Genomic DNA, 144,179 nt, shown 5'->3' with positions numbered 1-144,179 from the left:
TTTCTTTAATCAGTGTACAGGTGAAATTAACTTAATATTCATTTTCAGTTTTTACAGGAAAATGATATTATTTCATCTTAGATTGTATGCATAAAAAATTCCCAATTTGATATTCAAGGGACCCATTTGAAAACACCTAGAATCATCCCTGATTTGAATAAGTACAAATGTTTACTTTATACTGAACATGAAAAATTATATATATTATATAAACTCTTATTAAATGTTTATGACTTAACAGAAATGTTGTTATAATTCTCATTAGAGCTAATATCCTAATGCTTGTAAAATAAGACTTTGGTCGGCCTGCCTGCAATGTTAGCTCAATCATTGAAATTAAGATTGACATCTGCAAACAATATAGATGGGCATAGTTATTTAAACTTGTATATTATATTTCAATTTAATTGAATGTTATCCCAATAGCAATTGTACAATATACAAACAAAACAAGCAGGCTAACCAAATTCTTTCTCTACATACATTAGGAAATTAGCTCTAACTACTGCTTCTATAATTTCCTTTCATTTTAGCAGTTATGATACTGTTATGCCAAAAGATGACTTAAAGGGGCATCTGGAGTAAAAAGACAGACAACTGAGTATAACATGAAATTATTTATATCAATCAAATTATAAAATATTTGACAATTTTATTTTTTAACTAGAGTTTAACACAAATGTTTAAGACTGATTAACTTCTCTAAAGTAGTACATTACATACTGTCCAAGTTTTATTCACAAAATTCATAACGCTACATAGTACTGAAGTTTTATATAGTTTGTAAATGTTGTGCTATTCATATACATCTTCTGTGTCATTACTCTATTTACATGCAAACACAGGATCATACAAATCATACATAGTAAACATTGTAAAAAGATGTTCATACATGTACAGTGTATGTAGAAATTTAGTCAATATCTAGCTATAGGAGTAATTAAACAATTTTAAAAATACTGTCTTTATTTTTAAGTTAACATTAATCTAAATTGCAGTTCTTCAAATGACCATGATCATGAGTACAGTTGTAAATTGTTAATTGAAGAAGAGGAAGAAGTTGATGGACAGGAATACAGTAATCAGACAAAAACAATTATGCATATGTTGAATACTACAAGTGGATTTTTTTTTTAACTATGCCAGTTTATTAAGAATAGACCTAATTTGTATATACATGATGAAGATAAATACATCATAAAAATATTTAAATTTGCTTTATTCTTTTGCAGGAAACCAAGTATGAAATTGAGATGGTTCCGTATTTCTAGCATATTATAGTATTCATTTATACTTGAGATTGCTATACAACTATACAAACAGCTGATCAAGCACAAGCCATCATTTGTTACTTTGGAACTCAATAATTACTTTATCTTTTGTTTTTGCTTCAATTTACTCATTTGGCCCTATGTTGCTTCTCACTTTTTTTTTTTTGCTTGAAGATAAAATTTATGCTCTATAATAACAATGTTCATATAAGTCTGTAAATAAGGGAAATACACTTGTTGTATGTTGGTTCGAATCCAACTGCAGACGAACAAATGTAAGCTAGTTAAGCTTATGAAAGCATTTTTTTTTTATCATTTTACAAAAAAGCAATGATTTTTAGGATAATAGCTTCTTTAATAATAATTGGAAAAATAACTTGTATATTTTCCTACAAACTTTTGTTTTTTATTTCAAATAAATAAAGAAACACAATTTATTTAATTGGCATTTATGCCAAAAAAAAAAAAATAGAAAATAAAATATAATACATGTAAAATTGATCAGATTGATATTAAAGAATGCTTTCACATTTTGCTTTTCCCCTCTTATAGTGTTGAATTCACTATTATTTTCTACATATTGGTGTTGGTGTTTAAACTAACAGAAAAATATACCAAACTGGATGTTACTCTCCATCTGCATGAGATAGTAGCACATACTTATTTGTAGATTTTTATATTATTGTATTTTTGGCTAAAACAAAATGCATATGATAGAAAAACAAAATCATGTACCATATGTGTAGCATAAATTAAAATGCACAGACACTGCAAAGTCATATAAACTTACAGTTTGGTTAACACATTTTCTAAAAAGGCTGTAACTTATTTGTTTTCAATAAACAATTACTGTAGTGGTAGCCATAATTTGCCACCTGATGAGTACCCTTGGCAGGGATGAAACAGTCAACCTACATCTTACGTTAAAGAAAAGATATTACTTGTTTATATATTGATACATTGATATTTTCAGTAGGTGTTGATTTTTTTTATATATATTATTGTATTTTTGGCTAAAATGAATTATCTGATGCACACCTACATAATGCATTTTAATCAAAATATCTAAAATCTGTCTTCTTTTTTTCTTCAAATATTACAACTTTAACTTTTTGATTCGGATCCCAATTGTTGTTTCAACACATTTTTTTACAATTATGAGCAGACTTATATTGCCATCTTATAGTCAACAGGGAAGCCTTTTAACTGCAGAAACTGAAATTGAAATACAAAATGGTGCATATTTGTTGGTTCTTATCCTGATTTTAAAGACTGTTCCTAACTTTCTAAAATTTAAGTTTTTGTTACTCCTCAGGTCCATACATGTAGTTCATATGCATACTATGGACAGGAAGCTTGAGATTGATTTTGGTCCCAATGGTTTAGGAATTAGGGCCAAAAAGAGGCTTAAATAAGCATTTTTATTTGTTTTTGCACAATAACTTTAGTATAAGTGAACAGAAATTTATGAAATTTAAACATAAGTTTCATGACCTCAAAAGGAAGGTTGAGATTGATTTTGGGGGTTTTGGTCCCAACTGCTTTTGAAAAAAGGGCCAAAAAGGGGCTCAAATACATTTTGTAAGCAGTTGATTTTAGTTTTCGCTCAATCACTTTAGTATAAGTAAAAAGAAATCAGTGAAATTTAAACACAAGGTTCATGACCACAAAAGGAAGGTTGGGATTGATTTTGGGGGTTTGCGTCTCAAAAATTAGGAATTAGGGGCCAAAAAGGGACATAAATAAGCATTTTTCTTGGTTTTCACTCAATAACTTTAGTATAAGTAAATAGAAATCTATAAATTTAAACACAAGGTTCATGACCACAAAAGGAAGGTTGGGATTGATTTTTGGGGGTTTTGGTCCCAACAGTTTAGGAATAAGGGACAAAAAGGGTACAAAATTAAACTTTCATTAAAAATTGAAATATAGGGGTTATTTGATATGCTGAATCTAACTGTATAATTAGATTCTTAATTTTTGGTCCTGTTTTCAAATTGGTATACATTAAGGTCCAAAGGGTCCAAAATTAAACTTACTAATAGTTTGATTTTAACAAAAACTGATTTCTTGGGGTTCTTTGATATGCCAAACTTAAACATGTACTTAGATTTTTTCGAGTATGGGCCCAGTTTTCAAACTGGTCTAAATCGAGGTCCACAATTAAACAAAAATTGAATGTATGGATATATATTTGATATGCTGAATCTAACCATATGTATTTAGATTTTTTATATATATTTTGGACCAGTTATCAAATTTGTCGACATTGAGGTCTAAAAGTTTCAAAATGGGAACTTTATTAGATTTCTTCATAAATTGAATTTTTAGGGTTATTTGATATGCTAAATCTAAAAATGTATTTTGATTTTGGATATTGGACAATAATAGGTAAATTTCAAATTCAATTTTAGACCACATTCATTCTGTGTCAGAAACCTATTATGTGTCAACTATTTATTCACAATCCAAATTCAGAGCTATATCAAGCTTGAATGTTGTGTCAATACTTGCCAAACTGTTCAGGATTCAACCTCTGGGGTCTTATAAAGCTGTGCCCTGCGGAGCATCTGGTTAAAGTTATACTTCTTTATTATTTTAGCTCCTTAGTCTAGTTTGGACAAATTTTTAAATGTTTAGGATTAAGATGACTTTTAAATTTGCAGTAATATTAATTTTAGTCAAATAAGGGTTTTTTATGCCCCTACTCCTTTGAGATATTGAATAAAGTGTTGACATTTAAACGGCTGGATTGACAAACAATGGCATACCATGTATATCCCTAACTTCATAAAAACCAGAAATTACAAAGATAATTTTTTTTTTATTATATTTTCAGATCACAATTATGTTAACATGATCATAGGAGGTTTATCTAGAAACATGAGAAGCATTACAAGCCTGCATAGATTATACACACAAATGGAATAGACTCTCACTTTAAAAGAACTTACAGACAAGAATTAAGAACTCATAAAAAAAATTATTCATGTTTCAATGTGTGAATTGGAGTGATTCTAATTGCACATGAAAATTTGTGTGCATTTAATACATGTATTAATTGCAATGAATTTTATTAATTGTTGTTTTGAAAATTTTGTATGTCTTCTTAAATCTATCATGAACATATTGTTGTTAACAATTAAAATAGAAATAAAGAATACATTTCATCAGTTTTAGCCAAGTAGTATGAAATATAAATGTCCTTCACATTGTTTACATTTTTAAAACTTCAAAAAAAGCCTTTTGCTTTATACTACAAAAAATGTACTACTCATAACTTCAGTAATGATCAGATCAAACTGATTTGACTTTTTCCGTAAGATTTAAGCATATGAATTCAAGGAAATATTGGGTATGAGTCCATTGGACAGCATTCCAAAACACAAAATTCTAAATAAAAGACTTCAGTTACAAATAAAGATCTGCCATCAACAAAAAGAAAACAGTAATAACAGCTGTCTTGCAAAAAAAAAAAATACAATGGGTTAAATGCATCTTAAACTGGATACATGGACATCATGTCTGTGCTTGATTAAATGGTTGTATTGATGCATAAGAAAGTTCAGTATTATTACCTCTTACAATGACAATTATTTCATGACCCCAAACAATGAACTTGCAGAGGGGATAATATTTTTGACCCATGCATTTGTCTGTCTGTCTGTCAGTCCTGGTCTTCAACAACTTGTCATCACAAATCCTCTGAAAACACACAACAGAACTTCATGAAATTTTATAGATGTGCATATCAACAGGAAATTGTGATTCAATTCTTTTTCTAGAAGTTATTCCCCTTTGAACTTATTGGCCTCAATATACTTCTTCAACAGTTTTTCATTGCAAATTCTATGAAAACTCACAAGAGAATCTTATTAAGCTTTGTAGACAACAAGGACATACTAGGTAGATGTGCATATCGACAGGAAATTATGATTCAATTTTTTTTTCTAGTACTTAACATGCTTAAAGAGGAAAATTTTTATCAGTTGTCAGTTGACTTATGTAAAGTTATGACTGAACTTAGGAATCTGGTGAGATTTTGTTTGTCCAGTGACAATGTGGGGACGTGGGGTATGTTAATGTGCTCACAATGGTTTTTCAATTTATTCTAAATTCAATATGGCATGTATTACAAGATGAAAAATTCAAGCTAAATGTAGCTTCCAGGTTTTGTTGGCTTACTGAATAAAAAATATGAGATATGTTTGTTGCCAGTGAGACAATATTTTTTTAGTAGTGATATAGGGTCCAGAATCTTTTTCAACTTGAAATAATAGCAATTGATTAACAGTACATACATTCATCACTGGTTTAATGCACACAACTCCAATATCAATTATTGATAATGCCAAGAGTATCAGGACATAATTTGGGTGTAACAGCTACCAAGGTATCTGTTAGCTTAAAACCCAGTCCCCAATCATGTATATTAATAATAGATATTGGTTAATGTGCAGTAAAAGTCAAGATTATATGATACTAGAGAGAAGGGGTCAAAATGCAAGAATAAAAGTAGAGTAATAAAAACATTGTCATTATTTGGTCATGTGTTATACTGCAAGATTCAGAATTTGAAAGAATTATTTCATATGGGTGTCTATGTACTGTAGAATGCTTGCACAAGAATAGGCTTCATAAAAGCAAAGCAATATATTTTTCTCATTTGGTAGCAGGAACTTTTTTTGGATAGGAACAACCCCACCAAGCTATGAGAGGCTGTCCCTCTGGCAAAGGGTTATTCTGTTATACATGTACATGTATCACAGAGGTTTGTTAATATTTGCCATTTACCTTTTTTTAATGGAAGTTTAATGGATTCCTAATGGTATGGATACATTGGGCCATAAAAAAAGAAATGTTTGCTTGCCCTAATCCTACCTAACCAGAAAATAGCTGCCTAATCAAAATCTTTTATTGTCCTGATTTGAAGAAAATTGTTTTTTAATCAAATAGGCAGGAAGACTAATAAACATCTGATACTTCAATTTCTTTTTGTTGGAAAAAAAGGAAATGCCTACCCACTGTCTCGACCTTTGAATGTAGGGTTTGGGCAAACCAAAATATTTTTAAGTGTGGCCTTGTAGTAATATCTAGCACTTTATTCCAGATTTCCCAACCTTAGATCTTCTTAATTTCTAAATTTGTTCTTTTTGCAAAAACTTTGGAACACAGTTTTGTTACAATTTGCTGTGCATGTTGGGTTTACTTTTTATCTATACAATTTAAAAACCGAAAAAAATTACAAGGATGGGAACTCCTTTGCAACTTTGTTTCAAATCATTGTTTCAATAAGACCTTCACTTACATCTGAGACTACTATAACACATTTATAGTAGTCTCAGCTTACATGTACTTTGTTCCCACTGGATAATTTGTCTCCTCAGTGGCGGATCCGATCCAGAACTTTTCATAAAGGGGGGGGGGGGGGGTGTATCTAACTGACCTAAGGGGATCCAATTCCAGTCATGCTTCAGCGATTCCCTTTATAATCAACCATTTTTTTCAAGAAAAGGGAGGGCAAGCCCCCTGGATCCGCCTATGCTTCTATGTCTATCACTCTATTACATGTCACGAAAATGAAGTGTGATTTTTTTCGGGTTTCTTATGTATATATGAACCCGGCAAATTGTAACAACCCCCTGTAGATTACACAGAGCTGCTAAGTGGACAACTACCATCAAGGACCAGGATCAAAAGTGGTAACCGAGTGATAAAAACTTGAAAGACTCAAGATTGCCGTACATGTAGCCTGTCGGCAAAATTCATAGAATTTCTTCTTTTTTCGCTTCAAATATACTCCTCATAGTTACCAGGATTGAAATTTTGTGTTTGCGTCAGATGCACGTTTCGTCAAAGTAATTTTAAATCTTCAATTTGGCGACAATCCTAGTTGAAGGAGATGAAGCGATGAGATGATTCTCATAATTTCCGCCATCGCCACTTTACCTGATTACTCCTAACCTTCCGCATAAAAAATTTCGACAGTCCTCGCTAGGTTGTGTATCACGCAAGGGACTTTGCAGAGAATACCGAAAGCTTGTCGGCCATGAGGAAATTTCCTCATGGGGTCGGACAATGTATGGCAGAGGTCATATTAAGTGCAGTATTGCAAAGCATGTATGGAACGGATATGAACTCTGCGCCGGAGATTGAACAGTGACAACAGAAAACTGAGATTCAAAGGTTATCAAGATCTTTGTGGTTTAGAACAAAGCGTAATATCGAGGCATGTATGCACACAATGCATGGACATATTGTTATTGAATTTGGATGCTATGCTCGTAATGTCTTAGTTTACATACAACACATACAGCGGTACACGTTTTACAATAATGTATATCGTATCAAATAAACATTACAGTTACGAAAACTAATACCAAAATTATGATCCCGATAATACAGAAATCGTTTCGCCTTTCCATCAAATCATTGCAAAGCTGCGACTAACTACCCTTTTTTTGTTCTTGAAGCTCATTTTGTTCGTGTCTCTTCAAGAAATCTCAAACCTAGATATTAGAAATGGAGGGATATTAAATTAGTGTTTCTATTTCTTCAATAAATCAATGGAAAACACTGTCGTATTTGGTTTGAATAAAACACAAAAAAAGCATGCTTAGCAGAAATTCAAGATTTTTCATAAAGATTAGTAGACATTTTAATTGTATGATGAAAAATAATTCCTAGACGCACATTAGAAATGTACAAGACCTGCCTGCTGGTTCAATACATTTGCCAATGGACATACAGAAAAAAAAAAAACAATAATCTAAATATTTTACTCAATTAGTAAGTTCTTCCAGATTAACTTGCATTTTCCGAATACTTTGATTTTGATTTCATGTAGAAAATCAGGAGTTTGCATGATTGATTGATTGATTGATGAATGACAGATCAAACCCGAATCAACACAGTCTAATTTTTCTCATAGCGCGAGAACAATATGTTAAACTAACACAAGTAACATAACAAATTCCGCATGCAGTGAATATATTGTTACCCCAAGCATAGTTAGGTATTTTAATGTAAATAAATCGAATTTATGTAAATATTCGTCTGTTGCAAGATTATTTCATCCTACATCCAATCTTTAGCGACCAGTACAGCTACCATAGTCATTAATGAGATTATAAGAGCAGATATAATGAATATCGTTCCCTTAGAAAACTGACTACAGATCGAACATTTTAAGTTGATGAAATGCTTTTTGTGTTTAAATGTCATGTTGAGTGCAACCGTCATCAATAATATCATAATCTTTTCACTCAAATTCAGCTCTGTTTGATCTGAAATAGAAAAAAAAAAACAATAACCATCGAATAAGATAGCTAATGTTTTCTACATTGAGTCGTTAATATGTTAACATCGGTTAAAAAAAGAGGGACGAAAGATACCAAAAGGGACAGTCAAACTCATAAATCTAAAACAAACTGACAACGCCATGGTTAAAAATGAAAAAGACAAACAGAAAAACAATAGTACACACGACACAACATTACTGTTTTGTACTTTCAATACATTGTATAATCATAATAAGCAGTTTTTATGTACTTTACAATATACATACTATAAACGCATGTTGCTTCTTGAAAATGTGTTCCGCATTGAAACCATGTCTTGCTTTTTAACATTTTCGGTCCTTATACATTATTGGCTTTTGTATAATCGTCTTTTGGTAGTTCCTAATGAAGGTATATTCAGAAAAGCGCGCAAGATGCTTAAAAAATTATAAGATTTGTGACATTATCTTTAAATCGTTAAAGGCGTTTACTATATGGTAGACATAGAAGTTGTTATTATGTTTTCATCAATTTAATCGTGCTGCCGCTACCCTATGGAACAATCTACCTGTACAAATTCGTCACTCTAAATCTGTTCAGTGTTTTAAAAAACAATTGAAGACATATTTTTACAGACTTGCATTTAATAAGCTGTTATCTTAATTCTTATTCCTTTTATTTGAAAATGTGCTGTGATTTTTGTTTTTTTGTTTTCTTCGTACAATTTTTATTCTAGCAAAAGTTTTCATGACCATTTCAATTATTTATTATAATCTTTCTGCTAAATTTTTAATGTTTATTATTGATTTTAATTCTATTATTTTTCTATCAATATAATTATTTATGTTCATATATCTTTCATATATCCGTTTTTAGTTCTTTTAAACATAACATTTTTTTTTTATTTCATTTTGTTTTGTGGTTAACTTAATATATTTTTATCATGTATATATGTAAAGCGCCTTAGAGTGATTTTATTGTTATATAGGGCGCTATAGAAATTTTTACTATTATTATTATTATTATTGAGTCGTAACATATGCTGAATGACGATCGGTCCTCCAGGACTAGCCCAGTAGTTCGGTACCAAAAGGATTTATAACAAACTATCTAAAACATGTTAAATAATCGTTCATACATTTTGAAAGTGAATAGAAATTAAGGTTTCAACTTCGTCGAGCAAAATTGGTCTTAAATGGATTTTTCTATTTTGGTTTATGGCTCTTCAACGTTTTTGGTCTTTATTCATCATTTGCTTTCAGTTATCGGCTGTGAATGGTTTATTCAAACATCACGTCGAATGCATACATTTAATAACGTTTAGGTTTCATTTTTTTTTATAAATATCGCCGACACATGTATATTGTTAGTGTGAAAAGGTTTGAACAAGAAAGTTTTTTCATACGCTAAATTTTTGTTTTCGTTCATTTTGATTTTAATATAAATAAGGTTGTTGGTGTTACGTTTTGAATTTGTTTTTTTTGTATTTTGTACATCTTAAAAAAACTCCTTTCAAAAATAAGGCTGGTGTCCCTATTTCTTTATTCTTATTTCAATTATGTTTATTAAAACTTTAACTGTTCAAGATTTGAAATAACACAATGTACAGCATGTACAGTTAAATACAACGATGCATACTCACAAAAAAGCTTAACGGTTAACTTATTACTTGAAAGTGACGAATTTAAATCTTCAACCAATTTAGCCACCACGGATCTATCTTTAGTATTTATCACCTATAACACAAATGATAGTAATATTCGATTGACCTGGTAACATTGTCAATCCGGAGCTCTTTGCAGCTATATGCGATTTTCAGTCTAGTCATTGATAGACTGAGACAGAAAGGGAACCTTTGGTTGCTTAAATTGTTTGTTTCTTTTGTATTTCCTTAGTTGTATATAAAACCTTTGAATAGACTTATTAAGAAGGGATATAATTACGATACTGTTGTCAAGTCATTGAAGATTGCATATTTTGGCGTTAATATTGAGTCACTGATAAGGTCTTTGCATCGGAACTAAACACATTTATTCTAAAAACAGTTGTTGGCATGACACGGGTTATGTTCTTCTCATATATGTTATGATGGTATGATACTAAACCCCTAACGGGAAGGATTGTGCCTGATGTTCATATGATGAAATCATAATCTTTCAGTCAGTTTAATTGAAGTCTGGAGCTGGCATGTCAGTTAACTGCTAGTAGTCTGTTGTTATTTATGTATTATTGTCATTTTGTTTATTTTCTTTGGTAACATCTTCCGACAGCAGACTCGGATTTCTCTTGAACTGAATTTTAATGTGCGTATTGTTATGCGTTTAGTTTACTACATTGGTTAGAGGTATAGGGGGAGGGTTGAGATCTCACAAACATGTTTAACCCCGCCGCATTTTTGCGCCTGTCCCAAGTCAGGAGCCTCTGGCCTTTGTTAGTCTTGTATTATTTTAATTTTAGTTTCTTGTGTACAATTTGGAAATTAGTATGGCGTTCATTATCACTGGACTAGTATATATTTGTTTAGGGGCCAGCTGAAGGACGCCTCCGGGTGCGGGAATTTCTCGCTACATTGAAGACCTGTTGGTGACCCTCTGCTGTTGTTTTTTATTTGGTCGGGTTGTTGTCTCTTTGACACATTCCCCATTTCCATTCTCAATTTTATGTCTATTTCTTTTAAATCTAGTACCTAGAAAAGAAACATCAATTTTAATTTCGAACTGGTGTGTTTTCTTTGCAAATGTTAAAAAATCATATGCACAAAAAAAAAATGAAGGAAACAAATGAAAACATTCGGACCATTTAAAGTATGTGAAACTTGAATATATATAATAATACGAATAAATATAAACAAAGCGACTCGTAAGTTATTGTAAAAAATAGTAAGGAAAGACAATACGCGTGTCCATTTTGTATTTTATTCTTGTTTAAAAGCTTATATTTTCCTAATAGTATATAAATATTACAACTCACATCTATCAGAAGTGGACTTTGTGATCTTTTTTGCAATATATAATTTACATCTTGCATTTCAAGTTTAAATGATGACCAATGTAATCTGAAAAAGAGTTTAATATAAGACAATTAACAAAAGTGATGTTATGTCAAATTTCTTGACATAGTTTATATACTATGATGTATGAGTATCAGCTGTGGAGCAGGATCTACTCACGCTTCTTGAGCAACTAAGTTTATCCTGGTTTTTGATTGAGGTTGTGTACATTTTGTTGCCTAGTGTTTAGTTTTGTATCGTTCATATCGTTGTATGTTGTAGATTTGTTTTTGTTTTTTGCTTATATGATTTTCTTCCACCTCCATTATTAATATTGAGATTTCCTCAATGTTTTTGTGGTAATCTTCTACCTAATTTAAATTGACTTTGCTTTGGGTTTTTTTTATACCGCCTGCCTGTATTGTTATAAACCTTTCTTATTATAAAATGTATTTATTGAAATTCTATTGACATTGTCAACACCTTTTATATGTACACACCTTTGTCTTGCGGACGCAATAGTATACCCACTAGGACTCAACATTTCCAAGGCTTGAAAACCACATTTTTTTTCGAACCTGATGTCCGCCAATAATGCATCATTGCAATCTTTGCATTGTATTACAAACGAATTATGAACGTCTCTCTCACCTGTACATTAAAATTACATAGTTGTTATCAAGCAAAAAATCAACTTGGAGATAAATCTTTGAAAAATCATTTAAACAATTAAATATAAATTAAGGTTCTCAATGATCAAGGTTAGTGTTTGTCAAACTGATATTCAATGATTTTGTTTTCCGATAGAGTACATAGCCAAAGTGTTTTGAAATTTTTATATTTTGTCAAAGGGCAGAATGAATATTCCGTCAAAATTTTAGGAAATTTAACGAACCAAATTCATTTTTCACAGTATCATATGTATGCATTTGTTATAATGAACAGTGTCTATCCTGATTCACCTATGTGTCATATTCAATTAATAATTAAAGGACTGTTAAGTAAAAAAAATATAACGTGAACATTTCTTCGGTTTTATTTCAACATAACATATGATGGATTTTTTTTTAACTGCCAATATTTTAGTGTCTGCCCAACGCCAGAAACAACGTTCAATCATTGTATATTCATATGAATTATGTATGATGTTTGATAGTGTTATCAAGTATTACTGCGATTTAGTTTTTCAAGTACCAAATAGCTTATATCTGATCTTATAATGCAGGCACCTACCTGTTTTTATATACTTTTGATGTATTAACCAAATAAGTTGCTTCCTAAGTGAATATAGCTGTTTGTTTTATTACAAAGCCATTTTAGATGAATGTCGTCATTATACCGGGATGACATCATGTTGCTTGTGAAACTCTTGTGCTCACCGCCAAAACCGGGATCACGATTACTGCTGTTCAAAACATTTTTTATTGTTTTGTTGTTGTGTCATAAAAAATTTGGACCTATGTTCTAAATCATGAAATGTTTAAATCATGGTAATAGCGAAACATTGTAATTGTTTTTTTCGATAACTATTTTTAACGCGATGGTATTTTATATATATATAAGAAACATATATCGCAATACATATTACCTTGTTCATATGCAAACGATATTGAATTATGTCGACCACTGTTGGGTCCAATATCGCAATTTCCTAAAATGAAAGAAATACAAAAATCTAGTTTGAGCAATATTTTATATATTCATTGTTATTACTTTTTAATTACAATACCTTGCTTTTTTATATCTAGACTATGCACTTCCAGGACTGTTTTTATGTCAGTTTGAATGTCGTTATGAAATCTATGCCTTCTTATTTTCAGTAGTTTTTTATTATTATTATTAAACGATAAAATAGGCGCATGAGAGTATCCCACTAAACCATTGATTTAAACTTACACCTTAAAAACATGTTGTATTTTAAGTTTTTTCGAGTATCAATATAATTATTTCGATAAGTCTGTCTAAAATTAAATCATTTAAAGAACCTATTCTGTTTAATGTCTCTTCAGGGTGCTTGATTTCTTGCTGTGTTGAAAATCAATCGAGTGCCTTCAGTCGGGTTGTGGTCTCTTAAAAACATTCCCCATTTCCATTTTCAATTGTTTAACAAAGTGAGATATAGTTATGTTCATAGACATTAATTGCATGGTATTTATACTTACCAGACAAGAGATTGCCTGAGGTAACTGAAAGAATTGCAAAAATGCAAAAGTTAAATCCCAACAAGACTAGTTAAAAGTAATTCATACAACAAATGCTGAAATACATCAGATGAGAAAAAAGACATGACTATCAGACTAGTCATTTCCAATACAACCATAGAAAGTGATAGAGCGGAATTTTTTTTACCATAAATATTGATAAAGCAAAGTAAACGTCAAGGGCGTAATTGGCAAATTCAGCCTGTAACTTAAGTATCTGTATATAAGGGATGAAAACCCAAGGGCTATGAGAGTTCCTTCCATATTCAAACTTGGTTTAAGTGTGATGTTTATATACATTTTGTATAAGTTTTAAATCATTGAGTGATACAAAGTAAATTTCGGTGGCGGACACAGCAAATTCAACATATTTTTTTTTTGTAATGCCACACAGCACAGAAGATCAAAATGACGCCATCCAAATTCAAAACTGATTTATGTTGAGTAAGTAAGCATTATGTTTCATAACAATTAATTAAAAACAAAATAATGTTAGAGTGTGAAACATGTAATGCACCATTTTGTTTTATTAGAAATGAACATATTTCGAGAAGAGTTAAAAAGGCACGACCTAAATTCGATCTAGAAAAAAGTTAAACCACAAAAATACTGAACTCCGAGGAAAATTCAAAACGGAAAGTCCCTAATCAAATGGAAAAAATCAAAGGATAAAAAACGTAAAACGAATGGATAACAGCTGTCATATTCCTGACTTGGTACAACCATTTTCAAATGTAGAAAATTGTGGATTGAACTTGGTTTTATAACGCTAAAACTTACTCTTTTATGACATTTGCATCAATTTTCCGTTATTTTGACAACGATGCGTGAACAAAACAGACATAATCGGTAAAATAGTCAAAATATGGTTCGTGTTACTAAGCATGGTACATAACTGTCTTAAAATGTGAGTAGGTAAATTAAGAGTGCGGAAACGACAAATTAACACAATACATGCATGTACTTTTGACAGATTTGAATGCATTCAATTGACTACCTTATTTCGTTAAAGAAGATGTGGACATTGAACAATGGCTTTCAGTTTCTTTTCGTGCATTTTCCAATTAACACCATACATTCTTACATTGGACGTCATCGTTCAATGACGTTATTTCTGCCATCTGACGTGAAGTACATCCTTCAAATAAAGGATACGACACGGGAGTAAGATTTGAACAGCACAAACAAATCATGACGTTGCTTATCAGTCGACATATGAATATATTCTTATTTTACAACGAGTGTTCACTTTAGGAATAAAACGTCTGAAAAACGTCAAATTAGAACTATAGATAATCTTACTTTCTCTGGTGTATGTTATCTTGACTGTGTTCGTGTTTCCTAGATTTCTGAATACTTCCGGTTGTCTCTGATTCCTCGACATCGATAAACTTGTTAATAATATACATTTATGGCTGCCTTTATTGTAGTTAATTATTACAAAAATATCAAAGGATTTAAATATCTGGCATGTGGTTATAAAATATTGAATGTAGATATGTATCTTATGTGTGTTACAATTGTTGAGTTCAAATATAGAACCAAACTGTGCCAAAACTTCCTGCTTTTTGTATCCAATGAAAATGTTTAAATTATCTGTTTCCTGTTAAAGGGAATAATCATTTTCAATAAGATGACATACACTCTGATTTAAAGTCAAGCCGAATGTAATGTTTAATTAATTTTTTTTCTGATTGCCAAATTTTGAACATGTTGAAAGCAGTATGTGTCATTTTAAAATCATTTATTTCATGCTGGTCGATATAGTTTCCATTAATAATAAACAACAGGATTGGAATACATATTTCTGTCATTTATCTTTGGTGGGTTAAATTGTTTAAGTGCAAAACGTGCAAAAACAATGTGGCCAAATGAAGGTTTCCGAATGATTTTTTTGATAAAATGGTGAACATGTATTTAAATCAACGATAAAACACTGTCATATAGCTTGTTTTACTGAAAGTTTTCATAAGGCCATGATTTTTTTCGTATATCACAAAAGCTACAATGATTACGCCGTTTTGTATTTTTAGTGTTCAAATGCATATGAAAATGCTGACAATGTGTCATTAAGAAATGTAACCTACATTCAGTTATCAAACAGAAAATACACTGCGCATCGTTTTACTATTAATCATCGTCTAAATAGAGACGACAATAATAGTAAAACAAAATTATTTAAATGTACATTAATACTCTTCAATATAAAAGAAAATTGTAATTTGAACAATATTTGCCTCTTGAGGATTGGATAGTAATGTTGTCTCTGTGTCAATATTCAGCTTAACAAATATGACATGACTGCTTTCAGCATATTTATAATGGCCAACTGATGTTCAATAGTCATAAATCATTGAATAAGATGCAAATAAAAGTAAAAACACAATTGAGTAAAATTTTGTTATTCTACTTTTTTTTGGGCATAAATAGATTTCAAAGGTACCAGGATTATAATTTAGTACGGCAGACGCGAGTTTCGTCTTCATCAGACTCATCAGTGACACTCATATCAAAATATTTATAAAGCCAAACAAATACAAAGTTGAAGAGCATTGAGGATCCAAAATTCCAAAAAATTTTGCCAAATACGGCTAAGGTAATCTATGCCTGGGATAAGACGTCAAATAGCTTTTATATTAAACATGTTAACGGTATAAATATAATGAATACACATTACAAACTTCTTTCGTTTTGCCTCTAAAGCAAATTTTAATTACTTAAGCAAACACAAATTATTCTGATGAACGACGAAATCAGTTTGTACTTTTTTTAGACGTTTTTGACACACGGACATATATCATGTTTGAAATAAAATATGATTTAAATATTTATATTTAAGTCTTGATTAAAACTCATATAGTAATATTTGTCTTTTAAGTTGTTTACTACGTTCCTAGAAAACACGTATAACACAGAGACTTAACTTTACCCGCATCTTCGAAAAAAAAAAAAAAGAAACACTACAAACTAGCAACACTAAAAACGTTTAAATAATCAGTTTTCTAGGTTTTCTTCGTCTACTTGGAGTGATTTCCTCCGTGCAAAGAAAACCAGTTTCACTCATAATTATGAACTACTAACTGGACATTTAATTTCTCATGGTAGAACTAACAAACTAATCAACACAGTTTGAGAAACACGAACCTATGCTGTGTATTAGCATAACATTTGCAATAGTCCTCAACTTGAACTACCTTTTTTCTAGTTATATTTCTTGGTGCATTTCTTTATTATGAATGTTGTTGTGCTTGTTTGTGTTGTATTTCTGTCGCATTGTGTTTAGCGATTTTGTAACATGGTCATTAAGCAGGAGGTTTGGCTTTCCTTTAAACCAGGATCAAACTACCATTTTTTCCTGCACGAAGTCATGAATATGACAGTTGTTCAAATAGTTCGTGTATATGATAATCGATTTGTAACTTTTGAACACAGGTATACTACTGTTGCCTTTACTAACCATATACAACCATTGTATAACTAACAAGGTAAAGTTGTGCCTTGCATTGGTGAAGGGTGTTTTATATATAAGTACGCAATTGAATGTTCAAAGTACACAGTTCCTTGATATACCGGTCAAAAAATGGCTAGAGGTCTGAGTCACAAAAATTCTTAAACAGCACGAAAAATATATATTCCTGTTGAAATTGATGGTGACTATACGGCATTCAACAATAAGAAAAACAAATAACGTATATCATGATAGCACTTGTTTTAACCTTATAATTCTATTTAGAAGATGACTGAACGTAACAAAGACAGACCGAGGGAATTGTATGAATACTGAACAGACGCAAAATGGGTGCATCGGTTATAATAGGGAATGCTTATCTTGTTATGCATACATCATCCGACGAAATATCCCCTTGCAGTAAAATTAGATGGGTTAAGCATTTTTCAATTGACTTTTATTGTTCATTTTTTTGTTGTTCTGTTACACCACTGCCCAAGGTTAGAAGAGGTTTGAGCGCTCATAAAAATGTTTAACCCTGTTTCATTCCGTATGTGCCTGTACCTAGGCAGGATACTGTAGTTCAGTGGTTGTCATTTTTTTCATGTTTGTAATATTTGTTTTTTGTAAACTTTTTTGTTGAGAATTATACCGTTAGTTTTCCTTGTTTTCATGTCGTGGTCATTTATAGCAGAACATGTTGTTTCATCGTTGAAGGCCGTATGGTTGCCTTTAAATGCCAACATCCACTTTATATGAATAGTAAAAAAAAAGAAAAAACGAAAACCAAATATGTAAGCAACAAATAACACTGACTGAAGAACAAGCTTCTGCATCGATACAGCGACATACATACATAATGTTGCAGGGTTTAACATGTAAGCAGGATCCCAACCCTCCCCTTAACTGTTTAACAGTACAACATAAGAATGATCTATAAAATTCCTCAGATGTATTCAAATATGAATACATATAACAAAAACACGTGAAAGTGACCGGGTACTTGTACATTCCAACAACAAAAAGATACTAAGTAAAGATTTGAGAGTTCTCGAAGTTATTGGCAGGTAGTTCAAACCCTATAAAAATCAATACAAGATTGAACTATCAACCACAACACTTTCAACATCCATCGGCTTTAATACGCCTCATAAACAGAAAAAACATTACCTTGTGCAATTTCAAGATTTAAGAATCGATTGATTGAAGATGCATGAAAATGCATATGTATTTAACAATAATATTTGGTTTGCTTTTAATTTACTGATAACAAAAACAATATTAATACCAATAAAAACAATATTCAAAGATCTAATGACAGTTTTAAATTTGTCATTTATTAGAATAAATTTATTTAAAGGATAACAAATTTACGAGGACTGTTCTTTATTTCCGGGACGGTAAACCGAAATCTCCGGAAAAGTGAGGATGCACAATCCGAAATTTAAACGGCATTTAATGACCTTTGCATCGTGTGAGTACACACACGGTTAGTATCGGTGTATATCAACTAATAGACATATTACGAAAAGGTATATTCACGACGCCGAGGTTGACAAATTACACTTTAAATGTGGGGACTGTGTCAAAACACAACTGTGTATACATTGAATATTATTTAAAAACTGCATTGGTCTTTTTGGAAGCAATTCAGTATGGAAAGAATATTCGATAACATTTGTACCATAAGTAATATAAGAAATAGATACAAGTTAATTCCATAATAATTTTATGAAACTCTAATGCAAAAATAATGGGGGGGGGGGGGGGGGTGGGGGGTGTTGGTGGCGGGGGGTTAAGCGGTCATGTAAATGCAGTAGATTTGTGGGGCAACGGAGACACGGGGTACATAGTGTGTTAATTCGTCGGCGAACCCTTAATAGACCTTTCAAATAGTCTTAAGTATTATAATCTGTTTTATACCTACTCTTGAATATATATGTAACGGTCATTTTACATAGTTATGGAAAGCAAACAAAGGAGTGCATGTTTTTGATTCAGTTGTTTGCCACCTAAATGTATATCTAAATGTTGCGTGTATTTTCAAGACGATAATAGGTTTGTGACACCAGAAATACTATCAGAAATGTAAGGCGTAATTGGACTTCCAATCAACCGTCTAATGATGGTAATTTTGTGGTTGAGACGCTACCCTTGCTATATATGTAATGTTTTACCGAAATTTATATATGTAATGTTGTCTTTACTCTTTGAAGCTTCTGTTCATGCTGTCAGTGCAACAATAAATGCCTTGATTCTCGTTCTTTGGGAAATTATATATGCCCTAATATTTCTTAGCCATCCGAAGAAAATAGGCGCCAAGGTGGTACAGTTTTAGCCGTAAAAGGAGTTCCTATGGGAAATTGCATTGTCAATATTTACGGAAATGCAACCTATATAGGGTGAAAAAGGGGAACATTCAGAATTTAACCAAATTTGCTTTATTTCACAGATTTTAAAGAAATTAACTCAAATAAGAAGTTTTATAAATATTTAATGAAGATTGATAGAATCCTGGGCCTTAAATATGATGACTCAGCATAAATTCACAGTTTACAGTATGCATAGTTTACTTAAAGTCCTGGATACAAAATTAAATCATAATATTTGCATATTTGTAAGTTAAATTGTTAATTAGTGCTTATATTTACTCTTCGTCATTGAAACTCATAGATCCTTCCTGAATATTATATATGGGGTATTTGTTTCCTTTCGATAACCCAAAAGTAAGCCGCAACACCTAAATCTGCTTTTTTTTGTCACCACGGCATAATAAATACAAGCTAGCAAAACAAAAATATCTCAAGAAAACTTACAATAATGTGTTCTATCCTGAATATGTACTAAATATTCCAAATTGCTAGAAACAGCAGAATGATTTAGGAAATTTGAGGCCCCAGGGGCAAAAAACATAGAACATTGCCTACCCCCTGGGTCATAAAACAAATAATTTAAGTAAACTTGTAAATGCTATGATTTTATGATTTTAAAGTTCTTGATATAGAAAACAATAACTATGCTTGGAAGTTATGCAAAAATCAGATGTTAGCAGTCATCTCTACAACACTTTAAGTGAATTTATATCTCAGACTGGTATCTGCATACATACAACTATTGCAAATATGGCTTTGTTTGAACACTTATAGTATATATAGTAGCTAAATTGTGTCAGATATATGGTTACAGATGATACTGTTGTGACAAGAATTCTAAATTGAACATTTGAGGCAGAAAATGTGTTCTTTAATTGACAAATAGGCATACAGTAAGATGTGGACTGGAGATAGAGGCTGGATTGGATACTTTATATAATCTTGAATGTTGTAATGATTGACTGCTAAACATTACATTTATGATATTCTGATATGCTTTCAATATGTTATCAAAACAGTTTTTATCAGGTTCTAGGCATTTTTTATCAGAAAATATAAAAATAGGGTAAGCTGGCAAAAATTAAAGTCTGGTTTTCAAATTCTTTAAAAAATTGAAACAGGGGAGGGGGTATAAAATGTTTAGTAAAGAAAAACTTAGAGTATACACAGTGATTTCTTTAAGACTTTAATTCCGATAAATGAGTATTAATGTGAGAAAAACTGATTTTAGAGAGTTTTCTATTTGAATAAATGTCTGTATAGGTTGCACTTTGTAAATACAGCTGTTTCTCAAAACACGCCTCTTTTGGGGAGTAATTGAATATTCATAGAAAATTAATTTTGTTTACATACTGGTTCCAAGTTATGCTCATTGTGTTCCATATCACAGAGACAGAACTTGGGAATGTTACCAGTAAATAAACACGTGCATATTGTTTACATTGAAATCTGTGGTAACCTTTCATTCGAGGTAGGGGTAGTTAAGAAAATTAGTGTAAGTTTAAACTCTGAGAAGTTCAGGGCATATAAACGTTGAAAATATGCCACACAGCCCTATATTTTGACCTTTGAAAAAAATTGTGGTGCATATGAACTTTCAATTCTAGGGTAAGATTTTTTTCAAAACTTCATAGTAAAAGTGGTACAGTTTTAGCCGTAAAAGGAGTTCCTATGAGAAATTGCATTGTCAATATTTACAGAAATGCAACCTATAAGGCGCTTACAAACTTTCAGAATCATTGGAAGCTTATGGAGACACCCGAGAGACAAAATCAACCATACTCTAGAGCTTTGTGCGGGATTAGTGGAGCGACAGACTAAAATTTTTCAGGAACTGTAATACCACAATAAAACTAATGTATAACTGGCTTACTATGTATATATGATCAATCTAGAATTGAATGAACTTGTATAACTCTCCGTCCCTCTTTTTCTAGCCCACCCACTCCTGCACGCCTATACCTTTTATGTCTTGTGATAGTCAGCAATGATATCACAAAAGCAATTGTCATATAGGATGTTACATCATGATTCTCTAGATAAATGTGATTTGAATTAACCAAGACTCATAGGATTTAATTTTCACCTGTTATATCTATAATCAATGCTTTGACAACGTCCCCAAATTTAAGGTCTAATTTGTCAACCTCAGCGTCGAGAATATACTTTATCGTAACATGTCTAATTAAACGGCAATGAACAAAAAATAATATATTGAAGAAGAATACATCTGGAAATCACTTGGGAATTATTTCCTTTGCGACAAGCAACTAACAAAAATGCTTAGGGTCAAACATGTTTGCGAATGCTGATCCCTTTTCACACAACACAAACACTTGTTTGAAAACAATTACACATCTGATATTTTACACAATTAAACCAAAATAACACAAAATAATCCAAGTACTGGTATCTAACAGTGAACATATCTCAAAGACAATTGAGGTTCGATATTCTTGTAAATTTACTTTTTATTTATTGATATACCAAACACTTAATCTAACAATAAGATTGTAATGTAAACGGATAGACGTTTTTGTGATATACATTTTCTAACATAGTTATTGTCTACCCGCAACCCGTGGATCCAATTATGTTAAGAAATACGCTGTTAACTAAAAAGTGAATAACACACCAATGATGTGATCAAATAGTAGATGCATAAGAAAGACAGCACGAAAAATAAAAAAAATATAACAATATTCAATAGAAGGCAATCAATTACTAAAAAGTAATTAAGTGTTCCGCTTATAATACTTCAATTAGCGTATGTCATCATTGTAGACATATCTGTATAATTATTGTGTGTTTAATCTAAGAATTCCATGTTGCTTGAAAACGCTTCCTCGACATTGTCTGCCTCTTCGTCTTTATCGATTGCTCTTAAAGCTTCTACAAGATTGTAAACTAATCTTTCATTAGGCCGATTTGGTCTCCATGTCGGAAGAAGTCTTTCTCTTATTGTTTCTTCATTTCTTAACTTATTCATTCTGTTTGTAGAAATATTTAAATGTTGTCCAAGATTGTAGCAGTTCTCTTCACTCAAAGTACTTACTATTCGACGAAGAGAATTCTTTCTGAGTACTGGAATGGTACCTGCATAACAGAAATTTATCCTGATGTAATACTGTGGATTAATTATTTTTCGTTGGATACCAATTTTCGTGGAATTCGTAGGTAAAGGTGAACCAAGAATTTTAATGTTCAACGAATAACTAATTTCATAGGTTTGTATATAGTATTTGTCAAAACCACGAAATTAAATGTCCACGAAAGTTTAAGTTTTGTTCAATCCATGAAAAGTGTTACCCTCGGAAATAAACGAATTCAAATTTACTCTTTCTATTGTTCATATAGATATAAAGATGTGGTATGGATGACAAGAAAGCTTTTTCGATAAATTCAGCCTTATTTAAAGTGTTGGCATATTCCTATAAAAAATCATTTGCTTTAAGAGAGGGATGAAATATACCAGATGGACAGTCAATCTCATAGCTCGAAAATAAAATGATGACGCGATGACTAAAAGTAAAAGGCCAAACACATTAGGGAACACAAATAATAGAACACAAAACTTTAAAATATAGACATTGAATCATAATATATCAGATATATTAATAACAACCACACCATGCTGACTTTAAAGCTAACATAGTTTAATTATGTAGTGTCATTAAATAAACAAAGAAATCAAAATACTCGTTTCAGGTGGTATTGGAGTCTAAAATAAAAATGATAGAATTTGTTCATACTTTGCAAATGCGTAGTATCTGTTAATTTATATTCAAAAATATAATAAAAATGATAGGTCACCGCGCATTTTCTCAAGCTACAGGTTGTGACAAAATGAAACATGTTGTATGGATTTTACAGGAAAAACATTATTGCGTGATAAGAAACTAAACTAAATGATAGAATTGTAAAATAAATTATGAAAAGACAATGCTTTGAGAACATCAAGAGAAAAAATAGTGTCACCGTTCGGTATTTTTCCGACCAAAATACAAAAAAGGAAAATTCCATGTAGATTAATCCAGAAAATGCACTGTTTTAGAGTTATCACCCCTAAAACACGACAATCTAAAAACATTTTAAAAACAACCAGAAATAATCTACACCAGTTTTGTAAAAAAATTAATATTTATCAGTTATATTCTTATAAATTGGTTCTTTTAAATGAAAATTCACATTAAATATCTGTATTCCTTCATCAAATTTTGCTATAAACTTAATAGAAAATCTGGACCTTAGTTCTCTGTTTTTTTTACAATCCAAGGTGGCAAAAGACACCCATACCCCCTTAAGGGACAAATATATAAAGCTATGAAGGGATGAGTAATTCATAAAAAGAACAATAAAAAATAATTTTCATTGTCCATTTTTTTTAGTTTTCTCTGACAAAGATTAGGGCAAATGACACACATAAATAGTATATTGATTAGCGGCATACAATGTAGATTTCATACCACGGTGAAATGTATACGAAAATTTGCATACAAGCTATTTTCACTTACTTAAATTCAAGTATATTACACAAAACTATACATTGTACATAAATGTAATAAATAAAGAGATACATGGGGTCAACGTACATTTTAGACATTTACTGAACATTACGGTTTGTTGTACATGTCTTTCCTTTTAACAGACATATTGACGATTTGTGTTTCAAAGAATGAACAGCTACGGAAGTAAATAGCTTAATTTTTTGAAAAAAATCTTTGAAAATATTTTTTTTTTATGAACACTTCATGATTTAAGTCAACACGACATTTTTTCTGTGTATTTATATAATTAAATTAATTATCTGTGGTTTTTTTTATGAAACATTTAAAAATTGGACAACATAATCTTCATACACTAACATATAAAATGTCCATTTTAAACTTGGGTAGTCCATGTAAACGTTTTGTGTTTAAAACATACATCTTATGCAGATATGTCACAATTTAACGTTGCAATTCATTTTAACATGGAACACATTTGCAACGTCTTTATCGTTCCTGTAAGTAATTACATCGTATACATTTAACATACTTACTCATACCACACTCATTCCACATCTTCGTATATCTATTGAAAACTTTCATATGCGATACACGAAACCCTAAGCATAGCATATTAGATTTCGAAACCACAGGCAAAGCATGTTAACTTAAAGCAAGCATAGTTTGATAACCTTTAATAATACCTATCAATGAATTGAACAAAAAACTCTTTTCACATAAGGGATGAATACATACCGCAATGAAAAAGTCACATTAGGGAACACCAAAACAGAATATCTCCATTTCTTTTTGCATTTTGGACACTAATTAGGCAAATGAAACACAATCATTTAATTGATACCGTTTAAAGCTATCACAATTATCAGTTACAACTACTTAAGGAATAACAGTACTATAGTTGAAGAGTTGCCACCGTCAATTGTAGATTTGACGGTTGTAAATGCAGTTTTACTGGCAACGCGTAGCGGAGACAGTAAAACGGAGATTTGCAACCGTCAAATCAAAATTGACGGTGGGAACTCCTCAACTACAGTACTGTTATTCTGATTCTAATGCATTACAAAAGAAAAAATACGATAAAACTTGGAAAAAATTTCTAAATTTGACAAATAGAAAAAATCCGCAAAAACTTCATGAATGATTTTGGCACAAAGAAGTCATGGCTAAACGTGACGTCATACAAATGAAAACTTGCAAACTGGAGGTTATCATGTTACCTTGACATTTTAACGGCGAATTTGAGGTAGGTGTTGTTTTATTTCCGGTTATATAGTAGTAATCGAACATTTGTTGATTCAATTAATTCAAAATGGCGGGTCCCTCTTCAGTTTCGCCTGGTCAACTGTGGATTTGACGGCAACTTTTAGCCAATGACATTTTTTTTTACATCCAAATTGCATTAGAATAATAAATATTACTTACACTGAGGATCACTTGGGTCAACCATTACATTGACTGTATGGTCTGAAATGAGGCAATAAGTTGTATGGTGTATCAAAATGTAACATATCAGCGTAAACAAGGTATTTAAAATTTAATTATACATGATATATTCTGGTATCGTCGTCTTCTTTTATGTTGTTTTAAACAAATCATCTTTGCCATTTCAATGTGCTACTTTTATATTCAATGTCCAAATGCCTGTGGATTCTCGATCTCTAGTTTTGAATATTCTTTAAATAAATTGATGTTATTTTATTAATGTGTGTATGCTTAAGCCCTCAAAAATGTTATGTCCGTTCCACAAAGAGCATGGTAGTTAGAATAATTCACATCAATGAAAATGCATTAGCTTCTTTGCCAGGGAGATTTATTACCTTTGACGAAATGTTATGATCAGTGCTTCAGTGTAGAATGTACCTCAATAAATTGTTACGACTTAAATACGATATTAGTCTTGTTCTGTTAATTAAGATGTAGTAAAACAAATAATTAATACCTAAATACTGATATGTTCTATGTATTCCATTTTGATAAATAGAAAAATGATGGAATCAAAATATCTGAATCAGGATAGTTCAACAGTGGCTAACTTCCATCAGAAATTTCGTTTTCGGATAATATTTTCCGATGTTTGACTTTCCTTCTGTCACTGGTAAACAATAGGTAAATGAATGTGTATGTCTTGTTTAGTTTAAAATACAGTTACCTGGAGTTTGTTTGTCCACTGGAAGTACTAGTTCTGATTTAAACTCTTTACCATATGAAGCCCGTGTTCCGGCTTCAAAGTGATCTATAGAATTGTGACAAAGGTTTCCAAAAAAGCCAGACTTCACATGTACTGTCGGAACAGTGGCTGTGTGACGCTTATCGTTTTGTCTAACTACAACCTGTAACTCAATGATAACCTCGCCTTGAATTGTAGTTGTTTTTGAGTCATTAGTTAAATGAAATGTGTGATGATTTCCGCTGTTTCTCTTCTTGTTTGGATTAAATGAAACTACATAATCCTGATCTGTAAGACTGTCTGTTTCAATATTTCCAGTTAATTTGATCTAAAGTTAAATATAAAGAAACAAATGTTCATTTGAAAAAAAAACACGAAATACTAAGTTTCTACAATGATATTTGAACATATCATTAACATTAAAAAAGAAATGTAGAACAGATAATTGATGTTTAAATTTCAAACAAAGCAAACATTTGGTAGAAGGCTCCAGGTTTAAAAAAATAATGAAACTTGAATTCGTATGATAAAACATATTAGCCTCGTTAAAAAATGTTAAGTGCAACTAATAATTATATGCTTTTGAATGTAATGTTCTTTCGTTAAATACGTACAGTAATGGCTTGAGATTAGTACAAACAGGGTATTTTGTAAGAACCGGTTACATAATTTCGTAGCTAAGTAAGACTAACGTATTATAAAGACACTAGCTAATGTCAGTTCGAGAATAAGGTTTGTCTGTCTACTTATCATATTTTTAAATACCATATTTTGGAATTTAAAGTATTACGACTAGACATATATTTACCCTAAATGACTGATGTTCTCTGATAATGCAATCTTTATATTCAACAGATTGTTTAATAAATCGTTTACGCATCCAATATTTTCTTCTTTTTTTTCCTTGACTTTTCAATGCACATTCGACAACCATTGATAATTTTCCATTTAAATCATTCTTGAGCATCACAAAAAATACTACTTGTCTTTCTCTTTTAACCGCTTTAGTCGCAAGCTGTCTAGCTATTTCAGGGTGTCTCCTCGATGAAGCAACATATCTGAAAAGCAAGACAATGTAATAGTAACCAAATTAGTAGTCATGTATCGTGAATCACAGAATGTCCTAGAACAATAGTATACAATAGTTACATGCCATTACCAATAACATAAAAAATAATAGCAGCAAGCTTAATATAGAAAATTAAGCTAACACGAATAAAGTAAATACAATCAACTACACACAACACAAAACCTGAAGGCATGCCAACGTTATTATGATTATGAGCTCATTGTAACATAAAGTGTGATATATGCTCTAAAGACAATTTCGCAAGTAATATAGGTTTTATGTCGTGAGAAGCAAGACATGAGGACATAATAATCGACAATTACATGACGAAAACATAAACAAGTCAATGTTAACTGTAACAAATAAGTATTCACTGATTAGTGTCCCTTTTAAATACATACATTTGTAATTTAATTCATACCATGTTGTCTTTGAACAAAAAAAGTCTCTAAACTTATTCTAGGAATATAGCTGTAAAAACCTTGATATTGTTAATTTGACTTTTAGATGTTCATTTTTGGGGGGTGTTATATTAATACGCAATACAACAAGGAAGATATATAATGGGAGACGTTTTGAACACTGTTGAAGCCTCATATATTTGTATTCGTATACCAGAACCGATTATCCTAATGTATTATATGTTGTTGTTTGTTTAAATTGTCATTATTTCTTCTATTTGTCTCTGTCGAGATGATGGATAATGTTTTAATGTTACACTGTCTTACATTTTTTTTTGGATATTTCGTGTTCTCATTTCTGTGTGACAAATATAACACTGCCTTGCCATATCATCTTTACATTTGCACTTCCTTACAATATAGGGATTTTTTTAATCCTGATAAGTCTAAACACATTCAACAACAATTAAATCTTACATTGAAAAATGGTTTGCGTCAAACATTACGAAATGTCGTTCCCTTTCTTTAATATCGCAAATTGTCCAGTCGTTTTCATCTGGAAAGTCTTTGTCAGAAGACAAAATGATGACATCATCGTCTCTAGGAATGGAAGAATGAATTGGCATTTTCATCTTGACAGGTTTGTTTGGTTGACTGTTATTCACCATTGTAAGGTCCATGGCATTTGTGAACAAGACTGCTATATCATCATCGATGCTTTCAAGGTTCCAATCTTTTGTTTCTGAAATCTGAAATCATATTCTTTTTTCAACTAGTTAATCGTTGAATTCAAGTTACTAGTGTATTTTTAGAACAGCGTCTGACAATATTAATCATATATGTTTGCATTTTCAAAATTTTAAATTTACAACGGGGTATTTGATAAAACCCCCAAAATACTGTACTCCGAGGAAAATTCAAAACGGAAAGTTCCTTTGGACAAACTTTCCAAATGATACCATGAACAAATCCGTTTACAAGAGGTTATATAAACTGATAAACATATATGAGGCCGCTCATGGGGTGTCCAAATGATCACACAATCACAATGTGTTTGCCAATATAATCACATAATCATTCATTGTTGTTCAACAAGGTAATTAAATAATCCAAAAATACACTCCTGGATTATGAAATAATCAAGTAATCATGAAATATTTGGTCTGTAATCAGATAATCACTATAAAAACTGCTTTAAGGTAATCTTAAAATCAAAAACACCATGAAGGACTCAGTATAAATGTATCAATCGTGTAAGTTCGATCCGCATTGCCTATTGTTCATGCTATTGGCGATTGGCTTATAACAGTTCAAAGTCAAAGTTAAACTTTTAAGTTGGAGCACATTAAAACCCGAAAATTTCGAAAATTCTTCGAAGGAATGTGTGCATATCGGCAAAAACAACGTATTTGTTCCCCTCCCCCCTACAAAGGTCGTATAATCAGAACGTGTACACAACATCATATTGCTTGTTAAAACAAAAGTGTTGACCACTTTAATGTATTTGAAGTTTGCAGCCGGTTCGTTGTTCGATTTTATATATACTTCGTACTTTATTTGGCTTTTTTAACTGTTTTGGATTCGAGCGTCACTGATGAGTCTTTTGTAGACGAAACGCGCGTCTGGCGTATATATAAAATTTAGTCGTGGTATCTATGATGAGTTTATTTTCAATATCAAACCGGCTACTAGCAGTCGGTTTGATATTCAAATTAAGTTAAAAAAAAAAAAAAATGATAACATTAAAAGCATGATTTTATAGTAAAGTGGGATGAAATCGTTTTATGACCCCTTCAAACTGTTGTCAATTCTTGTTGTCCTCGAATATAAATCCTTATGTAAGTTGCATATTTGCCTTTATTTAATATGAATATTTATCAATACAACGATATCAAATATACAACGAAAAATGTAAATCTATATAGAATATATAATACAAAAAAAGGAACCAATCACTCTAATAGATATAATAGATATTCATGGCAAGCCCCCAAAAACGAAATGTACTGTAAAACCTACCGGAGACCGCTTAAATGACAGTGAAACCCCCTGGCCTTTAATTTCTATAAAATTCGACAGAATCATAGACTCTGTTTATATAAAGGTTGTATCAACAAAAGTCCCAAGAATAATGTCCTCTTAGATATCTACGGAGGGCTTAGATTGTCACGTTTTAACTAAAAATTGTCAAATTTTTAGGACAAAGGGCACAGGGCAGAAGTGGGACCCCTGATCCCTCAATCTTCCTAATAGTTTACACATGTTACAGATAGTACGTTCATATGATACAAACTTGACTAAACGAATTTTGGTTATGATAAATAGATGCGAATATTCGGTTACAAGTTTTGTTTTGTGTTTTTGTTTTATAGAACTGCACAGCATAACCAAATATGCTTTTCTTCTTTTCATATCAATTGCAATCACAAAGATTTTTTACCTATTATGTCTGTCTTGTTCAAGAATCGTTTTAAATATAATGGAGTTGATGCGACCGTCATACAAGTGAGACGTTTAGCGCTATCAAACCAGGTTTAATCCACCATTTTCTACGTTTGAAAATACCTGTACCAAGTCAGGAATATGACAGTTGTTGTCTATTCGCTTGATGCGTTTTATCCTTTGATTTTGCAATTTGATAAGGGACTTTCTGTTTTGAATTTTCCTCGGAGTTCATTTTTTTGTGTTTTTACTGTTTGCATACATGTACCTACATTCACTTTTAATTTATCACCAGAGGTAAATGCACCTTCTGGTATTTCTATTTTGGCATCTGGTTCCATTACTGGTTGGATGCTTGCAGGTCCACGAGAAACACTAAATATTTCTGGCTTCTCTTGTACTATAATTGTAAACTTGCAAGCTGTCTTCAAATTGACTACTACCGACACTAGTGTAGACTAAAATTAAAAGTTGATAGACAAAGAGTCTTTAATAATTAAAAAAGCATGTACAATAAATATAAATAATACAGGAGCAAAAACTAATGTTAATAAAACATATCATTATAGGAGGTCATAATTTAACTGATTGATAACTCTAACTTATTGACTGTCCCTTTGGTATATTTCGTCCCTCTTTTATTATATTTTACTGAATGTGCTAATACCTTGCATGAAAAGATGAAGTTTAATTAAGTCAATCAATTGAACATAAGTCTCTGAATGCAATATATTAAAAATCACACACATTTTTTAAGACATAAAAATTATTAAATTATTCACGTTCACAGCTTTATTAACCATGTAAACGTTTGGAGCATACGTATGCAGTTTATGCAAAGTTGCAATATATATATTCCTGAAGATATTGTCCAGTAGTTGTCGTGTGTTGATGTTTTTGGCTTATTTCTCACTTTGTTTATAGATAACAACTTTGGTTTTTCTATTTGACTTGTTTTACACTAGTCATTTTCGGGCACTTTTCATCTCGCTGCTTTGTGTAAGACAAAGCTCCGTGTTGAAGATCGTAGTCTGACCATCATCTTTTTCAACTTTTAACAAATTGCGAATTGAAAGGAGCGTTTGATATTGGGACTCATACCACATCTTCTTATTTCTATATATAGGATTCAAGGAATAAATAATGGATTTTGAATCAATATAAATGTATGCGTTAAACAGGTTATAGTTACAATGTAAGTATGAGATGTTGTAACAAAATACCAAACTTCAACGTAAATAAATAAAGATAGAAATCCACAAAACACGAGAAAACCAAACGCCAAATCTATAATCTGAACTGCTCGAATAAACTTTAACAAGTTTTTGACTTGGAGCTAAAAAAAAAACAACAACAAAACATAATCCATTGTGATTATATACTTCATGATAGTCGAACCTCTTATTTGTATCACAGTATTTTAAATTTTCGTTTTATTGACAACACTGTGTGAAAAACCAAAAAACATAATGTGTTATCGTGGCAATAAATTGGATCAAGCTGTCAAAATTGTGTAAAAACATATACCACATAATTGACTTAAAACATAAAATAATGATACAATCGATAATGCACGTGACCCACCCGTGTAATTAATGCGAATGTTCCTTACGCGACCACTTTACTAAACATGCCTAACAGTCAGATATGGTTAATATTGTGAACAAATATACATACCTCAATTCTCTCGTCGATGATGTTCTCATCCATCTGACTAATGATATCAACTTCAACATCACCTTCTATCGGCAATATTATAACCTCTTCATTACATCTTGGTCTGCCTTCAACCTTGATATCTAAGGCGATTTTATCAGGTTTCGAACCCCATGCTATTACCTCAAAAACATCGCTGAATACATGCTCATTTGGATCTAACATGAACTGTACATTTGTGTACTCAGTTGATTCTTTAGCAATATATAGGAAAAACCCACTAGTAATGTTAACTGTATTCAGTGTAACGCCTAGCCTTGAATAATATTGAATATTGCCTTGAGCCTTGATGTGCTTAAGCTTGTACATAATTGACCTTAAATATTAAAGTAAAATAAAGTATTATAATTTCGGAATACATATACAAATTAATCTGTGCAATTGAGTTAAACATGTTTTGCAAGTATGCTGTTTCTTTTTTTAATCATGGAAACTTGAATCAAGCTGTTTTCTGTTAACAATACAAACACCAACCGAGTTGTACAATTTTATTTTTTAATGATTTACGAATGTTTGAGTATGTCAATTTGGTGGAAACGGATCACTTTTCTGGATTGAATGGCATCATGCCGTCATCATTCAAAAACATATAATTTCATTAACATACATATAACATGCATATTTTTAGGTTATTATACTTAAACTGCCGAATGAACAATTTCAAGAAATATCTGAAACGTTCTGCCTTTTCTATCGATCTTTTTTTTCTGTTTTTGTTCCAATCCTTATTCTAAGCAAAATGTTATCCAAGTTTACCAATTGAAATAGTAAGGCATTTCATCCATTTGTGAGTTATATTTTAAAGGAAAACAACTAAACAGCCATTGTCCCATTAAGCCTTGTAAAACCAATATATTCTTACAGGAGATGATCATAATGTAACGCAAAGAAACAATTCAAAGCCAACGATTAAATACATGCCTATCTTTGTAAAAGTAACAAACTCACCCGAATTCCATTGCTGCTAACCTGTCATTTTGATCCAGGACTAGCTTTATGGTTGGTCGTTCCTTTTTGTCAAATGAGTTCAAATCAACCGTAAAAAAAGTCCAATCTTGTACCAAAACCTCGGTTCCAAAATAGCATAATAATCTGATGATATTTGACTCTTTATTTATCAGTGCAAAATCTAAAGCGCTTTTACCATTCTAAAGAAGAAGAAAAAAAACAAGAACAGTTATACATTGTTCTAAGTGCTTTTCATGTATTATGAAATTTATTAATAATTTCATGTTTGCATTGAACATATTTGTGCAGTAACCTCTACTAAAACATGTGTAAATAAGAGAATCTTATGGTGATTGTGGAACTAAAATCAAGTCTGGTCGATGTTCCTCATATATTATAAACAGGCAATGTAGAAGAAAGAATTCATGCTACACTACCAAAAATCTGTTTTTATGCAAACACATTTTGATAAAATTTACTACGTTTTCGCCCAAAATAGATTTATAATAAAAACACATTCTGTCAAACGTTATATTTGTGAATACGAGAACTTAGTCATGGTAGTTGCGGTTACCATAACTGAAAGCATTTGTTGAATTGACACACTTATCGAAGTTAATATCTACTTGTTTAAAAAATATCTTTAGATGTAATGAAAAACAACTATCATCAATCGGTTATTTTGAGTCTATCCTGTCCTATTTCAATTTTGTTGATAACACATACGGAACAGACTTTGCAGATGTTCATGTTTATTCGGGTAAACGTTACTTACATTATTCACATTTTTTAAATCCGGTTAGGCTTTCACAGAAACGGTACAATAGCTGCAGTGTCTGTCATAATTTATGGACAATTTGATCATCGTTAAAAGAGATCTTTGATCCTAGCTGTTGATACCAAACGTTATACCAATCTAATTACTAGTATGTTATACTAAAAGAAGCCAACAAAGTCGCGGTATAACTACAACTGGGCAAGTTTTGAAAGAAAGAGTTGTTTTTTTAAATTTCGCGGGCAGTACGTCGACTGAGCATGCGAAAGCGTATAACACATATTTACGGCACACTATAATTTCAAGTGAGCATGCACAGCTAATACAGAACGGATCAATTGCATATTACTAATGTATAAATGCTAAGAAATATTGATAGAAATAATAACAACGCACCTCATCAAGCATATTGATATTTGCACCATATGTTACTAGTGCAACCAAAGCTTCTATATTCTTATTGATAACTGCAAAATGAACTGCTGTGTGTCCATCCTGGTGAAAATAGCGTCAATATATCATTCACTAATTATAATAAATTTCTAAACACAAGGAGATAATTGACATATATATATGATAACGAGAAGACAAAGCGGTAAAACGACATTTTATATTAACATGGTGCGTGTCTACCATAAATCAGTATACAAATATTACTGACATGAAAAGTTGATATCCAATAGACTATGAAATCGAAGAAAGGTTATTTTTACGTCATTACATATCAGAACCTAACAGGATGTCAAAGTGGAGAATTTACATATAAAGATAAGTATTATACATTCGTTTCAGCTAGCATCAATCCAATGTTTGTTTTAGTTAATTCGGTCTTAAAATGTCATAAGATTTTTTTTGCAGCAAAACATAAATTAGCCTTAATATTATAGACTGTAAATTTAAATGTCTAGTGTTGCCTTCTAAATGGCATATTCTAAACGACTGTTCAATCTACATGCAATCTGCCACAGACAAATGAGTCGTTGTACCTGTATGAAAAAAGTTATATCTCAAGTACCTATTAGAAATTTTTTTTTTTTTTTTTATATTTTTATTATTAGAAATTTCTTTAAGAGTTACTGAATTAAGCGCAACCCAATAATAAACTGTTGTTCATATGTCAGGTATAATAATTATCACTGTTGAATGATATTTTATAGATAAAGGAAGATGTGATAGGAGTGCAAATGAAACAACTATTCATCCAACTAACAATTTATAAAAGTTAACCATTATAGGTTTCGGTACGGTCTTTAAAACGGAACCTTATCTCACCAAACAACAAGTTATAAAGGCCATAATCAATTACTAGGGTAAACACAGTCAAACTGGAAAACCAACGGTCTAATCTATATGAAAAATTAGAAACGAAAAACACTTATGATCCACATCAACAAACGACAATTACTGAATATTAGATTCATGAATTAGGACAGGTGCAAAGAATTGCAACGGGATATACATGTTTAAATGCTTTAAAATGGACCCACATATCTGAGTTCGCCTTGAATCTACTAGTATTATGTGTGATTGAACCAACCTTTCCACTACTATCTAACGTAAGCACACTTTCCTCTAGTATACATATTATCACATTTACAAGTCCCGCTGCACTGGCATAATGGAGAGCGGTATTATCATCCTAAAGACAAAAATAAAAATGTTACATAATAACTAAATCTCAAAAGCATTCGAACAACATCATTTTTATTAAACTATGTCAAATGCTTTTTAAATGTCCTTCTAAAATCTTCCTCGTGAATGTTTAAAAAGTTTTCAAAATTATTTTCTATTAAACTGATATTCTTATTCCATCAGTGATAGTGTCTTTTGTAAGTTTTGAAGCTTAAGTAATTACATCTAGTTGATATGATTTTAATCATTAAAATATCTTTACCATATGAACATTTTGATATATGGGTTATAAGTATAATTAAAGACAGAAAAACTTGAAAAAAATGTTCGAATGCATCATATTTAGAAAAAACAATTTTTTAATTTTAAACTCGTTTGATACTACTTATAAAGGTAATCGTCCGGTTATTAATAGATGATTAGTTAAGATAGGTTGAAAAGACTAAATTCACTAAGAAAAAAGTTAAAATTGCTATTTTGTTAGACACATTATGTAACATAGCGCCCAAGTTCTCAATTATGTATATCATTTGCTTTCCTAGGCATTGAGCTTCCCTGAAGTAAAAGTCAGAAGAGCGTTGCGGACTCTTATACTCTATACGGTGTAATATCCATTTTCAGTAAAAGGTACGTGGTATCATAGGCCCAGTAATCGGTGATTCGACACTGCACTTACAATAAATTGACAGAGAGTTTTAACTCTTTTAGACACTGATATTAATTACCTGATCAACACATGATGTGTCTACCCCATTTTCTATAAGATTTATGGCCTGGGATTCTTTCTTACTTTTCACAAGCGATATGAGTTCCATCGATCGATCCTTATCGTTGAAACCTGGAGTAAATTTTCATCTTTTTTATGACAGCATATATGTCTGAAAAATATCATCAAGTCAGGTCATAACGCGTTGTATATCGGTAGAGAAAATTCTGAAATTAACAATATGTTATAGTATTTTGTTTTACAAAAGTTCCAAATATTATAAAGTAAAACTTGTAAGACATTAATTTTTTTTTGAAACGAAATATCAAATGGCAATTCATAAATGTTTTTATCACCTGTATCACACTAACCCACAAAAGCTCATATAACTTGTTTTACCTTTATATTTAAAAATATAAGACACATTTGTAACACTTATTCATTGTAATTCACATGACGGATTTTGTCCGTCCATACAGACTACACAAATATTAATCTGCAAACTATGCATTTTTGACTTTTTTTTTACTTGTTCAAATTTATAAGTAAATCATAATACTGGCTTAAAATTAAAATCAAAAGCTGTGGTATGAAGTCAAAAAAGTAATTTTTAGCGCCCTTTCCAATATTGAGGTTGGCTCTATGTCAAATATCAAGCATGTGATACATTCTATCAATAATCCCGTACCATTCGTGTTTTACCTAAACAAGAACAATTCAATCAATCACGGTAATAAAGCTGGGATTTAAAATATAATCATTTGTTACTGTTTTATTCTCGATTCAATAACAACAACCTAAAGACAAGATTTATCATTGTTGAAAATGGTCAATAAATAATACAATTTAAAACCTTGCAATACATGAGCCAAGTTTTTAAATGTATGTACACACTATTTACATACATGTTATTAGGTTAATCAGTCAAAAACGGTCAATACATATATAAACGAGGACAAATGCAATTGTGCATGTATAATTATATATGCATGTATATAGAAGTAAGAAGATGCGGTATGACTTAAAATGAGACAACTCTCCATCAAATGCAAAATGTGTAAAAGAAAACAATAATGCGTCAAAGTACGGCCTTCAACACGAAACCTTGTCTCACACCGAACAGCAAGTTATACAGAGCCCAAAAAAGTAAGTAAACAATAAGTGTAAAAAAATGTGTTCAAACAGGAAATTCAAAGGTCTCATCTATATAAAAATCACGAAACACATGCATCACATCAACAAATGATTTCAAATCCTGAACCTCACATATGCGGTGAGTTTAAACATTTAAACAGGCGGTAACCTTCGCAGTAATCTAACACAGAAGTGTAAATAACTTTACAACATTTTTAAACTGTAAACTGTGTACTGATGTATAAATGCAATCATAAAATGAGTTCCTTGTGAAAACACACATTTAAACTTGTATGATAAGACTCTAAAAGGCAGAAACATTCCGTTAATAAAAAAATTGTAATATTTTAAATCGGAGTAAGGTTCATGTTGTCTCCGTTCCTAATTGTATGTATAAGAAAACAATGCGAGTGTTTGATTAATCCTTCAGTACAATATTCATAACGGGTTTTATTTTAAACATGTATGATGGTCATTTAAAAAAAAATGTGAAAATAAGGTTGAGATTTTCAACTCGTTCGCCGTTCATTTAAAAATTGTTTTTACCTTATATATGAACATCCGCTGATATACAACTACGGTGATACCTCCGAAATCTAGTCTAACAAATTGAAACCTGATTCTTAGCTGAGTAAATATTTATTGATTAATAGTCGTCAGATGCAAAGCAATAAAAAACAACATGCAAATAAAGATGATGTCATTTAAAATGAGTCGGGCATTTCCCTCATAGATACCATACCGACAATATAAGTCGCGTTTAACATTTAAACATGAAATACGTCATAGAATACTTGTCGTCAAGTTTATGTCTTGCATGCCAAAAGTAAATCTATTCAAATTTATTAGTTTTTTTCTAATACAGAATGGATAAGAAAAATTATATGGATATATAAAATAATTTTTCTATATTGTTCATTATTATAAATCCATTACTCTGATATGCTAAACACTGTTATTTAACCATCCGCCTTACAAAAGCAAAAACTTACAAACTGTTCAAACCAGGTTAAATCTGTTATTTTCTACTCTAGAAAATGTCTATACGTACGAAATATTAAGACAGCTGTTATTCATTCGTTTAATGTTTTTGAGATTTTGATATTGCCATTTGATTACGTTTTTAATCTTCCTCGGAGTTCGATATTTTTGTGATTTTACTTTTTATAACAACACATTTTTACAAGGTAGGTTTCACTGTTAGTGCACTTTCCATTTTCATAAATGCGTCAATTAATAGTTTAAACATATTTTATTGTTCAAAATGACAAATGGATCAGACACAAGTTCTTCAACTTAGTAACGTCTTCTCCAAAGATTAATGAAGTTATATTTATTATATTTGAAGTACGTTAGTTTTCATGCTCAAGGAAATCGATAAGGAAACATATTCAAAACCTTGTTTTGTAATGTTTAAACAATATTTTAAATTAAAGACCACCGGACGGTGTAATATTTCAAAAAAATAAACAAGCATCATACTCCTAAATTTCAACAATATCGTACTTGGAAAATTGACAGCTGTTCTACATAACTAGTAAAAATTACATCACATTTTTGAAGTTGAGGAAAGATACAGTTATATTAATCTTCAAAATTGAAAAATAATTTTTGTTGCAGAAATGATAAATAAACAAAACCTTATTACTTACCTTTGATCCAGACTTTAAACAGTCAATGTAAAACAATGTCATACAATTGTTTTGTATCTCGCTGGTTTTATTTATATATATCGACTAAATTAAAAGATCAAGTGTGTTTTTCCTATATGTACATTGCATCACTAATGTGTATTTTAAACTAATTAAATGTACGCTCAATGAACATATTACTCTGCACTACTTAACATGACATGCAGATAGTGCCTAATGATGTCACACGGATGTGTCATTTATAATTGTAAATTCTTCCACGTTTGTTTTGACTGCTTTAGTTCTGATATCCTGATTGCTTCAATATCAATTTCATATGTATGTAAGAATGTAGTTCTTAATAATCTTAGAAAAAAAATGAATTAGAGATACGTCTTGAATGTTACTTATAAAAATGATTCAAATCCTGTCCCCTCCCTTATTCCAATTTATAAATTCCGATATGACATTTCTCAATTTAAGAAATGGTCATGTGAAATGTATGTCACATCCAGTGCTCTTTAGTGGGATCACACACGTTCGTTTTAGTCCTCAGTATTTGACAATTTTGGAATAGCATACATTCATAAAACACGTAACATGCAAAACCAAGCATAAAATTATTTCACGTATTACCCGAATAAAAGCAAATTACAATATAACGTTAAATCAAATTTTTTACATGTAACACCACTATACAATAGAAATTATAAAGTTTTAAATCAGGACGAAACTTTACCTCAAAATTTGTCAGAATTTTGAATAATCTCTTTTATTATGTGTGGAACAGAAACATAATTAAATGTATGACGACTACTAAACGTTGTTAAACTGACTGCAAAGAGAATATCGTAACATTACTAAATTTCAATATCTTAAAATAAATTTCATATCATAAAAAAGACCAAAATATTTAACTGAAAACTTCCAGATGAAATTGAGATAAAAAAAAAACACTATCATGTTACTGGTACTCTCAAGCATATTAGTTCAGAGTACGACACTTAATTAGGACACTACCCATGCTGTATTGTAAGCTATCAAATATTTAAAAATGTTCTTGAGTCTGTAAGCAGACTTTTATGTTGATAAACCTTTTCTGTTTGTTTTTGTTAGATTTGACTTAAACATTTTAAAGTTTTTTTTAACTTAGCCTTATCGTACTTTCCTTAAATAAACGATTTCGATTAAGAAGAATTATTTTCGTGAATATAATTGCGATTATTGAAAAATAAAATATGCTATACACGTATTCGTCATAAATGCCAGCCTTGGAATATTGTTAATCAGATTCGCATTTAGTTTACAAAAGTCCCATCAGTAACGATTGTAAGAACACACTGTAATGTTTAAAACCATATATTGTTTTTGTGCGTGTTTTTACATTATTACTTATTTAATCTGCCGTGTTTTGGTCATTGGCGTGTCTTTAAAGTGTGACATATGGATTTAATCATCAATTTTTATTGTGTGATATTAATATTTAGAAGTCATATAGAGTGATGTTTTGTTCTCGACAACAAAAGAACATCATTTAAATATTCTACTGGAGGATACGTCCAATGAATTTTAAAATATTAGAATATAAGACAATATGTACTATCACCTATAGCTAGGTCATGTCATCAAAATAATATCTTGACCCAAAACATTACAAAAGTGTATACAAAGATTATGTTTTAAAATGTAAAATGCTAAACTTTGGCAATGTAACGTAACTACTTCGTAAAAGGCATTGATATATGCATATATGTATGATGTGTTGAAATAGATTAATTATTTTGTTTTAAATATATTGAAAAGAAGGATCTGTTTAGCTGCAGCTTTATCACGACAAGTTAACCAACCGGAACTTAAAAAATAAACTGTATCTAAACATTTTGAATATACATCTGTCGCCCCTTTTTCATACACCTACACATGCATTAATAAATTGTTGACTTTTAATTGTCATGCAGGTTGGTAGAACAAAATAAAAGCCATTTAAATATTCAACATGAATTACAATAACAATTGATTTGACCTAATTTTTTGATATTTTATAATTGAACAGATAAAATACAATTATATGTATTTACCTAGCCCTTCGTCCCATTTCACGATTGCATGTAAACAACAAACAATGTGAACATAATACAATATAATGTTATCATTTCTTCTAGTGTTATGATAATTGACAAGTATTAATCAACATATCAATGTTATTCGTTTAAAAGGATGTTACACGAATAACCTCAGTTAAAAAAAACGGACATGTGGAGTCATTGATTATATTTGAAACGTATGTATTTCTGAAAAATAATACTTATTTGTCAATGAAATTGTTATTTCAACAAATTTTGATATAGGAATTAAAACTGAAAAAAATATCAGTATATGATACATGACTAATGCTCGTTAAATTCATTTAGGGTGGATTTTGTTTTGAAAACAAACACGAAATGAAATGCTTCATAAGTGTCAATAAGTCAAAAGTAATAAGTAGTAGATTGACGGTAAGAGAATAATATGGTCAACACACGTAAATATTTAGGCTCCACTGCAATATAAACGGGTAATTGTTGTTATGCATTATCAACCTGTCCACATCAGACATCGCCATAAGTGGCAACATTGAAAATATTAAAACATGAAAAAAATGGCCGTAGGATTATAGCAATATGTTATTTTCTGATTTATCAAAAACATGTCGCACGCAAATCTTGGGTTCATCATACCATTAAAGTATATACTATCAACACTATAGTAATTGTTTCAAAGATTAATAGATATATTCGTGCACGATTAAAGAATATAAATATTAATCGAGACTCATTAATGTTACATGTTTTTGTTTGAATGGTTATTTCAGTCAGAGTCATGCTACACCTCGTTGTCATAAGCTTTTCACTATTCCAATATTCAATTCATGGACAATCTTTTGGTAAGTTGTTATATGTTATATAAGCAAAGGGAATAGCTGTCTAGTATATATTGACAATTTGTTTTTAATATCGTGAGTAAAACGGACACATCAAACTAAATTAAACTGTATATGCTTTTTTCGACTTTCCCTGGATGTATTCACCACCATTAGCAAGGATACAAATTGACTGTTCCTAAACGTATAGCATGTACAATACTTATTTACCATATACTACAGGTACAGTATTAATTATTATACACAGCATTATATACCAATAATTTGAAGATAAAAAAACTTAGAATTCTAAAAACACAACAGAAGACCACAGACTTAATTGTAACATTTAAAATGAGTAAATAAGCAATCGTTCTAAAATTCATATAAAGATAAATTCTATAAATGTTAATATACTGTATTTCTAACTAATTCAAAGAGTTATTATCATTGTTTTGAAGGTGATATTCGTCTTGTGAATAGCAGACTTGAGATTTTCTACAATTTTGTATGGGGAACAGTGTGTGATGATTTATTTGGGGACATTAATGCTCATGTTGCCTGTAAACAACTTGGATACAGGTATGTGCAAGCTAATTTCATTTTGAAATGTTTAATTAAGATGATGCGTTACGACAATAGTATGTATCAGGGTTGTCACGGTTGAAGGAATTAGTAAACGCAAATTGCTTTTAGAAATATAAAGACAATGACACCAAAATAATGAGTAACTGGATATAACAGAGTACGAAAATCAAATTAACTATAACAAATGACACTTGTTAATCAAGTTTTAAAACTTTTTGACTGCAACAATTTCATTATCCATTAAACTTTATAATTATAATTTTAGTTTCAAATAAAATAAAAACCGTTGCAATTTTTCCTATACTTTGTTGCCCCTAGGAAATGTTTTACCCGCGAAAATAACCCGCCATACGGTATACCCTTTTGGTTCGTCAAATGAATTCCTTTCAACAAATGTAAACAAACATGACAAATAATGTGTGTTAATTGATTTTAGATAAACACCAGGTAGATGAAATGCCTTTAGTATAGCAGGTAGAAAATTAACGTTTATATGTACTTTTATGATGTATCATATTGACGGCAAAATAAGTCTAAATGTAATCTAATATATTGATGATAATTGCCTTACTATTACCTCCTATATGTTTCTAGAAATATGATTAAAAAAGGTATTGAGAAAACGTCTTACAGGTTTCAACAGACTAAGAAATTGATGAAATATTGAAATGAATTCATAAAACACATTTAAAGCTATAAATGGTGGCTTGCGTTTGTGAATGATTAACGAAAGTAGTTTATTAATGCTAACGGTATTGGAGACTTTCTCACTTTGATATGTTACATGTCTAAATAAAACATGTTAAGCTAGTTGGTAACATTAATTTGTTAGTTTGAAGTTGAAGTGTGTTGGTGATCTTATACGGTATATATGGGGTCAGTACATTCCATTTTCGGATTGGAACTTCGCTGTCATCCCATATTGAATATACAAATCCTATATATACCGTATTAGGTCATCACTAGCACACTATGTAACTGATAGTATAACAATAAATCAATATTCATGTTTTGTAGTACTGGTGTTTCATTAGGAAGTGATGTCGATGATGGCTCTGGGAGAATTTGGCTAGACAATGTTAATTGTGCCGGTAATGAACAAAAACTTATGTATTGTTCACACGAAGAGTGGGGAAGTGGAAATTGTAATCACAACGAAGACGTAGGAATTTATTGTTTCAATAGTACTGCAGGTAAGTTCTAAAATTACTTTGATAATTTGCTAAGTTGTACTTATAAATAGGGAAATGTGGTATGATTGTAAAACGAAACAACAAATCTTTACCGTATAGATGGTTAATAATAGCGTAACTCATAGATACAATCAATACACCAATAAATTATAACCTTATCTATAACAGAAAGTAAACTAACTAAAATACCGAACTTTTGACAAAATTCAAAACGTAAAGTATCTAACCGAGTGAGAGAAATCAAAAGCTTAAACACATCAAATAAATAAATAACAACTGTCATATTCCTGACTTGGTACACACATGGACCGAGGACAGCCACTGGCAACCAAAACACATCAAGTTTCTGACTTTCAATTTGCTTAAACATAATGTTAAACATGTGGGTCAGTATGAACATAATCCTTATTAAAATGCATTCGGTACTAAATTTCCGAATATTTTTTTAGTGTCACATTTATCAAAGCATGTATATGACAATTACAATTCACACCATTCTTGTTACCATGGCTATATAGAACACTCTCTAGCTGGGCATTATTAAGGGCATATCCAACAGTTTATTTCTGACGGTGAGAATTTTTTCCCTTTAAGATATTTTATTCTTCAATTGACAGAGAATCAAATTTTGCCAAAAAAAATATATGTTGTCGATTTCGTTTTTGCAAAAAATGCTGCTGAAAATTTTTGCAATTTTGGAGTAAAAACATTTCTTTATTTAAAAAAATTAAATATGATATTTTAATCAACATATACTTATATAATTGGGCTCAAATTGAAGCAAAATAATTCAAGATGGTAAGAAAAATCTAACTTTACCCTTTAAAGCATTAATTCTCACTCATATAAAGCCAAAAACGTCATGGTGGACCCAAACAACGGCAAGAAATGAACATTTGAATTGTACATTTTTGATTTTTTTAAATATTTCTAACGGTGTCAATTTGGCCAAAGTAAGATATGTTATTCTTTGAAAAAAATGGAACGTCATAACGTTTTGAAAAATATTTGTCACCATACTCGTTTTTGAAGAAAATTGAGAAATATAATATTGTTTACTCAATCCCTCCCGTAAGCCTCACAAATTGCGCCAAAAATTAAGACGTTTTCCGAAAATAACGTTATATTTCCCCGCTAATATTTCAAAGGCAGTGCGACGGTGTGGCAGACAAATGTATTTACACTGTGACTTTTTGGGTAGTTGTCTCGATAGCACTCATATCGTATCTTCTTATTTATAATGAACCAGTATCTGGACGAGATAACAATTCAGTTAGTTTTACTATTGTGTTCGTCAAAATTGTGAAACCCGGGTGTGAAACATACAAACCGTGGAATTACAAACTATTAAAATAGTCCCTCTTGTATCTTTCATCCCTCTTTTAAAAAAACAAAAGTATTACACGTTAGAAATCCGTTTCTGTGTCTCGGTCTATAGTACAAAGCAGGGTTAGTTTTCATATTATATTACCATTTGATTTTTTTGTTCTGAATATTCATTTAGTATGCCACTTGACGTCCGTCATCCATAATCATTATTTATTTTACCGTTACTTTACAATGCAGCGTTTTGCTTATACTGATTTATATTACACCGTCTATAATTTCACATATCGAAATTAACAAAGAGCACGTGAAATTTTGCAACCAAACACTTGTCTAAAAACTCACTGACTCTGTATTATTTATTCATTTTGCAGTTTCGGGCTTTTTATTCTTTAAAGGCTTCTAGCTATAAAAAAAAATCTGTATGTTGACTCTTAGTGTTTTGAATTATATGGGTCGTTGGGTTGCTGTCGTATTAATGTATACCTTTAAAATCTTTTTCAAAACAAAAGGATTGATTTGGGTATGGAAATATTCACATCTCTGGACTTTTCCCGTCCGACAGTATATCTTTGCTAAAATTTGGTGCGGCCGTTTCGCTGCTCGGATGTATAAATTTGCAGCCTCGTTTAGTCGAAATAAAAATGCCGAATATCCGATGCATAGTGCAGTGACTCGGAGTTTCGCGCTATCTATACGTTAAAAGAATATCTAGATAAATGATTGAAGGGATATACGAACTTCGAATAAAATATCTAAACAACAACAAAGGTTACATGAATCTTCAAATAAGTCACATTGCTGATTTTAACACATCTGTTGCGCCTTTTGCAGTTGTAGATGAAAAAAAAACTTTATTTAACAAAAGAGATCAGTAAAACAATAAATTGAGAATAATCGAAAGGGCCGAATAGCGAGCCTGACTGCCGTTGTTTTACGCTTCAATATATGAGTTATTGCATATACACAATGGAGATTGTTTTCTGTTCTACTGCCCTCTACATAGTTTGGCTGCATACAATGTAACCACTGATGTTGACAACTATTTTATTATTAATTATTCAAACAAATAAATTAAAGAAAAAAAAATGCGGAAAGAAAATCTAAAATTTTCGTTTAAAAATAAAATATAAATAAAAATAAAATACCAAAACTGAAAAACTGTTTGAGACAATTATCAGTTGAGAACTTATGATTATGCATCACTATATGAAACTGATAAATTGATTGCTCCCTTGCTCCAGTGGCAAATATATCACGCATATTTACGACGTGGCGAAAGTGGATCTGAAGTAATTCATTGATACATTATCATGATAAAGAGTTTGCTAGCGGTAAAATGTATGCCGTACTAGAATAAAATTGAATAAGATCAAAATTTTGGCCCCCACCCCCCTTCTCCAATTTTGAATTATGGTATTTCGATGGCTGTTTTTTTTTTCCTATCCTATTATGGACCCGCTGATTTTGTAAGGGGGTGTCTTATTAGTCAAGACCTACATGAAGACCTACACCGGTTGTTTTTTTTGCTAAATTATATTTGTTTCCTCATACACCTTAAACACCAAAATCGTCAGATATTTTCTACTTGTATATATTACAATGTTTTCCTATTTCAGTTTTTTTTTTTAAATTTTTTATTACAGTGTCATATTTTGTTTTACATTGTTAACGAGTTAAAGGTCGTATTCATATAAAGAGCTACTGTACATTAATAGCACTTCAACGCAAAGCTAGATGCATGATGAATGTTAGTTTACACCGTATTTTATTTTTCTCAAGAAACCTTTTTTTTCATCCTTTCTCAAGTAAAATCAAACTTTGAGTTTTCTATTCTGAATGACAAAATCTCGGAAAAGTTTGATAAAGAATTAATTATAATTTGCATTCTAATGCAATATAATAAATCATTCCGCATTGGTTCTCGTTGATTCCTACTGCATGCATTGAAGATAATTTCAATAAAACTGAAACTTTAGTGAGTATGGTCTATAATGATCAAGATAATTGCAGTTCTTTATGATAGACGAAGAGGACAAAAATGTTTTGAGATTTCAAAGATTTGAGTTCTATTTTCTGTTAATATTCTGTATGAGTTTTTTGCCGATTCCCGCCGTGCCCTTTCCTTTGATGAAAGAACCCTCCCTTTCCAGACGGCCATAGCAATTCCAATGGTGATTCCGTTATGACGTCGTTGAAACAACGTTACATTACGGGAAACAATAGACGACGTTTACGTTTGTTATTACCTCCCCTCAAACTGTTGGATATGCCCTTAAATGTGTGCTTTTCTTTATATTTACTCAGTAGTGAGTACAAATTCTAACTACTATAAGACGGTATACTTAACAATGTTAAGAACGGAACGGGACGTATGATTGATTTCTTCAAAAAGATATCTTATTTCTAAACGATAAACAAACTCGTTCAAAGATAATATCATACGTGTTTAAATACTAACATGTTTAATCAATACCATTCGTCATGAAATTTTCAGACGTAACTTATTGGCGTTGAGCTTATTTTTTTGTTTTTCCTCCTACAGTTCTTGGTGGTTGGTCTCCATGGACAACATGGTCGATTTGTAGTGATATTAGTCGCAATGATGGACTCCAAAGTAGATCACGCAGATGTGATTTGCCCCTTCCATCTGATAGAAGCTTTTATTGTAATGGAACATCAATGGAAATAAAACCTTGTAATTCAACTTTATATCCAGGTAAATACTTAGAGAGCTTATACATAATTATCAGTTACTACACATGAGATAACTGTATTTATTCTATGCTCCGACGACATAAATGGAAGTTGTCGAAACTTATAATACAAAATTGATATCCCCATTCTATCGAAACTGACAGAAATCAACGAAAATATATACTTTAAATCTGGCATAAGTCGTCTGCGCTTGCTGGTATGTTTTAATAGCCTCAACTGTGAAAATGAACAGTTTATATCATGTAGTTCTGTCAATACACTGTTTCGTTTGTCAAAATAACATTACAGTTAGTTATCTTAAATGAACATGCTAGCTGAACATCGTCTACAAAATGTAAGGCATATGTGAAACTTTAACAAGAACAAATGTTGAATGAAACAAATATTCAAGACTAAACAAATCATTTTATCAGCCCTCAACAGGGCTGAGGTTGTGGAAAAAAACTAAACGATATTCTTCTGAATACTCAACGAAAAAAAAAAACACGTCAAAATGGTAAGCAAGAAAAATATGCATGAGCAAATTCATAGTAAAGAGCAGAACAACACATTAAATATTTGTATATAAGTAAGGAGATGTGTTTTGATTTTCAATGTGGCAACTATCTACCAGGGTTGATTTTATTTTTATCGACTTAATGTATATAATGCTCAACCTTAACTTGAACAAAACAATATATTGTAAAACTGTATGTAGAAAAATGTGAATAGTAGCCTTGATTTACCTTACTCGTTTGAACACATTTCATAATACATTACATTTGAATTGACCTTAAGAACTCATCTGGTATTAAATGAAATTAAAAATAATTTCAGTTGGTATTAATGAAACATTTTCAAGATCAATTACACAATCTGACTTAGAAGGTAATTACTCACTTGGTGTAGTTGTCGGAGTAGGTGTAGGCTGTATCATTGTGACAATTATTTTAGTTTTACTGAGCCAGTATGCATTTTCGCGTTGGAAAAAGTTTAAAGGAGGTATGTTACATGCAAGGTCCCTATTTAGTTTACACTTGATATTTAAAAGCAGTTAGTATATATTCAAAAGAAGATGTGATATAAATACAAATTAGACAACTCTCGACAAGATACAAAATGACAAAGAAACCAATGTGTAAAGCCTATACCACTGTCAGCTATAGGTCCATGTACTGTCTTCAACAACACATAAAGCCCATATCGCATAGTCAGCTATAACATGTCCAGAAATTACAAATGTAAAACAAATGAAACGAGAAAACTAATGGCCCAAATATACGAAAAACAAATATGTAACACAACAACAAACGACTACCACTAAATTACAGGCTCCTGACATTGGACAAGCACATACATACACAATAAGGTGGAGTTGAACATGTAAGCTAGACCCCAACCCTACCTGTAACCTGAGACAGATGCGTTACAGTACAACATAAGAACGAACTCTTAAAATCAGTTGAAAAAGGGTTTAAACCACCATAATACGTGACTGTGTACTTGTACAGTCCAACAAAAATTGTTTGCCCACTATGTATATTTTTTACTTGATCTATTATCTAATGAATAAAAGGTAAATATTTGTCACTCATCGTTGACAAAATAAAGGAATTTTTGCGACTGTCATACAAGTGAGAGGTTAATCTAGCCATTAAACCCGATTTAATGCACCATTATTACATCATAAGAAAATGTCTGTACCAATTTAGGCACATGACAGTTGTCGTTCTGTCGCTTGATGTGTTTGAGCAATTGATTTTGCAAATTCATTTATGGACTTTCAGTTTTGATTTTTACTTGCAGTACGCGCTTCTGGCGTATATACAAAATTTAGTCCTGATATCTATGATGAGTTTATTAAGTTTTTTTTTTCGTAACCTGCAATGAAATATAACAATTGAATTAGCTCTCGATAAGGTCAATCACGTCTTTGATAGGTCACAGCAGACTACTTTTCAATCATTTACAACAATCATACTTTATTCCAGAAAATCTTCATTTTATTTAATTTGGATCCTTTTGAAGCGAGCAATTACAAGTATGACGTGTTGGGTGTAATACGTTAGGTTATTTTTTAACAAGAATTTGCTATTTAAATCTTTTAACGTTTCATCGTGTTTAATGGTGAGAGTAATTTAAAACATGTTTGTTTATATTTGACCATGTTGCACACTATTATTATCATACTAAATGTTTACAGGTGATACCCGAAACAGTAATACGTAAGTGTTCATATTAATCTTCATGTATTGTCTCCCTTTAAATGTTTTAAAGTCTGCTATGTGTATAGTATATCATACAGTAAAAGTGTTGCTCATTGTTAAAGAATGTAGGGTGATCTGTATTTTTCGTCCCACTTTTGAACCTGTTAGTTTTTGATTGGGAGTTGTATGACTATTTCAAACGGATAACATCTTCTTAACTTCACCAATGGATACAAGTTATTAGATATGAGTAAAAATTAAGGTACACTCATGTGAGGGAACATTTAGCAAGTTTATGATGTACGACAATACATCCTATGAAAATAGCACACTAAATAAGCTCTGAGGGTCATGAATGTTTCTCGTTTCTCTTTGTTTTTATATAGAGTATATCGTTGGGTTTCCCGTTTGAATGGTTTTACACAATTCATTTTGTAGCCCTTTATAGCTTGCTGTTAGTACTTTGACCTACTATGGTTTTTCTTCTACAAATTATCACTTGGATGGAGAGTTGTCTCATGGACATTCATACCACATCTTCTTACATCTATAAACGTGTACAGCAACTTTTACTTATTATCTTTTTGATTTGGCGGGACTGTATTAGATATAATACTATTGCCACTAAAATTATTTGATAGCATAACTATCACATGTACTATTTATATTATCATATTTAAAAAGAACCGTTCGTTTTTTGAGTTGTTAATTTCAAAAAGAAAAGGGCATCCCTGCGTGTCTTTTTGTATTAGATAAATTGTTTTAGTATATCTGTGTATGTTCCTGTTCAGTTTTTGTCAGGAAAAGATACATTCTTTTAGTTACTGCTTAATGATTATTTCTCAAAATACTATTGAAAAGGCTGACAACAAATAATTCTCTTGAATATCTTTTGACTGTTTCTATACACGCATTAGTTATTATTTGTTTTCGCCGTTATTTTGAAACAAATATTTATAAACAGACTTTACTATAAAAGTTAATACACCGAAGTTAAAATATCGCGATCGTTAATTAATTGACAACAAACTTGCATGCACATGATGAAGTCAAAGATGCTTGAAGTTATGAGCTACGGCATTAATGCCGTGGAATTGGTCTCTAAAATATATTGTCAAACAATTTGAAAGTTACTTCCGGTGATTAGAGTTTATACGACAAAGGGCTTAAATTGACATACACAGGGTAATTGAGGAAATACGATAGTAGGTAACCGATATTAAATATTGGTACATCGATTTTATGAATAAACAACGAAGTGCATCATAATGATTAGTTTTATTTTCAAAGACCCGACAAAGCATAACAATCAGAGAACACACAATAAAAAAAAAGTACTGATGTTTTTTTATAAACAGTACCTTTTCGTCAAATAATTGAGCTAGGTCTTGATAGCTAGTAGTTACGTAAAGGAACCAGTAGTTTCACGATGTTCAATAGTCAAAAATTTATTAAGCGAATGCAAAACCGGGTGACAAACCACAACCTAGGGGAAACTATCAACTTGATGAAAAAGCAACAAAACAACAGAAATACTGAACTGCAACTTAAACAGAATGATTGATAGAAATATTACGGACAACGCTAAAACAAGTTATAGTTTTTTGTTTTTTCAATCGGTGTCGTTGTGAAGTGGCTAATATGGGTTTTAACAGAATCACTAGATTTTTAACACCGCAGTTGTCACGTCTTACCTCTCTAGTGCTGAAATGTGTTCAACTTAGTTCTCAATTAGCAAGGATTGCCATTTTTCTTCTCGATGGTCAGTAGTATCTCCTAGCTAGTAATACGCCAAGAAAAGAACTGGCTGACAGCATACTATTTTAATATCTGAAAGTGGTATTGTACACCAACAAACAAACAAACAAACATACAACCAGTTAAATTTAGGCCTATTAAATGATTTTAAAAACAATACTTTCTATTAGAATTAAGACAATATAAAGTCAACATACATTCATTATAATTGTGTAAGAGTATACCATGAAATTTAATTTAGTTGATCGGATATTCTAAAACTTATTTGATTTTATTCAGGGAGGAATCCTACGATGACTTAAGGATCAATCAATCAACTTCGGATTATTCTGTTCGTTCTTATCAACACAATACAACTAACACAGCCAGTAGTGAAAGTAATATACCATTTGAAACGTATGACAATTTAGGACAAGATTTCTACGAGAATGCAATATGATATGTATGATTTGTGAATCGCAGTTAGTACTGTTGCAATTATTGATATGTGCCAATAATGGATTTTATAAAAAATATATATAATAAATAAAAACTCATCTTATATATCTGGCTTATACAAACTACTTTGTTAAGTGTAGTTTTAGTGTAAAGTATTTTGCAAAAAGAATTATACGCATGTTTCGCAAAGTTACATCGTTTTCTCCTATGATGCATTATAAGTCAATCTGATTTCATAGCATGCACATATCAAATGTATCGTTTCACAAAACAACAAAATACACCTTTCGTTTAACAACATATTAAAAAAAGATATCGAAAAGGAAAGAAAACAATATGCATATCTTTCTTTGTGCTTGTGTGGACCACTGTATTCATATTATACACTTGATTTAAACACATGACATTTTGGTCTTAATAACAAAATCAAACACATGTAGAAAAATGTTCTTCATTTTCCTCGTTTGTCAGATTTATACTTCCTGTACCAGATATTATAATTTATTTATCCAACACAAAATCGTCCGGTAACCAACTAAGAGGTTATTATTGAGGTTTATTTAATCAAATGCATTGTAAAAAAGGCACTTTAATATGTCATATTCTAGAACTCATATCAATAAACTCATCATAGATACGAGGACTTAATTTAGTATTTACGCCAGACGCGCGTGTCGTCTACAAAAGACTCATCAGTGACGCTCGAATCCAAAAAAAGGACAAACAAAGTACGAAGTTGAAGAGCATTGAGGACCAAAATTCCTAAAAGTTTTCAATGTCATCCCTTATAGGCGAGTGACATTTTAACAAGCCTTTTAGTTAAGACCTTTTTTGCATCCACCTAACATGCAGCTATAGTGAATATCAACCGAAAGCTTGGTATCTGTTCTCTCTGTTTTGCCTGGTCGTAAAGAAATTATACGGTGTAATTCTAAGGTCAAAGGTCAAGAATAAAAATTACATTTTTGTTTTGTTTTGTAAACATCAACCATTTCCTGGTGCTTGTACGTTAGAATTTCCCGATGGATTATATCAAACATGTAGAACTTGATATAGCAAGTTTGTTGGGCAACATTTCTCGAAAATGGCAATTCTTTCAAAAATGAGAAAAATGCACAAAAACAAAATATATTTTATGGGATCGATATTTATTTGATTAGACTTCAAACAAATGTATGATTTTTGGTTCAAGGAATATCTTAGAACATAATTTAAGATGCAAAACCATTATTTTGCATAAAAAAAGCCTTTTATCGAAGTGCTTGCAGTTGCCCGAAAAAAACTGCAATCTGCTAAAAGTTCAATTTGCTTTTCAAGATTAAAATATCACATCGCCTATTCTGAATATCAGGAAATAATTACATTAGATGTATGTTTCATTATAATATTTTATTCTTTAATACAACTTTTCACTCATGATAACACGTGCTCCAACAATAAAGTGCACAGGTGAATTAAATAATAAAACATATAAAATTCGTGTTTTCATGATCATAGCTAAAAAATGTAATTATAAGTATTGAATGCTTCTTTTTGTAACTTTAAAGGGTTGTTAAAGCGTTGACCGTGCGTACATTTTTAGAATGAAGCGCTTCCGCGCTTCATACAAAATGTACTTCGGTCAACGCTTTTACACCCCAAAAAATTTACAAAAAGAAGCATTCAATTCTTAAGTACAATAATTTTTCATAATCATGATAATGAAATAAGGGGTTTCTTAAGTTTGAAAAATAACTTTACGAGCAAATTGAGGTAAAACTGTTTCGAAGTCGAACATTTTTACATTTGAAGTCGTGTTGAAATGACGTAATTTGTGACTAGATGGATTTCAACATTAAAATAAGTAACCAGCGTTTGAAAGTACTTGGTTATATTTTACGGGAAATAAACACTAGATATACTTACTAGGGGTGTGATGAGATGATTGAAGTTGTTAATTTTCTCCTTGCAAATATTTATGTACGTTTCGACTACACAGTTTATCGACAGGTTGTAAAAATCTCTATAGGCTCTTATTTCGCCCCTTTAATAGCAGACTTTTACTGCTACGAATTAGTTTATGACTAAACTGAGTAAACACCCGTCGAAATTTTATTCAACTGATAAATTCAACAACACTTACCATTATTTTGATTGTATCTTTCGTTAAATAATCAAGAATGTTCTCAATGTACTGCTGTGCCCATATTTTGACTATTTAATTTATTATGTCTGTTTATTTGACGCATCGTTGTAAATATAACGGAATTTGACGAGTCTGTCGTACCACCTAAAACCAATAGTGTTACATCACAACATAGAAAGACACACTATAAAATACCAATTGAAATGGCCTTACTAAATCAACAGACATATTAAGACACAAACAATTAAAATACTTAATGCAATTGAATTTATGACACAATGTAAATACAAAATCAATGAAATAAGGAGTGAGATGTTATACAATATCAGAAAGACGACCACAACCTTGCACAACATGCCGCCAAATAAAATAAAGTACACAGTTAAATGCAATAATTTTGTCGTAAGGTATACAAAAATGGAATACAGTAATATTTGTTGTATTCATAACAAACACGTATCACACTGCTTCTCCGGTAAAGCGCCCAAGTACCTGCTCAAAAATGAAAGAAAATAAATTGAATCAAAATGTCTAAACAAATCACACAGAGCATCCTGATAGTATATACTATCCACCATATAAATTTTAGCATGTAATGTTCTACCATTACGTCGTATTGATCGTTGAGGTTGAAGTTGTGATTAATAAAAATGTTGTAAAAAAATTACGTCTTTTTTTTTCGTTGACGTCGTTATCTGATAGTATAATTTATAAATTAAAAGAAATAATGCATAAACCTTTGAAATCATTTCTTTTTCAGGTATCTTATTACTTCAAACTTTCTAAATTCACATAAACGTGCGTTTTTCTCGTGTGATAAAACAAAGATTTATTTACTAATGTCTGCATACTTATTGGCTTACACCAATCTTTTGACTTTCTTCACCACAAACTTTGATTTTTTTCCGTCAAACCAGGGCCGTTACTAGCCTCTTCTAATAGCGAGGCACATTTTTTTTTTAGCGAGACTCAAGGCCCCCAGAAGCTTTAAGAAAAAAAAAACTTTAAGCTATTTTTTTCTCCAAAAATATCTGGTCTCAAAGCAAAAACTTAGATTCATTATAATTTAATACTTTTACGTTTTACGAACAACATTAAAAGATCGATATGTAGGAGAAAGCAAAAACCGTAATTCTCATAATCATTAATACCGGATCAGTCTGTCTGTTCTCGTCTTGTTTTGTGCTTAGAGTTTGGTGATTTTTTAATGACTACATTTAAATATAGTGACAGTGCATTATTGTACTTTAAGTATTAGTACTGCTTAAGTCGACACTAGGAACCATCTTGGTATTAACGATTCTTTTATTGTTGAAGAACCCTCCAGCAACTTTGACCATTGATTATTAGTATTTTTTTCTATGCATTGATCGACTTTGTGTGTGATTAGGTTTCGTGCACATTTCTTCCATATTCCTTTATTTTCTGTTAAAGGGTATGAACATGACTAAATGCAAGTTTAACCCTTCAATGTTAAATGGCATATGGCAATACATTGTTGCTTTTTTTCTCAAATTTTTGATATCGGGAAATTGGTGACCTTACTTTAATTAAATCATGTTAGCTACTACTATCTAGTTTTATCTACAAAACAGCCAGTTTTGTATTCTTTGATATCAAGTTCAATTCTCCATTCAGAAACGACAATTTTTTTTCTGTGTCTTGTAGCATCGTCTATTCTTAAAATATTCTCTCGCACAATATCTGGACATCGGGTGGGCATGCAACATTGCAAAACCACACGTTTACAAATGAAAATCAACACTCAGACTATAGTCATAAAGTAGGACAATAAATGAACAAAAGACAAAATCGGGACACCGAAGTACAAACAATAGACCATCAACTTTGAAAACTAAAAGTAATATAGAAACATGGATCACGAAAAACATGCAGGAGCGATACCAGAGAGTGAAGAGAACTTCCTTCTTGCTAGACACTTTCCGTGAAAACAATTTGATATAAAGACAATCTTTTGTGTCAGTTTTTTTTTAATTTCTAACATGAGGCATCTGCCCCATTTGCCGCAATGTAGCTACGGCCCTGCAAACTTGTTTCAGAACAATTTTTTTCACAAACAGATGATGTAAAACACTTTTTAAGTTAGGAAGATGGATTAAGAAGGTGGGTATGAGTTTTGCTCATTGTTGAATGCTGTAAGCTATTTAAGGTGGTCTATATTTCCTAACATCTATGGCATATGGTATTTGTAATATAATAGGCAGTTATTCCCCATTTTATTGTTTCATATTGGAAATTCTAATATTAAAATACAATAAAAATTAAATATCGTATGTTTAAGTTTATCAACAATTAAAAATACAGCTAACGGAAGATAAATTTAATTCTAATTTTGTTCCTATATATATATATATGAATAATATTATTTCTTTGATAAATAAGCAAACATCAGTTCATTTATGACAGCATCTGCTTGTTTAAGTTCCATTGTATATACTAAAAAATCAGATTCATAAGTAACATGCACATTTTTCTGACCAGCATATTCTTGATTATACATTTGTCCAACCAGCACAGAACTCATAAGATAAACAACTCATACAGTAACACGATGTGTTTCTGATGCAAATGGAGCTGCCGTTCCTTCGAACTGAGTGCAGCTTTAAGGTTCCTTTGACAGGTTTGCAGTTTTTTGCAATGTTTTCATTTAAAATGATGGAATATCTGCTTATGTCCTCTTTTGATATATATTTAAAGGCTACAGATATGTTGCTACTCGATGCCCACGTGTAGAAGTCATCCGCATTCTGTATAGTACATTTCCTTTGCTTGATAGCAAGGTCAGCGCACCGTTTTACAGTTCCGCCTATTCCATCACATGGACCTTTCCCGTGACCTGCCTCAAAGTAATCCCATGTGCAATCAACACCGAAATGGTCATGGTGCTTTTTAATTATTGAGAAAATATGCTTATTTCGGTACTGTGATGTTGGGCTATCTGTCCAATAATGAACACATTTTAAATCTAAATTAATAGTTTCGAGAATTGGAACTAGCCTTTTGATTACAGAAAAAACGAAAGTTGCGTTATGGCTTAAGTCATTGGAAATAAATGTAAAACTTTTATGATGCAATATGTCATTAACTTTGTAATAAACTACCACAGGGTGCAAGCTAACATAGCATTTGTTGAAATAAGACGACTGCACCTCATCAGCTGTCTGGCAATTGAAGTTTTCGGCAAAATCCATCTGTACAATCATATGATTCCGAGGAAGATTAGCCTTAAGATCTTGTAATGCATGGTACTGGTTTCTGACTCTATTGACATGTTCTTTAAACTCAAAAAGTTGAGGTTTAAAAAGTTTTATGAAACTGGATCTATCACATGATTTTGAAACAATATTCATTCTTTGTCCAGCGTCTGTATTTATCCGCGACCATTCATCATATTGAAATGGACCACTGTCAGCCTGAAATAAAGCCTATACGTCAAAGTGGTCTGTAACATCTTTCACAAAAGCATCAGGACTGTCGCTATTAATTATACCAATTTTATGAAGACAGCGTAATTTTAGAGCCATGTTTTGGTGCTTGATACATAAGTGTTACGGGTAGCATAGGAAACTAATGAGAAATTTATCGGACGATATTTACAAAATCTTGAATAAGAAAGTTTTATATCTAAATTTTCTGACCTAAACTTGAGAAACAGATTGTTCATGTGATCTGATAAAATGTGCTTTTGTTTTTGCTGACCGCTAACAGTTTTATAATCAGCTTTCCCTGGCATTATAGACGAGTTGTCCCCTCGGTTTAAAAAGGTTAAAACTGCTGTTTTAATTTCTTTTTGTATTTCTGGAAGTCTCTTACGTAAAACGTTTTTCATTTTCTTAGACGTTGACATGAGAGATCTCCTACGGATACCGAAAACCTGACTTGTAATAGATTTCATTTTGAATTTTTTTGTTACCTTCCCATTTACTATGTTTTTGGTAAAGCAGGGATCAACAGCCTTAATTTCTTCCACAAGTACATTGTGAAATTGTAGTTTACGTCTAATTGTTTTATATTTGGACGGCTCAAGACCGACATATCTCATTTCGTCATCCGCGGATGTTTTCCTTCTTTTGTTGATTTTTGTTTGATTTTGATTCATTTTTTACTATTTTCAATCTACTGATTCTCTTTTTAAGTTTCCATACTTTTCTGTTTGAGGTTTTCAATTCTTTTTCTAGTTTGTGTATTTTTCTATTAGCTCTAGAAATAGCTCTACTAATTCTTTTTCTGGACGACGTGCGTTTATTTGAAACATCATTTTGTTTATATCTAATTGCTTTTCTTGTTTTTTTCTTTGTCGATATAGCTTCACATTTTCTCTGTTGATTCTACATTTCCGTTCTAAATCTCTTTTTGACAACTCGGTACTTTGTGCATATGAATTCCTTTTACGCTCATTTTCTATTTATAGGTATTCTTCTACATTTTGTAACCTTTTTCTTTCGCGATATTCCTTCTGATATTCTGCTCTCGTTTTTTTCTTTGTTTCTGAAATTTACAAATTGGAGATATTGCTGAAGCTGACATAAACACAAACAAAACATTTTAATAATTATTTAATCATGTTAAAGTCAATGTACATTTTGTACTACATGTAGCTGGTATTTTAGATGGACACATGACTGTTGATCGTCCAATGGGAAGCAGTCAAGTAGCCAGCAAAGTTAAAACAATCAGGTTGGAACCAATAAATGTCAACCGTATGACCTTAAACAATGAGAAAATCACAAGACGTATATTCAGCTATAAAATATGAAATAACTTAATTGCAAGATCTAATGGTCATATGTGTACTGATAGACACAATGAACCGGATTTTTAACGATATTTTAAGTAGAACTAAGAGTTAGAACCCAAACCCTTCAATGCTCGAATCTACCATTATCGAGACAACCGAAATGGCTCTGTTATTTAAGATAGTAACAATTGGTGGATAATTGCATGTTTGATTTATGTCTAGTGGCAAATATTTCATGCCCATTAATAATGAAGTGCACCAGGTTTACAGGGAATGTTTTCAAATAAATATTTGTTGAAATAAAGATAGAGATGTCAAAAAATGAAAAAGGGACAAAAGCTGACAGAAAGACAAGCAAGTTAGGATCCTATAAATCTGTGGTTGTCGTTTGTTGGTGTATATCATATTTATTTTTTGCTTATTGTTTTATACATCAAACAAGCCTTTTAGTTCTCTCGTTTTACATTTGTCATTTCGTGGCCTTTTATAGCTAACTATATATACATGATACATGTATGTGTGTGTATATTTGTATACTATCATTTTTCTCATGGTTGAAGTCCGTACGGTGGCAAATATCAGTTGTCTACTTGTACGTAACATGGTTTTTGATAGAAAGTTGTCTTTTTAGTAAACATACAACATCTTCTTGATTTTTTTTGTAAACAACAATATCAACATATTCAAAAAAAAAAATACCAAGTGAGTACTGAATCCACCACAAAAAAGATTAGATATTGTGTGCGTACATGGAGTACTAGTTATAAGCTATCTTGATTGGCAGCATCATCTCCTTCATTTTTAAAAGAAACCATCAACCAGAAACTAAATAAAAATTATTCTTGTCTGTAGTCGGCTTACTCTGGAAATAGTATTTTAATTAGCCCATTCTATGGTAAAATGTATTTCTGAGTAGATTTTTTTTGTTAATTTGTGTTAATGTATTATTTTGCACAAATAATACGTATTCATGGTACAATGTTGACAAATTAAAACCACCATTCCATACTTATTTTACTATCCGTAATAAATGTTAATAGTGTAAACTCGGCATGCCATACTTTATCTATATAGAAACGCAGACGTGAAAGAAAACATTGTTCGCCAGAACTTAAGGGAGTATTTGTACAAAAATACGTTTTCATGGTTCATATTGATAAAATAAACGGACATTTCGATACTTATTTTACATCCGTAATGATTATTAATAGTGTAAACTCGGCATGCCATACTTTATAGAAATGCGGACGTGAAAGAAAGCACTGTTCGTCAGAACTAAAGGGCGTAAAAAGTTGTGCTATTTTGGAACGCTATTACATGACAAATCAAAAATCTTTGTAGTTAAACCTGAATCCCGTAAATGCACTTGTCAGTCTTGTGATAAATATTTGTATCGTTCAATCATTTTGATTTTTTTTTAATCTCGATGTTCGTCTCCTGGATAATCGGTAGAGCTCTTGTAAACTATATTTTCTTTAAAACATGTAAGATCGTGTAATGTTAGACTCAGTAAGGGGCGGCATGGCAATCAAAGTACGAAATATGATTACAACATTATAAAGAATCTACATTATAAAGATCGACATAACAGTAAGTTTATATGCCCCACCCCCCTCTCTATATTTTAACTATATTTGGGCATTTGATTTCTTATGGTGATATGGTACACAAAATACAAAATAAGGAGACAGGGTTTAAACTGAATGGACATTTTCTAAACTACTATATATACTATACTACATTTTTTATAGAATAGAACAGGATTCCCTAATATTATGGTTGATATGTTAACATACACAGTCTAAACACGATGTACGAGAGTGTTTTTTTTTAATAATTTTAATTTATGAAGTATTGTCTGTATAGAAACATCCCTTTGAATGTATAAATTTTCACGTTTTTCAACATAAAAAAAATATAATAATTGGATTCTGTGTGGGAACAAATTTATACAATTTTATGGAATGTATTGCAGCTACTTAATATAGCATGTCAAGGCGTCATAATTGGTAGAATAGCTATTACTACAAATTACCATTCATTATTTCACAAATTTAATGATTGCTACTGTCCAGTGTTGGAGTTGTCTCTCTTTACTCATCTGTTTCTATATATCTTCACAGGACGCTGAATGTCTTCCATTCCCGGAAACGTCAAAATACCATAGAAACGCGTGAAAATTCCCGACGTTTTTTTAGTGTCAACGGATATTACTTTCCACGGAGATTACATTTCTAGGATTTCGCCGTTTATCTAAATAATGAGCGTTTTTGTAGGGAAAAGTTGTAATAAATATTAATATGGGCACCGATTCATATCTTTTGGATGTGCAGTTTATATTCAAAACTGCCGTAAATTTATAAAACACCATTCCACGGAGATTACATTCTTAACAAATCTCTACAGGTTTCAAGTTTGTTCTGTTTTCTAGACTTATATGAATCGAACAAAATGACCTTTGATATATGCACAAATAGTTGTATTGACCCTTAAAACAAATTTAACTCATTTGATGCCATTAATACTGCTGAATATTTTGTCATGAGTGAGTATTTTACTTGTTAACGGAAATTACACGTTTTCGAGGGACACATTAATACGACTGTATAACCACTATCGTTGTTAAATATGTACCTAACTTAATAAAAATAAAGTATTTTAGTATATAAAGTAAAAATATAGATTGAAAACAAATATAAAAACCTCATCTAGGAGTATACAAAGGCACAACTAAATAACACGAAGTCGTGAGTTTCGTCCTGCTACTGTAGGAATGTCCATATTTAGACTTTCAACCATAATTAAGACCTGCACAGGCGCATTTATTGACACAAATATAAGATTTTTTTTGTGGTAAATATCGAGGGATATTATACAAAAAAAAACAAATGCTTATAGTCATTTAAAATATCACGTTATAAGAGTTCAAAGATCTGAGACATATGAGCTCCGTCATATGGGCGCTTTACCGGAGAAGCAGTGATCAACGCTGGTATATAATAACAATACAAACAAAGAGACGAGATGTAACATTCAATACCAAATCCATTGCAAAGTTTATCAACATGTTACATCATCAAGAAGGTATGGTTGTTGTATACTCGCAGTTACTAAAAGCTAGTAAAAACCAAAAAAAAAAAAATGCATTAGAGACTGAAATCAATTAAAACACATCCCCATGATTTAAAGAAGACATGATTTGTTCAATGCCAAAAAAAAAACAGTATCGATAGGCAGTAGAATAGTTCAGAGTTAACCTTTAAATAAAATACGTACATTGTAATAAATATATAGAGTAGTTTCAATGGGAAGAAATAAACGTGTATAGTATTTATACATCCCCTAAAAAAGACGTTTGAAAAGAATACAAAGTTAGTTATGTGTTAATTCGATGATGACAAAATCGATAGTTATGCCAATGTTAACTATATTCATAGATCTATTCACAACATTGGTAAGATAACCTATACTTATAAGTGTGTTTGAAGGTTCGATGAGTTTTCACGATGACAATATTACCGTTAAAAATTATTATGTGAAATACATTCTGTACTACATTTTCTACAGAGTTTGACAAAATTCATACATAAAAAGTCATATAGGCACAACGTCTTTTGATATGAAGTCATTGGTGCATTGAGAGGAAATTGTGGTCAAGGTTAAAGGTCATATTCTTAATTTTAAACACATTTTGAATGTTGCTTGTTATCTTTATTCAAAAGAAACAGTTAATTATATGATGTGTTTGCAAATAATTCTTTACGATAGTGTGCAACTTCTATTCATTTTAGTTGAAGTGTTTTGATCACCCTTCATATCAGTTCTCCCACCTCCCCTTATTCATTTAAAATCAATACTACTCCTAAACCATACAAAGTAATGAATTTGGATCTTTCGAGTTGAGATTACTGACATATTACCTTGAAATTAAGACCAAGGTCAATTGCGCGTTCTAGATTTTGACCACTGCTAAGGAACTCATACGGATTTATAAAAAAAATCTAATTCTTTTGTACTTATAGGTTTACTTATAGAGACATTCGACCTTTTAAAAAGTTAACTAAAGTTATATTATTTGAAAAAGTATAGTTTATGTCAATGGGAAAGTATTTTGAATCTTATTTTGAATCTGGTTTATGTAACAAATTATATGCGCCAACAGTGATATTTTGTACAGGTTGTAATACTGTTTTCTACAATTTCATTCTTTACCCTCGAAATCAAGTTGGAAAGCCTTGCAATTATACTCGGAACAATTGGTTTTTTGATATTGTTACATTCCCGGAATCTACATGTTCGATTGACCTCAAAATATGCAGTAAGCAGGGTATACATGTGTCTCATCTACATCTAACAACGTTGTGCAACTATCCCCTAAAGATTTTTGTTGAGAGAAGAAATTAAAATGCCGTAAAGATCGCTTGCTAGCTCCGTACATCTCAGTAAAATCCTACAATAAATGTCTGCTCCTACAATTAATTCAAATCTGTGTTACAAAATGTTGCTGACAAAATGAACATGTTATGAAAATAATGGATTAACGTGTTTTAAAGTTATACAGGATCAATTAAATCCAAAGCTCATCAGTTATTTACAATGACTAATAAATGCATTGTGTGTGTCCGTCGATATACTTTCCTAATCAATTGGCAAAATCAAAAAGATCAAACACGTCGAACGAATTCATAACTTCTATTATAAATCACATATAAAAATACAAAATTTGAAACCATCAATGAATTTTCTGTAAAATTTCCCGAAGACTAACTATAGTATGACGTACATTTTGCAATATTTGAATTACATTGCATATACTGAATTTTGAAAACTAAAATAAAAATTTCACAAAAGAGTTTCATAATATAAACATAAAATCAGTTTGTGTTTCAGTGAAATCAAAGCTTAAATTTGTTTTCAATTTCTAAACTTGGTATGTTTCTAGAAGTATCAACAATTCATTAATCAGCACTTCGATATTTATATGATTTGTGACAAACCTTTTTAAAAGCGGAAATGTCATTTTAACTTTACCAAATTATTCCATAGATACAAAGATTTGATTAGTAAATATGGCTGTATAAAAGACAATTAAAACAAAAAACAATGAAAAGATACACAACAGTTCATAAAATAAGAAGATTGAAGACTACGTACTTCATTGTTTTGGAAAGGTAAGTAGACACACACTGACGTCATTTGTAAAACCATTAAAACTAACATTGGAATTTTGATATAAAATAGCTCTTAAAAGTTTAATGCATAAATCAATAGGATAAATTCGGTCTTTGGTCCATTTCATAACTGTTCCGAAATTGTCTTGCTGTTTTTAAAGATATGTTCAGTCGAAATAAACTGAATATAATAATAACATAAATAGTTGTATATACACCTTCTGAATCATGCTAAATTGACTGCAATATGAAATGCATACACATAACTGAATTAACAATAAGAATATATTTGAATTTTTTTTTATCTCTTGATCAGACTGAATCTTCTTAGAAAGTTTTCTAATCACATAAACTCCTCATAGATACATGGATTGAAACTTTATATTAGACCTAGATGCGCGGTTCTTCTACAGTTATGCTCCAGACAAAAAGTGTATGATATGCCCAATGAAACAAAGTTGAAGAGCGTTGAGCTTTTGATAATGTTGATGACAAGCAACTCCTATAAGGTTTGCCAAATACAGCTAATTAAAAAAGTAAAATATTTCTAAGGAAGAAAAGCCTCGATAGTTCAAAAATTCAAAGTTTCGTAAAACAGTTGATTTATAATTACAACCAAATCAATGCTAATTCATGTCAACACATAAGTTTTGACTACTGGGCTGACGATACCTTCGGGTAATAAAACATCCACCAGCAGTTGCATCGGCTCAGTGGTTGTAATATAAACCATCATAAATTCTAGGATTACGTTTTTGTATTTGTGCAAAATGCGCGCTTCGTCTACAAGACTTATTTGCGACGCTCGAATCAAAAAGTGTTAACAATGCCATTATAAAGCACGAAGTTGAAGACCATTGAGGACCAAAAATTCATAATTTGCCAAGATACAGCTAAGGTTATCAATTCATTATCTTTTAAGACAAAACAAAAACTGTCATTGAAGAACATATAATAGTGAACAAACTCAACACCGTAAAGTCAGCTATACAAGATCCCTTTTTTGTTTAAAATCACATAATATAAAAATAGACACAAAATGCAAATGGCAGACCAACAACGAAAATCTTCCTTACACGACAGAAGCCAAATGACATCACAAACAGTGACACACTTGTGTAACGAAAATGAAATATTGAACTTCCCACAATTATTCACACACCACCAGTCCAAACAATTTTACGACAATGTTGGTAATAAAAGGCTTTTTTGTATCTATTTGGACTACGAACTATAAGACACAATATATTATCCAACATATACATTAACAGACGCATCCAAAATAAATACATGAATAATGGATGTATAAAATATCGAGAAAACGTCGTGAAGCGTTGCAAATTTATACTCCGCATAACAGTTATTTTCGGGAACAGGTAACGTTCGGTACGTAATCATCAGTAATGTGTGGTACACAAAGGTTGTAAACAAAAATTCTGTTGTTGAAAACGATAATTTGCCTTCCGTGTGTCCTTTTTAATTGTCTGAATTCAATTTGCCATGTGTAATTGTCATTGTCTTGTCTGGTATGTGTTAATTATGGATCACATTCATTATTTCTTGATGAAAGATATTAGTATTTAGATAGATATAGAAAGATGTGGCATGAGTGCTAATGAGACAACTCTCCATCCAAATAACAATTTATAAAAGTAAACCATTATAGGTCAAGGTAAGGCCTTCAACAAGGAGCCTTGGCTCACACCGAACAACAATCTATATATTACACAAACAAACGACAACTACTATACATCACATTCCCGACTTAGGATATGTGCAAACATTTGCAGCGGGATCAAACGTTTTAATGGTACCGAACCTTTTTCCCTTTTCTGAAACAATAGTATTACATCACAACATAGAAAACGAACGATAAGATATCAATTTGAAGTCTTAACTCAATCAAGAAACGTAAATTAAGATACTATGAACAAATAGGATTGGTCTGCGATACCAGAATCAATTACAAAGTTTATAAAATTATTAGGGATAAATGCTTAAGGTCAAAAGTTAAAAAAACCAGGTTTAAACAAAGTTGAAGTAAGAGCCAGTAGTCAGCACTTCGGTGTTGACATGGATATCAATTATATGGTCATTTTTATAAATTTTCTGTTTACAAAACTTTGAATTTTTCGAAAAACTAAGGATTTTCTTACCCCAGGAGTAGATTACCTTAGCCGTATTTGGCACAACTTTTTTGAATTTTGGGTCCTCAATGCTCTTCAACTTTGTATATATTTGGCTTTTTGAACTATTTTGATCTGAGCGTCACTGATGAGTCTTATGTAGACGAAACGCGCGTCTGGCGTATAAAATTATAATCCTGATACTTTTGATAACTATATACCACTGTGAAATATTTAACAATTTTTAGAAAACTATCACTCGTGAAAAAAAAAACTGTTTCATATATAGCCTACACAGGTAAATGAAGAATAATTTAGTCGTTAAGTATACTTTTTCGTCTGTGTGTATAAAATCTTCCGATTTGAATACCATGACAATTCTGTAATATAAATAAAATGTATCTCCCACTTGGTACATATGGAGTGAATATCAACAATAAAACTATACAATTAGAGCTAGATAAAACTTCTTGTGTAGATAATAAGTCATTAAGAGAGACGCTTTGATCTTCTTAAACAAAAGAAACACCATTTAATTTATCTCGTTGTATAGTACGTTGAAAACTATCAAAAACATTGAAACAAAAGTCGGTCGGTTAAATACACCTGTAATATTTAATTCACAATGTAATAGTGGCATCAAAGAAGCCCACCATATTTGCACAGAAAAACCCAAACATATTCATCAATTAAAAAAAAATATCTTTAAGATTAATAGAAATGCTTCTGCAGTGTATATTTAAAATCAACAACCAATCATAGGTATTACAATAACTATATTCGTGCACACGTATTGTACTTCCGTATTGTAAACAACACAGTGAACATTTATTCGAAACTGAAAGCAGAATGTAATATATGTGCTGCACTTTCAAAGGTTCAAACTAAAGGTAAATATTTTAAAATGTCCTTATTCGTGTAATATTATTTTTTAATATCTCCATAACATAATGCATAATTTGAGATAATGTGTATTGATTATGCTTAAATGTATATGCGTATTCTGTTTTTGAAAGTTTAAATATACCCAATTTTGAGACCAATCAATATGGCTGACCAAAATCATTTGAAGGCAAATCTATGATTCATAAAATATATGTATCGCAATGAATTAACCGTGTGAAGTAAACATCAAATTAAAACATTACTTAATTTGTATCTTCATTATTTTTTGGGGTGAAATTAAATACAGAGGTTTACACTAAACCTTCCTACTGCGTGTCGATACTTTTATTTTTGGCATTGCACAAGTTATGTCTTCAATGGCTGTCCATGAAGTTGATATACTAAACCCTGAGATTATTTATTTGATTTTGCCTCTGATGCTTGACGTTGTATTATTTATTGGTTTTCTTCGGCTTTTAGTAACTGCAAGTAGCAAGTATATTCAAATCGTACTTTCGTAATAGTTTGAACTAGTTGATACACTTTGTAATGTTTCTTGTTTCTTAATTGATGTTTTCTTATTTAGTTTTATATCTCGTCTCTCTATGTTGAATATATACTAGCTTTGGTTATGTTTGGTATGACCATAAACTTTCACTTCTTTTCTTGAACTATACACACAATTATTTATTTTCTTCTACATTACTGTTTACCTTACAACTAAATTATTTTCATTAAAATTTGTGCATCATTTTATTGAAGGTTATATTTGTCTTTCTGATACTGCTTAATATCTCACCTCTTATTTTATTAACATTCACATTGCACCGTAATTCAAATGTCTTCGTTCAGTGGATGTTAACTTCGCTACAAAAGTCTAAAAGTCTGAAAAGACCAGTTTTTGTCTTAATTAGCATGACCTTTTACTCGACTTTCTCCAAAAGTATGATTTTTGTCTTAATTTTTCTTGACAAATTCTCATTTACATTAAATTTGTATGAAATTTACTCGACATATTCTCGACATTCTGAATATGGTCTTAAAATTTCTTGACATATTCTTGAGATCTGAATACTGTCTTGAAATTTCTCGACATATTCCTGACATTCTTATTTTTTCTCAGTATTGCTTGACATATTCTGAACATTTTGAATTGTGTCTTAAATTTACTTGACAATTCTGAGTTTTACAAATCATGACCAATATTCATGATATAATTTCATTTTTATTTCTCTTTATATTATATACAGTTGTTTTTAATTAACAAGTTACACTTCTTACAACAAAAATAAAAGTTGGGCATGTAAAATAATTAAAAATTTGGGTATATAAATATTTTTACAAATGCAAATATGGCTATGAAATCTAAAGTATTACTAATTCAAATGTGGGCATGTTGATATAAAATAATTTAAATGTGAATTTTTAAATAATTTCAAATTTTGATTCCTAAAGCTTATAAATAATTACTAAATGATTAATTTTAACATATTTATTTATAGTGGATTGATTAAAATCAATCATACTGTAGACATATTTCATTCTACATTCATAATATTCAATGTTAATATGGTAAATAATTATTGTACCTAAATGTGGTTTATATACATTGCAAATTATGATGGTGTATATATATCCTAATTCTTCCAAGGATTTGTATAGTCATACTATACAAATCCTTCATTAAACAGAAAAATGTGTGTAATGTCATCTGTTAGAATATATATTAAGTATTACACATGGACACAAATATTAATTTTTGATAAAAAATTATGAAATTTTAAACTCAAATTTGAATAAAACATGTGTCTGGGTTGTTCTAAAAAAGGAATTAGGTTTTTGAATCAAGATGGGAACAAATTCTTTGACCTAAACCCCCCCCCCCCTAATTTTAGCCACACAAACGCAAAAGGTGAATTGTGGGGTTCAAAAGAGACACATGGTGACAATTTAAAACTTCCTACAAGACACCGATTTTAGTATTAAAGCAAATTTGACTGGCAGTTTTGCGAACGGCAAAAATCTAAAAGCTGTTTGTCAGTTACTTTGACATATAATCCTAGTGAAAACAATTAATTAAACGTTTAACAAAAATAAATCAAAATTTAACTACATGGGGGATTATTAAGGATTTTCCAACTTAGTTGCACCCAAAGGGTATCTTACTATACAAAATCAATCCTTGATTCTTCAAAGTTTAGTTTAGCCATAATGAAAAGGAGTATATAACAGCAATAGAAAGTCATAAACAGTGCAGAACAAGTCTGTCACATTTCAGGCGAAATTTATACTGTTGAGATAGTGTCAAGACATATTTAAGACTGTCAAGAATGTGTCAAGATATATGCAGACAGCTTTAAGACTGTCAAGAATGTGTCAAGACATATTCAGACATTATTTAGAATGTCAAGAATATGTCAAGACACATTCAGACAATATAAAGAATGTCAAGAATATGTCAAGACTGATCGAGACAACTTTAAGACAGTCAAGAATTGGTCAAGACTAATCCAGACTCTTATTAAATGATACAGGAAGTGTCGAGAAATTTTAAGACAATGTTCATATTGTCAAGGCACTTGTCAAGAAAAATCAAGAACCTTATTAGACAAATTCATACTATGTCAAGAATTTTTAAAAATTATTCAGACAAATTAAGAATGTCGAGTAAAAATTCATGCAAATTCGACAAAAAATGGTCTTTTCAGATTTTTTGACTTTTGTAATGCTTGTTTGTGTTAACATGTCTTTATGTATAGTCAAGCCATTTTAACTGAAATTTTATAGTGTGTCTTTTTATTTTGTTAAGTTAAACTATTGTTTCAGGTTGGGGTGAATGATGGTGCCATATTAAACGATTTTTTTTGCACCTGTTCTAAATCAGGAACCTGTTGTTCAGTGGTTGGCATTTGTTAATGTGGTTCATTAGTGCTTTTTGTTTCTCTTTATATTTAGCTCATCGGGGCCCGAGAGGGCCCGATATGAGTTTATGCCATCACTTGACGTCCATTGTCGTCCGTTGTCGTCGTTTGTCGTTGTAACTATTCAAAAAAATGTTTTCCTTTTAAACTGCTGGGTTGAAATACCTTCAAACTTTAACTAAATGTTCCTTTGGGTTTCTAGTTGATTAAAAGTTTCTGAAATTTTGATCAATCGACAAACATGTCCGTCATGGCTAAAAATGGAACATAGGGGTGAAATGCAGTTTTTGGCTTCTATCTCAAAAACTAAGACTTTTAGAGCAAATCTGACAAGGGGAAATCTGTTCATTTGGTGAATATTTTTCAGCTCTGAAATTTTCAGCGAATCGAACAACACATTGCTGGGTTGCTGCCACTAAATTGGTAGATTTAAGAATACTTTGCAGTTTTTTTGTTGTTATATTGAATGGTATTATAGACAAATATATATATATATATATATAACTCGTCTAAACATCAACCCAACAATGTTAGATCTGTAAATTTGCTTTCGCAAATTTTTGGTTCTTCCCTCGCCGGGATTCGAACCCATGCTACTGTGATATCGTGACACCAAATCGCCTGCACTGCAGCCGTCCCGCTAGACCGCACGACCACCTGGGCTCTAAAAAAGAGCTCTCGCTGGCTGTATATATATATATATATATATATATACAACTCGTCTAAACATCAACCCAACAATGTTAGATCTGTAAATTTGCTTTCGCATATATATATACACACTGCGGCAATAATGTTCAGAAAAAAAATTATGATGAAAATGTTCAATTGACCCTTTTTGGAGTTTTTAAAGACAATTTTACACAAGTGGTTTCAACTTTAAAAACCTTTTTCAAATGATTCTAGTATAATTTTTTTGTACGTCAAGAAACATAAACACTGGCTTAAATTGAACAAACGGCTAAAATGCATATATTTGCTATTGAGGAAAATATGACAGATACGATAAACATTGAAATGGAATTTTAAAACCACTCCGTAATGTATATTGAAAAGCAAAAATAATTAAAAACCAATTGTTCAGAGAACAATTGAAGGTCTTTCCATATCAAAGAAATTTTGATAAGAAGATAGTTGTTCATACTGATACGATAAATAATGGTTTAATCATATTTTTAAGTGATATAAAGGAGATAATATGCTACTTCCGGTGAAATGAATGTCACTTCCGGTCTAATATGATAGCTTCTTTCACACTGATTCCAAAAATATATAGTTTCTATATACTTTTGTATTTAGAATGGGAGATACATGGTCACTTCCGGTTTGTTGGAAGTCATTTTTAGTCTTCAGTAATCAGTTTATGTATCTATATGACAAAATATATGGATTCTGAGTACTTTTATACGAAAAAATTGCAAAAAAAAGGTTACTTCCGGTTTTCTCAAGGTCACTTCCGGTAGTCATTTTTCAAGGTCATTTGTCATCCAACCTTTTGCACAAGGTCAAATGCCATTAAAATGCACTTGGTTGAAGTTATAATCAAATAACCTCATATCAAGACATTTCAGGGGCACTAACTCCTATTAGATGCTATTTAATTGTATCAGACCAAATGTAACATATCTTCATAACTATATAGCAATCATTTTGCACTTGTTCTTTAATATGTACCTTTTCAAGGGTTGGAGAAAATGCAAAAACATGGAAAATTCCGAATTTAGAACTTGACCTTGACCTTTGACCTTGACCCCATTTCTAATAAAGGGCCTAGGGATCTCAAATAAATACATTCCAGGGTTATACGGTTGACGGTTTATTAGTTAATAACACATATTGAGAAAATAATTTTGTAAAGGTAGATAACTCCTATAAAATTTCATCGAATCGCTTCGCTCCAAATAAGCCAAATTTTCCTTAGGATGTAACGAACAATTTGTAAAAAGAATTTTGTCGCTATCTTTTTTTGTTACAAAGGAGATGCACTCTGATGATAAACGGTGAATAGGGAGATAACTCTTACAAAGAAAAGTGTTCGGCTTAGCAGGGTTAAATGTAAAAGCGCATAAACTGTACGATACAATATGAGAAATATCTAAGCGACATATTGCGAAACAAACATTTGTCGCAATATCAAAATTAGGCGGAAGAAAAAAAAAAAAAAAAAAAAATAATAATAATTAAAAACCAATTGTTCAGAGAACAATTGAAGGTCTTTCCATATCAAAGAAATTTTGATAAGAAGATAGTTGTTCATACTGATACGATAAATAATGGTTTAATCATATTTTTAAGTGATATAAAGGAGATAATATGCTACTTCCGGTGAAATAAATGTCACTTCCGGTCTAATATGACAGCTTCTTTCACACTGATTCCAAAAATATATAGTTTCTATATACTTTTGTATTTAGAATGGGAGATACATGGTCACTTCCGGTTTGTTGGAAGTCATTTTTAGTCTTCAGTAATCAGTTTATGTATCTATATGACAAAATATATGGATTTTGAGTACTTTTATACGAAAAAATTGCAAAGAAGGTTACTTCCGGTTTTCTCAAGGTCACTTCCGGTAGTCATTTTTCAAGGTCATTTGTCATCCAAACTTTTGCACAAGGTCAAATGCCATTAAAATGGACTTAGTTGAAGTTATAATCAAATAACCTCATATCAAGACATTTCAGGGGCACTAACTCCTATTAGATGCTATTTAATTTTATCAGACCAAATGTAAAATATCTTCATAACTATATAGCAATCATTTTGCACTTGTTCTTTAATATATACCTTTTCAAGGGTTGGAGAAAATGCAAAAACATGGAAAATTCCGAATTTAGAACTTGACCTTGACCTTTGACCTTGACCCCATTTTCTAATAAAGGGCCTAGGGATCTCAAATAAATACATTCCAGGGTTATATGGTTGACGGTTTATTAGTTAATAACACATATTGAGAAAATTATTTTGTAAAGGTAGATAACTCCTATAAAATTTCATCGAATCGCTTCGATCCAAATAAGCCAAATTTTCCTTAGGATGTAACGAACAATTTGTAAAAAGAATTTTGTCGCTATCTTTTTTTGTTACGAAGGAGATGCACTCTGATGATAAACAGTGAATAGGGAGATAACTCTTACAAAGAAAAGTGTTCGGCTTAGCAGGGTGAAATGTAAAAGCGCATAAACTGTACGATACAATATGAGAAATATCTAAGCAACATATTGCGAAACAAACATTTGTCGCAATATCAAAATTAGGCGGAAGAAAAAAAAAAAAAAAAAAAAAATAATAATAATCAGAAGAAATACAATAGGTCTTTCCACAGAAAGGTGGAAAGACCTAATTAAAAACCAATTGTTCAGAGAACAATTGAAAGTCTTTCCACAACAAAGAAATTTGGATCAGAAGGTAGTTTCTTCATACTGATGATATAAATAATGGTTTAATTATCTTTTTGAGTGATGTAAGGGAGATAATATGCTACTTCCGGTCTCATATGATAGCTTCTTTCACACTGATTCCAAAAATATATAGTTTCTATGTACTTTTGCATGTAGAATGGGAGATAATTGGTTACTTCCGGTTTGTTGGAAGTCATTTTTATTCTTCAGTAATCAGTTTATGTATCTATATGACAAAATATATGGATTCTGAGTACTTGTATGTGAAAAAACTGCAAAAAAAGCTACTTCCGGTTTTCTCAAGGTCACTTCCGGTAACCATTTTTCAAGGTCATTTGTTACTTAACCTTTTGTATAAGGTCAAATGTCTTTGTAATGAACTTACTTGAAGATATAATCAAATAACCTCATATCAAGACATTTCAGGGGCAACAACTCCTATAAGATGCCATTTATTTGTATAAGACTAAATGTAGCATATCTTCATTACAATTAAGCAGACATTTTGCACTTGTTCTTTTTAATGTATCTCTCAAAGTGAGTGAGAAAATGCAAAAACAAGCAAAAGTCACAATTAAGAATTTGACCTTGACCTTTGACCTTGACCTCATTTTCTAAGTTAAGACCTAAGGGACTCAAATAAAAGCATTCCAGGGTTATACGATTAATTGTTTATGAGTTAAATAAACATACCGACAAATTTATTTTGTAAAGGTAGATAACTCCTATAAAATTTCATCGAATCGCTTCGATCAAAATACGCCAAAACTTTCTGAGGATGTAACGAACAATGTGTAAAAGAAATTTTGTCGATATCTTTTTTTGTTACAGAGGAGATGCACTCTGATTATAAACAGTGAATAGGGAGATAACTCTTACAAAGAAAATGGTTCGGCTTAGCAGGGTGAAATTTAAAAGCGCATAAACTATACGATACAATATGAGAAATATCTAAGCGACATATTGCGAAACAAACATTTATCGCAAGAACAAAAGTTGGCGGAAAAAAAAAAATAATAATAATAATAATAATAATAATAATTAAAAACCAATTGTTCAGAGAACAATTGAAGGTCTTTCCACCAGTAAATATCTATTTTGATATTAAAAATATTAAAAATCAGTCTAAAATGTCAGTTCCTATGGCTTTATGATGTATAGATATGAATTTTAAGCAAAGGTCATAATCTAGAACGTCAAATTTATCTATGACCTTGACCTCATTTTCAAGGTCACAAACCAAGGACCTCAAATCAAAAAACCCTAGGTCTCTAATATGTATGGATAATAAGTTATATCACTTTACGCATAATTTTAGATATGAAAGGGGCTTAAACTCCTATTTATTGACTACGCACCCTTTCAACCAAATCTATGAAGTTACGACATGTCGTAACTAACAATTTAGTAAAAATAACATGTCGATATGTTATACGGTTTTTGAAGAAAAGTGAAAATAAGCCAAAATCAAAATTTATAATATGACCTTGACCTTTGACCTTGACCTAATTTTCATTTTTTTGGACCAAGGACCTTAAATCAAAAGACCCTAGGTCTCTATTACCTATGGTTTACCAGTTAGAAATGCATATTACTAATATCAAATGCAAAAGGGGGAATAACTCTCATATGGAGTGTTCATATCGCTTCGGTTAAAATAGGACAAATCATGCGAAGGATATAACGAGCAATTTTATAAAATAAATTTGTCGCATTTTTCTACGGTTACGGAGGAGATGCACTCTGATGATAAACAGTGAAAGGGGAGATAACTCTTACAAAGAAAATGGTTCGCCTTAGCAGGGTGAAATTTAAAAGCGCATAAACTATACGATACCATATGAGAAATATCTAAGCGACATATTGCGAAAGAAACATTTAACGCAAGAACAAAATTTGGCGGAAGAAAAAAAAAATAATAATAATAATCAGAACAAATACAATAGGTCTTTCCACAGAAAAGTGGAAAGACCTAATAATAATCAGAACAAATACAATAAGTCTTTCCACAGAAAAGTGGAAAGACTTAATAATAATCAGAAGAAATACAATAGGTCTTTCCACAGAAAAGTGGAAAGACCTAATAATTTGATGAAAGATTTAAGCAAACAAATAACAGGTGAACGATTCAGGCTTTTGAGAGTCTCTTGTTATATGGATTAAACCATTATGTTTCCTGTTCGAATGGTTTTACACATGCCATTTTTGTAACCCATTTAGCTTGTTGTTTGGTGTGAACCAGACTCCGTGTTCAAAAATTTACTTTTACCTAAAATGGTTTACTTTTACAAATTGTGACTAAGATGGAGATTGTACATTCAATACTTGAAAAGGACAATTTCAGAATCAAGAGTTTAGCATTACCACTATAAATGAAAGTGGATATGTAAATTTTATTATTAGACTAGGTATAGAAACCTGTGATGAACTTTGCGGGATGCATAACCAAGTGTTTTTAAATCTACGAAGGTAAGCAGTCACAGAGGATCAACCAAAACAACGATAAAAAAGAGACCGAAGAATGGAAAATGCATGTCTTTTCTCATTTTTATTATTTTGATAATTTTTGAATATATGTTTAGGCATTTCCTGTGTACTTTATGATATGCTTTTTTGTTTCAGGGCCATGCTTTCTATTTTCTTTATTGGTTTAACTGTACTGTCAGGTTTTATTCAGGCACAACAGTATGGTATGTTTTACTTACTTTAGTTTTTCATAAAAAAACAAAATCAGAAATATATTTTGTCATTATATTTATATGGTAATTACATAAAACGGCTACTCAGTGGTTGGAGATATAATAATTACTTCCAAAATATATTTTCATTCAAAAGTAGAAACTTCGGAACAAAACAACAATAATTTAAAAAAAAAATGTACTGTGGATATATTTCATTTACCAAGAGACAATAATTAAATCATTGCAAAAAAAATTACAATGAAATTATGAAAGTGTTGAAGTTTAAAAATAATAATATTTTTTCTAGGCAATTTGTATTATTTCACTTACACCTTTATATACATAATATATATGATTGCAGGTTTAACTACACAAACATGTTAACATTGGATCAAAAGTTTAACATCGTAATTGATGTTCGATACATTGTATAAATTTCTATAAATTGTATGAAATCTATAAAATGTATGTGTTTCTATAAATTATATCAAATTAATTTGTACGATCTCAAGATTATTGTTTCAATTTGTTTTTGAATGTTTTGATATAAGAACTGCTTTTCAAGGTGATATTCGGCTGGTAGGTCGCAGACTTGAGGTTTACTACCTTGGGGAATGGGGAACAGTTTGCGATGATCAATTTGGTGACAGCGATGCTAAAGTGGCTTGCAAAGAACTTGGATACAGGTGCTGTATTTTGTATCCTGAGCACGTCAATAAATGGCATCGACCTCATTGTTATAAGAACGATTCTTAATATTTATGTTACCGTGAATAATGTAGTACATTGAATCTCATTAATAGTATGATATTTTCTACAAAAAATAGTATTTGTACCTATCGAATGAGTTGCTTAACTATGAGCAGCTAAGCGAAGTGTTTTAATTAGATTTATGTAAAAAAAAAAAAAGTGGTAACATATTTTTTGAAATTATTTTTGATCAACTATAATTTTCTAAATCAATTAACAATTTGCGTAGATTAAAGCAAAAAAAAAAAAAAAAATGTATGATGCAGAATACAGGGTATTGAATATGTGACATTTTTAAAATGATGCATTGTAATTGATTATTTTATAACAAAAAAAAACTATTATAATAGCTAAAATTGAGAATGGAAATGGGGAATGTGTCAAAGAGACAACAACCCGCCCAAATAAAAAACAACAGCAGAGGGTCACCAACAGGTCTTCAATGCAGCGAGAAATTCCCGCACCCGGAGGCGTCCTTCAGCCGGCCCCTAAACAAATATATACTAGTCCAGTGATAATGAACGCCATACTAATTTCCAAATTGTACACAAGAAACTAAAATTAAAATAATACAAGACTAACAAAGGCCAGAGGCTCCTGACTTGGGACAGGCGCAAAAATGCGGCGGGGTTAAACATGTTTGTGAGATCTCAACCCTCCCCCTATACCTCTAACCAATGTAGTAAAGTAAACGCATAACAATACGCACATTAAAATTCAGTTCAAGAGAAATCCGAGTCTGATGTCAGAAGATGTAACCAAAGAAAATAAACAAAATGACAATAATACATAAATAACAACAGACTACTAGCAGTTAACTGACATGCCAGCTCCAGACTTCAACTAAACTGACTGAAAGATTATGATTTCATCATATGAACATCAGGCACAATCCTTCCTGTTAGGGGTTTAGTATCATATCATCATAACATATATGAGAAGAACATAACCCGTGTCATGCCAACAACTGTTTTTAAAATAAATGTGTTTAGTTCCGATGCAAAGACCTTATCAGTGACTCAACATTAATGCCAAAATATGCAATCTTTAATGACTTGACAACAGTATCGTAATTATATCCCTTCTTAATAAGTCTATTCAAAGGTTTTGTAAGTTTCTGAGGTGAATACTGACACCTTTGTGCTTTATAAAGAATATTACCATAAAAAATTGGATGTGAAATATCTGAACGTATTAGAAGTCTGCATGTTGAGCTATATTTACGAATGTCTATATTACTTTTCAAATTTAATGAAGATGGTTTACGTTCAACTTGTTTGCACATCTTTTAAATGTTTATACAATCTAAGCGTTATACATTGTTGGCGTCTTCTAATGCGTTACTGAAGGTGACCTGTTTGTTTATAAATTTCAATGTTTTCCTGTTTCAATTATAGCACCGGTATTTCACTCGGAAATGACGTGGATGACGGAACTGGCATAATATGGCTGGATGACGTGAATTGTTCAGGATTTGAAAGTAAACTAACGGACTGTGTACATCCAGGATGGAGTGAAGAAAACTGGACATACCGAAGACGTTGGGCTTTACTGCTATAACAGATATTCAGGTAAATATCCAGTCTATATGAACAAATGAAGACACCTTCCTTTTAGGAAAACATCACAATAAATGTCACCTTTTTTTGTTAGGTTTATAAAATATACTTAAATCCACACATCATCAGATTGACTCGTTTAATTCATCTAATAACGATTTTATTTGACTTTTTCTGTTATTTAAATTTAGCAATATGAAAGCTTTCAATACAATGACGTTTAAGATTGTTTATTTTCATAGTGTTTCGGCTTCTTCCTGTATCTATCAGTGGGGACTAAATTAACTCAGACTAAAAGTACTTTTGAGATTTACTCCCTCTTCCATCCCTTAGTTACAAGAGAGAGTACGTAAAACAAATGGTGATATTGAGAAATTTATTCACTGATTGGACAATTTGAGAATTTAAAAAAAACGAAAATATGAGAAATGAAGAGATCGGCTGCTAAAGCAGGCGATGTGTATATATGATTTATGGATTGCATAGTTTTGCCTTTATACGTATTGGCTTGCTCATGTTCCTTACAAGAATCGATAGATAGTGACCAAATCATGAGAAAACTATAACCATTCGTTTCAAATTTAGAACATTCAGGGGCGGATCCAGCCATTTAAAAAAAGGGGGAGGTCTTAACCCAGGACAAAAAGGGGGGGGTTCCAACTTTCAACTATATGTCCCCATTTAAATGCATTGTTCGGCCCAATTAAAGGGGGTTCGAACCCCCGGACCCCCTCCCTGGATCCGCCAATGACATTACAGTTTTTTTAGAATATAAAACGGGGTGTTTATCTGATTTATCTTATTTGTCCCATGCAGGGTTATTGACTACCACCACTGAGCATAGATACAGTTTATCAGGTCATTATATAGAATGTTTTATGTGACAACAATTCAAATACAGCAATAACAGCTAACATCGATCTTTTGCTAACTAACTGATGAAAAACACAACAAAAAATGAAAGCAATAAAAAATAAACATTTCATTTTTTTCATTTTTTTACATAAATAAGGCCGTTAGTTTTCTCGTTTGAATTGTTTTACATTGTCTTATCGGGGCCTTTCATAGCTCACTATGCGGTATGGGCTTTGCTCATTGTTGAAGGCCGTACGGTGACCTATAGTTGTTAATGTCTGTGTCATTTTGGTCTTTTGTGGACAGTTGGCAATCGTACTCCATCTTTTTTTTATATAAAATATTTAACGTTTTATTTCACATGAATACACATGAATACATGAATATTAAGCCAATATTAAAGAGGTGCATAATTTATTTGGCTATTTCAAATAGACACTAGCTATTTACTGTGTGAATTGTCGTTTTGATGACATCGTATTCTGTAAAAAAAAAACAACACTATAGCACCCTTCATGTAAAAAACTGTTAACCGTTGAGGACTTTTTTCAGTACAGGGTAACTGGTCTTCATGGACATCATGGACAATTTGTAATGCTAGCTATAGTGGTGATCTTCAGAGTAGATCACGTAAATGTAATGACCCATTTCCTTCTGAATATGATTTGTATTGCAATGGTTCATCAATGGAAACACAAAAGTGTAACACAACCTCTACTTTAGGTAAATCGTTATTGACTGTATGCCTAATATTTTGTAATAATTATGTGCAAAGCATTTAATAAATACTAGACGTTATTGTTTGTTTAACTTACATCGTTCAGTTATGTAATTTCGGCTAAGGTCAACTATAGCAATTTATACTAATTGTTTTGTGCTTAAAGTGATTTATATGCGATTGATGTAAGATTGTATTTTCAAAGATCAGTTCGAGGTTAACGATTTCTATTAGATATGTAAATAAAATATTTCTGTAACAACAATAGTTTGACATTAGGAATTTTTTGGATTAACGAGAAGTAATACATAAATATTTAGTCAATTGTTTGGTAAATGTTCGTCAGGATAATGTACAAAGAGAGAATGGATCTCCTGTGATTTTATAATCGATTCATCAAAGAGTTTTAAACTAGAGCCTTACATCTTTATATGGTCGTTACTTAAAGATATGTCTGCGATTTCTCTGTCTTTTTTTGAAATAATCAGTAAACTATTAAGCATTGTCTTCACAATTAAGTGCCAGTCTTTGTAAGAATCAGGCAATTTAGGTAAAAATTAAAACATGATTAGAAAAAACCCACCGAGCTAATCATGCTATTTGATACTAACCATCATCCTGATTTAAAAAGTATTAGTCTTTCGTTTGTGTGTGTCTGGTAATATCAAATTACTTGCTTAGAAAATTGGTTAGAATGATAGCAAATTACAGAGTTATCTCCCCTTATTTGTTAATTTCTAGTGCATTTCAACCAACTTGTATCTTCTATTACCAAAACAGAACATGGAAATGAATGTTATTTTTGTGCATAACTACATATTATGAACTGAAATCAATGTCAAATCGGGTGGTTTTTTTTGTCATGTTTTCACCACTGCCTGATTCTTAGCCAGACTGGCACTTAAAATGTTAATAACATTTAAACATATCACGTTTACGCTATCGTTCCATCAATCATTTATTTAGACAATTTTGTCATATTTAGATTATGGAATACGTTTCAAAGAATAACATAATCTATAATAATTGATGTGATTATATTGAAAAATTACATTTGTTAAATTAAGTGTAACATATACAATATTTAGGATCTGTCGAAAAAACTGATAATGAGAAGAGATATTCAGCCGGAGTTGTTGCAGGAGTAGCTATTGGCTGTATCATAATAACCATCGTAGTGATGTTTCTTGGATTGTATGCTGTTTTGCGTTTGAGAATATATAAACAGAGTAATTATTATTTTTTTAAACCTATGGTAACGTTGTAACAAAAAGAAGTTGTATATTATTATAAAAAGTAAAATTACAAAGTAACGAACCCAAAGGAATATTCAAAACGAAAAGTCCCTTATCAAAAGCTAAAACAGGTCACCGAAGAGAAATATCATTTATATTCCTGACTTAGTCCATAAATTTAATGATGTATACTATGATGCATAAAACCAAGTTTTTTAGCTAGCTAATCCTCTCAATTGTATTATTATAAATTCAAATTTATTGACAAATATTTGTGAGTGAAAAAAACTCAGATATATATACAGTAGAAGGCGATATTGTGTTATGGTTCTAATCAGTTTTAGAAAAAACAACTAATATATATATAAAAAAACACGTATAAAAACACATTAAAGACAAAGCACATGAGGAAAACTGAAAGACAAGAATACAGAAAAATGAACATAAAACAATGACACAATGGTCGAATATAGAAATACCAAGTTGTGCAGAATGATATTACCAAAATTGAACTAAACAGTTAAGGTCAAAACGTTATCAAAGGTACCAGGATTATAATTTGATACGTCAGACGCGCGTTTCGTCTACACAAGACTCATCAGTAACGCTCAGATCTTAATAGTTATAAAGTAAAAAGTAGAGCACTGAGGATTTAAAATTCCGAAAAGTTGTGTCATACAATGACTATAAAAACTTACTGTTACTGAATTGAGAAATTTTCTTTAACAATAATAGGTGCAAATCAAAGCAGCAAACCGTAAGTGTTTATTTTAAATATTTTGAATTTTTGAGATTGCACATACCTTATAGTTACAGTCTACCACTTGTTTTAGTAGTTCATTTCATTCTGAGTAGTCTTTAGCTTTATAAAGTACAAAGGCTCAAACTTTATGTTTGGAAAAAACAACTTAAATCAACAATACAAAATATAACACAGTAAACTAATCATTTGTCCAAAGTTGCATAAAAGCTACGTATGCTGCTTCACTGATTGATCCAAACATCTTCGTTGATTCATATTGCCATCGTTTAGTCGGAGAATAAAATAGAGTATATATTCAAAAAATAATATGAAATTCAAGAAATAAGGTAGGTCAATAGAGTCTTGAACTTCAGATTGCTAACCGGTTTAACCAACTTAATGATCGGGTATGCTTTAAGTAAAGTCAATAACTGAATGAACCGATGTTTTTTTTTTTCGAAACACAACTACGTTATCGCGATATAATATCAATGTATCATCAATTGATATCAATTTATTTCGATTATCAAAATTGAACTATTTGGCGGAATATCAATTTGTACCTTAAAATTGTTTTTTTTACAGTGAGGAGTCATATGATGACTTAAAGATAAATCAAACAACAGGTGTTTATTCGGTTTACACCAACCAGAACAATACACAGACGGTTATAAGTAAAACCAACAACAGGCAAAGTAATGTACCAGGGGACACGTATGACAACTTAGGACAAGATTTCTACGAGAATATCTCTCAGAAGTGATGCTGAATTTCAATTTATTATATATGCCTGAAATGAAAAAATAAATAATTTGGTGAAACATATGCGTCACACATCGTTTACAAACATTAAACTATGATGAGTATTATTCATATTGCCATCGTTTAGTCAAAACTTACAATCAATCAATCAAACTCAATAGATCCTTTTTCGTTTTCAACCGGATGTGACGCACTATTATTTGGTGGTACTTCACTTAAACTAATTGTCAATTTTTCTTAAGGGTGTTGGAACTCTAATTTATTTTTGTATATAATTTCCGAGTATGTTGCAAGTGGGCAAGAACCTACAACAGATATGATCATCGTTTCGGGGACGAACACATGCATATCATCTTTGGACCGAACAAAAATTTCAGAAATCAGAAAGATAACACGAATTAGAAAGACAGACTTTTCCTTTCATGGATGATTTAACACATAATAACTTGTAACTGTTGTGATGTACATTCTCGATGATTTAATAAACATACTACTGTAGATTCAGTATTATTCGTAGGATACCAACATTTGGGGGATTTCGTACAGGTAAACAACAAAGTATCATGCGATAAGGGTGACAATTAGACAAGTCTACATTTAAGGATGTACTTAGGTGAGGTTAGGTGAAAATTAATAAATTAAGACGTTAAAATTGATACTGTAAGCTGGTAGAGCATCAATTAAGGAATAAAATAAGCTAAAAATATTGATAGGTCATGGACCTCCCTTTCGAGATATTTGAGATTTAAAATATGGCGGGAAAAGGCTGATTCAGACTTTTACCTTATATTTGCATTGGTATTATTAGGTCTCAAAACAAAGGAAAGAAAATTAGGAATCTTCTAAATTTTTGGCAAATGAGCTTTCATGAGCTATTAAGTCTTATTTGCAAAAATAAATGGGTGTAATGGGGCAAAATATTTTACATTGTATTGTATGGAAAAACACCAAAGAGTCCGAACATTTGACATAATTTCCAAAACCTCACCTAAGTACATCCTTAAGTCACAATTTGTTAAGGGAAATCATTATAGGTCACAGTACAGTCTTCAACACGGAGCATTTGCTCACACTAAACATCAAGTTTTAAAGAAACCCCTAAAATACTAGTATAAAATATTCCAAACATGGAAAGCAACAGTCTTATCATTAAAAAAACCCGAGAAACGAAAAACGAGAAACAATTAAAAACCAATTGTTCAGAGAACAATTGAAGGTCTTTCCACTAGTAAAGATCTATTTTGATATTGAAATATGAAAAATCAGTTTAAAATGTTAGTTCCTATGGCTTTATGATGTATTAATATCAATTTAAAGCAAAGGTCAAAATCTAGAACGTCCTATTAACCTATGACCTTGACCTCAATTTCAAGGTCACAAACCAAGGATCTTAAATCAAAAGACCCTAGGTCTTTAATATGTTTGGTTAAAGAGTAATATCACTTTACGGGTAAACCTAAATATAAGATGGGCAAAAACTCCCATTTATTGTCTGCGCACCCTTTCACCCAAAATATACAAGTAAGGATATGTCGCAACTAACAATTTATGAAAAATTATTTGTCGATATGTCATATGGTATTTGAAAATCAGTGAAAATAAGCAAAAATCAAAATTTAGAACATGACCTTGACCTTTGACCTTGACCTCATTTTCATTTTTTTGGACCAAGGACCTCAAATCTGAAGACCCTAGGTCTCTATCACTTATGGTTTACCAGTTAGAAATGCATAATACTTATATCATTTACATAAGGGGAAATAACTCTCATATGGAGTCTCTGGAAAGCTTCGGTCCAAATGAATTGCATAATTCTGAAGATGTAACGAGCAATTTGGTAAAATAAATTTGTAATAATCTTTTACGGTTGCGAAGGAGTAGTGGCCACAATAAAAACAGTGTTTGGGGAGATAACTCTTACAATGTAAAGTATTTTGTAACGCGGTTGAAAATTTTTAAAGCGTATAAACTATTCAATATCATATTCCAAATATCTAAGCGACATCTTTTGAAACATCAACAATATGCAAGAAAAAATTTTGGCGGAAGAAAAAAAAAAAAAAATAATAATAATTAAAAACCAATTGTTCAGAGAACAATTGAAGGTCTTTCCACTAGTAAAGATCTATTTTGACATTGAAATATGAAAAATCAGTTTAAAATGTTAGTTCCTATGGCTTTATGATGTATTAATATCAATTTAAAGCAAAGGTCAAAATCTAGATCGTCCTATAAACCTATGACCTTGACCACAATTTCAAGGTCACAAACCAAGGATCTTAAATCAAAAGACCCTAGGTCTTCAATATGTTTGGTTAATGAGTAATATCACTTTACGCTTAATTCTAAATGTAAGATGGGCAAAAACTCCCATTTATTGTCTGCGCACCCTTTCACCCAAAATATACAAGTAAGGACATGTCGCAACTAACAATTTATGAAAAAATATTTGTCGATATGTCATACGGTATTTGAAAATCAGTGAAAATCAGCAAAAATCAAATTTTAGAACATGACCTTGACCTTTGACCTTGACCTCATTTTCATTTTTTTGGACCAAGGACCTCAAATCTGAAGACCCTAGGTCTCTATCACTTATGGTTTACCAGTAAGAAATGCATAATACTTATATCATTTACATAAGGGGAGATAACTCTCCTATGGAGTCTCTGGAAAGCTTCGGTCCAAATGAATTGCCTAATTCTAGAAATGTAACGAGCAATTTGGTAAAATAAATTTGTTGTAATCTTTTACGGTTGCGAAGGAGTAGTGGCCACAAGAAAAACAGTGTTTGGGGAGATAACTCTTACAACGTAAAGTATTTTGTTACGAGGTTGAAAATTTTTAAAGCGTATAAACTATATGATATCATTTTCCAAATATCTAAGCGACATCTTTTGAAACATCAACAATACGCAAGAAAAAATTTAGGCGGAAGAATAAAAAAAAAAAAAATAATCAAAAAGAGCTATTTTGATATTGAAATATGAAAAATCAGTTTAAAATGTTAGTTCCTATGGCTTTATGATGTATTTATATGAATTTAAAGCAAAGGTCAAAATCTAGAACGTCCTTTTAACCTATGACCTTGACCTCAATTTCAAGGTCACAAACCAAGGACCTTAAATCATAAGACCCAAGGTCTTTAATATGTTTGGTTAATGAGTATTACCACTTTACGCGTAATTCTAAATGTAAGATGGACAAAAACTCCCATTTATTGTATGCGCACCCTTTCAACCAAAATATACAAGTAAGGACATGTTGCAACTAACAATTTAGGAAAAAATATTTGTCGATATGTCATACGGTATTTGAAAATAAGTGAAAATAAGCCAAAATCAAATTTTAGAATATGACCTTGACCTTTGACCTTGACCTTATTTTCAAATCAAGAGACCCTAGGTCTATATCACTTATGGTTTACCAGTTAGAAACGCATATCACCTATATCAAATACATAAGGGGGAATAACTCTCATATGGAGTCTCTGGATAGCTTCGGTCAAAATTAAAATCCTAATCCTGAAGATGTAACGAGCAATTTGGTAAAATAATTTTGTCGTAATCTTTTACGGTTGCGAAGGAGTAGTGGCCACAAGAAAAACAGTGATTGGGGAGATAACTCTTACAACGTAAAGTATTTTGTTACGCAGTTGTAAATTTTTAAAGCGTATAAACTATACGATATCATATTCCAAATATCTAAGCGACAACTTATTAAACAACAATACTACGCAAGAAAAAAATTAGGCGGAAGAAAAAAATAAATAATTAAAAACCAATTGTTCAGAGAACAATTGAAGGTCTTTCCACTAGTAAAGATCTATTTTGATATTGAAATATGAAAAATCAGTTTAAAATGTTAGTTCCTATGGCTTTATGATGTATTAATATCAATATAAAGCAAAGGTCAAAATCTAGAACGTCCTATAAACCTATGACCTTGACCTTAATTTCAAGGCCATAAACCAAGGACCTTAAATAAAAAGACCCTTGGTCTTTAATATGTTTTGTTAAAGAGTAATATCACTTTACGGGTAAACCTAAATATAAGATGGGCAAAAACTCCCATTTATTGTCTGCACACCCTTTCAACCAAAATATACAAGTAAGGACATGTCGCAACTTACAATTTATGAAAAATTATTTGTCGATACATGTATATCATACGGTATTTGAAAATCAGTGAAAATAAGCAAAAATCAAAATTTAGAACATGACCTTGACCTTTGACCTTGACCTCATTTTCATTGTTTTGGACCAAGAACCTCAAATCTGAAGACCCTAGGTCTCTATCACTTATTGTTTACCAGTTAGAAATGCATATTACTTATATCATTTACATAAGGGGAAATAACTCTCATATGGAGTCTCTGGAAAGCTTCAGTCCAAGGGAATTGCCTAATCCTCAAGATGTAACGAGCAATTTGGTAAAATAAATTTTTCGTAATCTTTTACGGTTGCGAAGGAGTAGTGGCCACAAGAAAAACAATGTTTGGGAAGATAACTCTTACAACATAAAGTATTTTGTTACGTGGTTGTAAATTTTTAAAGCGTATAAACTATACGATATCATATTCCAAATATCTAAGCGACATCTTTTGAAACATCAATACTACGCAAGAAAAAAAATTAGGCAGAAGAAAAAAAAAAAAAATTAAAAACCAATTGTTCAGAGAACAATTGAAGGTCTTTCCACTAGTAAAGATCTATTTTGATATTGAAATATAAAAAATCAGTTTAAAATGTTAGTTCCTATGGCTTTATGATATATTAATACGAATTTAAAGCAAAGGTCAAAATCTAGAACGTCCTATTAACCTATGACCTTGACCTCAATTTCAAGGTCACAAACCAAGGACCTTAAATAAAAAGACCCTAGGTCTTTAATATGTTTGGTTAATGAGTAATATCACTTTACGCGTAATTCTAAATGTAAGATGGGCAAAAACTCCCATTTATTGTCTGCGCACCCTTTCAATCAAAATATACAAGTAAGGACATGTCGCAACTAACAATTTATGAAAAATTATTTGTCGATATGTCATAAGGTATTTGAAAATAAATGAAAATAAGCCAAAATCAAAATTTAGAATATGACCTTGACCTTTGACCTTGACCTCATTTTTATTATTTTCGACCAAGGACCCCAAATCTAAAGACCCTATGTCTTTATCACTTATGGTTTACCATTTAGAAATGCATATCACTTAATTAAATGAAAAAGGGGGAATAACTCTCATATGGAGTCTCCGTAAAGCTTCGGTCCAAATGAATATCCTAATCCTGAAGATGTAACGAGCAATTTGGTAAAATAAAATAAATAATCTTTAACGGTTGCGAAGGAGTAGTGGCCACAAGAAAAACAGTGTTTGGGGAGATAACTCTTACAACGTAAAGTATTTTGTTACACAGTTGTAAAGTTTTAAAGCGTATAAACTATACGATACCATATTCCAAATATCTAAGCGACATCTTTTGAAACATCAATAATACGCAAGAAAAAAAATTAGGCGGAAGAAAAAAAAAAAAAAATAATAATAATCAGAACAAATTCAATAGGTCTTTCCACGGAAAGGTGGAAAGACCTAATAATCAGAACAAAACCTATAGGTCTTTCCACGGAAAGGTGGAAAGACCTAATAATCAGAACAAAAGCAATAGGTCTTTCCACGGAAAGGTGGAAAGACCTAATAATCAGAACAAAAGCAATAGGTCTTTCCACGGAAAGGTGGAAAGACCTAATTATGAAACAACCGTCACCCTTACATGAACCGATAGTTAAACCTCACATCATAGAAATGACGAAATGTTAATTCAGAATCAATGAAATAAGGAATCGGATATTAAACATTCTAATATGACGTGCTTCTTTCGCTTTGTAAACAACACCGTGATAAAATTCTCGATATATCTATACTTAGCGCAGACTCCAAGATGTACATAAATGGCTGTTTAAATATGCCTCCCACGTAAATCCACATGTATCGTAACCTATGTGTAAACGGTTGTGGATTTCGCTGTGTTAACAATTACAATTGAATAAAACCCTACAGAACATTTATTCTGATTCTGACGCATAACAAAAAGAATTTACACATTAGAGAACGAAAAAATGGACAAAAACAAAATAAATTAAAATTCAGCGAAATTCCAGTAATTATTTTGGCGCATTAACGTCATTTCAAAACATGACGTCATACGTATGAATAATAAAGGCAACATTAGTATACCGCTGAATGAAAACGTCAAAGCTGAAGGTTTTTCTATTGCGTTTACCTTCTAAACTCGGATACAATTGCATTAAAATAAATTATTGAGGTAGGTGTTGCTTGTTTTCTGTTCTATTGCATTATTCGCACATTTACTGATTTCAACAAGTCAACATGGCGGCTCCTTGGTTACAACATGTCAACAGTGAATTTGACGTTAGCTTACGATAAAAAATGTAAAATGAAAATTGCAAATGTTGGGTTTACTGAGAAGTAACAAAAGGAATCACATTTTTTTTCTAGCGGTTAGTTAAGAAATCATTCATGCAGGTTTATTAAATTTGTTTTACATTTATCGAACAGTGGGTAAAATAGAACAGCCACACACAGCTAACGCTCAGGATAAAATTCGAATATCACGGCCCAGGCCATGTGTAAATTTCCAACAAATCTATCGCTTCCATGAATTATTTCTTAAATATAAAGCAACAACCATTATACCATGGACAAATAACCGCAAAATAAAAGAATATACACTAAGGTAGGAGGAAATAGTTTTGTTGTAAGGTAAACAGTAATAGAATGCGACATTTTTTTTCCTCAAAATAAACAACTTGGTTGTACATTGTACGATAAGTGAAAATTTATAAGCATACCAAAGCTGGTATATATAGGGAGACGGATTTATAAAAGTATTCATTAATGAATACTGTTTAAACTAAAGCTGGTATACATCAAAAATAAACAGACGAGAATCAAAGCTAAATTAAGTAAACACCAAAAATAAAAAAATAAAATAATAAATGGTATCAACAGTTCAAATTAACATGAAAGTCTGACTTGAGAGTACTTGCAAATACTGAAACCTATTTGAGGGCGAATAACAATTAACATGAGTAGTAATAACAAATCTTGCATCAGAGACTACATCTATTGAAAAACAGGATTTAGTATTTTTACGTCATGAACATTCAAAGAAGATATGACTTGAGCAATGCCAAAAATAAAAGTACAAATGTATTGTTATAGCGAGAAGTCAATCTTTTAACAAATAAGTTGAATGTAATACATAGATAGAGTAATTTCTATATAGCAAATGAACGTGGATATGTATTTATACATCCCCCCAAAAAAGTCATTTGAAATGAATACACTTTTAATTTGATGATGACAAATCGATATTTGTGTCGGAAAAATATATTTAAACATTACAACATTGGGAAAATAACCTTTTAATAATTAAAACTTTTGTTTACAACTTCGATGAGTTTACTCGGATCATCGCGTGATTTCCGCGCTTTGAGTACAATTTTACCGTAAAATTTAGGATGTGAAATACCGTTTGAAATACATTTACTAATACATTTTGTTTGTATCTATTAAATAATTTAGTAACAGTTGTAAGGACATTTCCGCTTCAAATACTATTTACAATTGCACTTCAGACTTTGACTGCAACTGTACAAAATTAGCAAGACCCTTTCGTTTTCTACCTTGTACAGTTTACATGTCAATGCAATATTTTAACAAACTCATGGAAAGATGTAGGCTTACATATATTATACTTCCTTCAAATTCTTTGAACGTTCTATCAACAAACGACACAATCGGTATTTATTTCTCTCTGGTAAATCAGACACATTTTAACAAATTATAGTTCGTATCTAGGTTAACGATCGAGACAACTTTTATGGGTGGAAAATACAAAATTCTTCAATAAGCACATGAGTACAGGGCATTGTTTGTACAATGTTGTGGTTACACCCGAGGGCAAACGATGTATACTAGACGTGTTAGATAAATGAATACTTTTGACAAACAATTAACGATAGTCGAGAGACGACAAACAGTTTTAAGGGGACGGCTCCACCTTCCAAGGACAACCATTTGTTATTCGACGGCAATCCAATGCAGAAAATATCTCCCATAACATTGTTACCATACCATCAATAGTTTGTGACAGAAGAAACATCGGTTAACAAAAACAAAATAGAAAAACATGGATGTGTTCTTAGTCACCAGATGACCAACAACAGTCTTGGAGACAATATATCATGTAAATGTCGATGTCCTCGAGTTCCAACCTTCTGTATTCTATTTCCAAGTAAATTCAGCTTCTGAATCAATGTTTCAGGTGTTTCACCAGTGCCTCAGTAGAAATCGTATCGGTGTGAAGGAAAAAGCTTAACAAATATCTCTGCCATTCAAGACATTCAAATTCATGACATGGACTTTAAGTCTTTTCTCGGAACTGAAAAACACATTATCATTGCGTGGAGTAGCATTAGCGGGCCCTTGATTGGGGGAATTGTAAGAGTTGGAACTCCATCTTTTCTTCCTTTTTAATTATCAAATTATGTGAATAGTTAATGGTGTTCCATGTTATTTGTCATACCTCTTATCAAAATGGCTTGCTCTACGCTTGGATAGCAAGGACACAAGTTGTTATTATAACTTGTGAATCATTTTATTCTTTTGATATGGTCCACAATTTAAATGCCTCAACTATAGACTATCGACTCTCAGTCTTTAACAATTGTTATCTCTAAATGTATCTAACAGGTATATTACAAAAAAATCGTGATTAAACAAAGCATAAAAGTTAGAATTGTTCAAGATCGACCTTACTAACGAAATTTAGGAACATTTATTATTTGAATTTAACGTTAGAATGTAAAACCTCTTTTTTGATTGTATAAACTATAAGCATTCCTTTATTTTATTGCATTTGATTTTTTAAATACCATCTTCTGAAAATTCGTAACTACCTGATCAGTATTCCGATGTCAGGAATTTGTGTTATTTGTGAATTTACAGTTATTGAATATCTATAAAATTTAATGTAAAAGTGATGGTACTTGGTATTTTCACTTAACACGACGGAAATGATCACTATCTTCATATATATACAATACAGTCTAAATGAAAATTTTCTGACAAGGAAGTATACAATGAGATATGTATACTACTATTGTACAGGATTATATTTAGACCCTGCTCATCTTGATTAAGAATAAATGGTTGAAAGATAAAGATTTTTTTTCACATTGAAAAGCTATAAATGCTTCGTTTTTCTTGTGAAAAACAGAAAAAAAACAACAAAACATATATCTATGTTGTATCTTTTTAAACTTGTATTATGTTTTCGGCCAAAAATGACCGTACTTGATGCATCATACAGGTTTGATATGAACCCACCCCTCACATAACGATTTAGCACAATATTTAAAAATAGAATAGATACTATTGTCTAAGACATCATTACATGTTTTGTTTTGTGTCTTCCATCTATAGATTAAAAAAATGAAATAAAGTGAACCTGCTAAATCCACTGCAATGAACTTATTTATTTTCCACTTGATTGACAATAATCGAACAGATAATGATTTGGAAAAGATTTTGTTAAAGATTAAATGTGTTTTCAAATAACTCAAGTAATTTCCACCATTACATTTCCTTTTCTAAATTGTCACTTGAAAGATGTTGAAGTGCCTATAAACAGTGTATATTTGGAATATGATAATCCTACACATCTTTTTCTTTATGTTTAATACATATTAATTAACATATTGGACGAGGAAGTGAAAGACGAATGCAGCTGTTATCAACGAATTTGTAGGTAAATTTTACTTTTATACTTTAACATGTATCACAATTAGTATTATAAACCAAAACATGATCGTTTCAAAATCACTTATACTAAGTTTAAGTACTTCTTATAGTCAATAATATGATGCGAATAATGACTACGTTTGTGAAGTGTAGAAAATTCAAATTGTTTGTATGATATTATGGAAATATGAAAGAGTCTAAGACTGTGTTTGTCCTAAATTATCATTTAACACTTCATATAATTTGGGCTAATTAAAGACTGTAGTTTATAATTTAGGCTTATTAAAGAACACTTACTTTTAACATGTATGGTTTTAATGAATTAATATAATACATATATGTAATGTGGGGATAATTAAAAAACACACAAAAAAGATAACGAAAATAAAATTGAATAATAGTTATTCAGAGAACAGATTAAGGTACTTTAACCATTTAGCATAATTTCATTTCATATGTAGACCTTTTTCTCGAAATGACTACTGATAGTAGGTTGAATACCAAAACTTATGACAAACGCGATGATTTTAATTTTCCTATAGTCAACTTTCCATTTCTGTGTAGCAACATTCCATCGGCACCAGCATATGGAGTATATGTGTCTCAATTTAAACGTTACTCTGGATCTAGCTCAAAGTACGTTGATTTTGTTGAACAAGGAATACTACTTTCTCAAAAGTTGCTAAGACATTGCTATGAATCAATCAAGACTAAAGAAATTTTACGGTCGCCATCATCAACTGATTGGCCTTTATGAACAAAATGTGTCAGAAATCATATCTGATATTCTTCCTCAGTCATAATAACCTTCCATCTTTACCGAACTGAACAAAGAAATAACACGACGGGTCCGTATACGGTACAGGAAATGCTTACCCTTTCGGAGTACCTGATTTCACTCCCGGTTTTTAGTGGAGTTCGTGTTGTTTCTTAATTATTATTTATAACTGATGATGTAAATGTCCTTTGGTTATTTTGAGTCTATGTTTACTCCTTGGTTTTGATTGTTATTGTCTTTCAGTGGAATATAGCACTTACACTGTTTTAAGCAATAGACTTTTAGCCGGTTTGTTTTAAGTCGGTAGTAAGAAGAAGTCAGTCTAAGAACAAAAGCTAACGAGTACGACAACGGGAACATATCCAAAACGATTTTTGAAGTTGACAAGCAATAATGTTCACATACATTATGTTCGCGCCCTTGAAATTTTATGTATAGACTTGCACAGTGGATCTCGGAATTACATGGTGTGCCTCTGACGAATTAGCCTGTCCTTCACTGTTTGTTTAAGACATCAGCAAATTGCTCTAGAGGGTAAGCGGAAAGTTTAGTTTCAGGTTTAGTAAAGGTTTATGATTTACTACATTCGACAAATTATAGAGAAAAAAAAAATGTACTAAATAAAATTGAAAAAGGAAATGGAGAATGTGTCAAAGCGACAACAACCCGATCATAGAGCAGACAACAGCCGAAGTCCACCAATGCATCTTCAATGTAGCGAGAATTCCCGCACCAGTAGGTGTCCTTCAGCTGGTCCCTAAAAATATGTATACTAGTACACTGATAATGGACGTCATACTAAACTCCGAATTATACACAAGAAACTAAATTTAAAAATCATACAAGACGAACAAAGACCAGAGGCTCCTGAATTGGGACAGGCGCAAAATTGCGTCGGGGTTAAACATGTTTATGAGATCTCAACCCTCCCCCTATACCTCTGGCCAATGTAGAAAAGTAAACGCATAACAATACGCAAATTAAAATTCAGTTCAAGAAAAGTTCGAGTCCGATGTCAAAAGATGTAACAAAAGAAAATAAATAAAATGACAATAATACATAAATAACAACAGACTATTAGCAGTTAACTGACATGCCAGCTCAAGACCTCAATTAAACTGATTGAAAGATTATGTCTTCATCATATGAATATCAGGCACAATCCCTCCCGTTAGGGGTTTAGTATCATACTATCATAAGATATATGAGAAGAACATAACCCGTGTCATGCCAATAACTGTTTTTTTTTTTAATAAATGTGTTTAGAAATAAATTACATGTATAAGACGACGTTATATGTCGTTACAGTTTACAACTTTTATCGAAAAGTAACGCAGTTTGTCACTATTTGTTTTTGCAGGAAAAAAGGCCATAAGATTTTTATGGCCAATGTGATATCACCTTTTCCAAAAATTAAAATCATGCCATATATTTGAAACCCACTTTATATTTGAGCTCTAAATACATATTAGCTGTTTTTGTTGTTGTTCCTTTGAGTCAGCGATTAGAACAATTAATTTTAAGTACTATGAGGAAACAGAAGGCATCTTCCAACAATTAGTAAAACTGACTGTCCGGGTAATTGATTTGTCGAATTGTTTTTTGTTTCTGTTCATCATAAATAAATCAATGCTTGTAAAAGATTATTAGTAAAAACCCTTTTCCTCACCCTAAATATTGTATCTTCAGATTCATTGTGAGTGACTTAAAACGAGTAAAAATGAAATATTAAATCAGATTGTTCACTTTTCTGAAATTTATCCTGAAAACCCATTTGTTTAAATCATCAGTCTTTAACTTTACTAGTATAAACTATACATACATAATTAAATTATAGATTATACTGACCGTGTCAATATACATTTATGATTTAATATACAGACGTATTCTACAATATACGGTTTTTAAATAACGTCAAAAAATCAATACAAAAATTCCAAATTACAGTGCTCTATAAATGGAAACATGACATGTTAATGAGTGTTCTAGGAAATGAACTGGACTTTGTCTTCCTCTTACTATGTAGATAACATTACTGATGAAGTTGATATTAAATATCTACGCTGAAGTTGACAATTTATATTGAAATGAATTTCTAATGATGCTATCTGGTAAGAAACTTTGAAATCATTTTTGTAACTTCGTGAAATCTATCAAATTAAACATGTTTACAATTAGTTTAATGTAATGAAAACTGATTTCACATTAAATTTGTTCACACCTATACACCTTTTTTAGTTATCTGTGCATAAGTTTTGTTCACATTTAAAAACTATGTCATTTAAATGTTCATTACATATAATCGAATTAAAATTTCTTGGACAACTTGTATAGCAATAATGAAAGCCATTTTGATGATTTGCACCTATTTTAAAGATGTCTCGAGTACCAGAGCTGGATAATGGCATTTTATAAATGCATGGGGTTCCAAACATTGATCGTGCGAAAAAGGGGGTTCCAAAATTCGGTTCGGAACCTGCCCCCATCTGAATCCGCCACTAATTACACAATACATCACGTAGGTTACAAAACGTAGAAGAAGGATTTAGATGTTTAGGGTGTTTTATAAATCCTTTTATGAGTGAATCGTTGATTAACAGTGGCAACTATTTATGTGAACGTCCAGTCAATTCGGGAAAACATGAATTATGTTTTTGGCAATTATAATACTTTAAGTCTGGATTTGGAGTTCAGGGAATGACCCGAAAGGTGTTTTTTTTCCATAAAATGTTCTGATTTTAAAACGGATGTAACAATATTCTGTTCAATGAGGAAAAATATTTCTGAATCCAGATTTTCTTAATACCTTATAATAGTGTTAAATTCTGAACAAACCTATTTGATTGATAGCTTTGAAAAACCAAATAAAAATGTTCGTGAAAAAAATCCGTGTCGAACAATTAAATCATAACCCCCTTCCCGCATATAGTTAAATTGTTGCTTCCTAATAAGGCTACCTGAAAGTTTTTTTTTATATTACAAACCAATTAATATATCAAGACAAATAATTCGTTAAAAAAAGTGCATAAACAATTGTATTTAAAAAAAAAAAAAACTTTTCCCCCTGAAATACTTGGTAAAATGCATGTTGTATATAGCTTGTTTGTGTACACTGAACCAAACAAGTTCTTCATTCACTATCGACTACATGTAGACAAAACATGATTGAAACTACATGTAAACATTGAGTTTTATCAATGGGAACGTAATTAGGTCTTTCCACTTTTCGTGGAAAGACCTTTTGTTTTTCTTCTTCTGATTATTTTTTTTTTTTTATCTTCTGCCGTCTGAGATGCTTTTTTGTCTTACAACATATGGAACGGATTTTTTGGCCGATGATGTTGTACAGTAATGGGGGTTTCAAAACTCACCCTGTGTGACCAAACACTTATTCTTATAGGAGTTATCTCCCCGCGTCCCCTTTTTCTTGTTATCGCTATAACTCCTAAACCGTAAAAGATTTTAGCAAACTGTTTTCACCAAATTGTTCGTCTACTCTTGAGAATGATTTGGTGAATTTGACTTTAGTGATCGGAAGACATCTTATGGGAGTTATTTCCCTTTGAAAATTTAAGATAGGCGATTTGTTGGATAAATTCATACGTTATAAGTCGTAGAGGCCTACAGTCTTTTGATATGAAATCCTTGGTCCATTTGAAGGAAATTCAGGTCAAGGTCAAAGGTCAAGGTCAAAGGTCAAGTTCTAAATTATGAATTTTGCTTGTTATCGTCATTCCACAGAAACGGTGACAGTAAATGATATGATGTGTTTGCCAAATAACTGTTTACAATAAGGCGCAACTTCAACCTATTTCAGTCAAAGTGTTTTGGTTAACCCTTATAGGAGTTTTCTCCCCTTATGTATTTCAAATCAGTATTTTTCCACAACCATACAAGTGATTGACCTCCGGTCTTCTGTTTTGAGTTTACTGACCTATGACCTTGAAATTGAGATCAAGGTCGAAGGTCAAGGTCATGTCATAAATTTTGAATTTTGCTTGTTATCGTTATTCAAAAGAAACTGTTACAGTTAATGATATGATTTGTTTGCCAAATTACTGTTTACAATAAGGCGCACTTCAACCTAATCAGTCGAAGTGTTTTGGTTAACCCTTACAGGAGTTTTCTACCCTTTTGTATTTGAAATCAGTATTTCTCCACACCATACAAATGATTGACCTGGGGTCTTTTGATTTGAGATCACTGACCTATGACCTTGAAATTGAGGTCAAGGTCAAAGGTCAATTTGACGTTCTAAAAAATATTTTTTGTTCATAATAAAACAATTAGGTCTTCTGCATATACATATTAATCTTATTTTTTATATCAATTTGAAGAACCAAATTACATCAACAAGGAGTGACATTTTCTAACATCGTTTTTTAAATTTCATTCTTATTATCGAGGTGGAAAGACCTTTAATTGTTCTCTGAAGAATTGGTTTTTAATTGTGTTAAGTTTACGTGTAAATTACAGACACACACAACACCGAGTTTAGGTCAATGAGAACACGGCCTTATGTAACTTATTGTTGCTTTGTTTGTACTTGTAAAAGATTGTATGGCATGCTATTTGTATCGTTTACCATATATCGAAGTGCTCTTCCTGTACTGATTTTTACAACATCGACTTGTATACCATCCTTTTTTTTTTTAACTAAATTAAGTATTCCATTGTTGAACCATACATGCATATTTCGTTTCTGTCGGCATATATTATAAGGTTGATTTTGACATATAAACATTGTCATTCAAGAACTTTTACTGTATAACCCTTGAATAAGTATGACCACCGGTTGGTAAAACATAATTTTTTAAAACATTTTCACAGTTAGTCAAAATTGGGACATAACCAAAGACATGTTGTGCAGCAACTGTGTCGCTGTTTATGTGTCAAAGTAAAAGAACCATCGAAATCCCAGTTCATACGTGTCTTGTTATAAGGCAAAACATTACCAGTTTCCAAAATACATTTTGTGTTTTTGAGTTCATGCCAATATATCGTCCTTCATTTTTTAACTAAAGAAGACAGACGAAAACTGTAAACAGCAAAGTTGATACATGAGACAAGATCTGCATAAAAGCCACCATGTTCGATGTCATGATGAACTGCGTGTTTGTCTATAATCATCACAACTATTATAAATAGAGAGAAAAACAAATAACAAATAAATTCAACAAACAATCACATTGTTTAAAAAGTTCATCAACGATTTCACCGATTTTTCGGGTTTTCTTTTTTCATTAGACAACGGTTGGTTGAGTTATAGAATAGACAACGGTTGGTTGAGTTATAGAATAAAAAAAACACCAAGAGATCCACTATCTACAAAACAAATGGACCAATGATCAGATGATGTCTTATAAAAAGAATCGCCATTAAAGGAAAGGCATCCTCATTTGACCTGAAATCTATAAAGATAAAAGAAAATTTGAAACGACAAATATATCATTTAGACATGATTTGAAAATTAGAAACAATACTTCGATCAAATAGTAATTCGCATTAATATTGGAGCTATCGCCACTCAATGACGATGTTGTTTTACATTTACTCTACCTATCAAGTTTTGCTGGATAGAATACAATTTTACCCCTTTTCGAATTAAATGTTTGAATGGGGGCTACGGTAAATGACATAGAAGTACGTAACTATTTAACAATTGGTAACTTTAATACATAGACTTCGGTGATAGTAACGTATCAATATGTATATTTTATTTGGGTAAATTGTTGTAATAAAAAAGTTTTATTTTAATGCTCAGTCTTTATTTTGTGATGTTGTGTTTAGTACTGTAGTTTGTCTTTAGTTCCTTTACCGTATTTTTCATTGCGTTGTCAATTTTTAAAGAATTTAAATGTCCCTTTGTTTTATTTTGCCTTTCTTTTACAAGAATAACGTTGATTATTGACTATTGCAAACAATATATATTTCAAATCACTCCGGGGAGACCCCTTCTATTTCCGTTCTGAGTAGACGAATACCCTACACCAAAACGAAAATGTGTTAATAGCCAAAGACGATCGTTTATAAATCAACCAAATGTATCTACTGAAATTGAGTTGTTTATCGTATTGGTATGTTTCTTATCTGTTTGTCTTTAATGATTCAATCCATATGAAAAATTACTTCAAAATAATTATATTCTAAGTGATGTATTTGTTGTTCATATATTTAAGCGTATGACTATAAGGGTGTGTCTGCTAAATCATACCAAATTATTTTTATAGTCAGTCGAATCATTGCATAATACACGAAGCAGTTCAATGATTGTGCGGTACAATATTAAAACAAAAGATATCTTTTATGATATAAAATTGTCCAAAGTATATGTGATGCTTGTTGTGCAGTACAACAGTAAAACAAAAGATATCTTTTATGACATAAGATTGTCCAACGTATAGGTGATGCTTGTTGTGCGGTATAATAGTAAAACAAAAGATATCTTTTATGACACAAGATTGTCCAAAGTATATATGTGATACTTATTTTGAGTTTAATAACAAGTAAAGTGCACTACAAGATTTTTATACGGTAACACATTTTAAGACCTTACACGGGAATTATTTTATTCCTTTTATTGTATATGGTAAGTTCATCGTACAGGGAGACGTATTGTCCATCATAAACGTTTAGCCCGATTGACTGAACTTTACAGTCTGTATAAAAGTAACATTTAAGTGTACTATATGCTTTCCTGATGTGCCTACGCAGCAATGCTTGTTTAGGGAGACACACTGTGAATGCCATCAATGACGACCATTCATAATTTAACTCTACCTTGCTACTTTAATTTTGTTAAGTTTCAAACGATGTGAGTTGTTGATTAAATATAATATTTAGAAGAATATTGTTGATATGCTTCTGTTATTCTGTTTGTTTTCTTTTGCAGAATAATGGTATTTTATAAAATAATTTCAAGCGTTATTTTAGCACATTTGATTCAAGCACAGAGTTCGGGTAAGATCTGTAGTTTAAAAAAACTGATACCCTCTTCAAATAAACATTTGTTTTTTCATGATGCGAGTTTTTATGGATTGCAAAATATTCACAAATTCGAGTTTTTGTAATCAATACATAAGAATATGTAAAGTATAAATATTTATTCATTGTACTTGTAACAATACACAAAAGATTCTGTAATAGCTCGTTACAATTCATAACGCCCAACTTAACACTATCCTATTAACGCAACAAGCAAGCACTCGTATAATCCGATTATAATCATTTAACACACCATACACTAACCGTTTACGAGTATTTTACTGGGTTTACGAATCCAAAGAAGTGATTAACGGAAACAAATCAATCTGTTGGCAATAGTATTAAGATATTTGACAAAATGTATCCTCCTTTCATGGGTTATATTGAGTGTCAAAGGTTGTGACAATATAAAAAGAAAATGTGGTATAATTGCTAACGAGACAACTCTCCACAAGAGACTAATATGACACAGAAACTAACAAGAAGTTATACACGAGTTTCAGCAGTAATTTAAGGATGGTTGTGATTGACTATGAGTTATTGGTGTGTACAGACTAGTCAACTAATCTGTAAGGGGACATAATGTTCCTTACATACTTCAATATATTTTGGTTTTAATGATTTCTACTTAACGTTGTAAACCTTCATTGCTCATTCGTGTAGTGCGCATTGTTCAATAAATAGCGTTTCCAAAATGACTTCAAACATTTGTATCGAATGAAATGTGTTAGAATATATAGACATCTAGGTTTGAAGGAGAAAAAAAAACCACCAGCATTATTTTTCAATCATCATGGAATTGATGGTGAAAATTAAAATTGCATATCAATCTAACTGTAAAGCCAGTTTTAGTTTTAAATGTAAACATAAACAAATGACAAAAGTTTTCACAGACTTCAAATTAGAGGAATTCGTTAAACGAACTTAGACAATTGATTGCAGTTATATTTGTTTTAGGTGATGTAAGGTTGGACAATTCAAAAAGGCTTGAAATTTATTATAATGGTGTCTGGGGTACAGTCTGTGATGATGGATTTGATGACAACGACGCTAGAGTGGTCTGTAGACAACTTGGATTTGGGTATATACATACTGCAACTTAAATAATCCGCAAATGTTTTCACTTAGTGTATGTTAAATACACTCTTTATACGTTAATGCTCTTACCTCACCTAGTTCAATAACTCGAATTCTTTTAGAATATAAGGTCGTGTCATAGGTAATATATTGCATTCATTCACTTTTGTGTCAGTGTTCTTTAAAGTTTTTGTATTGTTTCTCTCTCTACGTTTTGATCTTAATTTTACCTTTTCCCACTTTTATTAAGAAAAATAATCCCCAATTCAAGATATACTGTTATCTATAGTTTTTAATGTCATTAGAATAAACATTCACAAATAACAAGTGAAAAGAAATATCCCAATTTGCACGACGTTATTGCTTTTGACTCATACCGTAAAACTGACACTACAGATGTTATTCCATTAATCATGTGTAGCATCGTATTAAACGTTTAAATCTCTATAAAAAAAAATGTAAGGTACATATAAGATTCGTATCATTTTTGACTGGGAAAGACCGTGTTTCTGTACATCTACCTCTCGATAGTTAAGCTGAATCAAAACATTTATGACATATTCAGTTTATATCTATTTTACATATATACATATCTATTTAATAGCAATGGAATTTCATTAGGAAATGCAGTAGATGACGGCAGCGGCACTATATGGCTTGATGACATGGGGTGTACGGGAAGTGAAAGTAAATTAAAGTATTGTTCACATGCAGGTTGGGGAACAGAAAACTGTGATCATGAAGAAGATGTTGGGGTTCTTTGCAACAACCTTAATAGTCCAGGTATAGTGATTAATGAATAAAGTCATTTAAAATCTAGTAATCTCTGATTTTCTTTCAAAAGCATCAAACGAATCAGTAGTATTTTATGTTGTGTTAGCTTAAACATCTTACCAGACGATTATGACACCAGCAACCATATAATATTTCCTACCTAGACAGTGTTATATGAACTCACTCTCAAATGGTACGCAAACGTGCGATCAGCTATTTACCTGGAGCTAAGGGTTCGTCGTTCGTTAATGTCTGTCATATAATTTCTCCCTGGTGTTAAAATGATTTCCAAAGTATGCTTTCAATTTTTTGTACATTAATTAGGCTGTCAGTTTTATCGTTTAAATTTTACATTTGTCATTTCGGGCCCTGTTATGGCTCACTATGTGGTATTGGCTTTGCTCTTTGTTGAATGTCTTATTGTAACCTAAATAGCTCTATAGTTGTTTATTCATTTTTCATTTGATATCTGGTTGAGAGTTGTCTCATTGGCAAGCATACAACATCTTCTTTTCTTATTCATATCTGCATATTGTCTAAACCAAAATTCAATTGTGTTAGAAGAAATTATGTTACCATTATACTTGTAAATGGTGTAATTAAGTGACAGAACCTAAATTTGAAGTACGTCTCAATTCAAGTACAGTGCATACTGTTCAAGGGTTTTTATTCGCTACAACATCTTTATTCTCAAAAGCTTGTTATCTTACAGAAATTAACCAAACTTTATAAATATTGTACACAATTCCGTGTTTTGAATTAAACGGTTGGTTACATTAAGGGGTCCCATATAGCTTATTACTATTGGTTCTAGATCAAGACAAGTATTATTCTTGTAAGGGAAAAGGTGTAGTGCAAATGTAGATTGAAATTGCAACATTCTTATAATCTACACTATGTTTCCCTGCTAACTTACAGTTTTCTTATCTGAACCAGTAGCTACATATGTCATACAAAAATATATAAAGGACAATTATGAAATACGTTTCGTCAATCTTCTTCGAACATCAATGGTGTATATAATTTATTACACACAGTGTTTTCGGTTTGTAAAACTTTTGATGATATGCGTGTACAATATAGTCCAATCAGACTCAAAACAATGGAAGTTACTTTCTCAGAGATATGGTATCATAATTAAAATTGGAGAATGGTCCCCAATGAGTATGATTATATAAAAATGCAATAGTGAAATTAAAATGCAATTTTTATGACACCTGTTACACTTTTGACAGTGTATTATGCAGTATATGATTGTCTGTTTTATATGGTTCTGCTGATAATTGCATGTTGTCCAAATTGGTTTGGCAATCCTTTGTTTGTATCATGTTTATTTTGATATTACTAGTATATGAAAGTAAGAAGATGTGCCAAAAAAGCAAACAAGACAGTTCTCAACATAACACCAAAATGACATTAGAAGTAAAATGGCCTTGTCTATTCCGTACACAAAAAAAAATGAACACAAACAACTATCACAATCAGTTAATGTAAGTAGAGCTTTTTGAAACATTTTCAGAAATATTACCACATAAAACATTCAAGATTTCTAGTATATCGTATCTTTTTTTATCGTTTGAAAATTATAAGTTAATGGTGAATGGTCAAGATGGGCACAGTGGACGACATGTAGCAGCAGCTGTAATGGCGGACTTCAGACCAGGTCGCGTGGATGTAATAACCCATCACCTCAATATGGAGGAACATGTTGTCAAGGAGAATCCTCACAGACAAAACAATGCAATATTATATCTTGTCCAGGTACATTTCTGTAACACGAACATAATTCATTAGAAACAAATTGAGTCATCTTTGAAATTTAATATTTTCAGTGTTTTCATATGATTATGCTTGGATGTACTTCAGTATTGTTTATATTCTGAATGTGGACAACAATTATACATATTAGCAATAACCAATTTAATGTTCAATAATCAAAAATAAGTTTTAAATGCTAAGTTAATATTTAAGTGCACACGCAGTATGCTATAACATCACAAGACTAACCCGTTGTCAAATATTTATTACAAACTTTAAAGGCATTATCATCATAAAGGTCAAACAAAATATTATGAAAAAAAAAGAATAAGTCCATCCATGCGTGTGGTAAATCATTTCAGTGTACCAAACGATATTATAATTTTATGAACAGTATGTTTAAAGGAACGGAAACTGTTGACTGTATTGTTCATTTTCTCCGGGTGAAACGTCATATAGTCAAATTATTCTTGGAGAAACTTGGCGATTTTATTGTTTATGTTATGAACTGGTTCTTGAAATATTCGTCATTGATTATTGTACATATAGTAGGCCGTTATTTTTCTCGTTTCAATTGTTTTACATTGTCATTTCGGGGCGTCTTGTATTCGGAATGGGCTTTGCTCATTGTTGAAGGCCGTATTGTGACCTAAAGTTGTTAATTTTAAGTGTTATTTTGACCTCTTGTTGAGAGTTGTTACATTCGCAATCATACCACATTTTCTTTTTGTTATATTCATAGTTAATAATAAAAAACATTTATAAATTAACCCAGTTAAATTACTCGAATATTCATACGTATCAGATTGACAATTTGATAAGTATAGTTTTTTTTTATCAAGGTTTCACACACTCTTTGTATTAGAACGAAACTTCAAAAATAGCCGTAATAGATTCTTATTAAAATTACATACTGTATAGTAATCACTATTCAGAAATTACAAAAGGTTTTACATAAAACAAATTATTTCATAAAAGGAACAGCAAATATCGCATTTTCAATATAAAACTGCTATTTGCAGCATAATTACACCTTATGTAAGAATCCTGGATTTTGATTGGTTGATGGCCAGTGTATTTTTCACAAATTTACTACTATCAAATGAATATCATTCATTTTGTAACGCCGCGGGGGTATTTGCCAAAAGGATATGCCTTTTTTACTCTCTCTGCCGTGGTATTTGACAAAAAATACTATATCCGACTGGATGCTTGTAACGTTACGATCATCAATGCGTTTTTCAACTTTAACATTCGGTGTAATTTAACAGATATAGCATGTTCTTGAGGGGTATTTGCAAAAAATACCAGTCTTACGGCTCGTGAAATTTAACATTCTCCCGACTTGTATTTTTTCGCAAATTCCCCTCCTTAACATGATATTTCTGTTTAGAAATCAACTTCATATAAATTTAAATGTACAAAAGATGTATACAAACTACAGTTTGTATTTTTTTAAATTTTAAATAGCAAGATGCTAAGTAAATGAATGTAATTTTCGGTTTGTTTTTAAATCAATCAGTTGATGGAAGTTGGGGTGATTGGTCCATGTGGAAATCTTGTAATGTAACATGTGGTGGTGGAATGCAATTAAGATTACGAAAGTGTGATATGCCCGTTCCAGCATTTGGAGGTTTAGATTGCCCTTCAACTGATTCGGAATTTCGACAATGCAATACAGCAAAATGTATACAAGGTATACAATATTTATGAGCAAAACAAGTAAATATGTTTACCCTTGATGTGGTTTCAGTGAATGACCTTGTTTATAACATCCGATTGATATACATGATAATCACATTTGCCCAATAATGCGTTAACAAAAGCATTGGTTACACTGACTAAATGATTGTCGATTTTAGAAAAAGTTATCAAAGGTACCAGTATTATAATTTAGTACGCCAGACGCGCGTTATGTCTACATAAGACTAATCAGTGACGCTCATATCAAAATATGCATAAAGCCAAAAAAGTACAAAGTTGTAGAGCATTGAGGATCCAAAATTTAAAAAAAAGTTGGGCAAAATACAGCTAAGGTAATCTATGCCAGAGATAAGAAAATCCTTAGCTTTTTGAAAAAGTTTTGTTAACAAGAAATTTATAAAAATTCACACGAAACTGACCTTAAACTGTAGCTACTTTTATTATCATAGTTAACACGTTTTTTATTATCGAAACTGAAGTAAATTTTGGAAAACTCATTCGAAATTGGTATGGGTGACGATTCTTGGATTCTGTCGGTAAAAACTGTTGAAAAAAAAAATCTTACAAACATTAAATTTCTGACATAGACGCACATTCATATCTAAGTACGCCCTCTTTTGAGTATTAGAGAAGTTGATACTTACATCGTTAGACTTAGTTTAATTGTAGATAAGATACATATATAATGAATTGAGAATAAACATTGGTTTTGTTTAGTTGACATGTTTCTGGTTCACGGGAGATAAGCAAATGTTTATCATTTCTATCTATGATAGTAAAGGCGGTATGTTCTTGCGATATACCTTAAACGGTAATACAATTCAACTTATGTCAAACGTCTGGGGGTCGTAATAAACATGTAAAATATTTGATTCACATAGAACTACATTTAATATACATGCAGTTATTCAACAGGTCAAAACTATTTGATGCGATCCAAGGCTTCGCGCTGAACGCCGTACTTTTACCTTTGACGGTTCATTTTTTTTTTATTAATTGGTTGTGACTTAGATAAAGAGTTGTCTCATTAACACTCAAAACACATTATCTTATATCTATATGATTTTAAAATTTATTCCGTAAAATAAATTGACAGTAATTGATGGTAGTTGGTCGAAATGGACAAAATGGACTGATTGCACAAATCGTTGTAATGGTGGCCTCAAGGAGAGAGCACGTAGTTGTGACAATCCTCCTCCGATAAATGGTGGATCGTATTGCAATGGTACCTCAACTGAAGCAGACATTTGCAACACAATCTCTTGTTCAGGTGAATTTAATGAATGCAACTTTTAATTGGTGTCAGAAAATATAAATATGATTATTAATAATATATAAATATCACCATCGTATTTATATGTATAATTAAAATGTCTGATTTGTCATTCATGAGTTCATTTGATATATTGATTCTACTCTCTATTTCAACGTACTCATTATGACGTTTGACTGAGACTGACAACATCAAATACACGTCACTTCATAATTTCTGGTAAACATAACTACCCACATGAATGATTTAGCTGGAATAACATATGATTGCAACACCGGGAAAATATAGTGTACGCCTTAACTACATATACCTATATATATATATATATGTTTTTCCATTTCCTTGACGAAATAACCACCTTTCTTAGTGGATGTTTAATGTTGCCACAATCTTAACAGTTTGTTAATTTAGTTATTTGAAAAGGCGATATTGAAGATTACCGATAGCAAACGAGATATGAAAATATTGTGATAGTTTTATCATCAAATTCTATAAAAAGATTGTATACAGTTTTGTCGTACTTTGAACCTAATTTTGCAGTATAGTTCAAAATTACAATTGTCTTATTTTCATTATTAGTTCACGGCGTGAATTTGGAGAGCCTTGTTGAACTTATAAGTCTGTCATTCATTTGTCTCTATATAGTGTGCAGTTTTATGCTAAGGTTATTAATCAATTTAATTGTTTTCCGAATTTATTAAAAACAATTGTATATTGTGGTGTACTTCATTTGATTATTTCATTGTTATAACACAAATCATTGTAATCATTGTATGAAATTTAAAACCCTCAAGGGTCCATAATTGTATGAATAAAGTATTCTTAGTCTTATTCGTATTCTTATATGTTGAAATAAATATAAATTTACAGTTAATTAAAGTCGTATCAAAAAGTAAAATCTCAAAAATACTGAACTCCAAGAAAAATTTAAAACGGAAAGTATATAGTCAAATTGCAAAATCAAAAGATCAAACACTACGCCAGTGTCTAATATCTGGCATAAACAAAGCATTGAACTGGACTAACTAACTATCAATGTTAGTCCAGTTCAATGTGACATAAATAAACATATATGAAAGTATTTGCATGCGAATAAAACTAATATTTTTAATAAAAGGCAATATGAGCACTCGAGTGGTAAGAAATATTTTTTATTTGTTTACCTGTCGTACATTTTTATGAATTATTTGGTATCTGTTTCGGACCGGTATTCAAATTATTGAATGAATTTCCCTTTCGATCTTTAGATATGAATGTCTGTTTCAAAATTGCGATAAACTTGGTAACAAACATCACATATACGTTTCCATTATTTAGATTGCAATTGGTCAAAACCCCATATATTTCTGTATGACTTATCATGTTTTGTAAAAGACAATAGTATTGAACAATGAATAGGTCAATATATCATTATTCTATTAATTTGATGATAATAGGTATATGCGATTCTTGAATAAACTGACTTCTTTATACTTATGTCCGAAGCATGTCTGTATAGGCTTATGTGATTGTATGTCAGTATGTATCGTATGTTTAATATTATTGTCTAAAAAAGGTGAAACATATTCGTGATATATATTATTATAAGGACCCTTCCTGGTTTAGGAGTTCTAATGTAATATAGCTTAATTACTAAACATCAGTTCGCACAATTAGTGTTTTGTTATAAAAATCAGTTTGTATGTTTAAATGAAATTATGGTGAGTTGTTCAAAATTCTCCAGTTTTTCATTTCTAAAGCTCTCCATCTAATTATTTTAAATAATTTGTTTCTATAAGGTATAGAGACCAAAATGATGTTAGCTTTACTAGTTGGAGGAGTATCTGTGGGTTGCATTATAATTACAATTGCCGTGGTATTGCTTTGTATACGTGTTGCTGGATGCACGAGAAAACAGAAAAAAGGTACTGTTATATTGTAGTTGTATGTATGGTTTTATTTAACTAATTGTATATTGAATAATTTTGACCAGTTAGCTTGTTATTATAATACAAGCTTGATAAGACAAAGTTTAATGAATAAAATAAAGGTTTTTAACAGAGAATGTTATTAATTTTGTGTAAAATTTACGAATTGTACATGCATTTTGTAGAAGTGGCAGCAACCGGATTAACAGAAGAAACGTAAGTTAGATTAATTTTACAAATTATTATTGGTTATGTTATCCCCTAAATATTCCTTGTAAATGTTCCGGCAAAATGCAGTATGTATTCACTACACAAGATTAGCAACGTAATGTCAGTGAAATATTCGAGACTGTTATATGGCCTATATGTAGCAATGTTTTGTGTGAAGTTATGAACGACAAGTTTCATAATGAATAATTTTCCGATATTCAATACGGTAATAATAATCTGAGTTGTCACTGATTTTAATTCGTTCTATGATACATATGTATACATTAAATTTGAATCTATAATTACATTTTCTATCGAAGGGAAGAGTTGTACATATATCAAGCATCAGACCAGCCAGCACAAGTAAATAAAACTTTTAAAGAAGACCCGTAAGTTGAATTTACCTCACATATATTTTGGATTTCCCCCTCAACATATATCTTATACCTGTAAAGTTAAGAAGTTCAATCACGGTATGTTTGTTCTTAGTTAAATACAAGTGGTGTCAGTAAGATATTTAGTAATGTTATAGGTATATTATATTTCTTCTCACAAAGTACAAATTACTTCATTTTACAATAAATATTTTGTATGAATAGTAAACATATTATCAATGTTCTGGGTGTTTGCAATATTGCCCTTGCTGGCATTGTGTATGAAGTTAACCCTTATAAAAAATTGATTTGAGGCTTAGCCAAATTATGTAAACATGTTTTGTAGAAAAATTGCTTATAATCCGCTTTAATAACAATGTAATGGCATGCATTACTTCATCCGTTTTGACATATTTTTGTATGTTCATAAATTGTTATAAAGCTATATTTTATCCATACTCAATATTATCTATCAATCATAAATTCAGCTGCACCCACATTTTTTTCGATACACAATTTGAATCAATAGAACGTTTTTTTAAGGGAAGAGTTGTACATATATCAAGAATCAGACCAGCCAATAAAAGCAAATACCGCCTTTAAAGGAGAAACGTAAGGCATTTTGTATTTATTATTCTGTTCTAAAGCTTATTCGCAATGTGATCGTTGTAAATTAAGTAGTACCATCAAGTCGATCATTAAAATTATAGAAATAGTATTATTCTTCACAGTTATGATTTACTATATTTTATGAAAAATGGTTTTCGTATAATTAAAAAAAATTATAATAGTTGTTAGTGCCATTCAACAGGGGTCGTTTGTGGACTTGGGAAGTCCTTTACTCTCCCTTTTAAACTGTAAAAGGGGAAACCAATTTGTTTAAAGTATACAATTGAATGAATAAATTCGAATAATTATCATGTTGTGTTTCTTTTGTTTTTTCTTCTTAATCACATAATGCTACCTGAACATCTGAATATATTAAAATGTATGTCACATTCTTTAAATCTTTTATATTATTTTCTTTTTATAGGGAAGAGTTGTACATATACCAAGAATCAGATGACCAGCCAACACAGGCATTCAACAATTCTGCCTACATTCAGGACTACAATTCCAAGGATGTTGCTAAAACAGGAGAGGATGTTAGTCCATGTGATATTTATGAAAATTATGAAGAAAACTGTTATGAAAATTTTTAAGATGAAAAATGTTTATCATTCTCCGTAAGGAGTCTGTTTGATTGAGACAATGACGTGTACAGTTTGAAATCGGTTAGAGGTCAAATTTTTGTAAATATAGAAATATAAACAATGCGACTTCCCAAAAAATATACCTTTTACAACTTAATCGGTGCTACTTTAAGTATGAAGATTGGTAAAAAAATCTTTCCTAGAATGGAAAGTTTATATCACTACTTTTTTTTTCAAAGGTCAATATATATGGATTTGCAAAATATTTTCAACATTTATATGACTCGAACATCTGAGAGTTTAAATGAAATTGACTTTGAAATTAAATCTGACTACCCCTCCCTCTCTTCTGAGTTTTCAATTTCAATTTGGCTGGTATCCATGTGTATTTTTACGGGTAAAATTCTCTAGTTTTGACTCTACGAGATGAAGCATAACGTTGATATTTAAGGACCGGTATATCAGCAATAACAATATCTATGCATATCAAATTTCTCCCCTAAGGAGCTGTATTGTGAAACGTGAAACGTATAAACTGGATGACACCTTGTCTTGTATTTAAATTTTGAGACAGTTTAGTTTCATGTGTATTACTTTATTAAACTGTACTTATAGTTAGGTAGTTAATCAATGAAGTCATCTGTGTTACGTTACTTGCTCATAATACATTCGATATTAATCATTCCGTAAAAAGAGAGACAACTCAATTTGACAATGTTAAATTAGTCTAAAGTTCTATATATAAATGTAATGTGATTTGTCATTCATATCAACTTTGACAAATTATGTAAATGAACATTTTAATTTATGGTGTAAAAATCAAGGAGGGTTATCAGAAGGTTATACATCTTAATTGAAAACTGTTAATGATATACTTTTTCATATTATATGTATAGAACTATATGTATATAGTGATTTTAATATCTCTTGCGGAACTTTTTACACTTTTAGAAAATTATCTTTTAACTATACTGTCGATTGTAAACAATTTCAAAATTATTAGGAATCACAATGTAGAATATTGCAATGCTTGAGTTGAATATTTGTTACATACTTTTATTGGTCTTGTTGATACAATGTATGAGCACCGCTGCTTATAAATAAGGCATGTATGCAGAAACTGTATATAGCGTTCATGCTTTATTTTGTTTTCGTTGAGCTCACTCTGAACATTAGCTATAAGCTATTTTTGTTGCCTTATTTTTATATTGTGAATTGCTGAAAATGCATGTTTATATAAAACAGCAAAATTATATATATTATTTGCAAATTGGTATAGAATAGACATAAATAGTGTGAATTTTAGATATGCATGATACATTATCAATTTGAAAGAATTAGTTTTTTTTAGCGTATTTCAAAACACCAAGACGTGTTCACCAAGAATACATGTAGTACATTGCTATTGCAGTATTTGCCTTCTTATGTTTTTGTGCTTGCGCAAACGGAGTGTATTTGGTGTACGTGAAAACGTGTATTGTGTTACAAATAACATGCATGATATATCTAAAATTTCTTGAACATAGAATTTTTATTAATGTTTTGAATCATATATTTTCCAAAACAACCATGTGTTGCTGTATGAAAAGCAAGAGAGCAGTTTGACTTTATATTATACCTATCTTATTTTTTAATGTAGAAGTGTTTTGCACTGATATGTTACACCAGTATTTAATGTTAAGGGACATTTTGGTACCAGCAAACGTGTTAACCCCTTTGAATTCCATACGTGCGTCTCCAAAGTGAGGAACCAGTATTTCAGTGGATGTCCCGAGTTGTTGCATATCATATTTTGGTATTCGCTTATTGTTTTGTACATACAATTGGTTGTAAGTTTGCTGGTTTGAATGGTTTTACATTTTTTTTCCGGAGATTTTTATAACGTACTATTTGGTATTGGGTTTGATAATTGTTGAAGGCAAAACAAAGAACTATAGATATTGACTTCTATGTGATTTGGTATTTGGTGGAGAGCTGTCTGATTAGGACTCTTCTTCCTACTTTTATATTCTTCGTTTTAAAATAAATAGAGAAGCATAAGTCCTTGGCATACTACCGCTCGGCATTTCAATGAATTGGTTTGACAGTTACTTCGTAAAAAAGAATGGCCAACGTAGATACAAGTATCTTGTCTTAGGGAGGGATAAATCCTACTTTGTAAAGGATCACTCTGATTCGAACAAAAAATTCTCTGAAACTGATATTATCAAGATGCTTGATTTCTTGATTGACAACATATTTGTTACGTTCGAATGACGTGTTTTTCAACAGACTGTCGTCATTCCAATGGGAACAAACTGTGCCCCTCTACTTCCCGACTTGTTTCTTTATTATTATGAGGCTGACTTCTTGCAGGAACTTCTTAGGAAGAAAGATAAGAAGTTAGCAATATCCTTTAACTCTACTTTTTGCTACATAGATGATGTTCTTTCACTAAATAATTCAAAATTTGGTGACTATGTGGAACGCATCTATCCAATCGAGCTAGAGATAAAGGATTCTACAGATACAGTTAAGTCGGCCTCATATCTTGACTTAAATCTAGAAATTGACAATGAGGGTCGGTTGAAAACAAAACTTTACGACAAAAGAGATGATTTCAGCTTTCCAATTGTGAACTTTCCATTTCTAAGTAGCAACATTCCAGCAGCACCTGCATACGGGGTATATATCTCCCAACTGATACGATATTCCCGTGCTTGCATTTCCTATCATGATTTTCTTGATAGAGGGTTGCTGCTCACAAGGAAGCTATTAAACCAAGAGTTCCAAATGGTGAAGTTGAAATCATCCCTTCGTAAATTTTACGGACGCCATCACGAATTGGTTGACCGTTATGGAATAACCATTTCACAAATGATATCGGATATGATCCTTACGTCGTAACTACAATCCCCTTCCCTTTCATAAATGTGACCTACCGAATTAGACTATTTACCGGATTTGTTATCACATAAGCAACACGACGGGTGCCACATGTGGAGCAGGATCTGCTTACCCTTCCGGAGCACCTGAGATCACCCCTAGTTTTTTGGTGGGGTTCGTGTTGTTTATGCTTTAGTTTTCTATGTTGTGTCGTATGTGCTCTTGTTTGTTTGTCTTTTTCATTTTTAGCCCTGGCGTTGTCAGTTTGTTTTAGATTTATGAGTTTGACTGTCCCTTTGGTATCTTTCGTCCCTCTTTTACTGATAAAGGTTATTTCATAAAAAGCAATTCCAAATGAGCAAAATATAATATTTGATATTCTCCAAATATCTCCAATAAATACTTGATTCTGTTGTGTTTGAGGTGTATATTTTCACCAACTTATAATTTTTTCCTAAAATAGTAACTCCATCTAGACCGTTTTGAAAAGACAGAACATTAAGTAAACACATTCTGTTTGAGTTTTTCAGTTAATTTTTAAAACATCTTACGGTTTTGATTGCAATTATTTAAATCCTGTCAAAGTTATGTTCACATTGTTTGGTAATTCAACTGTTCCTGTAAAGATAAAAAAACCAAACATTAATTGTATGAAAAAGAAAGTGAACAATTTTGGATTTCCAGCAGGCAAAATAATTATACATTTATTATTTGATAACAAGAAATAATGTCCTTTGAGTATAACTTTAAAACAAAATGGTGAGATGAACATGATTTTTGTTAGATAACCATGTATTTATAAGTGGTCCTCTATGATTTTATTTGTCGAAGTATTTTATGACATGATTAATGTCATTCAATGTAGTGTTTTTTTTAATATTTATGTTAAATATGGTACGTACAGGTACATAGTCAATGATTGAAAGCTTGAATAAACTCCGCTCATACTAGTGTACATCTTACAATTCATAAAATAATGAGAAAAGAAACAGGGAATGTGTCAGAGAGACAACAATATGACCAAAGAGCAAGCAACAGCCCAAACCAATAATCAGGGGTTGAGTTCATAAACTTTTCCCAGTGTTTGGAGCGCAAAAATCATACTCGAAACATGAAATCAAACATGTTGATTGATTGATTTTAGAGTATGAGTCGTACAAAAAAAATGACTAGAAAGATGTATGACTTCAAGGCCAGGTCTTCAACACTGTGAGAACATTATGCATGCTGAAGCCAGCTTAAGCTGGCCCTTACCAAATGTACTAGTTCAGGGGAAATAGATGTCAACTTTAACTACGTTACATAATAATGTAAAAATAATTTACAAAACTAACAAAGGTCAGCGGCTCCCGACTTGCGACAGGTGCAAAAATGCAGCGGGGATAAACATATTTTCCTTTGTAAGATAAATAAACACAAAGTAACTCGTACAGTCAAACTCAATTTATAAAGAAGTATGATTTCGATGTCAAAATAGTTAACAGAAAAAACTAAGCAAGTGACAATGGTACATGTACATGAACTACTAACAGTTACGGACATGCCAGCTACAGACTTTAACTGATATACTTAATAACTGAAAGACTTATGACATTAGCATAAAATACAAGCACAATTCCTCATGATATGGTTTAAGTTTAAAATTTACGAGGAGAACATAACCCGTGTCAGGCCAACAACTGCACGCTTGAGGACGAACCTTTGACAAGTAGTTCATATTAGTAGGAATAAAGTATTATGTTGAATATGATACTTTATTTCTAGAAACAATAGTCGAGAAATTAACTAATGTTACGAAAGTATTTATCATTATGAATGATCAGTTATGAACATGAGGAAGGCTGAACCAAACTGACAACGCCATGGCACATAATTAAACTTCATCAAAAAGATAACAAAAGGTCTTCACAATCACAAACAAAATTACGCATAAAGTTGATGCAGTCCTTGACTATACGACAGTAAATTTGGAGCAGACTCGTTGACTGTTTTTCGTGTTAACTTTAATGATTTTTAATCAAAACTTCGTACTTCGTAGACCAGATCAAGGTATACTATTTTATGACTGATTCGAATATAGGTAGGATATGTATAAAAATAGTATCAACGATATCTTGTCTGGAATAACACTTCTGTCAATATGTTCGTTTATGAACATTTGCGACAGCACTAACTCTTTACAATGCTTAAATGTTTTGCTAATCACGACTAAATAAAAACATATTTTTTGTTGATAGCAATACGGGTTTGTTGAAATCTTTAAAACAAATGACTTACATCTTGTTTTCTTTGAAGTAGGTGCTCGTGTATCTCTTTTCTGGATCATTTAACACTGATTTATATAATTAAGACGTACTTAAATGAATAAATTAAATGTAGTTTGATACGAAAAGAGAAATATAAAAAAACCATCTAGCTACATTTATAAAAATAAATGGCCTGCAAAAATGTAAAATTAATAATCGCGTTTTACAGTAATTGAACATCTATAAATATACAAATAATGGTACTTATAAATTGTTTAGTGACTTGGTTATTTCACTTAACACAACGGAAAGTGATCTCTATCTTCTTACAAATACAATAAATTTCACTCCAAATCCAGTTCACAAGGAAGTAGACAATAAAATATTCATTAGTCTTGTATTACTTTAATTTTAGTTTCTTGTGTACAATTTGGACATTAGTATGGCGTTCATTATCACTGAACTAGTAGATATTTGTTTAGGGCCAGCTGAAGGACGTCTCCGGGTGCGGGAATTTCTCGCTACATTGAAGACCTGTTGGTCACCGTCTGCTGTTGTTTTTTCTATGGTCGGGTTGTTGTTTCTTTGACACATTCCCCATTTCCATTTTCAATTTCATTGATAATGGGAATGTATCTAGAAATATAATATTAACTAATTTTACAATTATCAAAAGTAAGATAAATTACACAGTGAAACGTTACATATATATGCATCAACTTATTGAAAAACAAAACAATAAAAACACATATATATATATATATATATATATAGAAAAAGACCAAACAAACCTACTTGAATACAAAGAAAAGACGGCCCCAACAAATAAAATCCCGTTTGTTGTTAGCTTTCATCCTGACCTGACAAATCTTTCATCAATTGTCCACAAACATTGGCGTCTTATTGAAAATGATCCTTCCTTAAAAGAGATTTTCCCATCACCTCCCGTTATGGCTTACCACAGACCCAAAAACCTCAAAGATATTCTAGTAACATCCAAAGTATCTAAACAGGAGATATCAACAATCGGAGGTTATACACCATGCGGAAGGAGCAATTGTAAGTGCTGCAGAGTCGCCACTATCGAAACCCAATTCGTCAGCACAGTCACAAAGAAAAAATACAACATATTCATAACATCAAATTGCAAAACGCAAAATTGCATTTATGTTCTAACGTGTGGAACTTGCAAAATACAATATGTTGGTGAAACAGAAACACCATTTAACATCCGACTAAATAACCATCGGTCATTTTATACAAAAGAAAGGAACTGCCCAATTACAAGACACCTTTTAAGAGCAGGACATGATTTTGAAAACGTCACATTTCAAATCATTGAGAAAAATCAAAATTGGGATACACAAGGAAAACAAAAAAGAGAGAGATTTTGGATGCACCAGTTACGAACTCTTGAACCTGATGGACTCAATGAGAGAGACGAAAAAAGATTTAAAAACAAATCAAAACCATAATTATCTTGAAATCATACAAATTAATTTATAGAAATTCATACAATTAATCGAACATCTATAAATGTGTTAAACTTTTATTGCAAGTTCATGTAGTTGTAGCTACAAACATATTTTATGCAACATCAATCAATATGTTACACTTTTCCTCAACTCTCTGCTGGTGGACTATCAGTCCCCGAGGGTATCATCAGCTCAGTAGTCAGTGCTTCGGTACTGACATGATTAAACAAACTTTACTAAAATTGTCCGTTTATAAATTTTGAAATTATTATGAAACTAAGGTTTCAACTCCCTCAGGCAAAGTTGGCTTTAGATGAATTTGGCTATTTATTTTAGGTATTTTTAACTTATAGCTCTTCAACGATTTTCGGTACTTATACATCTTCGGATTTCAAATGTTTGGCTTTGAGCGTTCCTGATGAAGGTAAATCCAGAAAAGCGCTTCGGACGCAATAAATTATTAAACGTGTTGTTTTATATTTTTACATCACTGGGTCGATACCTCTGCTGGTGGACTATCAGTCCCCGAGGGTATCATCAGCTCAGTAGTCAGTGCTTCGGTACTGACATGATTAAACAAACTTTACTAAAATTGTCCGTTTATAAATTTTGAAATTATTATGAAACTAAGGTTTCAACTCCCTCAGGCAAAGTTGGCTTTAGATGAATTTGGCTATTTATTTTAGGTATTTTTAACTTATAGCTCTTCAACGATTTTCGGTACTTATACATCTTCGGATTTCAAATGTTTGGCTTTGAGCGTTCCTGATGAAGGTAAATCCAGAAAAGCGCTTCGGACGCAATAAATTATTAAACGTGTTGTTTTATATTTTTGTATAGATTAAGCTACAAAAATATTTTTTTGTCATGCATCCGATTTCACCTTGAGAGATGCACACGCCTGATGAAGCTAATTTGTTTAGCGAAATATTGCGTATTTCTATTTAACATCTAATAGAACTTTTTAATGTATTAATTAGTGTGTTTAAGTTATATTCTTAGACATATATATGAAAGACGTGTATTTAACATGTATTAGGTCCTCGTACAGTCGTATTGAGCCTAGAAACAATACAGCTTACCTCCATCAAATACAAATGTACTGGAATTTTGCAAATATAATTCCGAATTTTACCTAAAGGAACTAAATCTAAATAGATTTTTTAACAATTTTAAACTGTCCTTTCCTAGATTTTGATGTTTTGGTTAAGCACGGGAAACGCCACAACAATTAACGACAAAAAGACGATGTATCGTTAACTATTGCTATTTTTCATGTTTTAGATGGTGATGCTGCTTTTTGCGTAATCATACGCCTATTGTCTTTCGTGACGTTTAAGATTTTTAAAATGTTGGATATTTACTGATTAATAAAATAGTCTTAGATGCACGTTTTTTTGTTTGATGAGTCGGCATTGACTTTCACCTAGTGTTTGTAACTCAGCTCTTAAAGTTATCTATATTTTGTTGGTTGGATGTACAAGTACCACTCTATGTTTTTTTTCTAGATGTAATGCTATTTGTATCTATCTGATGAGTTAAGCCTCTTCTATTAATTTTTTTTAGTTCGTTAGTATGTTGTACTGTTACACCACTGTCCAAGGTTAGGTGGAGGGTTAGAATTCTGCTAATTTATTTAACCCCTCTATATTCTGTATGTATGATTATAGTTATTGAAGGTACCAGGATTATAATTTAGTACGCCAGACGCGCGTTTCGTCTACATAAGACTCATCAGTGACGCTCATATCAAAATATTTATAAAGCCAAACAAGTACAAAGTTTAAGAGCATTGAAGATCACAAAAAGATGTGCCAAATACGGCTAAGGTAATCTATGCCTGGGATAAGAAAATCCTTAGTTTTTCAAAAATTTCACGGTTTTGTATAAAGGAATTTATAAAAATGACCAAATAATTGATATTCATGTCCACACCGAAATGTTGACTACTGTCCAAAGTCAGGAGACTGTTTTTCAGTGGTTATCGTTTGTTGATGTGTTAATAATTAAATATCTTTATTTTTTGGTACATTCATTAGACCATTATTCTTGCGTTTGAAAAGCTTAACATTTGTTTTTTCTGGGTCTTGTATAGATGACTATGTATTATGGGTTCAACTTCCTGTTGAAGACCTTACGCTTGTTAATTTTAGTATCATTTGATCTCTTGTGAGGAGTTGTCGCTTTTACAATGATACCACATCTTTTGTATACTGAATATAGATATCCTGAGGTAGTTTGGTTATTTCTACCATTTCTAGATTTAGACATGATGTAAGTATGCTGAAATTACTGCAATGAATTAATCTCATTTCGTCAATAATCGAGCAGTTCTGATTTAGAGAAAGATTAAAATAGTGTAAAATTTCTCCCAAATACTCAAGTAATTACCAACTATACATTTCCTTTTTTTAATTGACACTTGATAGATGTTGAAGTACCATTAAAAGTGTATATTTGGAATAAGAAATTAAAGGACTATCATATACATCTTTTCTTTTTTTTGTTTATATGTTAATTGACATATTTGATAAGGAAGTGAACGACGACGGCTGCTTAACAAAAATAGTAAGTAAAAGAAGGACAAAAGAGACATTAAAAGTTATACATCGAAATCAAACGGACAACGCAATGGCCAAAAAAAATGACAAACAGACAAATAACAGTACACAAGACACAACATTGAAAACTAAAGACCAAGCAACACGAAACCCAACAAAACTGGGGGTGATAACAGGTGCTCCGGAAGGGTAAGTACGGCAGTTTTGCTTTCATACTTTAACATGTATCACAAAAGGTAAAATTAACAAAAACATGTCGCGACCCAAAACACTCAAGTGTAGGCTCTTATAATAGTAAATAATGTGATACGTCACAACTTACGTTGATGAAGTTTTTTCCTCTTTAAGATGCAGAGAAACATAACACCTCTCAGATGTAACAATTTATGAAATTTGGAAAACGTGTATGAAGTGTAGACTAGTCAATTATTTTTTATTTTTATTATTTATAGAAATGAAAAAGATTCCGAAATTGCATGTGATGTTTTTTTTTTAAATGTTGAAGGATCTGCCTCTGATTCAGGTACCTCACAACTTTGCAGTTGATAACAAGTACTCTAAACATATTTGGTAAATAAGTAATTTAATATAGAAAATATTTAAAACTTTATGTTTTGGGTAAAATATTAATAAACACAAAAATAAACAATACAATTATTCGTAGAATAAATTAAGCTCTTTAACCCCTGAATTCTTATTAACAAATATACTTTGTGTAGTATATAGCAAGCTCTAACGCAGATTTAAGCAGTATATTGGCATTACTAAATTGTAATGCCAAATGAAGATTAGCATTGACTTATTGATAAGTGTAAGGTTATAATAAAGTCGGTAATCAGTAGAACAACGGCTTATGCAAACTTTATAAGATGGAATGATTTAAACTCAAACATATATGTTGACAGGATAGCAACCCTTTATATATTTTGATATGAGAGTCACTGATGTGTCTTATGTAGTCGAAACGCGCGTCTATTGTACTTAATTATAATCCCGGTACCTTTGATAACTAATTAAGCAGTTTAAATATATGAGAAAAACAACTGGCTAAAAACGTTTTTTTTTAACTTCATTGTACTTAAACAAAATGATTTATTCTGTTTCATTACTATTATTCTTTAAACAGAAAAAAAGGAAAGATAGAAAAATTCTACATTGTAGAAAACAGATATCCTTTAAATGTTTTGTGACATTTTAATTTTGCCATATTTCATATTAATGATATCAAAGATTATAAGACAAGATGCACTCTGTCTTTTCTTTACCAATTCACAAACGTGAGAATCCTATTGGTGTTGTGTTGCTCTCATTCATTTGATTGGAACAATAATTACTTTCTTATAAATCTTGATAACATATAGTGAATTGGAATTTCCCATTCTAAATTGATACTTGAAGTAATCAAATTTTACAAAAGTTTTTCTTAATCATGAAGTTTATTTTGTCTATTTTAGGATAACAATTATTGATTTCCTTTTCATGGAATACAGTTAAATCAAAATCATCTACACGGAAGATGATATTAAAATATTGCTGCCATCGCGAAAGTAAGTATACTTTAATTTTGTACGTTACGTTACACAATAATAATATCTGCAAACATAAGAAATAATTAATCAAAACGAAATTTTAAGTGTCTAGTGCAATGCAACTTGTATCAAATACAATAGACAAGAATAATCGAAAATACAATAGACAAGAATAATCGAAAAGGATCAAGGAAATAACACAATTACGCAAACACATGAATACTTTATTAATCTGTAAAAGAGAAGCGAAACAACAGATTAAGTTATAGTCAACAAATAAAGGGAACGCTTGTTTCTTACTTCGGTTTGGATTGAATATTAAATAATTGTGTTGATTCACACGATACAAAATTGTATTAATTGTATTCAGAATCGTTTCTGCGATGGGTACATTTTTGATATTCATGTAACGTTATGTTCAAAGCAGTGTGTTTACCTCTAATGTTTTTTTTAATGCAAACATGAATAGTGTGTTTAAATTTCAAAAAAAATAATCCACAAGAAAGGTAAAAGTATACAATGTATTCACTAACAAAAAAAAAAAAAGAATAAGACTTGTATTTGATATAATGTACGATAATGATTCAGATGAATACATATTTGACTAACTTTGTTACTTTCAAGACAGATACAAAAACAAATTTGCTATAACAAATCAAACATATCTTGGTTTATTTTATAAGGCGGACTTTTTGAAATTTATTCACACGGGACGTTTCAAGTCCAGTATTTGAAAGTCAACGATGTATACAAAACCAAACAATTATGACTAATAATGATATATATATGGCACTGACGTTTTTTTATTGTAACGTTTAAATATCATTCTTTTATTTGTCTTTATGAATGGTATTTTATTGGTTAGTCTGGTTTTGGTGATATTCGTTATATGTGACTCTGTACTTATGTATCCCGCAGTGTTTTACTAATAAAGCTTCACGTATAACTATAATACTGTAATGAATTTCAGAAAAATGATATTACTGATTGTCGTTGCTGTCTTTTTCGATGTACTTGTTATTGAAGCACTAAGCAATGGTGAGTTTTATAATTTATCTCGTATCAGTTGTATACGTATGAGCTATCATTCGAATGTCTTGTAATATGAATAGACATTGGTTGGGACTACATGTACTATGTAAATACAGAAACTTGCTGTTTAATCGTAGCCTGAATCCTATTAATCATAATACCTGATATGATTTAATTTTTTTACATTTAAACAAACGTTACAACGACAAAAGTAACACATTATTTTTGAGATTTTATTTTAAAGAAATAATACCTTTATGTATGTCAATAAGATAAATCAAGCATGTTTCTGTAAATTTCAGGTCCCTTGTAGGAATCAAAGTGCTTTAACAAATTGTAATTTGTCAGACCGTTGATGCATATAAACGTATAATTTAAAACTAGGTGGTACTTGAATAAGGGTTCATATATTTCAATAATAAGTTTTAGCTTATCACTAGTGATAAGTGCATTGTTGTGTTAGGGATACATTGTTTAACATGTATAAGAGATGTCGTCATGTGATTATATAACTGTAAAAATATACAAATGAAACGTTTCTTCAAACTCGGAAATAATGTGCGATTTCAAAATGCGTGTTAAGATAAATTTGCAGTAGATGGACAAATATGATGAAATAAACTTATTTGATCTTTGAAAACAGTACGGAATTTTCTCCGTGCCCGTTAATTTTCAAAATAATCTTATCGTTATGTAATCCAACCAGTGAGACACATACTTTTGAAAAGCAGGTCATATCACATTAACAATAACAAAAAATAACAACGTTTCTTGACCTACATTAAGCATTGAACCACATCGATAATAGGTAACTTGCGAACGAAAACCAAAACTTTACAACATTTAAAAAACATAATTCATACTTTTAGGTGATGTAAGATTGACAGATTCTTACAGGCTTGAAATTTACTACAATTATGAATGGGGTACAGTCTGTGATGATAAATTTGACGACAACGCCGCAACGGTAGCATGCAAACAACTTGGTTTCAGGTATATACAAATGTTTTACTAGACATGGACCGAACTGAACCAACATATAGTTAGATGTATAATATACAACGTTCATACTGTTGAACCCATTCAAAAGGAAAATATCAAGATGTTTATTAACCTGTATTGAGTTAAAATTTTCAGATAGATAGTTCTGTCTTCTTAATAAACAATACAGAGAGTAAATAATTCTAATAAACTTTGCTTCAAGGCATAGCATAATACTTATGTGACGGTTGTATTGTCTTGAATAAACACGTTAAGTACATTTTACTATATAATTATACTTATAGCAGAAATTCATTTTGATCGATTGTTATACTTATCTATTTTTCGATTCAAATTGTAAATGTAAAAGTTATGTCGATGTAACGGAGAATGTATATGTATATGTATTGTTTTGTCTTTTTTTCTTCATTAGTAGTGGAGTTTCATTAGGAAACCTGGTGGAAGATGGATCTGGAACCATAATGCTTGACGATTTGGAGTGCACAGGAAGTGAAAGTAGACTGTACGGTTGTCCAAGTAAACCATGGAAAGAACATGACTGTACTCACCGTGAAGATGTAGGAGTTTTTTGCAACAACCTTTATCCAGGTATGAGAATTCTCCGTTACATTGACATGCATAAATGTGGAATTCGACTTTAGAATTTTCAAAATATCTGCCATTTCGGTTGACATTCACAATTCATTGCAATATCAATCCTATTTTTTGCCATTGCTTTCGGAAATAAATGAAACAAGTGATTTCCTAAAAGAGATGAACAATTTCCTATTTTGATAAAACTAGTAAAGCAAACGTTTGGTTCCTGTGTTTATCGTGAGTATTGGTTATTAAATACATAATGTCTATTTCAATAGTTCTAACATAAAAAATACGTTGGATATTTCTATTCAATACATAAATCTTGTGTCACCCTTAATATTGAAAAAAAATGACAAAAGCTTAAGTGAAATTTTACCTGAAAGTTCTTATCACAATATATAATACTTCACTTGTTTAAATTATCAGTTCAAAGTCCGGAAACCTGTAAATTGAATTATTGAACCCTTATACTATACAAATATTTTCCAAACAAATCTCGACAAAGGGATATAGTTTTAGATAATTTTGTTGTTATGATCTTCCATAATTTGAATTTCCGAATGAGTAGTAGTAATTGGTACTAATATATCCGATATAGACACTTTATTACTTTTTAGCAATGTCAAATAATATTTTTCAATCATTGTTTCTTTGATTCGTTTTTAAGTAAATGGTGGATGGTCAAGATGGGCACAATGGTCGACATGTACCAGAAGCTGTAATGGAGGTGTTCAGACTAGATCACACGAATGCAATAATCCATTGCCTAAATATAGAGGGTCATGCTGTCAAGGAAACACACTGGAGACAAGAACATGCAATAACACCCCTTGTCCAGGTACATAAGACCGAGTTCAGCACAAGTCGTATTTTACTGTTATCAACTTACTTTTATTCAATATGTATAGATAATACTTATTATTGCAAAATTTGTGAATTTTACATTGGATCTTAAAAAAAATGTGGATTTGTTATTCATGTTATTGCTGGTAGAAAATAAATTGAGTGACGAATTGGAACACTACACGAATATTCGTGGTTTTGATCAGTTGTTGTCTTATAATGACGTGCAGAACATTGAAACACTAAGGTGTTCATTTTCACTGTCTTCATCGTGTTTCATTAATGACTTAATTCATAACATGCTTAATTAAAATAAATGCTTTAGGAAATAAGCTGTTTCATTTATACTTAAAAAAATATCTCGATTGAGGAAAATGCAGAGGAAACATTTAAGTTGTTGCACACTTTAAATCAACATGATCAACGGTCTCACTTAACGAAAACATATAAGAAAATGCTTCAGACGTACTTTGAATTGTACAATTAATTATTATAAAATAAAAAATCAAGACCGAAATGAAATCCTATGAGAATTATAAAAACACTTGATTATCGCATACATCACCGGAAATCTGATTTTCATCGGACAAATTTTATTTATCATGAGAAGTAAAAGGTTGACAATTTAGATTAGTGAAAGATTAAATGCGTAAAATCCGGTGTGAAGTTGTTCAAACAAAATGTATATTTAGTTCATACGGCGTGGGTTTATAAAACCGTATTCATGTATTCAAACCTACATGGGCAAGTAGATATTTACAAATTTGGAATTGAACAACAAATGTTATATTTCGTTAGACACCAAGATTGCAGGCTACATTAATCCTCTTAAACCACGAAATTCGGTATCCCACGAATAAAAGTAACCTCACAGTATTATACTTACCTTGTGTATTGATGAACGTTGTCTGATGGACGTATGTAATCCTGACTATTAGTATGTAGGAATCAAATAGTTCCATACATCTTAAACCACAAGCATAAGCTCATTTACTTCTTGTTATTTTTAATACAAACAACAGTCTTATCAACTGTTAATATATTGGTTGTAAGTTATACAAGATCAAACAACATGATTTGGTTATCGTAAAGTAAACACATTTCATGATTACATGTTTGGTATGGAAAAACCTCTAGGTTTTTTTTTTTTTTTCTTTATCTAATATATCATGTATATGTTTCTATGATTTGTTTAAGTTAATGGTAGATGGTCCACATGGCAACAATGGACATCATGTAGCAGTAGCTGTGGGGTTGGATTTCGGACCAGAACACGCCAATGCAACAATCCTACACCTCAATCTGAAGGTGTATATTGTTATGGGTCTCCATCGCAAACAACAAAATGCTATACTGTTTCTTGTCCAGGTAAAACAACAAGGTGATACAAAACAAGCACTTGCAACATGCTGTACATGATATATTCATTGTGAAATACAAATTGTTTTATTCTCTATAATAAGTTAGATCATCAAATTTTGTATTCATTTATTTCACAATTTTCAAATGTTTAATGACGGAGTCTTTTGCAGCCATACAATTGGCATGGATTTTTCCCATTGGTATAGCCTCTAATAGGTTTCATCCGCTTTGTTTGAACTCGGAATGATCGTTGTTTCATTGGCAATCATACCACTCCTGCTAATTTATATAAGCTAAAATGTTATTCAAACTAACAATATGTTTGTATTTTGCTTACCAAATATATTTGTTAATTGATTTGCAGTTGTTGTTGGCGAATGGTCACCATGGATGACTTGGACAGATTGTAGCAAGCCTTGCAATGGCGGTTTAAAAGAAAGATCACGTAATTGCACCAGTCAGCCTCCGTTGAATGGTGGATTATATTGCGACGGAACTGATACAGACGTCAAACTTTGTAACACATTATCTTGTTCAGGTAAATATGAATTTAGCAATGTAATCTTTTATCAATCATAAAATGTATCTTTCTAAGATTCTGTATTTGGAGAGATATCTATTTTGGATTTTTTCCTGTTGCTTGTAAGAATCATACTTTTAAATTATGTTTTACTGTTTGGTCGTGTTTGTAGCTGCTGTTGCATTTCAAGCTGTTAGTACAAGACATGCCTTTCAGGATATTAGCTTGTCTTGTTTTCATTTGTTTGGGCCAAATATTCGGAATCTTCGGGTTTTATCCATGCAGTATAATAAAAATTAAGCTTGGCAACGCTTCTTCTTTCATTGTATTGTGATATATTTTTTATAAAACCTTTTTTTTAATTTTAATGTTTGTTTTAACTCAAACACAATTTTAAAGACCATTCTTTTTATTGCGTTAGAGTGTTCAGTTCTCTCGTTTATACTTTCAAATTATCAATTTTAAAACTAAATCATGTGATTTAAAAACACAGCATCCAACATAATGTTAAACCATTTTAATAACATATTTCAATGACTGTCATTGAAATAATCCACGGCAGCCATATATTTGCTATCATTTTTAGTTGGTCTTTAGCCAAATGGAATTTTTCCATATATGGCTTGCATGAATTATTTCGATTCTAAAAATATACGATATACACTGTTCATGTGTCTTCACGCTGTTGTTTAAAAGAGGTAGCAGGACTAGACGTCATGTTAGAATAATTCATAACTTTCTATTAATAAAAATTAAAATAATGTACAATGATTGAGTTATTGTTATTTCTCATTAGGTATAGAGACACGCTTGGAGTTTGCTGCCATTGTTTCTGGGGTATCTGTTGGAAGCATACTGGTATCGGTAGCGTTCGTGTTGATCTACACACATATGTGTGCTCGAAAGGAAACACCAAAAGAAGGTACATTTGTAGTGTATTACTCAATTCAGTAATTTTAAGCCCCTTTTCTGCATGGTTTGTATACAGTCTGATAAGTAATGAATATGAACATCGTTTAGGAAAAAACTGCACTCATCATGATATATTTTAGAATCCCAATTATAAGTAAAATGTTTATTTTATTAATTAGGTCTTTCCACTTTTCTGTGGAAAGACCTATTGTATTTCTTCTGATTATTATTATTTTTTTTTTTTTTTCTTCCGCCTAATTTTGATATTGCGACAAATGTTTGTTTCGCAATATGTCGCTTAGATATTTCTCATATTGTATCGTACAGTTTATGCGCTTTTACATTTAACCCTGCTAAGCCGAACACTTTTCTTTGTAAGAGTTATCTCCCTATTCACTGTTTATCATCAGAGTGCATCTCCTTTGTAACAAAAAAAGATAGCGACGAAATTCTTTTTACAAATTGTTCGTTACATCCTAAGGAAAATTTGGCTTATTTGGATCGAAGCGATTCGATGAAATTTTATAGGAGTTATCTACCTTTACAAAATTATTTTCTCAATATGTGTTATTAACTAATAAACCGTCAACCGTATAACCCTGGAATGTATTTATTTGAGATCCCTAGGCCCTTTATTAGAAAATGGGGTCAAGGTCAAAGGTCAAGGTCAAGTTCTAAATTCGGAATTTTCCATGTTTTTGCATTTTCTCCAACCCTTGAAAAGGTACATATTAAAGAACAGGTGCAAAATGATTGCTATATAGTTATGAAGATATGTTACATTTGGTCTGATACAATTAAATAGCATCTAATAGGAGTTAGTGCCCCTGAAATGTCTTGATATGAGGTTATTTGATTATAACTTCAACTAAGTGCATTTTAATGGCATTTGACCTTGTGCAAAAGGTTGGATGACAAATGACCTTGAAAAATGACTACCGGAAGTGACCTTGAGAAAACCGGAAGTAACCTTTTTTTGCAAATTTTTCGTATAAAAGTACTCAGAATCCATATATTTTGTCATATAGATACATAAACTGATTACTGAAGACTAAAAATGACTTCCAACAAACCGGAAGTGACCATGTATCTCCCATTCTAAATACAAAAGTATATAGAAACTATATATTTTTGGAATCAGTGTGAAAGAAGCTATCATATTAGATATCACTTAAAAATATGATTAAACCATTATTTATCGTATCAGTATGAACAACTATCTTCTTATCAAAATTTCTTTGATATGGAAAGACCTTCAATTGTTCTCTGAACAATTGGTTTTTAATTATACATTATAGTTGTTATTTTGTTTTATTATAAAGTTTTTGTTAAATTATCGAATAATTTAAGCATGCGAAACAAATATGCCCCATGCTGACGTCATCATAGGAATTGAGCGACAAGTTGTGTCATTTGGTTTAAAATAAGGTAAATTTTAATAAAATAAAAGGTCAGGAATTTTGTATTTAATATCGTCAGACACACATGAAATTATGATACCAACGTTGTAAAGCTAGTATCAATAAGACTTATTTGTAAATGTCCCTATACCTATAAGGTGAGACTCAAACGATGTCAGCACTGTCAGAATAATTGTGAAAGTATAACAGAAAAAAAACGAAATAAAATATGTTGAGGTCGATAGAGGAACAAATAATGATCGTTTTGCTTTTGACCTGAAAAACCAGATGTTTGTCTAGGCGAAATGTTACATTTAGTTATTGATTATAATTCAAATATCTTTGATTTTATTACTGTTTGTGGCAGCAAGCTTTTTTTAGCATACAACAGTCTACATTGCTTACTTGTAAGCTGCAGGTTGATTTATTTTACAAAAGGATGGTTCGTTCTGCGCTGAAGAAAATCTTCTATCAGATAAGATCAAGAAAGTTTAAGCATACTAATTACACACTCTTCTGCATGCCGACTATTGTAATGATTTAGCGGTAAAATATTTATATTGATTTATCCCGGTGTTTTAATTTTAGTAAACATATCAGTCAGCTTTTAAAATCAAATGATTTGTTGCAATTAAACTTGTGTTCTTATTAGTATATGTTTGTTTAAACATGTGATGTCTACGTGTTGCAGGTAAACCTATCAAAAACGATGGGTAAGTTATGTTTATATTACATAGAACTTATATTTTTTAGCCATAAGCTCAGTTTAAAAATTTTAATACGTTGGAATGACAATGGCATTTCTAAATGATATACTAAAATGTCTTATATCAGTTTGTTTGCTTAGGATAAATAGCTTCTGATAAGGTTAGGGTCTTTGAAATCATTATGAAATTGATTTGCATATTCAAAGTTTTAGAACTAAATTGTGTGTACTGTTGTTTGTCTTTTGGTCTATCTGTTCGCTGATGTTTCTCTCGGTTAATTGTCAATTTCTGATTTAAATGTCCCTTTTGGTATCTTTCGCCTCTTTGAAAAAAATCAATCACTTTTAAGACTTTTCGATTGCTGAATTTCATGAATGTTTAACAAAAGAGTTTAACTTTCGAGTTCGATGTATTTCCGTCAAACACTCTGGGTTAGTGAACGTCATTTGTGCGTTTAGGGGCATCGTCATTTCCATTCCAATGTTGAGCAAGTGGTTGGAAAACTATAATTCTATATTGTACGAATTATTCGGCAAATTGAATTCTCAAAATTAACAATCAAAACTGCTGTCATTAGGGAATTGTCATTAAGTACCTACAGAACATCTATTATATCTAGTTTATCCTGCACAATGACGATCAATAAGACGCTTGACGAACGTAAATAGTGCAGGGATACAGGCGATCCCCTCTATATGGTGAATGACGTCATAAAAGCGCGTATAAATGACGAGTTTTTTCTGGTGACGGATGAAGTCGAAAGTTGTCTATTCGCGTATAGTCCATTTAAATTTGTTCTTTATATGAACAGAAAGATGTGGTATGATTACCAATAAGACATCTCTTCATAAGAGACCAAATAACACACACAATATTAACTATTAGTCACCAAACGGATTCAACAATGACCAAAGTCCTTATGGTATAGAACCACTAATTCAAGCCCGGTCGGAAAGAACACACAAAAAAGTAAGACATATTCTTAACAAAATAGTTCCTACGCATAGCTGTATCATTGTCAATTGCGGGTATATTTGGTTAATTGTGGTATCAAATGAAAGCTTGGGGACTTGGGATCACTGTAGAACCCTTGTTGAAAGATTTATTTGAACTATAAAGAAGTAAATAAAAATTTTATATAAGGGCACATTTGACCTGTTGTTCAGATTAGAAGTTCCTGTTTTTGTACTATCAAACTTCAGGGAACCAGTATGCTCTAATATGCAGGTAAAGGTATGTTGATTTTTTCATCACAAGTCAGGATAAGGTACAGTTTACACATGATATAACTGCCACTTTATTTGAACTAAAGACAAAGAAGCCATTAATGCTAGAAATTGCAGAATTTAACATAGAAAGCAATGGCGCTATGGATTAGTGGTCTTATACCTTATCAATTTGTCAGCTATAAGAGACCCCGAAATGACTGATGCAAAACAATTCAATCGAGAAAACCAACGACCTGATTAAAGTACACATATATGAACGAAAACCAAATAATTATGTAAAAAAGCAACAAACGACAACTACAAAACTAGTCAATGTCCATTCTTGTAGTTGTTATTAATCTGTTCACATCAATATCATAATGACTTGTCTGAATAGCGAGTAATAAGTACTGAACCGACCACGAGAAAATTGTCTAAAATTTACTGCAGTTACCACAATGGATTAGTTGACCGAATTAGACTAAAAATATTGTTAACTAATAATAACATGTGTTTCAAACAACAATTTGCAGAAAATGTGCATGAATACTTGTTTTCAGTATTTAAATTATTCAACCATTTGATGTATTTAATATGCTAAAAATTGACTGGATTTTTTCCTTTTTTCTTAAATCTTATGAAAAACATAACGTCTTATGCATCATCTACTGCTGTACAGATTTCAATAATAAATGATAATGTTTAATCTTCTATCTTTGAAAATCTGTTAAATTGTGAATTGCCTACTCCTATTACACCCAAATTTGTTTGAATTAGATTTGTTCCATTTGTTATAATTTATATTTATAACAAAATGTTATGTTCTTTTCTTTTATTTCACATGTATAAATACTACATGTACTAGACTTCTTAGAAAGGCTGTTTTAATCTTTGATCATGATTTCCTTTTAAGGGACGAGGTTTACATTTATCAAGAATCAGATCAACAATCACAAGCATTTAGTAATGCCGCTTATAAGAAAAACAAGGATTTAAAGGATGCAACAAAAGATGAGGGAGATTCAGATCCGGATGATATTTATGACATTTGTAAATAAAACAATTATCAGACTTCATAGATATGAAAATTCGTAAACAAATACTATTTGTTTATTATCAAAAGGTATGACTAAATGTTCGCTGTATAACAGTACGTACAGCGTACGTGATTGTGGAAATTCATTTTCAATTCGCAGTTTAATCAAGTTAAAATCTGTCGATATTGGTCAGAGAACATTTCTTTTATTGTATTTAAAGGTTTTGCCTTTCTGTATTGTCCCTGTAGAAATGTATTAGTATAAACAAAGGTTTCTGATGTGTTTTTATACTATGATAAAAAAAAGAGGTAATTGTTGCAAATATAATAACTAAATTCAAATTATCAGAATATAATGAATTGTTGAAATTATGTCAAATAGTACCAAACAAGATACTTAGGTACATTGCATTTGTGTAATTTCATGTTTGTGTAAGGTCTAACTATTTACTTAAGTTATGCAAATCATTTGTCATATTGCTTTCGCTTATTATTGGTATATTTTGTATGATTGAAAAATATAGTTTGTTTTTGTTCTTTAAAATTCATCGAATCTAGGATTTTTTGGATTGTGATATGTAATTACCGATGTTTATTAATAATAACAGGTATATCACAGGTATAAACAGAGCTCTGAAAATGTAAAATATTTAATTTGTAGTTTTGTGTTTTATTAAATCGAAACAGTATTAGAATAATATATGTTAAGCTAGGTCAAGTAAGTGCAACTATGATATTCTATAAGATACCAGATTTTCAAACGGCTTGACAAGTTAACAATGATTTTTCATTAGTGTTTTCAACATTGAACTAAATATGTCTAGTAATATCTTAGTATTTTACCAAATGCAGCAAAGGTTATCTTTTCCCGGGATAAGAAAATCCTTAGTATTTCGAATAATTCAATTTATAACAAATGACCATATAATGTTATGCATGTCAACACCGAGGTCCTGACTACTGGGGTGGTAATACCCTCGAGGACTAAACGTCCACTAGTAGTGACATCGACCCAGTGGTGTAAATATTTATCGAAGGTACTATGTTTATAATTTAAATTTAAAATGTGTTGTAATATATATGTATATTTTATGTACCTGTATGAATATTCTATTGTGAAAATATATGTGATTGTATGTGGTGACTCTTTATTAAAATATTGAATCTGAATCTGAATTGGATACGCTAGACGCGCGTGTTGTCAACATAAGAGTCATCAATGACGCTCTGATAAAAATAGTAAGGACGCCAAGTAGAAAGTTGAAGATTGTTTATGAACATGATCATTTTACTTAAAATTTAGGACAATTCAGGCATCTTTAGAAAATCATCTCGAATATACTTTAATTTTTTTCAAATGCTATCTTGAATATACACACTGTATTCTTCTTTAAAAAACATCAGCCCAAGATCACACATTCAGGTAAATACGTGTGAATCGATCTTAAAACAGTCGATATAACTGAAGAAAGGGGACTTTTATTATGTGTAATAATGTTCTTGTTGTTATTGTTTATTGTTTATTTTGTTATGTGTTGTCACATACTATAAATATATACATTGAAGTGGTATGGTAATTGAAATTTGAATTGAATTGAATAAAGGTTACAAAAATTGAATCATCTTCAAATAGTGTAGTTGTACCACTATAGAAATACAAATAATGGGACTTAAATTAATTTTGTAAATCTTTTGTCATGTTCTTTCACAAACACAAACTGAATAATTTTCGTTGCCTCTTTTAAGGTCATACTTCCATTGGAATAAAATGCAGAAAAAAATGTATAACACAGAAAATATTAATCCTAAGATTTTAGATTTAAGAACAAAATACGTGACTGTGTCATTCCTATACGTGTCTTCAATAAGTACTATAAAGGATTTATGATGACAGGGAGATATGTTTTCAGTTCTATAAAATTTTAATTTTTCAAAGAAATACGTCTGATTCTATACTTGTCAAGTTAACCTTATAGATGTAACAACAAATACCCAATCGGTAATCGCTAATTGGAAAGTTTTGAAATACATCAACGGTTTGATAAAATGGAAGGCGATTGATAGAAATGAAACATGCATATCATACGTCGTTTATAAATCGATATCGTTATGGCAATAAACAAGACAAACTACAATGTAAACGACGCAAATGTTTTGGTTTTTCAACTCCTAACAGTTAACTTACACATTATAAACATTCCGCAAAAAGTAAAGTACCACTTTTTTAAAAAATCAGTTATTATTCCACGGAAATGAAATAACATTCAAATAGCAATTTTGCTTACATATACCATAAACAAACCATAAACAAACCATAAACTCAAGTTTGGTCACTTATGCAGGTTATGTGTTTTTAGATTCTGCTTTCCTAGAAAAATCTCAAATTACACAAATCAGAAATGGAATTTAAATTTCACTGTGATTTTATTTTTTTACTACACATAATCACCCAATATCATATAAATTCTCTACAAAGAATCTTTATGTTCGGCAAATTTTAGATCAATATTTGATTCAATAGCATGAGAAACCAATTCTCTTCTGGAATAGTTCCATACCAGGGCGTCAAATACTCTGTAAAAGCATCCTGCACTTTCGTTGAGGAAATTTATTCCATCTATCAACAGTTGTCCCTCTTTAATCGCCAAAACTTGCAATGGTCAATCTCTGCGATTACGATTTATGTCAATGGCATCTCAGACATGTTCGATAGGGTTAATGGCAATAGAAATGGAAGGCAAAAGTATAGTGTCAGTGGCTTTTTGCCCTTAGTACTCGGTTACATTTCTTGCCCTGTGTGGCCTCGGTTGTCGTCCATGTACAAGGGTCTTGACGCTAGTGGGTGATTATCAAAATGACAGACTACTATGTTTCTAACCACCAAATCTCTGAATATCTGTCCATTTATGTTACCCTGCAGAAAATGCATACCTAGCGTTAGCTCGACTAATAAGGAGTCTGCCATCACGACAGATAGTTACACGGGGTCTTCTGAATCTTTGGCTATTATTTACAGTTCCTGTGTCAACATGACTTCGTAAAATTCTGACAATGACAGTATGATTTATATTGGAATTGTTACGTTACCTATACTGCTAGTACTATTACCAGCATTTGACATGCAAATCGCTTGCAAACATTCAGCCCTAGATGACGTACGCCTTGTCATATTACACAATAACTTCTTGAATTTCAAATTTCACCTGTACGCGAGACAGTGGGAAGATGATTTAAAGGTATCGAAACACAGTATTTGTTAAAGTGCATATGACCTTGAATAAAACGATTTTTGACAGGTTTATCAGAGTTCAGTATTGTTAGTCGTAATGAATTTTCTTAGTGTATGTTAAAGGCAATTCATTTCACGAAGCATAAACATTTTGTTCGCAATTATAGTGAAAAAAGAAATTGCCCTAAAAACTAAATGGTTGTTTGAAAGATCTTATTACACATTTATTTGCCAGAACTCATATAAAGCCTGTTACTCTACTGAAAAAGGTTAGCATGACATGAATACTTACTTGAGGGTGTTTAAATGATTGGAGCTGTATATTGTCTTTTAGACAATGCTTGTGTATAGTACGTCAATAAAATGGACCGATAGGTTGTATGTATTTCTAATGACAACAATCACCTTTAATCATGGCGAACCCATTCCTGCACTGTTATGATTCACAGTGTATGGAAAAGCTCAGTTAATATCCATCTAAATACAATTCTACAATAACATGATTTCAGCGTTCTAATAACGAACTTTCCATTTTCAAATGTAAAATGGAAATCAGGCTTTGATACATTTTACGGACGCCTTCGCAAGTTGGTAAACCTAAATATATTTTTTCAAAGGATATGTCTTCCTATTACATTTAGAGGAAAGATAATTAAACATCCCCCTTATTTCTCTACCATATATAATAAACAAGGTTTTACAGTGTGGTCAAAAAAATGAATCCTTTTTTTTTTACATCAGAATTAAGTGACAAAAGATCTTTCCTTAATTTGAAATAAGCTTCAAAGATTTTTTTGTATAGTTCATTTTGAGCATAACTGAAAGAACTAGATAAGATTAAAAATAAACCTAGGTATTTGTATTTTGAAACACATTCCAGATTTATAATCTGAAACTTGAATATCTATTTTACATGTCTGCCTGCTTTGTTGAAAATCAGAACCTTTGTTTTGTTATTGTTCACATTGAGACAACAAAATTTATCAAGAATTCCCAGCTTTTCTCGTAGTTCTTCTGCTGATGTAGATAACAACTTTGAGCAAACCAGAGACAGCTCCTTTCCAATAGCTTCAACATTTATGTGGAAACATCTTCAATTGTTCTCTGAACAATTGATTTTTAATTTTATAAAGTTTTATTTTCACATGAAGTTGAATCGTCCCACATCTCACAAATTATCATCAATTATGTAAAGCTTATTTAGTTGACACACGATATCCCGGAAGCTTTGTTTGTATCTTCCTTTGATAAAACTATGGTCGACCTGATGCATTCATCAAAAAAGAAACATTTGTATACAAATTAATATTCGACCCAGTGGTGTAAATAGTTATCAAAAGTACCAGGATTATAATTTAGTACGCCAGACATGCGTTTCGTCTACATAAGACTCATCAGTGACGCTCATATCAAAATAGATATAAAGCCAAGCAAGTACAAAGTTGAAGAGCATTGAGGATCCGAAATTCCAAAAAAGTTGTGCCAAGTACGGCTAAAGTAATCTATTCCTGGGACAAGAAAATCCTTCGTTTTTCGAAAAATTCAAAGTTTTGTTAACAGGAAATTTATAGAAATGACCACATAATTGATATTCAATGCTCTTCAACTTTGTACTTGTTTGGCTTTATAACTATTTTGATATGAGCGTCACTGATGAGTCTTACGTAGACGAAACGCGCGTCTGGCGTACTAAATTGTAATCCTGGTACTTTTCATAACTATGTATAGCTTATTTAGTTGAAACTTGAAACGATATCCCGGAAGCTTTGTTTGTATCTTCCTTTGATAAAACTATGGTCGACCTCATGCATTCATCAAAAGAGAAACATTTGTATACAAATTAATATTCGACCCAGTGGTGTAAATAGTTATCAAAAGTACCAGGATTATAATTTAGTACGCCAGACGTGCGTTTCGTCTACATAAGACTCATCAGTGACGCTCATATCAAAATAGATATAAAGCCAAGCAAGTACAAAGTTGAAGAGCATTGAGGATCCGAAATTCCAAAAAAGTTGTGCCAAGTACGGCTAAAGTAATCTATTCCTGGGACAAGAAAATCCTTCGTTTTTCGAAAAATTCAAAGTTTTGTTAACAGGAAATTTACAGAAATGACCACATAATTGATATTCAATGCTCTTCAACTTTGTACTTGTTTGGCTTTATAACTATTTTGATATGAGCGTCACTGATGAGTCTTACGTAGACGAAACGCGCGTCTGGCGTACTAAATTGTAATCCTGGTACTTTTGATAACTATGTATAGCTTATTTAGTTGAAACTTGAAACGATATCCCGGAATCTTTGTTTGTATCTTCCTTTGATAAAACTATGGTCGACCTCATGCATTCATCAAAAGAGAAACATTTGTATACAAATAAATATAATTCCGCCTTATCGAAAAATAAACAGCATTAAGTTGTTGCATTAAGTGTCGATTATTTGAAAATAAATAATTGGATACAAATCTATTTTAGCACTTTTGTTTTCAGTTCAATTATAAGAGTTACAGATCAGGTTTGTGTGTCTGCTGCACGAACTTTTGTTGTTGTTTTTCCCATTTTTTTTAATGATTTCTGGATAAATTGTTCCGGTGTTATAAAAGTATATCAACATAGTTTTCGTAACAGTAAACCTGGTAAGTTTTTTAAAACAGATGACCAAGGAATTGTGTTCATTCATCATTTAATAGTAATGTCCGCATCTTTAAATAAATAATATGGACCAAAAATCGAAAAGATAAAAATTCTACAAGTGAGAGGTCTAGCTAGCTTCAAAACTAGGTTTAATCCATCATTTTCGTTATAGAAAAAATTGCCTGTACGACTTTGTACATACAGACTGTACAGCGCATTCAAATATTCATGGAAATTCCATGTGACAATATGTGTACAAACACACACTTCATGTAATATTATGCTTTCGATCATTTTTATTCTAAACATAAAAAATGAATTCCATGATATTTGCAAAAAAATCAAAAAAGAGAAACATGTCGGTGTTTCCAAAGCCTGCCCTTTTTAATTAAATAAGAAGTACAACTCCATTTGCCGAACTTGTTAATCGTCATGGTTCGTCACGTTTTTTTAAATATCAGAGTGTATGGTTACATCGCGTGTATATTTTTTGTCTATAGACAATAGAATTGTGTTAGGGAATGTAGTTGATATAAGACCATGACTATTTAAAGTTCTCTGGAAGTGAAATTAAACTGTTCATAATTATGTCGAAATTTTACAGGGAAATAAAATAACAGTATTAGTCACAATGAAGATTTTGGAGATAATTACAATAACATAATTCCAGATTTGATTTGTACTGGTTAAATACACATCTACATTGTGTGTTCTAAAAAGATAATCATATCAAAATACGTACATTCCAAATACATAGAGTAAGGCTTCATAGTAAAGGTATATTTTGATTAAAATCTGAAAGTCAATGACTACTTCTTGTATACACTGGGTCACTTCTATATGACCTTTTCATGATCATATGTCTACCAAACGAATGCAAAATGTAATATGGCTTTATCAATTTTATTGATAATGGTTTCTTTTTTTCTGTTGTTGGAACAAGGAATTCAAACCAAATGACCCCAGGTATTTATCACTAATGGTTTACCAGTCACCATTACATACACTTTTACTTTTATAAGGGGGATTAATGGTTATAAATGGAGTCTTCGGACCGCTTCGTTCCGATTTTTTTCTGGAAACCTTTTCATTTTAGCAATTTTTATGCTCTTTTATACAGTTGCAAAGAAAAAGATATTTAAAGGAAAACAGTGTTCAGAAATAAAAAAAAAAAAAAAAACTCTGAAAAGAAAATGTTCTATTTGCATTGGTTAAACGTTGTCAGTTTCAAACACTTATAATTCGTTCGATATCATATATCAAATATTGCAGCGACATCTTGCCAAAAAAAATACATAGTACTAATAAAAGGGCTGAAAAATGATAGTTTTGAATCAATAGTTCAGAGAACAAGTGAATGTCTAAAAATAGCAACAATCAACATTCAATCTATTTACGCGTGGATCAGTTTGTGAAAATAAACTGATACAGTTACTGAATTAAAATTATATAAATGTCTAAGAATATAACTTAAACACACTAATTAATACATTCAAAAGTTTTATTAGATGTTAAATAGAAATACGCAATATTTCGCTAAACAAATTAGCTTCATCAGGCGAGTGCATCTCTCAAGGTGAAATCGGATGCATGACAAAAAAATATTTTTGTAGCTTAATCTATACAAGAGTTGAGGAAAAGTGTAGCATATTTGTAACACTCAGAAACGTGTCCTTCCCCTCAAACGTGTCCACATCAACGTCACTCAATGACTGAACTGCAAAAACGTGTCTAGTTGTCAAAGGGCGCCAAAGCGTGTCATTTGTATAAACGCTCAATCGTGTCCATTTTTTAATAAACCCCCAATCGTGTCCAATCCTCAAACGTGTCCATACCAAGCTTTTTATTTTACTGGAACTATCATTCGTGTTCATATTATAAAAACGTAGGTTATTTCTGTGTTTTTTTATTATTGTCCTTGTATACTCATTTTACGATCTTTTACTATTTCATTAAAAGATCAAAATAAATTACTTAAATTCTTTTTCTATGCTCATTAAAATGTTTGTAGCATTTCACTCTTTATAATGTGCCATACGTTGTATTATGGAAGGCAACAATTTTTTTTAATTTCTGCAACTTTTATTTGAAACGGCCTCTATATTACATAACAGACATTGAAGTGGTTTCTTACTGAAGTCATAAACAAATCGGTCTTTACTCGCATTTATTTTTCTTTAGATTAAAATCTAAACTAGTGGTCATCCCAAATAACCGTAAAAATTAACGCCCAATTTCAAATTCCCGGTTTGATGATATAACCTATCTACAGTATATATCGTTAATATGATATCGTTCAAATAACGAATGAAATATTTGACACTGGACGTTTTTTCTCTTGTTTGTGTGTCTTTAGTGACGCTTGTAACCTAAAATTTTATCAAAAATTAGAACTGTTAAAAAAAGATGGGAGGTCAATTCGACTGAAAGCCCACCGTGCAATATTCTGAGTAATATTAAAGGCATCATCGCAGTTTATTAGTATAGAATAATTGACATAGTAAACAATTAATTCAACTGTACTGACTAGAATTATTTGTATGTTCGCTTTAAAAGAGCATGAAATATTTACAACTGGACAATAAGCAAATTAAGTCAAAAGTTAACGCATATGTTACATATTAAATTTTCAGTAATGATAATCATTAACAACCGGCATTGAACAAGTTAATGCTAGTAAATTACTACTTCATCAACTGTGTTCCCCATCATAGAACTGCCGTGGACGTTATTGATGTCGCGTTTAGGACATTTATTAGCGCTAAAAAACGCGAGACGTTCTGGCGTTTAAAAGTGGACACGTTTGGGCGAATAACAATAGTATCGGGCACGTTTGGGGGTTCTGAAATCGGACACGTTTGGGGAATATTGAATATTATGAACACGTTTGGGGGAATCGGACACGTTTGGGGGGAAGGATACGTTTGGGAGTGTTACATATTGATTGATGTTGCATAAAATATGTTTGTAGCTACAACTACATGAACTTGGAATAAAAGTTTAACACATTTATAGATGTTCGATTAATTGTGTGAATTTCTATAAATTAATTTGTATGATTTCAAGATAATTATGGTTTTGATTTATTTTTAAATCTTTTTTTGTCTCTCTCATTGAGTCCATCAGGTTCAAGAGTTCGTAACTGGTGCATCCAAAATCTCTCTCTTTTTTGTTTTCCTTGTGTATCCCAATTTTGATTTTTCTCAATGATTTGAAATGTGACGTTTTCAAAATCATGTCCTGCTCTTAAAAGGTGTCTTGTAATTGGGCAGTTCCTTTCTTTTGTATAAAATGACCGATGGTTATTTAGTCGGATGTTAAATGGTGTTTCTGTTTCACCAACATATTGTATTTTGCAAGTTCCACACGTTAGAACATAAATGCAATTTTGCGTTTTGCAATTTGATGTTATGAATATGTTGTATCTTTTCTTTGTGACTGTGCTGACGAATTGGGTTTCGATGGTGGCGACTCTGCAGCACTTACAATTGCCCCTTCCGCATGGTGTATAACCTCCGATTGTTGATATCTCCTGTTTAGATACTTTGGATGTTACTAGAATATCTATGAGGTTTTTGGGTCTGCGGTAAGCCATAACGGGAGGTGATGGACAAATCTCTTTTAAGGGGATCATTTTCAATAAGACGCCAGTGTTTGTGGACAATTGATGAAAGATTTGTCAGGTCAGGATGAAAGCTAACAACAAACGGGATTTTATTTGTCTGGGCCGTCTTTTCTTTGTATTCAAGTAGGTTTGTTCGGTCTTTTTCTTTTGCTTTACCGAAAGCTTCTGAAATATTTTTGTTCTTATAACCTCTTGATTTAAGTTGCTGTCTGAGTTGCCCCAAATGATGGTTGAATTTTGATTCCGATGAACAAAATCCGTTTTTACCTGATGGCTTGGCTGTACGGAATGCTCCGGGAGCAGTGTTTCGGGTGGCAACTCTTCGGAGAGAGAAATTGGTGTTTATCTGGTTTTTTTTTTGGTGTGAAGGTCGGTTGTCATGACTCCGTTTTCTAAAGTTGTGGTGGTGTCGAGAAAAGCAATTTTCTCATTTGAAACTTCAGATGTGAACTTTATCGATTGATGAAAGTTGTTACAGAAATCGAGAAATTCTTGCAGACGTTCTGCAGTTTCGTTCCATTTGATGTCGATTTCATCAATATAACGGAGCCAAGACAAGAGTTTGTATGGTACATTCGAAAGGATGCGTTATTCGAGACTCCCCATGAAAATGTTGGCAAAAGAAGGTGCCATTTTGGTTCCCATACTGGTACCGTCAACCTGAAAGTAGTGCTGGTCGTTGAATACAAAATTGTTGTTTTCCAGCACTAGTCTCAGCAACTGAACCAGACAGTCTGTTGGGGGATGTTTATCCTTACGATTGTTCCATACTTGTTCACAAGCGACTATTCCTTCATTTTTGGGAATATTTGTGTATAAAGAAGACACATCCATCGATACCAAAATTGTGTTGTTTGGTAAGGGATTTAATGAATCCATTTTCTTCAAATAATCTGTTGTATCTTGAATGTAAGATGGCATTGTTCTAACATGTGGTCTAAGATGATAATCCACGAATTCAGATATTTTTTCGGTTGGATGGTCATTTGCAGATACTATCGGTCTTCCCGGAAACCCTTCTTTACGAAGTTTTGGGAGCAAGTAAAATCGACCGGCTGTGCAGGTTTCATAAGGGCGTAGATAGTCGTACGTGTCGTCATCTTTGTGTTTTTTGCTGTTTATATCTGAAAGGACCTCATTAATTTGTTTACTTATTTCTTTTGTAGGATCACTTTCTAAATGTTTGTAAAATTTTGTATTTGCCAGCTGACGATTCCCTTCTTCAATGTAGTCGGTTTTGTTGATCACTACAACTGCACTTCCTTTGTCTGCTTGTTTAATAACAATATCATCACGGCTTTTTAAATTATTAATGGTTTGGCTTTCTTGTTCAGAGAGATTCCGTAAACGTTTGCCACTGACTCATGATTTTACTTCAGTTTTAATAGATGATATAAAGGATTCTAAATTGTCGTTCTTACTCCTTGGTGGATTCCATTCGAATGAAAACACCAAAAAAGTGAAAAAGTATATATATAAACGAGTCTAAATTGAAAACTACGTTCAAACCTATGAGTGCGTGGGATAAAAACCGCAATTTTTATACGTGTGCATGTAAAACAAATTTCGTTGTAGAAGGGTCTAAAAACAGCACAAACAACATTCTCTAAAAGACCAAAAAAAGTGAAAAAGTATATTTAAACAAAACGCATTTGACTAACAGGTCGAACAACTGATGTTCTATTACCCTGCTGACTGCCATTGGCGATTGCCACATAAAATAAATCACAAGATGTAACAAAATGTGTAACACTGTTGTTTTTTTTTTATAATTCAAACATTTATCTATTCTGTAAAAAACTGGTTTTGCAGTGGACAATTAAAGGTTATGGTTGTCCGTGTGCATGTTATGTGTAAAACTTACTCCTAATAATAAAAATGGCATTAAATAAATTACATTTAATGTCATGGATCAAAACAATAGTATTTACGTTTGTTTTATATCATGTTCGTCTTTCAAGAATAACTATTAACCTTTGCTAACAAAAAACACATGTTATTTTGATTCATTATTACTAGTTTTTCTCTTATGTGTCATTATCATATAAAAGTGAGAAGATGTGTTTGATATTTTGTGAGGAAACTCGGAATCAGAGACAATATGACGTAGATGCTAACAACTATAGGTCAAAATAATTGTTCTTTTTTATTTATTTAACTAAATCTAAGTTGTATAGTCATACATGTTTTGCATGTATTACCTTAATAAAATAATACAGTTGTACTATATAGTTATAAGGAGGTATTAATGTATTTATCATGTCACTAACTTGAAGTTTCCAAATATTTGAAAGAGGCAGCAAATTCAATAACTTAAAGGTGTTTTGAAACACCCTACAAATATATTTTTTTTCTACTATGAAATGCTGGTTTAATTTCTTACAACTGTCACAATTAATGGAGTATTCTTTTGACTCTTTTTCTTATACAACAAGATGGAACATACTATGATTTGGTGGTATTACACCTTCATATGTATTTATAAATCAGACACCATTGGTGCATCTAGTGAAAGGAAAATAAGTATTGCATTGTGATTTTGCAATCAAAAATACCAATAATACAAAGCAATGGAATTGTTTTACCATATGTTCCTTTCTTTTTCATGAATATATTGCAGGTTTAACCATCTTTGAATAATAAGTTCTACATTCCACATATTTGAAGACATACATAACATTTAGTCTTCATAGAAATCAAAACGTCAAAGTGTAAGGTTCGTAATTTGGTTACTTTTTAACAATGTGTTTACATTATAAACCGGACATATCGATTTTTATTCAAATAGTTAAGTAAGCAAATTGAAGCCGGAAAAGGCAGAACTTAACTTGAACGGACCTTTTTTGTTTTTGCTTAACTACATGTATACGTTGATTATAAAGTTGTGCAATTAAACTATGTAAAAAAATACGATCGTGACACAAGCTACCAAATTGTATATCGGCTGGTACTGTTAAACATATAAAAAAGGTATTGAATTTCACAACAAAAAGTGTGGGAATTCAATGCTCTCAATTTTTTATATTTGTCATTTTCCTTGTTTTTTTTATTCGAACTCCACTGGTGAG

General features: G+C 31.3%; 5 protein-coding genes and 1 long non-coding RNA gene across 6 annotated transcripts; 3 read left to right on the top strand and 3 right to left on the bottom strand.

Moving 5' to 3' along the window:
- Positions 1-7,940: 7,940 nt before the first annotated feature.
- On the bottom strand, positions 7,941-15,165 carry LOC143055310 (uncharacterized). The gene is made up of 7 exons (XM_076228447.1): positions 15,044-15,165; positions 13,703-13,726; positions 13,129-13,191; positions 12,041-12,191; positions 11,522-11,606; positions 10,194-10,287; positions 7,941-8,557 (listed from the first exon to the last, which is right to left on the bottom strand). The coding sequence occupies exons 1-7, from the start codon at positions 15,123-15,125 to the stop codon at positions 8,349-8,351; spliced, it is 708 nt and encodes a 235-aa protein (XP_076084562.1). The 5' UTR covers positions 15,126-15,165; the 3' UTR covers positions 7,941-8,348.
- Positions 15,166-21,911: 6,746 nt separating this feature from the next.
- On the bottom strand, positions 21,912-36,125 carry LOC143054221 (uncharacterized). Its single transcript, XM_076227149.1, has 11 exons — positions 35,945-36,125; positions 35,125-35,226; positions 33,984-34,082; positions 32,813-33,012; positions 31,826-32,180; positions 30,421-30,606; positions 28,184-28,455; positions 27,045-27,294; positions 26,219-26,564; positions 25,492-25,533; positions 21,912-22,657 (listed from the first exon to the last, which is right to left on the bottom strand). Exons 1-11 carry the CDS (start codon positions 36,032-36,034, stop codon positions 22,371-22,373), a joined length of 2,229 nt encoding a protein of 742 aa, XP_076083264.1. The 5' UTR covers positions 36,035-36,125; the 3' UTR covers positions 21,912-22,370.
- A 5,473-nt stretch (positions 36,126-41,598) lies between these two features.
- LOC143055211 (macrophage receptor MARCO-like) lies at positions 41,599-49,113 on the top strand. The gene is made up of 5 exons (XM_076228345.1): positions 41,599-41,613; positions 42,029-42,171; positions 43,195-43,370; positions 48,231-48,395; positions 49,106-49,113. The coding sequence occupies exons 1-5, from the start codon at positions 41,599-41,601 to the stop codon at positions 49,111-49,113; spliced, it is 507 nt and encodes a 168-aa protein (XP_076084460.1).
- A 17,659-nt stretch (positions 49,114-66,772) lies between these two features.
- Positions 66,773-110,977, top strand: LOC143055208 (semaphorin-5A-like). Its single transcript, XM_076228344.1, has 17 exons — positions 66,773-66,867; positions 75,807-75,874; positions 76,431-76,551; positions 78,013-78,170; positions 79,582-79,752; positions 92,268-92,319; positions 99,983-100,050; positions 101,032-101,155; positions 101,756-101,934; positions 103,516-103,686; positions 105,206-105,379; positions 106,484-106,657; positions 108,439-108,564; positions 108,753-108,783; positions 109,098-109,166; positions 109,695-109,763; positions 110,185-110,977. The coding sequence occupies exons 2-17, from the start codon at positions 75,811-75,813 to the stop codon at positions 110,351-110,353; spliced, it is 1,920 nt and encodes a 639-aa protein (XP_076084459.1). The 5' UTR covers positions 66,773-66,867; positions 75,807-75,810; the 3' UTR covers positions 110,354-110,977.
- A 1,051-nt stretch (positions 110,978-112,028) lies between these two features.
- On the bottom strand, positions 112,029-114,147 carry LOC143055324 (uncharacterized). Its single transcript, XR_012971989.1, has 2 exons — positions 113,531-114,147; positions 112,029-112,434 (listed from the first exon to the last, which is right to left on the bottom strand). It is a non-coding gene; the product is annotated as an uncharacterized LOC143055324 (long non-coding RNA).
- Positions 114,148-121,994: 7,847 nt separating this feature from the next.
- On the top strand, positions 121,995-133,240 carry LOC143055207 (coadhesin-like). Its single transcript, XM_076228343.1, has 9 exons — positions 121,995-122,058; positions 122,922-123,045; positions 123,467-123,642; positions 124,301-124,471; positions 125,674-125,844; positions 126,203-126,376; positions 127,155-127,280; positions 129,362-129,383; positions 131,499-133,240. The coding sequence occupies exons 1-9, from the start codon at positions 121,995-121,997 to the stop codon at positions 131,641-131,643; spliced, it is 1,173 nt and encodes a 390-aa protein (XP_076084458.1). The 3' UTR covers positions 131,644-133,240.
- The last annotated feature ends 10,939 nt before the right edge of the window (positions 133,241-144,179 follow it).

This window comes from Mytilus galloprovincialis, chromosome 12 (assembly GCF_965363235.1).
Source record: "Mytilus galloprovincialis chromosome 12, xbMytGall1.hap1.1, whole genome shotgun sequence".
Taxonomy (NCBI): domain Eukaryota; kingdom Metazoa; phylum Mollusca; class Bivalvia; order Mytilida; family Mytilidae; genus Mytilus; species Mytilus galloprovincialis.
The sequence above is the reverse complement of the archived record's forward strand: the minus strand, read 5'-3'. Positions and strand labels throughout refer to the sequence as shown.

Coding starts and splice junctions, on each gene's coding strand:
- LOC143055211 (XM_076228345.1), top strand. Junction 42,172..43,194: donor TGTAAACAACTTGGATACAG/GTATGTGCAAGC, acceptor CATGTTTTGTAG/TACTGGTGTTTCATTAGGAA. Junction 43,371..48,230: donor TTGTTTCAATAGTACTGCAG/GTAAGTTCTAAA, acceptor AAATAATTTCAG/TTGGTATTAATGAAACATTT.
- LOC143055207 (XM_076228343.1), top strand. CDS start 121,995: ATGATATTACTGATTGTCGTTGCTGTCTTTTTCGATGTACTTGTTATT. Junction 123,643..124,300: donor TTGCAACAACCTTTATCCAG/GTATGAGAATTC, acceptor TTCGTTTTTAAG/TAAATGGTGGATGGTCAAGA. Junction 124,472..125,673: donor CAATAACACCCCTTGTCCAG/GTACATAAGACC, acceptor GATTTGTTTAAG/TTAATGGTAGATGGTCCACA.
- LOC143055310 (XM_076228447.1), bottom strand. CDS start 15,125: ATGTCGAGGAATCAGAGACAACCGGAAGTATTCAGAAATCTAGGAAAC. Junction 12,192..13,128: donor ATCGTTTGCATATGAACAAG/GTAATATGTATT, acceptor TTTAATGTACAG/GTGAGAGAGACGTTCATAAT. Junction 11,607..12,040: donor ATTGCGTCCGCAAGACAAAG/GTGTGTACATAT, acceptor ACTCTTTTTCAG/ATTACATTGGTCATCATTTA.
- LOC143055208 (XM_076228344.1), top strand. CDS start 75,811: ATGCTTTCTATTTTCTTTATTGGTTTAACTGTACTGTCAGGTTTTATT. Junction 103,687..105,205: donor CAATATTATATCTTGTCCAG/GTACATTTCTGT, acceptor TAAATCAATCAG/TTGATGGAAGTTGGGGTGAT. Junction 108,565..108,752: donor CACGAGAAAACAGAAAAAAG/GTACTGTTATAT, acceptor TGCATTTTGTAG/AAGTGGCAGCAACCGGATTA.
- LOC143054221 (XM_076227149.1), bottom strand. CDS start 36,034: ATGGAACTCATATCGCTTGTGAAAAGTAAGAAAGAATCCCAGGCCATA. Junction 33,013..33,983: donor ATATCAATATGCTTGATGAG/GTGCGTTGTTAT, acceptor CTTCTTCTTTAG/AATGGTAAAAGCGCTTTAGA. Junction 27,295..28,183: donor GACGCAAACCATTTTTCAAT/GTAAGATTTAAT, acceptor CTTGCTTTTCAG/ATATGTTGCTTCATCGAGGA.